General features: G+C 51.5%; 1 protein-coding gene and 2 long non-coding RNA genes across 6 annotated transcripts; 1 reads left to right on the plus strand and 2 right to left on the minus strand.

The window, feature by feature from the left end:
- The first annotated feature begins 35,146 nt into the window (after nucleotides 1–35,146).
- TWIST2 (twist family bHLH transcription factor 2) lies at nucleotides 35,147–87,227 on the plus strand. The gene is made up of 2 exons (XM_061412825.1): nucleotides 35,147–35,841; nucleotides 86,492–87,227. Exon 1 carries the CDS (start codon nucleotides 35,324–35,326, stop codon nucleotides 35,804–35,806), a length of 483 nt encoding a protein of 160 aa, XP_061268809.1. The 5' UTR covers nucleotides 35,147–35,323; the 3' UTR covers nucleotides 35,807–35,841; nucleotides 86,492–87,227.
- On the minus strand, nucleotides 86,763–88,388 carry LOC133244959 (uncharacterized). Its single transcript, XR_009735567.1, has 2 exons — nucleotides 87,603–88,388; nucleotides 86,763–87,280 (listed from the first exon to the last, which is right to left on the minus strand). It is a non-coding gene; the product is annotated as an uncharacterized LOC133244959 (long non-coding RNA).
- Nucleotides 88,389–88,399: 11 nt separating this feature from the next.
- Nucleotides 88,400–94,728, minus strand: LOC133244958 (uncharacterized). Of its 4 annotated transcripts, none has more exons than XR_009735564.1 (4): nucleotides 93,308–94,728; nucleotides 90,930–91,013; nucleotides 89,876–90,689; nucleotides 88,400–89,722 (listed from the first exon to the last, which is right to left on the minus strand). It is a non-coding gene; the product is annotated as an uncharacterized LOC133244958 (long non-coding RNA). The 4 variants fall into 4 exon arrangements; XR_009735566.1 differs by lacking the exon at nucleotides 90,930–91,013 and having other exon boundaries at nucleotides 88,400–89,541; nucleotides 89,632–89,722; nucleotides 93,308–94,725; XR_009735565.1 differs by lacking the exon at nucleotides 90,930–91,013 and having other exon boundaries at nucleotides 88,400–89,725; nucleotides 93,308–94,725.
- Nucleotides 94,729–143,006: the final 48,278 nt, after the last annotated feature.

Here is a 143,006-nt window from a genome sequence, read left to right on the forward strand (position 1 = left end):
ATGTTGGCAATTTGATCTCTGGTTCCTCTGCCTCTTTGGAACCCAGCTTGTACCTCCAGAAGTTTTCAGTTCATGTAGTGATGAAGCTTATCTTGAAGGATTTTGAGCATGACCTTGCTAGCATGTGAAATGTGTGCAATTGTACAGTCATTGGAACATTCATTGGCATTGCTCTTCTTTGGGATTGGCATGAAAGCTTACCTTTTCCAGTCCTGTGGCCACTGCTGAATTAAACAGATTACATATGACTTTTAAAATGGTGTATTTCTCACCATGTCCTTCCAAGTCATATTTCAAACCTTACTTAAGGCAGAAATGCCTTTGAGTGAACCCTGTACACCTTTAAAGCTGCAAAACCAGACCTCCATAAACAGTTAACTCACATGCACTGGTCCACCCTGTAGTGAGGAGCCCCCTGTATACACAGGTTACTCAATCCATGATTTCCATGCTTGAATCTCCGGGGGCTTCTGCTCAGGCACAGGTCCTCCCACCATGAGGCTTGCGGTCTGCCTGGTGATCAGTTCAGGTGTGAGGTCTTCCTCACTATTACTAAGGTTGATTCTAATCTAAGGATCCTAAAAGTAGAGCCTGGAGTCCTGGAGAAACCCATTTTTGGAGATTGGGTGCCTCCCCCTGACAACAAATAAGACAAACTTCCTTCGGTTGCCCGTCTCCCTACTTCAGTTGAAGCCTGTGGATCTTAAGGTAAATATGGCAGCTGCTTCGGGACTCAATTTCTAGGTGCTAACCCTGACAGGTGTGGGTTCTGCTCTCTGGGGAGGCTGAGCCCCTAGCCCACCTCATCTGGGTGGTGATCCAGGCCTCTGCTGGGCCCCCTGATGAATGCGCTGGTCCTCCCCATCTGAGCCAGCAGGAAGGTGCTCAGAACAGTCATCCCCTCTCTCTGCTGGTCAGAGCCTGGGCCACCTCCATTCCTTCTCTGCTCAAGCCCTGCTTCCTCCCCTCCAGTGGGTCTAAGAGACAGGAAGGTGACCCCAGTGGCTCCTTTACTTACCTATATTCTCTGTATTAGGCCTGTAATAAGTTTCCTGGGGCCACCATAAGGAAGTATTACAAACCTGGTGGTTTCAAATGCCAACTAAATGTTGCAACTTGCCAAGGGCTTGCCTAGTGGCTCAGTGGTAAAGAATCTGCCGCAATGCAGGAGGCCCAGAAGATGCGGGTTTGATTCCAGAGTCGGGAAAATCCCCAGGAGAAGGGAACAGCTACCCACTCCAGTATTCTTGCCTGGGAAATCCCATGGACAGAGGCGCCTGGTGGGCTGCAGTCCATGAGGTCACGAAGAGCTGGACATGACTTAGTGATTAAACAGCAGCATCAGCAGTGATCTGCCTCCACGAGGGATGAGTCACCAGCCACTGCAGTCTCTGACCTTCAACAGACCCTGAAGGGTTAGAGGTAGATACGAGGAGTGAGGTGCTCCCAAAGGAGTGCATTCACTCCCAGTTCTAGGTGCCGGAACTCCAGAGTCTAGGTGTCAGCAGGGCCATGCCCTTCTGAGGCTCCAAAGGAGGATTCTGCCTCTTCCAACTTCCAGAGGCTCCAAGTGCCTCTTGGTCATGGCTGCGTTGCTCCAAACTCCTCTCCTGCCTTCACATGGACTTCTCTTCCCTCTGTGTCTCTCCTCTTCTGTTTCTTACAAGGACACTTTAGGTTCCGTGGTGGAGAAGACTCTTGAGAGTCCCTTGAGCAGCAAGGAGATCAAGCCAGTCCATCCTAAAGGAAAGCAGCCCAGAATATCCATTGGAAAGACTGATGCTGAAGCTGAAGCTCTAATACTTTGGCCACCTGATATGAAGAGCTGACTCATTTGAAAAGACCCTGATGCTGGGAAGATTGAAGGCAGGGGAAGGGGACAGCAGACTATGAAAGGGTTGGATGGCATCACCGACTCAATGGACATGAGTTTGAGCAAGCTCCAGGAGATAGTGAAGGACAGGGAAGCCTGGCGTGCTGCAGTCCATGGGGTTGCAAAGAGTCAGACACGACTGAGTGACTAAATGGAACTGAATAATCCAGGGTGGTCTCATCTTGAAATCCTTGTCTTAATCTCCACAGTTCCCTTTTCCAAATAAGGTCATGTTTACAGGTTCCAGAGTTTAGGGCATGGATATACTTTGTGGGGGCAACTGTCCACCTTACTCCAAGACCCAATCATACCGAGAGAAAGGTTTGACCTCTGGAGCCCGAATGCCAGTTCTGAAAGCCCTCCTCCTGGGACAGTCCTTTCTTCTCTGGAATTTCATGCTCTTGGTTTAGTTTGTTCCAGGCCCCTTCCAAGAACAATAGAAAAGGCCCCCAGGCAGGAAAGATGGCCTGTTTCATTCTGACAGTCCCCCCTACCCCACCATGTAGCAGGAAGTTTTCACCATCTCCTAAGCCTGATATGATACAGTCCAATGATAAAAAAAAAAAAAAAAAAGTTGTGTGCTTTTTTTTAAAGTCATCTGGAAATCAGAACAAGAAAGTTCTCCACTTAACTCTGCCACATCTGGGTGTGAGTGATTCATGAAGACGCAGCCTCGTTCTGGTTTTCATTTCAAATGATGTTTACAAGGAGTTTAAAGCAGTTGCCTCTCAAAGAGTCCTCGTTAATATATGGCCACTTGCTTCTTACAGAGCCCAGCTTCTCCGCTTAAAAGCAGAATAAGATTTTCCACAACCATATCTTAGGAAACATTGAAAGGATTAACAAAACTCCTATTTGCAAATCAATTTCAGATCTACTGGTCTGAGAGTGGAAGATGTTGTTATTTCATTCGCTAATTAAAACCATTTCCCTAAAATTTTGCTTTCCTCCCTAATTTGAATAACAAAGAGACACAGAGATAGAACCACATCTGTTGACTCTTCTCAAATATTTCTGAATAGGGGGTGGAAGGAAAACATGAGACATCAAGAGTGTGACGCACAGACGCGGACGGACTCGGAGGAGATGTAGACACGCTGACGGCAGGCAGTCCGAGCCCCGGGAGCAGACGTGTCCGTTTCAGCTCTGCAGGCTCCAGCGCAGACCCGGGACTTGTGTTCCCTCTTCCTCCTTTTGTCAGGATCAAATCAGCATTCACCCGGCCCACGTTCATTTCTAAGTATTCTTTTTTCTCCCCTCCATCCTCAACTTCAACATCAACTCCAAAAAAAAATGTTGATTACATTAGAATGTCTAAGGATCAAACAGAAAAGGAAACAGATGGACACGCAACAATTCATATTGAGTTAATCCCAGGTTAAACCTAAATATGTAAATGGTCTTGCTGAATACAATCTTTGTAAGATTTTTTTAATGGAAACAATGCAAGTGGTGATTCCATATGGCCGAAGAAGCCAACGGATGTAGCTTTTCCACTTCCCATTTCAGCCATTTGGCATCGTAAGACGCCAGTGCCCTTTCGGATGCCTTTCTTTGCCTTGACCTCAGCCGCATCTGAGTACAGCTAGGAAGCACCATAGACCTGAGCGTGCCTGCAGCCTCTCAGCTCCTCATTCCTGCGCCAGGACCCACATTCCCAGAGGCCAGGGTCTCCAAGGAAGCAGCCTCAGCCAGAGGGCTCTTGCTTGTAACTTGTTTGTTCGTGTTTGGAAACCTGAGTAAGAAACACCCCTCGCAGGAGACAGTCCTCTGGAGGGCAGCTATGGACGTGAGGCACGCGAACCAGCTCTCCGGCTTCTTTCCATTATGGAACTGCCAGAGTGGACGGGGAGAGCCGGACATTTGGGAGATAGAGTGGGCAGGATGGAGCTTATGGTGGCGCCCAGCAGATCCTCTTCCTCTTTCAGACAGTGGCAGGAAGTCACACCCCACTACTCAGAGTCCACTAAAGAGATGTACAGCTTGAGAGTTGTGAGTTAAATTTTATTTGGGGCAAAATGAGGACTGCAGCCTGGGAGGCGGCGCGTCAGATAGCTCTGAGAGCCTGCTCCAAAGCGGCAGTGCAAGGAAGGTCAGTATATAAGGTTTGGGGAAAGTGGAGCTCAATACCATGAAGCACTCATTTTACAAAAGGTTTTCTGCCAATCCTAAGGATCTGATGTCACCATGGAGGGATTTAGAGCTTCTCTAGAAGTGAGGCGATGCAAGGATTGAGATCATAAAATCTGTTCCTAGAAACATCCAACTATCTAAAGACCTGCCCCACCAGGTTCCCTGGAGCACAGAGCGGGTCACTCCACCCTGAACTCCCTCAGGGGTTGCTGATGGTCAACAGCTATAGCAGAATGGGGTTCAATCTCTGCAGATGGCAAATGCCGTTGTTGTTCAGTGACTGGCAATTTGTAGTCGACATCACCTTGCGCTGGGTGAGACAGAGGGGACCAAACCCCCCGCCTCGCCCAGGAACTGTCCCATCCTTGGTTCCTGTACACATGGCTTCAGTGCATCTATGGTGACCCCTTCTTTCAACCTTGCAGCCACTGAGTCACTGGTCACAATGAGGCCTCCTGGATATGGACGCCAGTGGTCATCTCTGCCCTTTCATTCAGAGCTATGTGCAAGCTATCATCCTGGGCCCTTTACCTACAGCTTCTCATAAAGTCCTTGACACACACCTACTTCTGCATGGCAGGAGGTGGAGGAGGGGAATGGGGAGGAGGGGGAGGGGAAGGAGTGGGAGGAGGGGGTGAGGAGGAGGGGGATGGGAGTAGGGGGATGGGGAGGAGGGGGAGGCTACCTACATTTTAAAGATGAGGAAGCTGTGGCTCATAGCAGTTGGGCAATCTGTGCTGGGAGGCTGACAGTAACCAGGATTTGGACAAGCCTCCCTCTCTTTCCTCTCCTGCTCACTCTCCTGTTTCTTCCCTCTGTTCCTGCATCCCGGTTTCATCAGACTCCCTCATCCTCCCTCTCCCTCAGGCTCTCCGAGCATCTTCCTGGCCAGTACCCCTATTCTCAGCATTTCCTAATCTAAAGTCCTCCATCCATCATCACCAGAAGCAGGTCCTTCTCGACCTCTTTAAGCGATTGAGCTCAGAGCCTTGGTCCAGCTTCGCATCCCTCCTCAACCTGACCCCTTCCTGCATGCTGGCTGCTTCCCTTCAGCTCCCGACACCAACTTCCTTCCCAGGGAGATGGTCCTAATCACTATCCCCGGGACAGCTCTCCTGCGCCTTCTCTCAGGAGTCTGGTCCCAAAGGAGAACCCACTGCTGGCCCCTGCTCCTGGAGGAGGGCTTTCCCACATACTCTCCTCCCACTCCCATCCTGCCCACCCCGCTCCCTGAGAACCCATCTCTGGAGGCCTCTCCCCCAGTGCTCCAGGATGGAGCTCTGGGCATCCATCCTGCCTCACTCTGGGCCACGCCAGAACTCGTGTGATGCGCGGTCTCTGCTCTGCCCTTAGTCTGAGCCTTGCTGAGCTCAGGGTGTAGGCTCCCTTCTCTCACTCCCCGTAGCTGTGTCTCAGCATGCTCTTCGACTATTAGACCCCCAGCCCCTCAGCACCACAGCGCAGCTTTGTGACCCTTCATCTGTGTCCTCCTTGATGTAAGGAGACTCTCTCTGGGATGTTCATCTCTCCTTCTATCTGTCCTGGAGATTCTAAACTGTGCTTCCAGAGCCTCTGTGTCTTCTGGGGTCCCCTGAGCTGCTGGAATGGGGTCCTTACTGTGGGGGTCTGAGCCTCCACCCCTGACTTCCTACATCCAATCAGAGCAGGAAGTCTTCTTCTCCACTCCTGTCACTGAGCACTTGCCAACCTGCCAGGGCACACGCCTGGTCCAGGGACTGGCCCTGCCTCTTCCTCTCTGCCTGGTTCTTGGGCAACAGTGTTGGTTACACTGCTGCCTCCCTTTCCTCACCTGCAAACGGAGAGAATCGGCCCTGCCTTGAGGGTGTGGAGGGGATGGAGGGAAGCGGAGAACGCTGAGCTGAAGCTTGGGGAGAGGACAAGCCACAGAGGCTGGTCTTGCCTCCTGCCTCCCTTCCACTCTTAAGAGTTCACAGCCTCTTGGAGGTTATGGCACATCCTCGGCAAGGGTTCGGAGTGAGCTGCAGGCCAAGTAAGTCGGCCTCCTTGCTTCCTCTGGGGGAGCTAGAACCAGCCACTCTGGCTGAGGGCACTCAGTGGTGGTGAGTCCTCGGGAAAGCAGAGCCAGTGGTTACTGAGTACTTGTTCTGTGTCGAGTGCTGCCCACCTGGGCATCGCGCACAAGCTCAGGCCACCCCAGAGGCCACACTCTCCACCTCTGATGAGGCTGATCCTCTGATGCCATGCTGGGATCACAGTGCTTCCTCCTGGCCTGCCTCTCCAGATCCTGCTGGGCTGTGATCTGGACCACTGTTGTCCCCTTTCTCTTCCAAGGAGGTGAGCGTGTATCCTTGGCATCAGGGTCAGCTGGCAATCTGATGGCATGAAGTCGAGATACAATTGGAGATGTGAGTCCGGGGTTGGGCTGAACAAGGTTATGTGTGTAACAGTGGATCGTTCTTGGGGTGTAAGGAACAAGATTCTGCTGCTGCTGCTAAGTTGCTTCAGTTGTGTCCGACTCTGTGTGACCCCATAGACGGCAGCCCACCAGGCTCCCCCATCCCTGGGATTCTCCAGGCAAGAACACTGGAGTGGGTTGCCCTTTCCTTCTCCAATGCATGAAAGTGAAAAGTGAAAGTGAAGTCGATCAGTCTTGTCCGACTCTTAGGGACCCCATGGACTGCGGCCCACCAGGCTCCTCCATCCATGGGATTTTCCAGGCAAGAGTACTGGAGTGGGGTGACATTGCCTTCTCCAGAACAAGATTCAGACTTCAGATAAAACTCACCGGCGAAGCAAGTCCGCAAGAAAGCAAGTCCAGGAACTTATGAAGAAAGACGACTTTATCAGGTTTGGGTGTGACTGACAGGTGGTGGTGTTGAGCGGGGATACATCGCAGACGAGCCACCGAGGATGGTGGTGAGGAAGGCGAGTCGGTCTGAGGCTGGAGCAGGTGCCCTCACGCGCTGGAACTGGTCCAGGACAATCTGGAAGAACCCTGGCTCTGGCTCTCTTGTTTCTTTGTCATACTGTTCTGCTTTTCTTGGAGAAAAAATTTCTTGACTTTTATCTTCCAAATATTCTGTTGAAATGTTTATTTCAGTAATCACGTATTGGTACCAGCTTTTTAATCATTCACACATTTATTTACTTTCGCAGCTCAATCAACGTTTTATTGCCGTTTAGTCCCTCAGTCGTGTCTGACTCTTTGCGACCCCGTGGACTGCAGTCCGCCAGGTTCCTCTGTCCGTGGGATTTCCCAGGCAAGAATACTGGAGTGGGTTGCCATCTCCTTCTCCAGGGCATCTTTCCCACTCAGGGACCAGCACACATCTCACGTCTCCTGCGTCGGAGGCGGGTTCTTTAGCACCGGCGCCACCTGGGAACCCTGTGCTTGGTCGTTAGGAGCCTTCGATTCAAACTGATTCCAGCTCTTGTTGCTTTCGTGAGCCTGGGGAAGTAACTGGATCTTTTGAGGTCTTTCAGTAAAAGGATCTCAACCAGCCCATCTGATCTTAAATGTTACGATTGTAAGTGGTGTCTTGGGGAAGGGATGGCATGGGAGGGGGAGGTGGGCTTCGTGCCCGCTCTGGCCTCCAATATGCTTTCATTTCCAGGGACCCCCTGTTTCTATCTACAAGGTGTTGTATTAATAACCGAGGCTTCCACGAAAGAAGGCTCATCAGAACTTTAAGAAAGGGAGGCAAGAAGTCATTATTTACTTCTGATTGCATCCTGCTCTGTTATCAAACTCTCACACTGGCTCTTCAAAGCAGACTTTGAAAAGAACTTTTTTTGAACATTTTTATTTGTCCAAAATGGAAAGAATGATCTCATTAAGGCCAGAGCTGTGATTTCACTTTAGGTTCAGGGGAGGATAAACCAGCTCCTTGGTAACAAAGCCAGTGAAACACACACGTGTTCACTAAATAGCCAGTGGATGCTGGCAGAACCTTTCTCATTCAGTTCTACAAAATGCTCTCAGCTCTGTATTGTAGACTTTAAGAAAGAATGTGCCTGGGATATGGTTTCAAGTCGAGGACAGTGTGCTGAGCACTCATGGAAGGCGAGTGCTCGGTGCATTTGCTGGGGGTGTGGAGTGCTGTGTGAAGTGCAAGGCTTTTTCCCCTCTAGGGAGCACCCACCTTGTCTCAGAGATGAGACTACCTCGCATCTGTGTCTCAGTAGTCATTGCAGTGACCTTAACCAGTAGCCAACACTGATTGGACACGTACTGCACCCAGTTCCTGTCCAAGGCCTTTTCCCAGGCTCACAGGAGGCCTGGCACTTGGGACTCAGTCAACCCTGAATTACCATCCTTGAGGCTTCGCTGATGTGCCATGTCCTAGAAGGGGCCAACCCTGACTTGACAGTGACTAAAAAGACCTCAGATATCATCTGGGCCCTGGAAGCAGCTCCAACACTGGCCCCGAGGCTGACTCAGCACTAATGTTTCAGACAAGTGTTACCACTGTGGACACGTTAGCTCCAAAGCCAGCCTCCTGAGCACTTGGCCTGCGCCTGCCTTTGCAGCGTAGAGAGGGCTGACCGCCTGCTGGGAGGGCCCAGGGTGCTGCCTGGTGACCAAACCACACAGATGGCGTGCACCCGAGCCTCCCAAAGGCCCAGGTGGCTCAGAAACCCCTGTCCAGCGACCACTGAAACATGTCCAGTTTGGAGAAGACCTGTTTATCTTGCACAAGACCCTGAGTGACACAGGTTTTCATGCCCAGTTCGCTTCTGTTATTATTCTCAATGAACTGTCAACTCCTCCTAAAGTTGGCAAGGTTTATTGAGTCGTATTCCTCAGTTCTACACCACTGACAGCAGCTCTGAGTGTCAAAGCTAGGGCAATGCAGAGTGATTGTTTTTATTATTTTGACTGCATTGGGTCTTAGCCGCATGCGGGATCTTTCACTGAGGCACATGGATTCTCTAGTTGTGTCGTATGGGTTCAGAAGTTGTAGCACTCAAGCTTAATTGCCCTACAGCACGTGGGATCTTAGTTCCCAGACGAGGGATTGACCTCCATCCTCTGCATTGCAAGGAGGAGTCTTAACCACTCGACCACCAGGGAAGTCCCCAGAGTGATTTTTTAATTGACAATAAATTTTTACATTTCTCTGGGGCAAGAAGTGTACAGCTTCCTTTACCCCGGGTCCTACACTGTTTTTGTAAATATTTCCTAAATTATTTCTCTAATGTGCCCGGAGGCTGGTATACTTAGGAGAAGGCTCTGGGGCAAATGTGTAAACAGTGTTGGAAGGATAAGGCATTTCTCCACAACCCTCATGCTCAGAACCACTGCTGGTATAAATCCAGGGCATCAAGGACAAGCCCAGCCAGATCTTTTTGGAGCAGATTTTGATTGTGAAAGGATAATTATTGATCTTAATGAGGTTTCACTACAGTCCATGAAAGCCATTATCATATTTGGTCAGAGGCCTCCTGGGAGGGCCTGGAGACGGTGACTCTTAGGAGGAAAATGAAAGCAAATACAGCAATTAAGCAAATCCAATTGTCTGGTGCGACAGGGGCTCCCCCGGCCAGACTTCAACCAGAAAGCAAGCAGCATTGACGGGGCTGCAGACACCAAGCCACTTGGCCTCGTCAGCTCGGGCTTAACCTGGGTGATTAATCCCGAGGAGCCACCTGTTTCCTGTGGCTGCTGTACAGGTTGCCACAAGCCTACAGGTTTTCAGCAGCACACTCTTATTATCTTACAGTTCCAGAAGTAAGAAGTCTGGAGTGGGTCTCACGTGGCTAAAATCAAGGTGGCCACAGGGCACTGATCCTTCTGGACGTTCAAGGGGAGAGTTCATTTCTTCATCTTTTCCAGTTTCTAAAGCATTCTTTGACTCGTGACCTCATCATATCATTCAACTTCTGCTTCTGATGTCCTGTCGTCATTTCTCTGACTCAGACCACCCTGCCTCCCTCTTTAAGTATCCCTCTGATTACACTGGACTCACCCAAATAATCCAGGGTAACTTCTCTGTCACAAGACCCTTAACTTAATCACATCTGCAAAGTCCCTTTTGCTGTGTGAGGTAAAGAGTTCACTGGTCCTGGGGATTAGGACATGGCCATGTTAGGGAGCTACTATTCTTCAAGACAGCTCCAGAAAAACATCTACTTCTGCTTCATGGACTACACTAAAGCCTTTGACTGTGTGAATCACAACAAAGTGGAAAATTCTTCAAAAGATGGGAGTACCACCTGACCTGCCTCCTAAGAAATATGTATGCAGGTCAAGAAGCAACAGTTAGAACCAGACATGGAACAACAGGTTTGTTCCATACTGGAGAAGAAGTACAAGGCTGTACATTGTCACCCTGTTTACTTACTTCTATGCAGAGAACACCATGGGAAATGCTGGGCTGGATGAAACACAAGCTGGAATCAAGATTGCTGGCAGAAATAGCAATAATCTCAGATAAGCAGATGACACCACCCTTATGGAAGAAAGTGAAGAGGAATTAAAGAGCCTCTTGATGAAGGTGAAAGAGGAGAATGAAAAAGCTGGCTTAAAACTCAACATTTAAAATACTAGGATCATGGCATCTGGTCCCATCACTTCATGGCAAAGAGATGGGGAAACAGTGGAAACAGTGAAAGACTTTATTTTCTTGGGCTCCAAAATCACTGCAGATGGTGACTGCAGCCATGAAATTAAAAGATGCTTGCTCCTTGGAAGGAAAGCTATGACAAACATAGACAAGGTATTAAAAAGCAGAGATATTACTTTGCCAACAAATGTCCAAAGCTATGGTTTTACCAGTAGTCATGTATGGATATGAGAGTTGGAGCATAAAGAAGGCTGAGCACTGAAGAATTGATCCTTTTGAGTTGTGGTGTTGGAGAAGACTCTTCAGAGTCTCTTGGACTGCAAGGAGATCCAACCAGTCCATCCTAAAGGAAATCAGTCCTGAATATTCATTGGAAGGACTGATGCTGAAGCTGAAGCTCCAATACTTTGGCTGTCTAATGTGAAGAGCTGACTCACTGGAAAAGACCCTGATGCTGGGAAAGATAGAAGGCAGGAGGAGAAGGGGACAACAAGGGTGAGATGTCACTAACTCAGTGGACATGAGTTTTTGCAAGCTCTGGCAGATGGTGAAGGACAGGAAACCTGGCATGCTGCAGTCCATAGGTTTGCAAAGAGTTGGACACAACCTGGTGACTGAACAACAGTTCTGCTTCGTGGGAATGGCGGTCTAAATCAGAGGATGATGATAGTCCTTCTGGGAGGGGAATCATGGGAAGTGATGGTCTGTATTGGCTGTGGGCCCAGCTGGGATCACCTGTGAAGAGGGAACAAGGTCAGTCAAGGAAAAGCCTGAAAATCTTCAGGCAGCACCTGGGAGAATGAAAATGAGAACAATATCTAATGCCTACGTTAGGCTTCACTCTTCTGCTTTCTTTTCTTACTCATTGCAACAGTTTGTTGGAGTACATACCATCATCATCCTAATTTACTGAAGAAGAAATTGAGGCTACAAAACATTAAGTTACTCGCCCAAGATCACAACTCTGTGTGCCTCCGTCATAAGGGGCAGAGTCTGAACACAAACTGAGGTGTGGATACTCAGTTTCCTCTCTCACGATGTGGTTAGATTTTCAGAATCATGAGAGCAGAAGTTCGATCTAATGCAATAAGACAAGAAAAAGAAATAAAGGTATACAGGATAGGAAAATGAAATACACCTGTCTTACTTTGTAGATAACATGACTGTCAATGTAGAAAATACAAATATACCTACCAAAAAATGGAGCCTCCTGGAACTAGTAAGGTATTAATTACAACAAGGTTGAAGGATACAAGGAAGTCAGTTTCTTTCCTATAAACCCACCAATGATCAAGTGGAATTGAAAACATAGTACCATTCATATTAGCACTCCCCAAATACGAAATACTTAGGTATAAAACTAACACAACATGTACAAGATCTATATGAAGAAAACTTGACGACAGAAATCAAAGAACTAAATAAATGGAGAGAAAGTCCATGTTCACGAACAGGAAGACTCAGTATTGTGATGACGTCAGTTCTTTCCACGTGAATCTATGATTTCAAAGCCATCTTAATGAAAATCTTAGCAAGTTATTTGGTGGACATTAAGAACTGATTTTAAAGTTTATCAGTCAGTCCGTCAGTTCAGTCGCTCAGTTGTGTCCGACTCTGCGACCCCATGAATAGCAGCACGCCAGGCCTCCCTGTCCATCACCAACTCCTGGAGTTCACTCAGACTCACGTCCATCGAGTCAGTGATGCCATCCAGCCATCTCATCCTCTGTCATCCCCTTCTCCTCCTGCCCCCAATCCCTCCCAGCATCAGAGTCTTTTCCAATGAGCCAACTCTTCGCATGAGGTGGCCAAGGTACTGGAGTTTCAGCTTTAGCATCATTCCTTCCAAAGAAATCCCAGGGCTGATCTCCTTCAGAATGGACTGGTTGGATCTTCTTGCAGTCCAAGGGACTCTCAAGAGTCTTCTCCAACACCACAGTTCAAAAGCATCAATTCTTCGGTGCTCAGCCTTCTTCACAGTCCAACTCTCACATCCATATATGACCACAGGAAAAACCATAGCTTTGACTAGATGGACCTTTGTTGGCAAAGTAATGTCTCTGCTTTTCAATATGCTATCTAGGTTGGTCATAATTTTCCTTCCAAGGAGTAAGCATCTTTTAATTTCATGGCTGCAGTCACCATCTGCAGTGATTTTGGAGCCCAAGAAAATAAAGTCTTTCACTGTTTCCACTGTTTCCCCATCTATTTCCCATGAAGTGATGGGACCAGATGCCATGATATTTGTTTTCTGAATGTTGAGCTTTAAGCCAACTTTTTCACTCTCCTCTTTCACTTTCATCAAGAGGCTTTTTAGTTCCTCTTATACATAGAGACAAAAAACCAGAGTAGTCCATACAATACAGAAGAAGGACTATGTCAGAGGGCTAACAGTACTAAATTTCAAGACTTAATGGAAGATTTTCAGAACCATGAAAGCGTAAGTCCTACGAATCAAGACAGTGTCTAATTGGTGAAAGAAAAGACAAATAGGTCAATGGAATGGAATACAGAACACAGATAGGCTCCACAAACATAGTCATTGATCTTCAATCAAGGGGTAGAGGCAACAGGATGGAGCAAAGATGATCTTGCCAACAAACGGCACTGGACCAATCAGACATCCACAAAAAACTGAATCTAAGGTCTGCGTGAGGCACAGACCTTACACCCTTCACAAAAACCAACTCAGAATGGATCATAGACCTAAACATAAAATGGAAAACTTTGAAACTCCTAGAAGATAAAATAAGAGAAAACTTAGATGACCTTAGGTATGGTGATGACTTTTTAGGTACAATACTAAAAGCACCATTCATGAAAGAAAGAATTGATCTGCTGGACTTCATTAAAATTAAAAACTTCAGCCCTGCAAGTGTGTTAGTCACTTGGTCGTGTCTGACTCTTTGTGACCCCATGGACTGTAACCCGCCAGGCTCTTCGGTCTATGGGGTTCTCCAGGCAAGAATACTGGAGTGGGCTGCCATTCCCTTCTCCAGGAGACCTTCAACGCAGGGATTGAAGCTGGGTTTCCTGCACTGCAGGCGGATTCTCTGCCGGCTGAGCCACCAGGGGAACTCAAGGACAATGTTAAAGGAATGAGAAGACAAACTGTGGACAAGAGGAAAATACTTGCAAAAGAAACATACAGGATTGTTTTCCAAAATGTACAAAGAACTCTTAAAATGCAGCACTAAAAACGCAGTCAGCCTAATTAAAAAATGGACCAAGATGTTAACAGACACCTCACTAAAGATGTGCTGATGACAAGTAAGTAGAGATACCCGCACCATAGGCCACCAGGTAAATGTAAAAATGAGATACTACCACATACTGATCAGAAAGGCAAAATCTGAACCCTGGCAACAGCAAATGTTGCCGAGAATACGGAACAGCAAGAACTCTGATTTACTGCTGGTGGGAATGCAGAGTGATACAGCCACCTTGAAGACAGTTTATTTTCTTACAAACCTAAGCATACTCTAGCCATAGGATTCAGCCAACATTTGCCTTGATATTTACTCAAAGGAGTTGAAAACTCACATTCAGATGAAAATTAGCACAGATATGTATAGCAGCTTTATTCATAATTGTCAAAATGTCCCCTAGTAGGTGAATGGATAAATACACGAGGGTACATCCAGACAATGAAATATTATTCAGTTCTAAAAACAAATGAGCCTTCAAACAACGAAGTGACATGAAGGAAACTTAAATGCTTATTACTAAACAGAGGAAGTTAATCTGAGAAAACTACGCACTGTAGGATTCCAACTTTATGTTGTTCTGGAAAAAGCAAAACTGTGGAGACGATTAAAGGACCAGCAGCTGCCAGTGGGTGGAGGAGGCATGAATGGGAGGAACACAGATAATCTTTAGGGCAGTGAAAATGCTTTCTATGATATCATGTATATAATGATGATACTTGTCCAAACCCACAGAATACGCAGCACCAAAAGTGAGCCTTATATAAAGTATGGACCTTGGGTAATTGCGATGTACCAGCATAGGTCCACTGAAGATGGTGTCTGCAGCCATGAAATTAAGAGACGCTTGCTCCTTAGACAGAAAGCTATGACAAACGTAGACAGCATATTCAAAAGCAGGGACATCACTTTGCTGACAAAGGTCTGTATAGTCATTGGTGGGTCAGTCACTCAGTCGCATCTGACTCTCGCCTCTAGATGGACTGTAACTCACCAGGCTCCTCTGTCCATGGGGTTCTCCAGGCAAGAATACTGGAGTGGGTTGCCATTTCCTCCTCCAGGGCATCTTCCCGACCCAGGGATCAAACCCAGGTCTCCTGCACTGCAGGCAGGTTCTTTTACCAACTGAGCTACCAGGGAAGCTGTATAGCCAAAGCTATGGTTTTTCCAATAGTCGTGTATGGATGTGAGAGTTGAACCATAAACAAGGCTGAGTGGTGAAGAATTGATGCTTTTGAACTGTGGTGTTGGAGAAGACTCTTGAGAGTCCCTTCAATGGCAAGAAGATCAAACCAGTCAATCCTAATGGAAATCAGTCCTGAATATTCATTGGAAGGACTGATGCTGAAGCTGAAGCTCCAATCCTTTGGCCACCTGATGTGAAGAGCTGACTCACTGGAAAAGACTCTGATGCTGGGAGGGATTGGGGGACAGGAGGAAAAGGGGGTGACAGAGGATGAGATGGCTGGATGGCATCACTGACTCGATGGACGTGAGTCTGAGTGAACTCCGGGAGCTGGTGATGGACAGGGAGGCCTGGCGTGCTGCCATTCATGGGGTCACAAAGAGTCGGACATGACTGAGTGACTGAACAACCACACAAAGCATGGGTCCATCAGCTGTAACACATGCACCACCCTCCGGTGGGGGCTGTGGACTGGGGAGAGGCTGTGCTTGGGGTGGGGGGCAAAATGTACGTGGAAATTCTCTTCCTCTCTATTTTATTGTGAACCTAAAACTGCTCTAAAAATAAACTTGAAAAAATAAAAGAATTGGGAAAGTACCCTTTCATTTTTCGTGATGCTTTCCAAGGGGCAGTCCTTACTGGAAGGAGCCATCAGGGTAAGACCGTCAGAGTCTGGAATGAAGCATTTTGCCTGTGATGCAAAGATCTTTCACCCATGATTCATGATGCCAACAATTTCCTGCTGATTCCTCTAAGTTTAAATCAATCTGACAATACGCATTCTCTGTCTCATGTGTTCTTCAGATCCTGTCTCTTCACAGGACCACGCTTCATGATGTAAGCCACAGACAATGCAAGTCTGTGAAGGATGATCAATGCGCCATGTGTCAGAGAAAGGATAAAAGGTTGTGTGTGTGCATGCTCTAATATGATAGGATGTCCTTCCAAAAGTCCAGAGCTCGGGGGCTCCCTTCCCTATGGAGAAGAGGAGGGGGAGACAGCTCCTCTGAACAAAGGAGAAAGACTCAAAGGAAAATGTACATCATATGAAATCTCTTTATGACCCAAAAGATAAGGAACGTCAGAACGAAGAGAAGAAACGTGCCAGAGGATGAGTGTGAGTTGCCATGTGACTAGCATCAGGCGCCTCTCTCTGTTCATCCGGAAAGAAGGCAAGATGCTTAATGGCTCCTGGGTCTGTACAGATCCCCAGCTCAGAGCCGCCCTCAGCATCCGACAAGCTTGGATTTCAGGATAAATCCACAAATGTGTGGGCCAGCTGTCTCACTCAATGCAGACTCTGCACGTGAGAGTTCTGCCTCTCTGGGCTCTGGATTCATCATGGCAGTGCTGAGCCAACCCTGTCCCTGTGCAGGAGAAGCCTGGGTCACTTGAGTCAGCCCCTGGGAAGGGACCTCGAGGCAGAGGGGAACAAATAGGACCCTTCCCCAAGGCTGCCTCCAAAAGAAGTGTCATGGCCAAGAAGAGTGAGGGTCTGCCCTGAGCGGTCATCACTCAGGGTGACAATGGGACCAAGCAACAGGCTGGGGGTTGGGAGAACCCAGGAGCAGTTCAAGGGCAAGACGCACTGAGCACCAGGGCGTTCCGGCCGAGTGGGGCCACCTGATCCCCGAGGACGAGGGTGCCTGCTTAATATATTGTCTAAAAAGTGACACTTCTGAGAGCAAACGGGAGTGTTCTAATTGTCGCACTGGGATCCGTGATTCACACCTCCTGCGAGGTGGTAGCCCCGGATGAGTGTTCTGGGTGGAAGGGGGAAGGCAGAGACTAGGGACCTCTCTGGATGTGCCCATCTGAGTCAGAGATGGGCAGACACAGGCAGAGAGAGACACGACTCATCCATCTGGGTCCTGGATAGGACGAGGGGTGCGTGGATACAGTGCACTTCCTGATACTAGATTTCACACGGGAAAGAACTCTCGCTTGGAGAGCTCCCACCTTTGAAAATTTACAAATTAGTTTCCCCTAAGCCTTGGAAGACTAACAAAATCACGTTGACAAAGAGACTCATGAGATGCAAGTTGAATATAAGCTCTGGTAACAAGTGATGTGGAGAAGGCAATGGCACCCCACTCCAGTACTGTTGCCTAGAAAATCCCATGGATGGAGGAGCCTGGTAGGCTGCAGTCCATGGGGTCGCTAAGAGTTGGACACAACTGAGTGACTTCACTTTTACTTTTCACTTTCATGCATTGGAGAAGGAAATGGCAACCCACTCCAGTGTTCTTGCCTGGAGAATCCCAGGGACAGGGAAGCCTGGTGGGCTGCCGTCTCTGGGGTTACACAGAGTCGGACACGACTGAAGTGACTTAGCAGCAGCAGCAGCAACAAGTGATGTAAAAGGCAAGCTAGATGCTTCTGTTGACCACAAACAGCCATGAATGGGTGAGGCCACCGCACGGCATGTCTCATGTATGCCTATAACAGTGACCAGCAGGGGGACAGTGGCGGTGAGACATGGCTGGGGAGAGCTTTCAGTGGAATCTGCTTCCATCTGGGGCTTCCCAGGAGACGTAGGGGTAAAGAATCTGCCGGCCAGTGCTGGAGACTCAGGAGACCCAAGAGTTGTGAGTTTGATTCCTGGATCAGGAAGATCCCCTGGAATAGGACATGGCAACTCACTTCAGTATTCTTGTCTGGAAAGTTCCATGGAGAGAGGAGTCTGCCGGGCTACAGTCCGTAGGTTGCAAAGAATCAGACACGACTGAGCGATGGGGCAACTGAGCTTGCACGAACTGTTTCTACTTGGGTTATAAAAAGTTGCCGGGGACCACTACTCTTACTCTGACAGTGAGAAGTTGGATAATCTACAGGATCATCGTGTTCCTTTAGTCCCTAGTGAATTGAATTCAAAAGGCCACAGAGAAACTAAATCCCAAGTGTGAGGAGAGGTGGGCCACACGGATTACCCTATGTTTGTTAGAGCATAAAAAGAGGTAGTCAGCATCAGTTCAGTTCAGTCGCTCAGTCGTGTCCGACTCTTTGCGACCCCGTGAATCGCAACACACCAGGCCTCCCTGTCCATCACCAACTCCCGGAGTTCACTCAGACTCACGTCCATCGAGTCGGTGATGCCATCCAGCCATCTCATCCTCTGTCGTCCCCTTCTCCTCCTGACCCCAATCCCTCCCAGCATCAGAGTCTTTTCCAATGAGTCAACTCTTCACATCAGGTGGCCAAAGTACTGGAGTTTCAGCTTTAGCATTATTCCTTCCAAAGAAATCCCAGGGCTGATCTCCTTTAGAATGGACTGGTTGCATCTCCTTGCAGTCCAAGGGAGTCTCAAGAGTCTTCTCCAACACCACAGTTCAAAAGCATTAATTCTTCGGTGCTCAGTTTTCTTCACAGTCCAACTCTCACATCCATACATGACCACTGGAAAAACCAGCCTTGACTAGATGGACCTTTGTTGGCAAAGTAATATCTCTGCTTTTGAATATGCTATCTAGGTTGGTCATAACTTTCCTTCCAAGGAGTAAGCATCTTTTAATTTCATGGCTGCAGTCACCATCTGCAGTGATTTTGGAGCCCGGAAAAATAAAGTCTGACACTGTTTCCCCATCTATTTGCCATGAAGTGATACAACAGGCAAAAAGAAACAGTTAATGAAAGTTAATAATTTCTTAAACTCAGAACATGGGTGCATTAGGTTGAATGTGTGTACTCAGTCACTCCGTCAGGCCCAACTCTGCGAGCCCATGGACTATAGCCAGCCAGGCTCCTCTTTCCCAGGCAAGAATACTGCAGGGGGTTGCCACTTCCTCCTCCAGGAGATCTTTCCGGCACAGGGATCAAGCCCTCATCTCTTGCATCTCCCGCATTGGCAGGCAGATTCTTTACCTGCTGAGCCACTTGGGAAGCCCCAGTGGTGGGCCCCAAAAGCTATGTCCACGTCCTGATTCCTGGAACCTGTTTCCTTACTCAGAAAAGGGGTTTTTGCAGATGTGAGTTGAGGATCTTGAGATGAAATCACCCCAGATTATTCAAGTGAGTCTTAGATCAGATGGCAAGTTACCCTCTAAGAGACACACAGAGAAGACAGACACAGAGACACAGAGGCGGTGTGAAGGCAGTTGCTGAAGTGCGGCAGCCATAAATGGAGGATGCCAGCAGCAGCTAGAAGCTCCAGGAGGCAAAGAAACAAGGTCTCCCCTAGGGCCTAAGGAGGACTTCTGTCCTGTAGAACTGCCAGAGAACAAATTTCTGTTGTTTTAAACCAACAAGCGTGGTAATTCCTTAAGGCAGCGCTAATCAGCTAATACAATGGCTCAGAAGGCAGCTCAGCATCCCTGGTGATTCCGGACGCAAGGGGAGTCTGCACTCGGTCCCCAGCATCTTCCCAGGAGCCTTTACCAAGTTCTTTCTAGAAAGGTCAGGGGAAGGCTGGAGGGGGCAATTCCCTGGCAGTCCAGTGGTTAAGACTCCATGCTCCCAATGTGGGGGCCGTGGGTTTGATCTCTGGTGGTTTTTCCAATAGTCATGTATGGATTTGAGAGTTGGACTATAAAGAAAGCTGAGCATGGAAGAATGGATGCTTTTGAACTGTGGTGTTGGAGAAGACTCTTGAGAGTTCCTTGGACTGCAAGGAGATCCAACCAGTCCATCCTAAAGGAAATCAGTCATGGGTGTTCATTGGAAGGACTGATGTTGAAGTTCCAGTACTTTGGCCACCTGATGTGAAGAGCTGACTCATTTGAAAAGACCCTGATGCTGGGAAAGATTGAAGATGGGAAGAGAGGGGGATGACAGAGGATGAGATGGTTCAGTGGCATCACCGACTCAACGGACCTGAGTTTGAGTAAACTCCAGGAGTTGGTGATGAACAGGGAGGCCTGGATGCTGCGGTTCATGGGGTCATAAAGAGTTGGACATGACTGAGCCTGAACTGAACTGAACGGGGAACTAGGATCCCACATATTATGTGGCCAATAAATAAATAACATGTAAATTACAATTTCAACCTTCCCATTTTAAAACTAAATATTAAAAGAAAGATCAGGGGCAGAGAAGAAGACCTAGGAGGGTCTCTCAGTGGTGCAGAGGCATGAAACCCTTCCTGCTTCCTTTTCTATGATGAAGCAAAAGACAAGCTGGGGGGAGGGTCAGCCCCCAGGGCCCAGGAGAAGATGCTCTGCCTCAGAGATGGGAAAGAAGCAAAAGCTGTCTCCCCCGTAGAAGGGGCTAGATCAGCTCAGTAGGAAGAGGGTCAGGAAACTCTCCAACCCAAGAGCCTCCCCCATGCCAACAAGGGAGGATCTGGCAGTCAGGAGGGAAGGGCAGGAGTGCTGAGAAAGCCTCATGCCTGAGACCTCGGTGCAGACGTAAGACAGACCCAAGCAAGAGAAGAGAAACCTCTCTGAATCCTGCCTGCAGGGTCTGCAACCACAGACCACCACGGGGAGAAGGTCAAGAAAGCTCCTCTTTGCGGAGCAGAAGTACAGGGAGAACGGAGCTGAGGGTGCAGTGTGAAGATGGGAGAAGATTCCACAACACTGCAGGCCTGAAGTAAAGAGAGGGAAGAGGCCCCCTTCAGGGAAGGGAGTTTAGCAACAAAGACTCCACACCTAACTCAACTACTGAACAGAAAGACTCAAATCCCCTCCCAGCAAGTCTCTCAGGAGATGCATGCCCATTCCTAGTCAGAGCTGCTGTTGTTCAGTCACTGAATCTCGTCCAGCTGTTCGTGATCCCGTGACCTGCAGGCTGCCAGGCCTCCCTGTCCTTCACCATCTCCTTGAGTGTGCTCAGACTCCAACCATCTCATCCTCTGTTGCCCCCTTATCATGAATACTATTAAGTTCAGTCTCTACTGTTCCTTCTCATACAATGTCCCAAATTTAAAAGCATGTCTTAAAATTTTTTATTTATTAGAAAAACCTTTTTTGACATAGAAAGATTAAAAGAGATGACTCACTGTCAAAAGATAAATAATCAGAAAACCAGACCCAGAGATGATCTAGATGTTAGAATTATCAGATTGTTGTTAAGTCATGTCTGACTGTTTGCAATTCCTTGGACTGCATTGCTGGAGAAAGCAATGGCACCCCACTCCAGTGCTCTTGCCTGGAAACTCCCATGGATGGGGGAGTCTGGCAGGCTGCAGTCCATGGGTTTGCTAAGAGTCAGACATGACTGAGCAACTTCACTTTCCCTTTTCCCTTTCATGCATTGGGTGTTCTTGCCTGGAGAATCCCAGGTACAGGGGAGCCTGGTGGGCTGCCGTCTACGGGGTCGCACAGAGTCGGACATGACTGAAGCGACTTAACAGCAGCAGCAGCAGCAGCATCCATGTATCTGAGGTTATTGATATTTTCCTGGAAATCTTGATTCCATCTTGTAAGTCATCAAACTCAGGTTTGCACGTGATGTGCTCTGCAAATAAGTTAAATAAACAAGGTGACAATAAACAGCCTTATTGTACTCCTTTCTCATCCTGAACCAGTCGGTTGTTCCATACAGGGTTCTAACTGTTGCTTCTTGATCCATACACACGTTTCTCAGGAGAGGTAAGATGGTCTGGTATTCCCATCACTTAGGAGTCTTCCACAGTTTGTTATGATCCATACAGTCAAAGCTTTACCATAGCCAGTGAAACAGAGGTAGATGTTTTTCTGTAATTCCCTTGCTTTCTCTATGATCCAGCAAATGTTGAAAATTTGATCTCTGGCTCCTCTGCCTTTTCTAAACCCAGCTTGAACATCTGGAAGTTCTCGGTTCATGTAATGCTGAAGCCTAGCTTGGAGGATTTTAAGCATAACCTTACTAGAGTGGGAGATGAGTGCAGTCGTCCGGTGGTTTGAACACTCTTTAGCACTGCCCTTCTTGGGAACTGAGATGAGGACTGACCTTTTCCAGTCATAGCTGAATATTTAAAAGCGAAGATAAAGACAAGATCTTAAAAGAAACTGGAGGGAAAAAATATACTCTGTATACAGAGGAACGAAGATAGGAATTACAGAAGTTTCCTTGTCAGAGACTTTAAAAGCCAAATGACAGTGGAGTGACATCTTTGACAGATGAAAGGCAAAGCTGCTGTCCACCCAGGATTTTATAAACTGTGGAAATATTAGTACCTTTCAAAAGAGAAAGCAAAACAGACACTTTTTAAGACCAATTACAACTGAGTCAATTCTTTCCTCATCTTCTTTCACTACAAAAAAAATATATATATATATTAAAGAAAGTTCTTCAGGCAGAAAGTGTGATGTCAGTGATGCCAGATATATATCTGAGTCTACACAGATCAATGAGGAACGCCAGAACTGGCACAAATGAGTACATGTAAAATTATATTTTAATCTCTTTCAAAGGTAAACAACTGTCTAAAACAAAAAACAGGAGTGATATGGCAGGGCTTTTCACACACATGGAGGTAAAAGGTATGACAACGAAAGCACAGGGAGTGAGAGGGAAAAGGCGAGATAAACCATTGTGAGTTTTGTGCAGTAGTGTGTGACGCGGAAAATGGTATTTGGAGACAGACTATGGTAAGGTAAGGGTGCATATGGTAAAGCCTAGGACAACAACAGAGAGTTGGGGAGAGGAAAATAAGCCAATTGTAAAGCAGAACTGAATACACACCAATATTTAATTAATCTGAAAGAAGACTCAAAAACAGGAAAAAAGGAAAGAAGTACAGAATAGAAGGAGAAGGCAATGGCACCCCACTCCAGTACTGTTGCCTGGAAAATCCCATGGATGGAGGAGCCTGGTAGGCTGCAGTCCATGGGGTCGCTAAGAGTCAGACACGACTTAGGGACTTCAGTTTCACTTTTCACTTTCATGCATTGGAGAAGGAAATGGCAACCCACTCCAGTGTTCTTGCCTGGAGAATCCCATGGACGGAGAAGCCTGGTAGGCTTCAGTCCATGGGGTCACACAGAGTCGGACACGACTGAAATGACTTAGCAGACTTAGCAGCAACAGAATAGAAAACAAGATGCAAGATATGGATTAAAATTCAGCTATGCAAATGGTTACATTAAATGTAGATTCTCCATTTAAAAGACAGAGATTGTAAAGGCGGAAAGAAGACAAAACAACTATATACTTTAAAAAAAAAACAAAAACCTTTTAAGTATATTGCCACAGAAAGGTTAAAAGTAAAGAGACAGAAAAATATATATATCATGCGAACACCAGTCAAAAGAAAGCTGAAGTGGCTACTTGACTATTAGAAAGACTAAAATTTAGAACAAGGACTATTACAAAGAAAAAGGGGGACCTTATAAATGGACACATTAGCCAATCCATCAAGAAGACATAATCTTAACTGTGTCTCTCCCTGCTAACTGAGCCTCAAAATATATTCAGCAAAAGCTGAGAGAATTAAAGTGAAAAATGGACAAACCCACAAAGATAGCAAGAGATTTCAACACTCCTCTCTCAGTAGCTGATACCAACAAAATATACAAAAAATTAATAAGGCTGTAGAAGATTTGAAAAGATCAACCAATTTGAACTAACTGACATGCTTTAGTACACTGCACCCAATATTATTTTCAAGTGTCTACTGAATATTCACCAAAATAGAACATACAGCCATAAAACCAGTCACAACAAAATTTAAAAGATTGAAGTTGTACAAAATATGTATATGTTCTTAACTGTAATGTACCTAACCCAGAAACCAGCAACAGAACGACATCTGGATATCCCAATATTTGACTGTTAAGCAGCAAATAATGCAGTCAAAGAAGATACACGTGAGAAATTAGAAAATGATTTGAATACTCGGAAAGGAAAATATGTTAAAATTTGTAGGATGGAGGTACAGCAATGCTTCAGGGAAACATATATCATGAATTACTTATATTAGAAAAGAGGTGGGGTTCCCTGGTGGTCCAGTGGCTAGGACTCCACGATCCCCTTGCCGGGGGCCTAGGCTCAATTCCGGGTGAAGGAACTAGTCCTACATGTCGCAACCAAGAGCTGCAGGAACTGAGGACCTTCCTTGCTGCAACCAAGACTGGGCCGCTAAATAAACAAACACACAAATAAATACTGAAAAGAGGAAACTCCTCGAACCAACTCCCCAAGCTTCCAACTTAGAAAACTATAAAAAGAAGAGCAAATCAAAGCCATAGCAAACAGAAGGAAAAACAAAGACAGGACCGGAAGTAAACAACACAGAAACAGAGGAACAATGGGGAAAATCCACAGAAGCATTAAACGGATAACCACTTGTACAGAGCGAAGAAGAAAAAAGAGTATACACAAGGTACCAATGTTAAGGATAAGGCAGATAGCACAGAAATTGAAGGAACGATTAGAGAATGTTATTAACAACTTCACAAATTTTACAAGGTAGGTGAGATGAAACAATTTCTTTAAAGGCACAGCTGCCAAAATTCTCCCAAGAAGAAATAGATAAATCTGAATAATCTTACGTCTGTCAGAGAAATCAAATTCATAGTGAATTGAATTTCTTTGGATTCTACAAAGAAAAGTACAGACTTAGATGTCCTCATGAGCTTATATTACCAAACATTTAAGAAAGAAATGGGGCTTCCCAGGTGGCACGAGTGCCAGGAGATGCAAGAGACGTGGGTTCAATCCCTGGGTTGAGAAGATCCGCTGGAGTAGGAAATGGCACCCCACTCCAGTATTCTTGCCTGGGAAATTCCATGGGTAGAAAAGCCTGGCAGGAAGAGTTGGACTTGACTGAGTACAGCAAGAAAGAAATAATATCCATTCTCCACAAACTTTCCCAGAAAATACAAGTGGAGGGGACGCCTGCCAACTTATTTCATGAGGCCGATATTATCTCCACGTCCAAACCAAGGAAAACAGCTACATTAGACATAAAAACTCTTAACAAAATGTTAGCAAATTAAATCCAACAATATATAAAAAGAATGATCAATCATGTCTAAGCAGACTTCACCTGAGAGATGCAAAATTGGTTCAACATATAAAATCAGGGAATGTAATCTGCTGTACCAACAGACTGAAAAAGAGGAAACAAATGATCAACTCAAGAGATGTAGAAAGAGAATTTGGCAAAATCCAACACCTATTTATTACAAAAACTTTAAGAAAACTAAAAATGGGAGGGAATTTCCTCAACCTGATAAAGAGAACCTATGAAAATCCTACATCTAATATTATACTTGATGGCAAGAATCTGAATATTTCCCTCCTGCGTTTGGGAAAAAGGCAAGGGTTTCTGCTCACAACGTTTTTTTTTTTCTTTTCAGAATTGTATGGAGGTCCTGCCCAGTGCAATAAGACAAGAAAAAAAAAGGCACATAATAAGAAAGAATGAATGCAAACATTTTATTCAGAGACAACATGACTGTCTACGTAGAAATGCAAAATACAGAATAAAATTTACCCTTAGAAACAATTAGCACATTCACAATGCTGAGCAGCCATTACCACTACCTAATTCCAGAATATTTTTATCAATCCAAAGGGTAAACCTATACACATTAAAGTCACTTCCTATTCCCTGTTTTAAATGTTCCTGGGGTTTGTTTTAATTAGGTGAGCTGAGGCACATACAAACAGATGCGACTGTCAGGAAGCAGGGACTCTTTATACTCCCAGATTCAAGGAAAGAGACAGCAGGGCCACTGGAGAAAACGCCGGGGTGGTCAGGAGGTAGGTGAGAGGGGACGTGTGGGCGGGAGCCTGTGTCCTGGTGCATGCGGGACTGGCAAGGTACGGTGGGGCAGCAAGTGGAGCAGACTTCGGGCTGGAGAGTGAAACGCTTTGAGCAGCTGGGTCTTGAAGATGGTCCTGAGTTGTTGGTAACTGGTCCTGGGGTGCTTTAGAGAAGGAACCGAGTTCCAGACAGATGATCTGGGTTGGTTTACATATCAAAGGGATGTCCTCAGGCAAGCTGTTTGCTATCTCCAGGAATCAGCTGACTCTGGGAGGGGCAGTCCCTCTCTGCGCCCAAGAGGCCTCAAGATGTCAAAGCATTATAAAATACAGAAAATGGAAAACATGATTAATACATCCCCTCCTCCTAACCCCTGGCAACTACTAATCTGATTTCTGTCTCTATGGATTTGCCTCTTCTGGACATTTCATATAAATGGAACCATACAATACGTGATTTTTTTTTTCCTGGCTTATTTCATTTGATATAATGTTGTTAAGGCCCATCCACTTTGTAGCATACATCAGTATATCATTCCTTATTTTTAAGAATTCTGTTACATGATGTTGAAAGGTTACTTTCCATTTACAGTTATTACCAAATATCGGCTGTATTTTCCAAGCTGTACAATACATCCCTGAGCCCATCTTACACCCAGCAGTTTGTGCCTGCCACTCCGCCAATGCTAACTTTCCCGTCACCGCCCCCAGGGGTGAGCGCTGGCTTGTTCTCTAGCTCTGTGAGTCTGCTTTTTTGTTATTGTCACTAGATTGTTATATGAGTGATGCCCAACAAGTACTCCACTTTTTTTAAAGACTGAATAATATCCCGTTGCGTGGCGGCACCACGCTTGGTAAACCCGTCCATCCATCAGTGGACGGTTCTGCTGTTTCCACGTTTTGGCAATTTCGAATAACTCTGTTATAAACATTTGTGTACAGGCTTTGCTGAACACCTATTTTCAATTATTTGGGGTATTTAGTACCCAAGGGTGGCATTGCTGGATCACGTGATCATTCTATATTTAACCTATTGAGGAATCACCAAACTGTCATTCTGGGTAGCTGAGCCATTTTACACCCCAATCAGCAAGCTGTGACTTTGTGTCTGGAGACTTCCAACGTCTCCACATCCTTGCCCACTCTTGCTGTTTTCTGGGGTTTTGTTGTTTATAGCCATCCCCAGCTGAAATTTCATACATTGCTGGTGGGAATGCAAAATGGTCCTGCCATTTTGGAAAAAAGTTGAGCAGTTTCTTCTTAAGTATCTACTTATATAGGATTCAAGAATCCCACTCCTAGGTATTTACCTGAGAGAGAAGAAAACAGACTTAAACGCAGCTTTATTCATATCACCAAAAGCCAGATACAACCCCCACGTCCATCAGCTGACAGATGGATGAACAGACTGTAGTGTCTCCATACGACAGAATCCTCAGTGTGCATGCACCGTGTGGATGGATCTAAAAAGCAGTGTTCTAAGCGTAAAAAGCCAGACACAAAGGCCTGTGTCCTGTACAACTTCCTTTTTATGACTTTCTGGAAAAAGCAAAACAGGCACATAAATTAGATCTGTGGGTGCTGGTGGCTGGGGAGGAGGAGGTGATTGACTGCAAGGGCATAAGGGAACTTTCCAGAGTGATGGAAATGTTTGCACTGAAGAGATGGTTCTGCATTCGTCAAAAGGCATCACGTTTTAAATTCAAAATGGATGCAGTTTATTGGGGTAGGTGATCGGTGGGCCATGTATAGTCCATGAGGCCGCAGAGTCGGACACATCTGAGCAACTAAGCACACACACACATGCCTTCAAAAAAGGATAAAGACCCAGTTCTTCATTCCGTAACTTAGAACCACTTTCCTGCTTGAGTATATGGAATATACTTGCTTACTGACTGGGGGTCTCAGTGTCTTGAACACACATAAAGGAGCCAGAGAAGGACATGGGGAGGGAAGCTGGACCATTCTCCATCCACCCCAGCGACGAGAGCTGGCAGGCTGGCTTCTGTTTCTCATTTTGTTTTCTTTCTTAATTAACGTAACCAGCACCTTCATCCTCTTCTCTCCTCCTCCTTCACCTTGCTCTTCATCAGTCTGATCAGTAAGAAAACACCTAATTACTTGAGGATCTCCATCCTTTGCATTGCTGTCATTTGAATATTAGTATATCCAAAAACTTTTCCTGTGGGATTTAAAAAGCACAATATTCCACAGTTTTTACATGAAGACTGTAAAAATGGAAAATGAGTGCAAACATTTTCCTCTTCAGCTGCAAACCTCTGTACAGCCAAAAATATAATCGATTATGATCCAGGCTGTTCAGCCGTGAGCCAGCAAGCCACAGATTTCAGAATGGATCCAGAGTATAGAAGTCACACCCAAAAGATGTGCCATGTTGGGGCAAAATACTTCCTGTGTGGCCCAGGGAAATAAAGGTAACGCCTCCATCCTTTGATATCAGTGTCCATGAATTGTTCCTCAGTGCGGGGAGGGGGAGTATCCGTCAGAAAAATAAAACAAAACCAGCTTTCCTTTATATTCAGAGTTCAGAGAGCATCTCCTTGGAGTTAGGTGTGAGGGCCTCTTTGAAGAGGAGGAAGGGAAAGTCAGCAGAGCCAAGGAGGGGGAAGGCGAATTAGAGGGGGAACCTGGGGTGGGACTCAGGCCCCTGCCAGCTTCCGACCAGACTTCCACCCAAAAGGAGGGGAAACGGAGGCATTCTTGGTTGTTATTTACCATCTTCCCTAAAGTACGAGATAAAGAAATGAAGCAGGAACATAAAGTCAAGTAAAATAATTTAAAACGCTTAAAAAATGTGTAGCCTGGGGAAGTTCATCTTGCCCTTTTTCCCTACGTAAACACACACACACAAACACACATTTTCTTCTTTAAACAAGGGCAGCCAATCGCTCCGTCTCCCGGTCACTTGGGAGAGCCCTGCAACCCACTTCCTCACCGCTCTGGTGACCTCTATAAAAGAGAAATTTGCCATACACCCTGAAGTGTTTTCCCTAGAAGACTTCTTTGATGAGTTTTTATATTTAAGATATAATCAGAGTTTTAACACACACATTTAATTCCACATGTGTTCTCTAAAACATTTGGGGTCGAATTTGTATGTTTATTTAGATATGCGTTCAGGACCTTATCGAATTTTCAACTTGCGCATTTCAAGTTTCCCAAAGAACATTTTGAAACATGTATACAGTTTTAATTTAAGATCTGCTAGAACTCAAAAGTGTCATGTGGAAGGGAGACCGTAGTTTCTAATTATAAAGTATTGGGGACGATAAATTCACATGACCTTTTCAGGAAAGTTTATGACCAGGCCACAGGAGGGCAAGGGCTTTATGAGGGGTCAGGGCATGTGTGGTCACCAAGGCTCCCCTGCACATTACTTAAAGAAAATCAGAGTCCCTAGGTTCTGGAAGTAGCCACCCTGCCCCTGCCTTTCTAAAACTCCACAATGCATCCAAGTGTGACAAGAAGCTTACATTACCAAAGTTGGATTTCAGTTTCTGAAAACAGAGCCTAGACACTGCCATGTTCAGGGAACCTCAGGAATCTTTCACCCCAACCTATTATTTCACAGAGGGGATACTGAGTCCCACTGAGAGGAAGAAACTAAGCCAAGTCCCTAATCCAAGGACTAACCTTGGCCCTAACCCTGGTCAATGGCAGGACATCGAATCCTGACTCCTCCTCAGAATCAAATCCTGCAGCCCCTCTCTCTTAAATCCCTCCTCATCCTCCCCACCTCATGCCTTGCCTTTTCCTGGTTCCCTGGTCCCTTGGTTCCATGATCCTTTGGTTCCGGGTCTCTTGAGTCCCTGGTCCCTTGGTTCCTGGTCCTTTGGTTCTGGGTCTCTTGGTCCCCTGGTCCCTGGGTTCCCTGTTCCTTCAGTTCCTGGTCCCTCAGTTCCCTGGTTACATTGGTTCCCTGGTCCCCTCGGTTCCCTGGTCCCTCGGTTCCCTGGTCCCTCGGTTCCCTGGTCCCTTGGTTCCCAGTCCCTGGGTTCCCTGGTCCCTTGGTTCCCAGTCTCTTGGTTCCCAGTCCCTTGGTCCTCTAGTCCCTTGCTTCCCTGGTCCATTGGTTCCCCGGTTTCTTTGTTCCTGGGTCAGCTGGTTGGGCTTTTTCAACAGCCTCCCAGTTGGCTGTCACCTCCGACTTGGCTGTCAACTTCTCTCAAAGTAAAAGTTGGTCATCACATCTTTCCTTAGAACCCTGTTTTGATCTCCATCACCTTCAGAAGGAAATCCAACCTTGGTAACTGCTCTTCTGAGACTCTGGAGAGCCTGGGCCCAAACTTCATCCATGGTGCTGCTGCATCACGCCTTGCTCATGGGCCCAATGTCTCTTCCAGGGGAATCTACCCACTCTCAGGGCCCTCAGCCACATGGTGGAGTCCAGCCAGATTGGGTTCCATGCTCACCTTTTATGCTGAAGCAAGAGGAGAAAACTGTCGAATCAGCGATGCCACCCCAGGGGGATATGACCCTGGAGTGTGATGCCTGTCACCCTCAGGCAGAAGGGGGAGGCCCCCTTGCACCAAGACAGAGTGAGGCCCACACACAGAGGGAAGCACAGCTGCAGGGTGGAGAGGGAACAGAGATACACAACATCACTGAAACCTCTGGGTCCAGCTAACCCTGAAGCCTGCTGGAGCCTGAGCTCCCCGAGGAGTGAGCAAATTCTTTTTCGGTTAAGCAGGTACAGGCTATACATGTATCACCTGTAACCAGGAGTGCCGGCCACTGATCTTCTGAGCTCCCAACTGCAGGAGCCCACCCACAGTGGGGGCACCCATTGCTCTTTCACATCCTCACCTCTCCTGGTGGACTTGCTCACCCTTTGCTGATGTCTTTCCCAGCCTACCTGACCTGCCGTGCTCTCCCTTCTCAGCCTGGGTTCACCACTCCACCACACCCCTCGATGTGCTGCATCGTGAAGTCTCTGTTATGGGGTTCCTACTCCCCTTCTTAGCTTCGGTGCTAAGCACACAGTCAGTGATAGTTAAAAGGCCTGTACTGATACTCCTCTGTCTTCTGTTCATTTTTCTCTGCAGTGTACAACAAAGTGCATGTTTTTATTAGAGTGTGACCACAAATCATATTATCTCTGCACCCATCAGAGTCAACAGGATCTGCTGGGCTCCTCTGGAAAGTGCAAAGTCTGAAGAGCAGGGTTTGATGGTGAGGGGGAAGGAGAGGGCAGAAGATGTATGTAACAGATTTTAAGATTAAAAACCAACAAGACAGGGCAGTGAGAACTCAAAGGAACTATTTAAAAAGGGTGGGGACGAGGAGAGAAAACAAGCCTTCCTGAGTCATGAATTAAAGTGAAGCTCATTAAAGTTTCGTGCTTTCAAACTGTGGTGTTAGAGAAGACTCCTGAGAGTCCCTTGGGCTGCAAGGAGATCAAACCAGTCAATCCTAAAAGAGATCAGTCCTGAACATTCATTGGAAGGGCTGGTGCTGAAGCTAAAGCTCCAATCTTCTGGCCACCTGATGCGCAGAGCCAGCTCATTGGAAAAGACCCTGATGCTGGGAAAGATTGAGGGCAAGAGGAGAAGGGGGTAACAGAAGATGAGATAGTTGCATGGCATCAACAACTCAATGGACATGAGTTTGAGCAAACTCAGGCTGGTGTGCTGCAGTTCATGGGGTTGCAAAGAGTTGGACACGACTTAGCGACTGAACAACAACTCCTAGAACCACACTGGATGATAGCTTTGCCCAGTCCACCATGGTTGGGAAGCTCTTGTGCAGTGACAAGATCCTTGCAAGACCAGGAGTCGCCAAAAACTCCCTTGCTCTCTCGTGGAACAGATGCACCCTGTCCACCTTGTCCACACCTTGCTTCAGCCCTTAGTTCAGCTATTTCTTCAAGGAGAGACCATCACCTGGACACCAGTGGTGGTCTCTGCCCCTGGGTCACTCAACACTTCTGTGACTTTTCAATGGCCAGGGTCAGCAGATGCATGATTTAAGAGGAAGTACTAAGTGAGCTCACACTGATATTTCCAGCAAATTTAGCAAGACACGCTCTTACTTCTTTCATTGTATATTTGTATCTCTCTCCTTTTAGGCTGGAAATCTTGACTCTCAAAGATGTAAACACAAAGCTTGCTTCAGCTCACAGTTTCAGAATGACAGCAGCAATCCCGTTCCTAGGAATATGAACACCGAAAACAGATTCAGACTTGATGCGCTTCTTTCCTCTCTCCTTTGCAGTGTAGCCCTCCAGGGATGCGTGCAGTCAAATCACAGCGTTTAAAGTGATCTTCAATTATTCCTGCCTGCTTGGGTAAGCCACCAAGATGATACAAAATTAGGTACATCTGTCTGATTTTGCTTTTGACTTTTTAGGGATTTCTATTTTTTCCTCATTTTGCTTCAATTTTTAAATAATTATGTGGAACACTTACATGGTTCCAAAGTCAAATCTACAAAACAAGGTGTATGCAGAGGAGACTGGCTTCTGTCCCAGAGTCTTACACGCTCTTCTCTCTTTCCGTTCTTTTTAGGCCACTGTTGATCTTTCCAGTGTTGGTTTTAAATTGAAATTTGGTGTGTATGTTCCACGCGAAAAGAAAAAAAAGTCAGAGCGTGAGTCGGTTGTTGATTTGACCTTAAAGGCATTCCTAAATGTGCGGCAAAGGCCCGGGTTATCTCACGTTACGAGTGAGTGTTGTCAAGAAAACAAGGCCCCCTGGGGAGAGCCCTGGTGTTTGTCTTCCACACCCCAGTCCAGAGTGGGGGTGCCTTGGGGTTCTTTGGCAGAGAACAGGGCCCACGCTGTGGCTGGTTTCTGTGGGAAACAACTTATTAGGACCATGACATAATTGCAGTGGGACTGATGACAGATTCTACGTAGAGCGCTTTGGACTGACTTGCAAACTGTGGTGCGGAGTGGAGCCCTTAACTCACCGTATCAGGAAAACTGGCTCCAGAACCCGGCTGGAATCAGGGAGGGACTGTCACCGCCACCTCTGCCAGCCCCCCGGGCTGCTGGGTTCCGCACCAGAAAAGTGACGCCTTCCCTCCCCTCTAGATGTGACCAGACACTGCATTACCAGGAGCAATCAAACACCTCCACCCTGGGCTCACCAAGGACGGGGTAGGCAGGGCCGCGGCCCTCGTCCCTCCCACACCCCATGAGATGACATCTTGCAGACCAGGGCTGCCAAAGGCCTAGCGAGGTCATTCGCAGCCTGTCATCCCCTGCGATTCAGGAAGGAACAGGAGAACAAGGATGCAAAGGAGAGTGAGCACCTACCTCTCCACCATACCCACCGTGTACAGCGGGAACCATGCTTTTAAGCCTTGTTGTGCTATGACTGGGAAGATCCCCTGGAAGAGGAAATGGCACCCCACTCCAGGATTCTTGCCTGGAGAATCCCATGGACAGAGGAGCCTGGCGGGCTGCCGTCCACAGGGTCACAAAGAGTCGGACACGACTTGGCGACTTAGCATGCGAGTGTACAAGGCAAGGGCACAAGTGTCATAATGAGGGCTTGTCCTGTGCCCTCCTGAGCAACTTTTCAAGGAGAAATTTTTAAAGCGTATTTTCCTACAGGAGAATCTTACCTGTGCACAACAGTGTTACTTGGACACCAGTTGTCAGCCCCTCACAAGCCCACTCCACCTACTGCGGCAGCTGAGGTACACGACTGACTCTTAGACCCCAACTGCCAGACATTATTCTTAGGCCCAAGCGCAGTGAGACAGACAGCCCGGTGGAGCAGGCTACCAGGCCGACTCCTCTTCTCCTTAGACCGCCGGGTTCAAGGGTAGGCGGAGGGCGGAGGGATGTCTCCGGACTTATTTAAGCTGGGCGGAAGCGGTGCTCTGGAACTGACTCCCCACACTGAGTGACACAGAGGAGGTTAAGAGCAGCAAGTCCTTAATGTCTCTGGAAGGCCAACGTCCGTCCTTAGAGGAGCCAAGCCTCGGCGAGGCTGGGGCCCTTCGAGGCCAGATCGCTCCCTGGGCCTTTCTCGCCCTCTCTTTTGTTCCTTAGGTTTTTATTTTAGACTTTTTTTTTTTTTTTAAAGAGACAGGGAAAGCGCTGCTCTAGATAATGTGAGGGCTATAGCAGAGCTGGAGAAGGGGGCGGGCGGTCAGGCGGGGCGGACGGGGCGCGGCGACTCGCAGGACGCTGCAGTCCTAGGACCCTGCGGCCCGCGGGCCCGCCCGGGAGAAGCTGCAAGCCCAAAGAGCCGGGACGCGGCCGCGTTGTACTGGGCCTCGCCCCGCTGCTCTGCCCCGCAATCGCCGGCTGTGGGGCCGCCCTGAGCCGTCCGGCCGCAAGCACAGCCCTCGCCCTCGGGTTTCCTAAGGCGGGGGTCGCGGCCCGCCTAGGAGCAGCCGAGGCCGAGCACCCCCGGCCCCGAGTTCAACTGCAATAAAAGGGCCCAGCGCGCTCTTGATCACGCGGCTCGCCTGACAGCCCGCTCAGGCCCGGGCCTAATTGAGCCCGGCTCACCTGGGAATAGGTTCAAAGGCATCCAGGCCGTAAACCACCTCCAGGCCCCGAGCCAGAGCGGCCTGGCGAACAAAGAGCCCCCGAACCACTTCAAACGCGCCCGCGCTCGGCGTCCAGATGGCGCGGGGCCGGCGGCCCCCGCCCGAGGTCGCCCGCTGAAGCCGGGCCGGGCCCCGCGCCGCGGCCGCTAGGGCTGCCCGCAGGCGCCCAGGGTAGGGGAGGCCGGGCGCCTCCCCAGACCTCCCTCCGTCCCCGGCCGATTCGCAGAGGGGGAGCCCCGGCCCCGCGGCCTAGCCAGCGCCTTCGCCGGGCTCTCGTACCCCAGGCTGGGCCAGGCAGGTGGGCTCTGTGGGCACTGGGCGCTCCAGCGGAGGCGCGCGCTGGTGCTGAGGTTTTAATCCACTTAGAAGGACAGCCTGCGAAGGGCGTCGGGGGCCGGGGCTCCTCAGCAAGTTGGGGTGAGACACCCCCCTCCCATATAACAGCTGGGCAAAGCGGGCCGCGCGCCTCCAAGGATCCCCGCGGCGCGGCCGTAGGTAGACGCGTCTCCGAGGGCACCCGAGTGTCAGCCCGCCCGCGGACGGGGCCACTGGTCCCGCACTTCCCCCTCCCCTGGCCGAACGTGCGGGCCACCTCGCCAACTCTCTGTGCGCCCGGGGACAGGCAAGGCTCACACTGGCCCGGGCGTCCCCGGGGGCTCCCCGCCGCGTCCTCACCTCCTGGGAGCGCATCTAGGGTAGGACTTGCCTCCCGTACCCCTCGCGCCGCGGGAGAGACCCCGCAGCCCGGCGGGGCCCGATCTCCAGTTAAGGAGCAGACAAAGCGGGATCGGCTGAGCCCGCGGCGCGGCCGGAGAGCGGTCAGAGCCCGGGGCGGAGGCGCGGGCGGCGCGCGCGAAGGCCGGGCAGTCCCGGGTGCCCGCCGCGGCCGGGGCCGAAGGGGGAGGCAAAACTGAAAGTGCCGCGCCGGGGGGCGGGGGCGGCCGGCGGAGGCCCCAGAACTCGTCCTGCCCCCGGTCGCGGCGACCAATCAGCGCGCCGCCCTCGCTACTGACAACTATTTAGCAACCCAGCCCGGCTAGGGTTTCCAAAAAAGTTAGAATAACTTCCTCTCCCGGAGACCTCGGTTTTGCACAAGCCGGCCTTGAAATCAGAGCCTTTCGAGCAACTCGGGGAGCGTGTGCTCGGCGACCGCGGGCTTGGCCAGCGGCGCGCGCTCTGCGCCCGGCGCCCCCAGCCCCTCGCGCGCCGGGCGGGCGCCATGGAGGAGGGCTCCAGCTCGCCCGTGTCCCCCGTGGACAGCCTGGGCACCAGCGAGGAGGAGCTCGAGCGGCAGCCCAAGCGCTTCGGCCGGAAACGGCGCTACAGCAAGAAGTCGAGCGAAGATGGCAGCCCGACCCCCGGCAAGCGCGGCAAGAAGGGCAGCCCGAGCGCGCAGTCCTTCGAGGAGCTGCAGAGCCAGCGCATCCTGGCCAACGTGCGCGAGCGCCAGCGCACTCAGTCGCTCAACGAGGCCTTCGCCGCGCTGCGCAAGATCATCCCCACGCTGCCCTCGGACAAGCTCAGCAAGATCCAGACGCTCAAGCTGGCCGCCAGGTACATAGACTTCCTCTACCAGGTCCTGCAGAGCGACGAGATGGACAATAAGATGACCAGCTGCAGCTACGTGGCCCATGAGCGCCTCAGCTACGCCTTCTCCGTGTGGCGCATGGAGGGCGCGTGGTCCATGTCCGCCTCCCACTAGCGCCGCGCCACCCACGTCCGGACCGGCGCGCCAGGGTAGGTGCTGCGCGCGCGGTGGGCGCAGGCCCGCAGGCCGCGGCTGCGAGGATGGGGTGCGCCTTTCCTCCTAGCCAGAGATGGGGGTTGGTCGGGAAGCTGCCAGGTCCCAGGGGCACCCCTGTGGTTTGGGGCAAGCTCCCAGGCAGGGTATCGGTCGGGAACGGGCGGACTGGTGACAGTCGTTATTTTCCATCCTTGGTGCTGTGGGAATGGTGGGTAAAGGTCTGTGGTTGACCGTCGGGGGAATGGACATCAGAACTGCCTGGAGCCGGCCTGGGGCAAAGGGCTGAGGACCAGTTGTTCTTTGCGTCCCTCGGAGCTGAGGCCGCCCGCGAAGTTGCCGGGCCTGACGGTGCTTTGCCCGGTTCCCGGGGAGAGGCAGCGCGCTTTCGTCGTGCGGACACCCAGTTCTCCTTGGCTGCTCGTGCAGGTACCCCGGCCCGCGCCTCGGGGACCCGGCCGTCGGCGCCCTGGCTGCCCGGGTGGGCGCAGAGGCGCGGACCGGCGGCGCCTCTGTTGGCCTGGGGAAAGCCGGAGGACCCTGCCCCGCGCGGGCGGCGCCGGGGCCGGTGCAGCACGGGAGCTGAGGACCGTCCGCATCGGAAAGGCGGAGGACAGGGCCGAGGCGGAGGCGCGGAGACCCGAGCGTGGAGGCCGGAGGCAGACATCGCCACGGGGAACCCCGGCTGCCAGCAGGCAGGTGGAGTGGACTTCGGAGCTGGCGGGCTCTGGCCCCAGCTTTGACCCTCGAGAGTCTGGGTGGGGGCCGAGCATTCGGTCCAAAGGGTCCAGGCTGGGAAACAGGTTTGCGAGGGGAAAGGGAGGCGAGGCGGTGCAGCGGGGGCCTGCGCGGGAGCCGGCGGAGTGCAGCCGCCGAGCCCGGCGAGTCCCCGCTTTCTCTAGGGGAGCGCTCGGGGTGTCCCGCGCCGGCCCCCTTTCACCAGACACTTCTGGAGACCCTCAGACCTTCCCTAACCGCGGAGATGCTGTTCTGTCCCTTCCAGAAGGCTCTGTGACCGTGGCTCTGTCTCGGGCGATGAAAGGAAGGGCTCACGATTTTTGGTGGGGAGAGGGCCCAGTTAAAAATCCCTCCCTCCTTGGTCTGTTGGACTTTCCTGCTCTCTTGCAGTGTTTTTCTTCACGTCTCCACTTCACACAGAAGGAATTTAGATTAATCACGGGCGTGCAGCCGCCCACTCTCCCAAGCATATCCACTTCTTTCCTATGTGCTCTATGATATATGCACATGTTTTTGCTGTGGAGAGGAAAGGCTCCTCTAGCACAGGTGGATTTTATTTCTTTTTCTTCTTTTTTTTTTTAGTTTTTATTTCTGTGCCACGGAACATTCATTTGTGAAATAGGCCCCTAAGATAATAATTATTTTATAGGCTTTTTTTTTGTTTGTTTGGAAGAATTTTTAGTAGAGAGTCACTTAGGGGGATCTTCTCCGATCTCTGTCGAAAGCAGATGGAAAATGTCTCAATCACATATTTTCCCAGGAAAGAAAGTTTGGATTGGCGAGTACTAAAATGCTACAGTGGGATAATACATTAATTCTGGTTTTTGCTGCCTAAATTATGAGCGTCCATTAGTTAATTCCATTTACCCTTTCCACCATGCATAGTTTATAGCACATCTAAAATAAGAACAAACAGATGAGGAAGGTCATCTTTTTAAAATGTACACATATATAGCCTTGTTTAAGGAAAATGTCAACACAATTATCATTAAGGCTTCCCTCCAGAAAATTATTGAAAGCAAAAGCAAGAGGTATTACCTTAATGCAAGAATTTCTTAGGATCATTTAAAATTCACTTAAAAAGAATTGCATTCCTGAAACTTATCAGACATAGATCACAACTGAACAATATATGCAATGAAAGGTATTATTTGTAATGAATAAACGAAAAGCGTTAAAGAGTTTGCTCGGGGGAAAAAATCTGCAAAATGTAAGAGAGAAACACATTTAGCTGGAGAGCAAATGATCTTTGTGGGACCCACTATTTACTTTTATATACTTGAGTGTAACTGACTAGGTCTGATAAAGCAGTTTCCTTAGTAGACAGATGCCCACAGTGTACAGGACGAGAAGGGAAATGTGAAAATTGCTGACACACGGATGATTCTGGACTTGCCGTGTTTTTTTTATCAGGCGTGTTCGACCAACTTTTGCTTTCTTTCCGTTTTTAACCCGTTCGTCTGTATGAGTGTAGATACAGGCATAATTGGTTTGATTTCCTGCAAATGTTGCTACATAGGTTATGTTAATGTTAAAACATAGGCATATGTATTAGTAAAGACTTTCTAGACCTTCCCATCAGAGGTATGCGATTTTAGTGTCTGCTGAGATACATGAGAAAGTCTGTGTTGAGATGAGCAGCAATGCTATTAAAAGCCGAAACTGTCCCTTAGTACAAAGAGACACAGGAAATGTTGAGTTTGGCTGGTGCTAACGTTTATCCTGACCTTCTTCTTTGGCCTGGTATTTAAAAATGCAAATACACAATAAATCAGGTGTCTTTGGACAGTCATCTGCGTTCATCTAAGCAGAAAATCTCTAAAGGAGTTTTCCGTTTTCTCAATAAATGCCAGAGTCCCAGTGCATGGTCAGAGGCACCTGGGTGAGGTGGCTACTTACTGGACATTTTTCCTGTTCCGTGCTTTGTGGATAAAGAAGACATCTCTCTAAGTTCAGCACCATGTGCAGGTTTCCCATAGGTCCCTACTCTCAACATACTAGCTTTGTTTCCCTAAGAACTTTTAGTTACTTTGGAGAACGGAGGATGACCCTCTAACCATCCAATACATGTAAGCCTTTTCCTCTCTTCAGAAAACTGACTTCTTGGAGATACCTGTCAACAGCTACATTCGGAATGCTAGCTGGTCTCGAAAGAAAATGAATTGCCTGTGGAGAATGGAAATGCAGAACCCTAATTGACCTTTTGCTTGGTCACGGGAAGAAGTAGAATGAATGACCCAGCTACTTGAAATATAGGCAACATTTTGTTATAAAACACCCATTGAAAAGATCTGATGTAGGGCTGACCTCCCTTTCTGGATATTGTTCCCTTAAATGTCTGTAGTTACTCTTTCCATCTTGCAGGAAGCAGGTCTCGCTGCCCATCTGGCCAGAGTGGGGGCTGGAAGCTTGGGACTTTGAGAGTGGCTGTTTGAGGTCATTTGAAATGTAGTACTTTATTGAGGTTTTCTGAGGGCTGTACTCTTTTCAGACAAGTCTTGAGCCTGAAAGAATTGAGTTTTCATGCTCGTTGCTTCTCTATATTTTGGACAGACGGCAGAGATGCCAGATCCCTTTCGCCTGGCAGAAAGATCATAAAGTAAACTCTTTCTGAGTGGAGTACTATAACTCATAACTGCAGTTTAAATCTGGGCTTTAAAAAAACAAATATTTTAATAAGCCAATTTTAAAGGCTGAACTTTTATGACAGTTTTTAAGCTTAGTATTTATATTAATCTATTCTCACTGGTGTCTTAAAAAACCCTGTGAATGTATGCTGGAATGTCTGTTTATGTTTGTGTCTTGTCCTGGGAAAGGATAAATGTGCTGCAAAAAGCAAACCAAAAACAAAGCCTTCTGCGAGAAAGAGTTCATGGATGAGGCAATAAAATTCAAAGAAGAGATGACTAAGTTAGCGTAGCCAAGATACAGAGAGAGCCATAAAGTAGACATAGAATCTGAGGGAGACGGACATGGATGCACTCAAAAGTAAAGCCAAGATGTAACACTAAAAGCAGAAACTGCCTAAAAGCATATTTTACATGGTCACCTGAGTCTACATATGTGATAAAACTGTGTAGAATGAAATATGCACACAACGTGTGTGCGCACACACACACACACACACATGGGTACATGTAAAACTGGCGAAATCTATGTAAGATCTGGAGAGTGTATCAGTGTGAGTTTCCTGATTGTGATATTGTATATAGTTTTTTGAGATGTTACACTGGGGGAAAGGGAATGAAGAATGTAAAAGAATCTCTGTGTATTATTTCCTACAACGTCATGTGAATCTAATATTGTCTCAAAATAAAAAGTTTGAAAGAAAAGATATTCCAGGGGACTTCCCTGGCAGTCCAGTGGTTAACACTTTGCCTTCCAATGCAGGGGGGTGTAGGTTCCACTCCTGGTCGGGGAGTTAAGATCCCATGTGCCTCATGGTCAAAACACCAAGTGTAACAACAGAAGCAAATTGTAACAAGTTCAATTAAGACTGTAAAAAATGCCCCAATTAAAAACACTTTAAAACAAAAGAAAAGATACTCCACAAGAATTTTAAAAGTTTCTTTCAAATGAGCAAATTATATAAGGAAGGATTATACCCATCTCAGAGTAATAAGCCAAAAATACGCTTTGAGCTTTTTTCCTGATGTCATTAGCATTATTGCACTTTTCAGAATATAAGGGGACTGCTCATATTTTCAACATGTAACTATTTAGAAGTGGTTCCTTATCATTCAGAAACAAAGAGTAAAATCCTAGAAATCTGAAGGAGAAATACCAATCCATATATTTATTCCTATGCTAATCAAGAATATATTTTTCAGAGGAATTTTAGGAAATATTCATCGAAACTGACACATTTCCTTGAAAGATACTAAGTCTGAAACTGATGACATTTGCTTGTAAGATAACTGTCTATATTGACTTACATTTCTCTCTCACACATACAACTGTTCTAAAGGCAATGACTTATCAAATTATTCATCCAGGAAGTGGAGAGATTGAAATGTTAGTATTTGGAGTCATACACAGTTGAGGGGTGGGGAGAGAGAGAGAGAGAGAGAAACAGAGAGACCCAGAGAGACAGACAGACAGAGAAAAAGAAAGACAGACAGGTATCAAATCCTAAACTCAGTCATGTTTATTTTACATTAGGGTTTGTTTGTTGTTAATAGGGACATATTTTGTGTGTAGGTTCAGTAGTAAGTCTTTGAATGCAATTTAGTTGTATTAAATGAGCTTTAATTTAATGTTTGTTTTGGAGTGAGACACGGTGACATTAACAGTATGATTTTCATGCTGATGTCAACTAAGGCACGGTGGGATTTTTCTCCCGTGATTGCTAGCAGTTGTCACGCTAAGAGCAGACTCAAATCAGAAATTGGAAAAGTCAACATGTAACTTTATTCCGACATAAGAGAAATGTTTCATGGTTAGTTGAAAAGAGAGTCATTTTGAATCAAAACAATGTCTTTCGTGCTTTGAATATCTGTATTATTTTATCCACAACTCTCTCGTTCAGAATAATATGATCCTGTGATTATGTGTAAGAAGGGACCTGACTGGGAGAGTTGAGGCATGGTGTCTGTGGAGGCAGTTATTTATTGCTCAGTTTCTTCCCATCATTTTGTTTTCCTGTTACTTGATCAGGGAAAGACTAAGATGACCCAGCTTCTCGTGACAGCTCCTGTGGAATGGTCATTTCACTTTTCCCATCCTAAGAGCGGTGCCTCTAAAACTGGGCACGTCTCTCCTTTCTTTAGACCAGAATTTCCCGTCGGTTGAATGAAGGGCGGGGTTGAATCCAACGAGCTTTAAGTCATCAAATTCGGTTATTCTGAAAAATACTCCTTTCTTTCTAGCTTATATTCAGCCTTGAAAATAGCCACCTGCATCTTTGGGGTGGGAGGAATGGTCACCTGAGTCGTCTGACATTAAATTCCTTTTTCTCGCTGTTTATGATGGAGAGTTTGCATTTGGTTTTCTGGACATGCACATCTGGCATATGACTGGCAGGAAAGATTTGGGCAAAGACCTTAATTCATATTAACCCTTTGATGGTGACCAAACATCCAACCCCAACCTCAGGGGCTGAGGTTTCTGGCGGGGTCACAGCCAGAGTCTCTCTGGAGAGTCAGGCAGAGCAACTCAGAAGGAAACCTGAGGGTGGGCGTTTCGCCTTGTGCTTGGAGAAGGAGGCGCGGGCAGCCTTTCTCCGCCTCCCCGTGGAGAACAGATGCCCCAGCTTTTGTTGTTCCTGTGGTCTTCTGTGGCTGTACAAATAAAATGTCACAGTGGCCTTTCTGTTACAGTCTCTCTGAGAGTCTCCCTCTCCTTAGAGAGTCAGGAGACGTTTGCCTGCTCCAGAGACAAGTGAGGGCTTCGTGAGGGACAGCTTGTGAAATAAACAAACTCCCTGAAAGAAAACACAGGCCCGTGGTTTACCGTCTCTGACTCGGCTGTCGCGGTGGGTTTCTTTGTGTGTTCCTCGTTAATTTAGCATCCTGGAAGTCAGAACGCGAGCAGGCAGCGTGCTCTTTCAATCAGGAGACCCAGAAATGGACATTGAGCTGCTATTTTCCTTCATTAATCTCAGTCCCTGAAGTAGATTCGTTTGCAGGGAGTGCAGTGGGATCAGAAGTCAAAAGCTGTTTGCTTTGTTTGACTTGCTGGCCCCATGGGTGCAGAAGTGCCTGCTCCCTGCTCGTGTCTTTTCCGATCTCGGACACTCAAGTCCATGGAGGAAGAACAAGGCGAGCTCGCCGCAGCGTTAGCAGGATCGATCCTTACTGGGTCACTTCCGGAGGGCCGGTCACATTGAAAGCCCTGTTCTTAATGAGACCACCTTGACCAACACACAGGCGCTGACTGTTTCTTTGGGAAATGCCTGCCTCACTGCAAATTGGAGAGGAAAGGAGGGAGGAAGAGTCCTTATTTTCTGTCTCAGGTTGAGCATCAACACATCTCTGTTCACATGCATCTGTGCGTGCCAAGTCGCTTCAGTCGTGTCTGACTCTTGGCAGCTCAGTGGACTGTAGCGCCAGGCTCTTCTGTCCCTGGGATTCTCCAGGCAGGGATACTGCAGTGGGTTGCCGTGCCCTCCTCCAGGGGATCTTCCTGACTCAGGGATGGAACCACTCTGTTCACATAATTTGGTTCAACTGACAAATAATGTCTTCCCTGAAGATTAATTTTCCTGAATTTAAATCATTCCAAACTGCATACTATACGCTGGGGCCTAAACTGTTCAAAGTCTTCAGGATGCAAACAGCCAAGCGGCTGTCCTCTTTCATGGTATCTGTGTGCGCAGGTGGAACCTGAGACAGACTTGGTCCTTTGTACATTTTTTCTTTGTCTCGTGAGCATTTCTTCTTCAGCTTCTCCCCCTCCCCGACCCCCACAACCCCACACCCTTTCTTATGCTTATTCTTTAGCTGAAATCTATCACGATTATTGACTGGAGTCCACATAAGGTTTTGTATCATAGCAGGTGAGATAGGAGGAGCGTGAAGGCCATCATCACATCCCCACAGTCTCACGCTCGGGCACAGGGAATAAGCGTGCACCTCAGGTTCTCCAAGTTGAGCGGTCCCGGGTGTTCTGGAAGTCCAGTGGGCTCAGCCATAGATCTGCAGCCAGATCCCCCCGCCCCCGCCACACACACCCCTGTGCTTGGCGACTCCTTCTCCTTAGCGATTGTTGCTCACATTTTCTAGGAAAATTGCTTCACTGATACTGGAAGTCCCCCAGTGGAGATCTGTACCCCAGGAAGCGTGCTGTGTCCTGTTTTGTTGATTTCTCTTGTGTAAAATGACCTGCTTCAGCCGGCCAGAACTGCATGGACCACATGGTGATCCCACCAGTGGGAGCGTGCGGGGCTGGGATTCCGTGGAGCCCGTGTCAGCGCTGCACGGGATCTCCACTTACCTCCCTCTCGTGTCAAGAGTCCACACAGTCAGGTATCTAAGGGCGGAATTACGTCAAGGCTGTTTTGCTGGATGTTGAATTATTGCCAGTTCCAGAAGTCTCTTTAAGACAATTTTTTGAGGATAGAGATTCTCTTTTAATTAAACAGTAAGCAAAAAGCAGGGACTATGATATATTTATCCGCTTATTTCAAAGATCGCTATTGTCTACATCCACTTTTGTTTTATTACATTGAACAATTGTATCTGAGTAATTCAGTGTTTGTGCGCATCTCCAGTGATGCTGTAAGCTTGAGCCAATCACTTAGAGCTTTATAATACGACAAAGGTAACTTCTTCAGGAGTGGCAAAGTAAAAGAGAAGGCGAAGGTGTGAATAGGAAAAGTGGTGTGTGGAGAATTTCACATGAAAATAGGGCGATCGAGAGGATTGAGGCCCCTTAGGAAGGAAACAGAAGCTGGACCTCCCTCTGCTGGTCCCTGCAGACCCATCGCCAACCCCCCACCCCCCCACCCCCCAGGCTCCCTCAGGAACCTAGAAAAGAGTGGTTTATCAGAGCCACACCCTCCTGGTCTTCCCAGAAGGTGGCACTTTGTAAAATCCAATAGGGCCCCCTCAGCCCTGCTGGGATGACACCCCAGGCCAGAGGTTGCAGGGCCTCTAAATGAAGACCTGAAGAGCCTTCACCTGCCACGTGCCCCCAGAGCTCAGCATCACCCCAGATGGCATCAGAGGTGTCCCAGAGGTGGCCCCCGACTGCAGGACCCTGCCCCCATCCCTGGGTGCCTCTGGTGCCCGAGAAAGCAGAGGTCCCTGAGAGCTCTGTGGCCAGGGTGGTCCCTCCGCCTAGGGGTGGGGACCCCAGCTGGCGGTCTCCACAATGCGGATCTCTGCAGTGCTCAGCTGGACTGGACGGGTCTTGGACCTGCTCCTGATCCACCCTCAGGTCATGCGGACGGATGCCTGAGCGTGAGCCCAGTATGGCTCGGTTTTTGCCAAGGTTAACCGGAGGCACCGGGAACTCAGCATTTATTTCCTTCTCCTGGGGATCCAGCCCCTCCGTCAAATTTCACTTTCAAGCTCCCCCTCATCTAAAGACACTTGCCCACCTCCAAGGGTTTAGGGGGAAACAGACAAGCCTGGCTTTGCCGAGAGAAGCCGAGCGACCACACTGTCCATCTCGTGAAGTGTCCTTCTGCTGGAGTGGCCAGGCTCCTGACGGTGATAAAGTGTTATTTGCACGGACGACGGAGCTCACCTCCTGGCTTGTCCCCGGCAGCGTGTCCGTGTCAGAGTCTATGAAGCACGCTCTTAGACCATCTGCTCGTGTGGTGTATTTTTTGAAAGTGACGGCGAGTGTCATTCAGTGTTAATCACATAATCTCACTTTTTCTAACCAGAAAGAGGCAAAGGGGACGTGAGGACACAGAAGGCAAAGCTGGTGTGTCTCCTTCACATGCTGAGCTCTCTTCTGCTTGACGCTTCACAGGGTGAAGCAGATATTCATGAATTCTGAGGGCTTTAAATGTCCGTGACTGTATGTGGTCACCGTGTCTCTCCACAATGTGTTTTGCTCTTCAGTGAAAATACCGTTTCTGGACTAAACCATCTGTAATTCTTTCCCTTAGAAAGAACTCCTCTGACATGGCCTTTTTCTATTTGGGGAGACTATAATTAGAAAGCAAAGGCTTTGCTCTTGTGGGAGCAGGTTAGGTCTCCAAGTGAATCTGTTGGGGGAAGCCCATTGTCCTGTGTCTAAGGGAGGGAGCGTCTGAGTAGGACTTCCTCGGAAGTGGCCATGCAGTGGGCACCGCTTTCCTGCTCTCAGGCCTACAGTTCTGGGCTGAGGCATGTCATAGCCTCGCTGGGACTCAGTCTTCTTGTCTCTAAAAAGGCGGAGTAAGGTGCAGATAGCTCTGTGGTTATCAACATTCCAAGAGCCAGTAGGACCCAGCCGTTTCCTCCTGGGTGTATACACCAAAGAATAGAAAGCAGGTGTTCAGACCGAAGTGTTCACTAATGTTCACAGCAGTACTGCGTGCAGCAGCCAGAGGGGGAGGCGATACAGACGTCCACCAGCTGAGGGGGGTCAGCGTGCTGTGCTCTGTCTGTCGAGTGGAGTATTACTCGGCCGAGGGAACAGCGCTCTGACTCAGGCTGTTCATACAACACAGGCGGACCTTGGAAACATTTTATGCTGAGTTAAAGAACTCAGACACAAATGACCGGAAAGTGTGTGACTCCATTTGTATGAAATATCTGGAATAAGCAAAAGCCGATCCGTGGTTGCCGGGGACCAGGGCTGGGTGGGGGCGGGCTGGGATGGGACTGCTCCACGGGTGTGGGATTGCTATTTGGGGTGATGGAAAAGGTCTGGAACTCGATCATGGTGATGTTTGTACAACAGAGTGAAATTCTATTGGATTGTATACTTTAAAATGGTTGAAATGATAAATTGTATATTATGTGTATTTTAGCACCAAAAAAACCCCTATGAGTCAGACCATGGGCCTCTCTGGTGACCAATAAGCCTTGAGGGTGGAGGTGGGCTAGACCGTCTGCTTTCGTCCACTTTCCCAAGATGTTATCTGCTGGTCCACGTGGTTCAGGCCTTATCAGAGGCTTCTCATCTCGTCAGCTGTGCAGCCTAAAAGCGTTTTCCTTTCGAAATCTCTCTTTTACATCTTCATCAGAAAGGCTCCTCTAACAATTCTGACAGCACACTTGGCAGCCTGTCGATTGTACCTTTAGAAGCCTCTGCTTGGGGGCCGGGTGCTGGGGTTGGGGGGCAGGGGGCAGGGGAGTGAGTGGCCCCAGGGTTCTGCCCTGCTGGCTGGCGGCCCAATGGACCAGAGCAGAAGCATCTTCCACACCCATGCGAGTGGCTGGCCCAGAATCCCTGGAGCCTGTTGCATCCAACACTGGGCTCCCCAAAGCCCAGGGCCCACCCACTCATCAGACCATTTCAGTCCAGTTCACAGGCTCAAAGGGGACGGATTCTGTGGCTGTCCTGATGTGGCGATTCCTGAGAAGGGGGCCTCAGGCCCTGAGCTGCTCTTGTGGGTGAATCCCTCTCTTTCTCCAAAGTCGCCTTTCTCAGGGCCGGGACCCTGGCCCAGTGCAGAGTGGACCTGTGACCAGCTTCTTGGGGGCTGTCCGCAGAGAGAGGGACAAGGGGAGGAGCGGGCAGGACATCGTTCAGGGCCAGCTGGGGGGTCGTCTCTCCTTCCCTCGCTGATGTGTGTCCGCTGTCCTCCCTCGAGTGTTTCCCTGGTGTCCACAGGGTATGGCACCCAGGGGGATGCAGCGAGACCCTGGTTCAAGTGCTCTGAACAGAGGCGCTCGGACAGCAGAGCAGTGTCCCCGGGCACAGAAGTGCCGGGCTGCCAACGGGCATGGTGCCCTTGTGAATGCATTCACCCCTCACCTGCTTCCTGGCCACCGCCCCAAGGACCCGCTGAGAGGGCTGGAGGACGCATGCTCACCTGGGGCTTCCTCTGCCGGGGTTCGGGTCCGTTTCTAAAGACACCACTGCCTTCGTGGTGTCGCCCAGTCCACATGTTGACTTGCTTGCAGACACCCCGCAGGTGGGGCTGGGCTCACGGGCAGGGTTTGGAGAATCCAGACGAGAGGGCCCAGGAGAGCTGGCAGCTGAGGGAGAAGACTCTCCCCAGGAAGGGTGCAAGCAGAGACACTGCTGCTGTTCCCCCCTTCCTGGTCCCCTACACCCTCCCCCCAGAAAAGAGAGCCACCAGGAGGATGGAAGGGAGGCAGACAGATTCCCCCGAGCTGCTCCGCGAGGACTCACATGGAGACTCAAGGCAGGACCCCGGCTGCCCGCCGGCTCCCCAAGCTAAGTGGTTTGGCTCCCTGACCAGAACCCGGGGCCCCCACAAGCCAGATGCATCCGGGGACCCCGATGCCTCCCTGCAGCGTGTTTCCTCCTGCAGGTGCGAGCACGGAGCCGGGATGCCGAGGGCGTGAGCTTTGATTCACGAGGGCACCGTGCACACATGCGCTCCAGCGCCGCGGTGCCTGGGGACACTGCTCTGCTGTCCCACCGCCTCTGCCCTGAACGACTGAGCTGGGGGCTCGCCGTGTTCCCCTGGGGGCCACTCTGTGGACGCCAGGCCAGCACTCCAGGAGGACACTATCCAGGGTTGGGGGGGTCTCCATCCTTCCTCCAGCTGGGTTCAGAAATATCAGTTCAGTTCAGTCTCTCGGTCGTGTCTGACTCTTTGTGACCCCATGGACCGCAGCGTGCCAGGACTCCCTGTCCATCACCAACTCCTGGAGTTCACCCAAACCCATGTCCATCTCGTCGGTGATCCCATCGAGTCAGAGATATCAGGTTGGCCAACACGTTCATTTGGGTTTTTCCACAAGACGTTACAGAAAATCCCGAATGAAATTTTTGGCTAGCCCTGTACCATCAGGGGGATGGGTGCTAAGCTGGTACCCTTGGGTGCCCACAGCGGGGAGCACCCTCTATCCACCTCGTCCTCCCACTGTGCCCAGAGCTGGTCAGGCGTCGCCCAACCTCTCCGTGAAAACGTCTGCCACCAAATTGGGCCTCCCGGTGAATCCGCGGGGACACAGTGAGTGCGGTTTGTCCCATCAAGGTCCACGGTTCTATTCGGCAGGAATCCCTGACACGCATGCCCCCCACCCCTGGGTGCACCCGCCCCAGAGTCTGACGGGACACGGAGGGAGCTGAAGGCACTGCTGATGGAGCCTTCACAGCCTGGCTCCTGCGTTCAGAGCTTCGTCCGGGAACAGCAAACAAGTCACAGAGAAAAAGTCTAAAAAATTAAACTTCCAAGCACCAAAGGACTAGGACATCCAGAGTTTTGAAAGGACCTGGGAAGTATTTACAATCTGTTTCATAATGAATCAATATTCTTAACAAGACAAAGAACCCTTAAAGATCCATAAGAGAAAAGATAATTACCCAGCAGAAAATAAGGGCAAAATATATGAATTTATAAAAGAGGAAATTCAGTTGCCCAGTACACATAAAAAAGTGTTGAACCTCAACAGTAGCCAAGAAACTCAAAATAAGAGGACATGACTTTATATTAAAGTGGATTTTCTGCTTTTTATACATTTTATTATATATTTTATGCATTATATAATTTATTATTTATTTATTATATAATAAGATATATAATATATGATGATAATTCCCATTATTGAGGAAACTGTGAGGAGCCAGGGCCTCTGTCCCTGCCAGGGAGAAGATAAATTGTAAAATCTTTCTAAGAGGTTTTGACAGTAGGTAAAAAAGACTGAAAAATTGGAAAGCGGCTTGCATGGAGCAAATCCACTTTCAGGAGTTATCTTGAGTGAATCACTGCGGCTCTGTCTTGCAACAAAGACACTCTTATCAGCTTTGCTAACACTAGGGAGTGTCCTGGGAAGCTGTTGATAAGTGGTTTATCCCTGTGCTGGAACACTATACAGTCAGCAAATTTTGTGGCGTCTGCAGATATGTAGGGCTTCCCTGGTGGCTCAGCTGGTAAAGAATTCGCCTGCAGTGGAGGAGACCTGGGTTCAATCCCTGGGTTGGGACGATCCCCCGGAGAAGGAAACAGCCACTGGCTCCAGTATCCTGGCCTGGAGAATTCCATGGACTGTATAGTCCATGGGGTCGCAAAGAGTTGGGCACAACTGAGCGGCTTTCACTTGGCTTCACCTCTCAGCAGAGATGTAATGATGGGAGGGAAACAGGCACAGACCCGACACGATCGCAGGTTGGAGAGTCAGTGTGTGTGCTCGCCTGGGTGTCGTTGTCCAGAGAAAGGTTAAGGACAGATGTCTGTGGACTAGAATCAACGGAAGAGCCTCGAACTCTCCTCCTTATTTGTATTGCTTTCCTTTATTTTCCAAATTTTCCGCAAATGCCGTGTATCTCTTATGCAGTTTGAGAAAAGCCACTGGGACTTTTTGAGAGAGAGTGGAGGGCTCATCCCAAGCGCCCCTTCCTCCAGACTCTGTTCGCCCTCCCACCCCAGTCCCCCGGTGAAGCCCTCTGCCCTCCCACAGACCTGCCCTCCTGGAGCTTCCTCTCCGAGTCACAGCTTCGGTTCCTCTGGAAGTAACTCCGAGATAGTTTCTGCATCTTCTGCGATCCCTGCTCCCCATCCTGTCCCTGGTCCTCTGTGTTCACACCGCAGTGCCTTTAATGCCGTGATTATCCGATGTCTTCTCCCGGAACCGGCCAACCTGGCCCAGCTGGGCTCCCTAGCAGAACCCTGGACCAGCTTGTGGGGAGCAGGGGGTGGGCATCTTTCCGTTTTCCGCCCTTTATCTCCCGGACAGATCAGCACAGGCGCTTAGCTCATCCTCTGCCCCCGTGGTCGCCCCCGCCCTCGGTTTGGGTTCAGCCTCCTCATTCGTCTTTCTTTTCTGTTCGTCTCTCTGTTCTGGGAGATATCTGGTCTAAATCATAAACCACTTCAGATTTGTGTTAATAGAAGCAAGTGGAGAAGATACTAGTGAACAGGCAGTCCCCCTAATCCAGACTCAGAGGGACCCAGAGAGGACCACTTTCCCTTCTGGGGGCGCTTATGTTCACCGATCACTGGGACTCAAGACAGAAATCGCTCACCCCTCGCTCCTGGCCTTCGGGGACGAACCTCACACATTCAGGACCCAAGGAGGGGCTGGTGCTGCTGGTGGGTTTCCACCCCCTCCCATCTGGGCAAGTCAGATTCTCTGGAACCCTGGAGCCTGGTTGTTTATAGCCTTCTCTAGGGTTTGAATTTACCTGCAACCTCCCAACCGAGGGTCCCCAGGCTGAGCCCGGCTCTGAGCCTCACGTTTCCTTTCCGATTCTGAACCGTAATCGAATTTTCTCTGAGCCTGTCTTCTTTCACACCCGGGGTTGTGTTGGTGCATACTTCTGGCACATTCTGGAACCACCCTTGTCAGATGGCCCGATCCTTTGCAGGACGATGATTAAAATGTTTGTAAGTTTCCATCACTGCTGGGTGAGGTGGCTCTGAGGTGTCCAGGAGGGGAAGCCCGGGGCAGGCCCTCTCCTGCGGGCCGCCCGTCCTCAGCAGCTCGCCCACGAGCACGCGGACGCAGCGGGCCGTGCTGAATTCTCAATCCGAAACCACACATGCCTTTGCTGTGGAGACATAAAGAAACCAAGAGGTTAACGGCCGGGTTAGTCCCCGCCGTGGGCCTCCTGCGTGAATCAGAGCCGACTGGGGAACAGGAGTGACTCAGAGCGATGGCTTTTTGTCTTCTGGCTGTGCAAATAAACAGAGCAGGAAGGCTTGAATGGGGCGCCAGGAGCCCGGGGCAGGAGGCAGCACCCAGCTCCTGAGGGTCGGCCTGGGCAAGGGGTTGAGGGACCCAGGACCCAGGCTGGGGCCAGGACTGCATGGGATGTGTCAGGGAGGTCTGGGGGAGATGGGCGCTGGCCTGGGCTGCTTTGCAGAGATGCAGGGCCCAGGGCCCACCCTGCCTGGGGTCCACCCGCCCCTGGGTACCTCCGGCCTGGCCCGCTCAGGCCTAGATGGAACACTGCTCCATGCCCTGCATCCCACCCTTCAGAACTGCCTTCCGGGCACCTCCCTTGAGCAGTCCCTTCTCTGGACTATTGTGCTCTAAGGGATGGGTCCATGGGGGTCAGAGGCCCCCAGGGAGCAGCTGAGTGAGACCAGGCTTGGGGATGGCTCGGGGGGAGGGGGTGCCTCCCATCCACAGTCCCGGCTGCGTGGGGGTGTGAGGGCCCCCCTCCAGATTGGTGTCAGGGGCAGAACCACACGGCTCAGGAGAAGCACAGGGAGCCAGGGAGACCAGCGAGGGCCCGCCAAGGCCATGAGGGCAGCGCTCCCCTCCGGGTCCAGCACTTGACGAGCAGCGTTTCTTCTCCGCCTGCAGCCGCCCCTGAGTGGCTTCTCCTCCTGCAGCCGCCCGTGAGTGGGCGCTCTTCCTTTTGGGCTTTGGCGGAGGCCCGCCGGCTGTGGTGTGTGTGGCGCGCCCCATGCCCTGTGCTCCCCGCACTGGCCCTGGCGCTGGAACCCTCTCCAGCCTGATCCTCAGGATGGCCTGAGCGCCTTGGGGACCACGGCTTGCTTATGTGTGCACCTGCCTGGCCCAGCCCGAGGCCCGGCCTGTGGCTTGCACACGGGGCGTGTCTGCATGATGCGAGAATACAGGTGAGGGGGTCGCGGGAGGGCCCTCTGTTTCCTACCAAGTGCACATAGAAATCACGCTGCATCTGTGACACAAAAGCGCAGGTTCCCTGTGACAGGATGAAGTGCTGGTGATGTGCAGTTCCCCGGCTGCTGGCTGGGGGCCTCGGGCTTGTGGACAACAGGGCGCTGGCCTCGTCCATCCTGGGAGCCAGTGATGGTTTGCGGGGTTGGGGGTGGGCTGTGACGTTGGAGGGGACGCAGCTCCTGAGCCGCTCTCTGCGGAGGGGGAGGGACAGAGAGCTGCCACAGTGCGTCCTAGCCGGGGCGGGGGGCAGGGGAAGACACACATTCCGATCTGGGGGGCGCCTGGTGATTTTGGGGTGTGAGTGGTGATTTTTGATGATATTCAGAAGACACACATCCGGACCTGGGGGTGGGTAATTGGTGAATTTTGGGTGTGACTGGTGATTTTCGAGAACTGAAATGCTCTACACTGTGTGATATCTCCTCTGACCTCAATACACTGTCTCTCTCACACACACACACTCACCAGGCTCTCTGCAGTGGCTTTGAGGGTCAGGGCACAGCAAGGGGAACCCAGTCCGGCTCCTGGAGTGGGGCGGCTGCAATGGGAGGGAGGTGAGTCTGGGAAGCCGTGGAGAAGACAGAAGACGCATTTGCTGCAGAGGCTGCAGGGCGCCCTGTGTGCCCGGGTGCACGGGGTGGGCACTGGGCAAGCCGCCAGCAAACAGCCTCCAGAGACGGAGGCCAGGGTGGACAGACTGGCCGCCAGGCGTGGGCTCCGGGTCATCCTGCCGCACCTGGAATGTGCCTCAAACCCAGGGCTGAAACGCAGTAGCATCCTCACCAGAAAGAAGCTGATGAGCAGGCTGGGCAGCCTGGGGTGGGATGGCACTCCCCCTCCTCCGAGGTCTCTGGGCGTGTCCCCAAGGGCCTGGATGATGTGGGAAGGAGGGCCAGTGGGACCCAGAGGGTGGGGTGTGCCAGGTGGCAGCCAGAAGGAAGAGGAGCCAGAAATGACGCCCTGCCCTGCAGGACTGAGGCAGGAGGTGGGCTCGCTTCCCGCCTGAGTGAGGCTCTTTACGTGGAATGAGAGGATGGCTGAAAGAAGGGGCGGAGGCAGCGGGAGCCCCGGGCAGCAGCTGGCGCCCCTGGACCACCTCCCTGACAGGCACGCACCGGCACAGCGCGGTGCGGACCGCGTCCCTGAGACGCAAGCCCGGGTGCCGGGGCTCCGCTGGCTGCACCAGCCCGAGGGTCCCGGGGGACTCAGGGGCCTGGGCATCATCTCGCACATCGTCCTGTTTAGAGTGGGGCTCGGTGGAGCCGAGAGCTGGTGGGCTCCAAGCCCCCAAACTGCCATCTGCCTAGAGCTGACCCCTCACCCCAGCACACGTGGGGCAAAGCTCCAGTCCAGTGGGTTTCGGGGCAGAGATGACGCTGCAGGTCTCAGCCAACGGAGGGGAGGGGGCCGAGTCACACAGCACCTGGGGGCAGGAGCAGCCCGGCCTGGGGTCCCTTCCCCTTGATGGTGTCACTCCGTTCTGCCATCGCTGGCTGGCCCACAGGAGCCCCTGGCCAGTCCCCCCAGGACAGAAGGTGCTGTCCTCTGGGGTGGGCCGTGGCCTGGTCTGTGAGGCGAGCCGTGTTCTGAGCTGGCTGAGTCTCCGGGCCCCAGGCCCCCAGGCCGTCCTCTGTAGCTCACACGTGCAGATGTGGCTAGCTGGGCTCAGCGTGGACGGGACACAGGCTCGGCGAGCCCCTGCCTGCCCAGTCCCGCACCCACCAGTCCCCAAGACAGTCCAGCCTCTGGGCAGGGTTGGGGGGGACGTGGGGGTGAAAAAGGATCAGAGGCAGTGGCTCAGCATGGCCGCGGCGGGATGCCCCGCACCCTGGTCTCTGCCCGCTCTGACGCTGGTGATGGGGGTGCCGTGCGGTCAGGCGGGGGGGCAGGGTGGACCACGCTGACTGTGGGCAGTCAGATGGCATGGATTGGGGGATGCAGACGCCTGAAGGTTGAGTTGTCTCCTGCAGAGGCCAGGGAGGACTCCATGTAGAAGTGGCTAGGCGGGCACAGCTCACGGAGGAGGGGCATCATGGGCTGAAGGCACAGGACGGAAGCCAAGCAAGTGTGCGAGGAGCTTTCTGGAGGAAGGGAGTTTGCGAGAAGCGCTGGCACCGGCTGCTGTTGCCGCGGCTTGTTTACCCTGTGGAGACGGAATCTTCTCCTTCCAAAAAGAACAATCTGGGCTCTGGCAGTAAAACTTTCAGGAGACAGGCAAGGCAGGCAAAAATAGGCCGACAGGCCCCCATCCACTGGAAGGACTTCTGTGCAGGACAGGACTCAACAAACAGAGTGAAAAGGGAGCTACAGATGGGAGACGACATGTGCCAATCATGTGTCTGATAAAAAGCGTGCAAGTCCAGGATACGTGAAGGACTTCTGACTTTAACAGCAACGACTGAGATCTGATCTAAAAATGGGCAAAATACCTGAACAGACATTTCTCCAGAGTTGATACACAGGGACTCCCCTGGCGGTCCAGTGGTTAAGACTTCACCTTCCAATGCAGGGTGTGCGAGCTTGATCCCTGATGAGGGAGCCAAGATCTCTCATGCCTCAGGGTCAAAAAAAAAAAAAAATCATAAAACAGAAGTAAGGTTGTAACAAACTCAATAAAGACTTTAAAAACTGTCTGCATCAAAAAACATAAAAAAGTAGAACTGAAAAGATGATATACAATGGCTGACAAGTACAGGAACAGATACTAACGTTACTCGTCATGACATAAATGTAAATTAAACCCACGGTAAGATGCCGCCTCACCCCTGTTACAGCGCCTGCTTCTGGGAAGCAGAGACCAGCAAGCGTTGGCGAGACTGTGGGGAAGCGTGCCCCGTCAGCGGGACATACGATGGTGCAGCGGCTGCGGACGCAGAGGTTCTTCAGAAGCTTGCAGGATGGCCGTGCGATCCAGCAGCTCCTTTTCTGAGTAAATCTCCCGAAGGACAGTGAAGTGGCGGGGGCCCCCTGAGTATTCACTGAGGGCCGAATGGATGAGCAAAATGGAGCTTATCCCTGGGGTGGAATGTCGCTCAGCCTTGAGAGGGGAGGACCTGCTGACACAGGCTCCACTGTGGATGGACTCTGAGGATCTTAGGCCAAGAGAAATAAGCCAGACACAAAAAGACAAAAATTGTGCCATTCCGCTCATGTGAGATCTCTGGCATGGTCGGAGTCCTAGAGACAGACGCTGGGCAGGGGAGGAAATAGGAGAGATGCTGCTTCACGGGTACAAAGCTTCAGTTTTTCAAGATGAGAAAGTTCCAGAGGTTGGTTGCACAACTGTGTGATATTTAAATGCTACTGAACTATACACCTAAAATGGTAAAGATGCTAAGTTTTATGCTGCATTTTTCCCGCATTTATTTAAAACATTGAAGTATAGTTTATTTACAGTATGTTAGTTTCAGGTATACAGCATAGATTCAACTATGCACATACGTGTGTGTGTGTGTAATCTATTGGAAAAGGAAGTGGCAACCCACTCCAGTATTCTTGACTGGGAAATCACAGGGACAGAGGACCCTGACTGGCTGCAATCCACGCAGTAGCAAAAGAGCTGGACACAAGTTAGTGAGTAAACAACACGCAGTCTGTATTCATATACAAAGCTGAATCACTGTGGAGTATGCCCAAACTAGCGAGGTATTGTAGATACACACACACATATATCCATGGAGTATGCATTTGTATATCCTTGGAGTGGAAGCTCCAGTACTTTGGCCACCTGATGCGAAGAGTCGACTCAGTGGGAAAAGACCCTGATGCTGGGAAAGGCTGAAGGCAAAAGGGGAAGAGGGAGGCAGAGGATGAAATGGTTGGATGGCATCACCGACTCTATGGACATGAGTTTGAGTGAGCTCCGGGAGATAGTGGAGGACAGGGGAGCCTGGCGTGCTGCAGTCCATGGGGTCGCAAAGAGTCGGAGATGACTTAGTGAGTGAACAACACCAATATATCCTTCAGAGTTTCTTCCCTTATAAGTTATTGTAAAACATTGAGTATAATTCTCTGTGCCATACCATAGGTCCTTGTTGGTTACCTGTTTTATACATGATAATGTGTAATGGTGTGTATTTTTCATTACAATCTAAAGAAAGACTTTCAGCAAGAGGAACAGATCCTGGGTGCTGGGACGTGCCTGGGGGCAGGCGGCCTCGCCGAGGCGGCAGGTGCGTTGCGCCCAGCAGGCGCCGGTTCACCTTCCTGCAGGTGCAGGCGTGAGGTCTGGGACGTGCGGCCCAGAGCACACGTTCTTGGGCTAGTCCAGAGGCGCTGGCGTTCGGAGCCCTGTCTCCACATCATGCACACGTTTATTGAGCCCTGGCTGTTCGGAGACTAAAGGTGATCATGATAGAGTTTGTCCTGTGGAGGACCCCCCCACCCAGTTGGGGAGACAGACGTGCGAGCCCCCACTTGTGATGCTGGACGTCAGCGTGGTGTGAGAGTGGTTTGCAAACAAGGGAGCAGTGGGTTCGTCTCCTGGGAAGGCCAGACAGAGGTGTGGCACCCTGTGGACTCGGCCCTTCATTGGGGCAGAAACTGGTTGAGCTCTATCTGTGTGCTGGGCTCCTATTAGAGGCTGGGATTCAGGGCAGAGGAAGGCGGTTTCCGCCTCCATGGAGCTTGGTCTGATGGGCAGGGGGCAGCAGGCAGGGCACACACCATGAGACTTCAAGTCGTTGTCGGGGGCTGTGCAGGATGGCAGAGCTGGGGGTGCAGGGAGTGGTGACAGGAGGCTGGTGTCACCCTGGCCGCTCGTGGCTTCTCTGAAGAGGCAGCTTGAGCAGAGGGTTGCCCGGAGCGAGGGGGTCCTGCCAAGGTCGAGGGTTAGCAGAGCTGAGCAGGGCGTTGCCGGAGGGGCCCGGGTGCAGGGGATGGCAGGCATGGGTGTGAGCATCCAGGGTGTGGGGTGCGCGTGGGGGCGGGGCGGGCTGCAGAGCCGGCTGGAATCCACACCTGCACGTCCCCCCCTCAACTATGTGCTACCAAGTCTGCCCTCCCCCAACCCCGCCTCCCGGGAGGACAGAAGCCAAACTCTACCCGGAGTCCCATTTGTCTTTGAAAGACTTGATAAGTGAGCCTGTAAGGAATGTTCTGGAACGTCTCAGTGCCAAAAACAAAATAATGAAATGTGTTTTTTTCACATCTCACTCAGATGAGCCTGGAAACCTAGGCTTCTCTGGTCTACGGTCCCTGTCCCCAAACCTGCCCTGAAAACAGGGATGCTGTGTCACCCCAAAGCTGGGCTGTAACTCGCTCGAACCTTGCTGATAATCCCTGGCTGTTCTCCACCTGGCTGAGACATGATCTCTGTCCTGGAGAACTTAGGAGCCCTTCTGGGAGACAAGGGGGCTGGGCAGGCTGGTGAGGGGTGGCACCATCTTCCCAGAAGACGAGTTTCCTGTGGCATGGCAGGCCGAGACGGCAACCTGGCAGGGACGGGGGCGGTTAGTGCCCTCTGTTGTTCAAGGCAAGCAAGGATATGTGGACACGGCTGTCCCTGCAGGCCCTTGGTGGACTCCTCCTGCATTACTGAGCCCAGTAGAATGGAAACCTCATTTGCTCAAAGCTCCCGCCTTTCCTCTTGTGGTTATCTTAATTGCAAGCACAGTGTTCCTCTTCAGTCCCATGTTACTGGGGCTTAAAGTGTCCAATTTAGTTATTTAATGTTCGCCTTTTGCAAAAGAATGGAAAAAATGTTAGGATATAGCCCAATGAGACATTGCAATGTCCCTCGCCTCCAAACAGAAGGCTGAACTTTTGCAGTGATTTGTGTCCTGGTTGAACCCCGGCCCACTGACTTTCTCCCTGGTGGATGCCAGTCTCCACCAGCTGCCACCGCGGCCCATTTCCCACTGCCTCGAGGTAGTTCACTAAAAAAATCGTACATTCCGGCCCTTTGCTCCACTCCCGGAGCACCGGCAGGGGCCGCCTCCCTGGCAAGGTCAGGGTGGGCATCGTTTGGATGCTTGCTGTGGTCAGGTAGAGAGGTATCTGCCCTGGGCTCCCGTGCACCTGAGCCGTCCAAGTGCAGGGGCACGTGCCCCTCTGTCACTGGGACGTGCTCCCTCTCTCTGCCACACTGCCACACCCCTCCCTGCGGAGTGCCTGCGCTCATGTAAGCTCTGCCTGTGACTTGGTGCTGAATGCATGAAAGCGCAGAAATGAGTGAAGGACGGCAGGGTGTCTGCAACCTCACACGATCTCCTGTCTTACAACCAGAGGACTCGGGAAACAACTCAGAACTGTCCTTGGCTTTCCCGCCTCTTCCATGGCTTGATTCAAGTGGGCAGACCCCAGCCGCGGACAGGGGACATCTGGAAGCTGTCACCGTCTCAGGCCACAGTGGAGCCAGCTCTGTCTTCCTTCTGGGGTGGGACACGGCTGACACTTGGCCCTTCAAGGAGCCCTGGTGACAGATGAGAGGGAAGGTCCAGTTGCAGGGCTTAGCCGAGGTTCAGAAGGCCACTTCCCAGACTCCTCCAGTGGTGCGACCCCCTGGGACAGACTCCAACAGCCTCCTCCCTGGAGGGGAGAACAAATGGACTCAAAAGATCAAAGAAGAGCAATGAAAAATTTGTGTGATGGCGGCCAAGCCTTCCAACCCAGGGTGCTACCTGGGTGCTCTATTTTTGCACGGCTGGCACTTGTTCCTTGTTAGGAAATTGAAGAATTGCACATCACCTTGAGATGGGGACTGGCTTGCAGTGAGCTGGACGTTTAGGAGTAGAGGGGCGCCAAGAAAATGCTGTGAACTTGAGCTTCCTGACCTGGGTCACGGGAGTGCCGTAAATCAGCCGGACCAATTCCCATGGTGACTCCCTCGGCCCGCTTTCTGGGGGTCATGGGTGTCTGCACATTTCTACCCTGTCCCCAAGCACCAAACAATAAATAAACAGATGCAAACGTCACCTCGCAGATCTTTGGCAAAGACCCCTGGAATCGCAAAGCTCCATCCCAAGCGCGCATTTGCTTCAGAAGATTCTGATGCAACAGAGAAAAGGCAGGAAAAGATAAGGGGACCCATCTCTCGTGGGGCTCCCCTGTCTGGCAAGGCTGGAGGGAGGCGCCAGGATCGCAGGAGGTAGGGGGGCTCCTGAGGCCCACAGGCCAGGGCTCAAGTCCAAAATTACTCACTGCCTGTGGCGAGGGGGCCGGCAGAACTTAGCCCCAGCCGCCCGCCCCGCCTCGGTGCCTTGGGTGACTGTGAGATGACTGGGGGTCCCTCCGGAGACACAGCAGCTGCTGAGCCCTCACTAGAGGGGAGTCCAGGGTCAAAGTGGACATACAGGCAGCTCTGTGCTGGGGGCCAGGAGGCTCTGAGTGGCTCTTAACTTCCTCCTAAAGAATTTCAAAATTGAGAGGAGCAGAGAAAAGAATGGCTGTCAGATGTTTCATGAAGAGCCTCTGGAGACGTCAGGCTCCAGGCGAGCTCTATCTAGGTGACTCCTTCTACTTTGAAGCATCCTTCGGACAGTAAGTGGGCACCCCAGTGTACCCACTTCCCCTGGGGACTGAGGAAGAGTCCCCCCTCTGGGGACCACCTCCATCACCCAGAAACTAGTTAAGAAAAAGAAAAAACATCTCAGTGTTTGTCATATCTATAAACAAAACCTGTTGGAGATTTAAAAAACAAACAGACCCACCTCCTTTTAGATCACATTCCCTGTAAAGTATAGGAAAAATAAATTCAGCAGTATTTCCAAAGATTAAGGCCCACTAGAAGGAGGCTTCATTTATGGACGAGAAGGCCAGTTGAACATTTGGGTCTCTTGGCCAGGTTTTGGGGCTTCCCCAGTGGCTCGGCGGTTCAAGAATCCACCTGCAATGCAGGAGACATGGGTTCGATCCCTGGGTCAGGAAGGTCCCTTGGAGGAAGAAATGACAACTCACTCCAGTATTCTTGCCAGGAAAATCCCATAGGCAGAAGAGCCTGGCGGGCTACAGTCCGTGGGGTCACATTCAGACACGCCTGAAGCAACTGAGCACACACGCACGCCAGGTTTCTGGACATCCTGTCAAAATGTGTCAGAAGCACTGGCATTGTTCCTAATTCTCCCCTGAATCACGCCTTCCAGTCCACCCGTAGTCAAAAAGGAAAATAAATATAATCATCTCAATAGATGCTGAAGATGCATCTGGGAAAATGTTATGCATTTCTGATATTCAAATCTCTTTTTCTGGTATTTCAAGTCTCCAGAAGCGACAATAAGATTCGTCCTCACCCTCACCAAGCGTACTTATTCCAGAAGCTGTTGTGGCCGTCACTGCCTTGGCATGAGGGTCAAGGGCATCCTCAGCAGCATTCTGTATGGCAGCACTGCCTGGAACATGGACACGGACCTGTGAAACAGGAAAAAGAAATAGAGACAGGAGGATAGGAAAGCGGAACAGCAACAGTGTTACTATTCAGAGAAGACACAATTATCTACCTGGGACCTTGCCCCACCCCTCTGCCCCCAGCAACAAAAAAAGAAACCAATTCAGAACCTTTAGAACTAAACAAACATTTAGAATGGAGGCCAGTTACTAAGGGAAGATAAATGTTAAGAATGTCCTCATACACACTAGGGATAAACAATCAGATTATATAATGAAACAAAAAGATTCCATTTAGAGAAACAAAAACTAGACAATACCGCCCATATCCTTAATGAGAAAAGTGAAGGGCTTTTTTGAACAAGAGCCGAGAAATTTTCTGTGTGTGCCTTCATGGTAAGAACCATGACTGTGCTGCGTGTTTGTTGGATTTTTTAAAAAGCTCTTGGTACTTAACATGGGCTTCCCTGGTGGCTCGGCTCAGCAATAAGGAATCTGCCTTTAATGCAGGAGATCCAGGAGACATAGATTCGATCCCTGGCCTGAGAAGATCCTCTGGAGGAGGAAATGACAACCCACTCCAGTATCCTTGCCTGGAGAATCCCATGGAGAGAGGAGCCTGGAGGGCTGCAGACCATGGGGTTTCAAAGAGTGGAGTGCATCTGAGCACAGCAGCCCACCAGTTAACACACACGCGTAGATTTTTTCTCCACACACATTCTGACGGATCAGTGGCTCTGTGCTAGTCCTTCCCCAATTCTTTCTTTCTCGCTCTTTCTTTTGTGCTGTGTGTAGATTATCTCTTGATAAGGCACATCTCTCAGCTGGGGAATCCAACACAGTATTTTTTTGAATGAGAAGCCCCACTTACTGTGAGGCTGTTTGGAAACACATACGATAGTGAAGGTGCCTTTTCTTTCCCAATGTAATTAATATTTTTAATATAATTTTTAATTCAAGAAAGTTGTTTTCGGGGAAACACAGATGATAAAGATGGCAGACACAGCCAAGAGATTTTTGACGAGGGAGAGTGTGGAGGATGGGCTGGTGTGGCCCGGGCTGGGGTCTCCGAGAGAGCCCTGGACTGGAATCACAGGAGGGGTTGAAGACCAGAAGGAAACGGCATGAAGCAGAGCCCTAGGGAAAGCTCAGAGGCACCCCAGGATCTGTTTCCCCCGGTACAGGCAGAGGGGCCACTATTCAGAGTGTGATTCCAGAAAGGTGGGGCTGCCAGGTCTCTGTAGGAATAGCCATGGGGTTGTGCAGAGCCAGATTCTCTGCCAGTGAGCACGGCCCTCAGCTCTAGGCGAGCACGTTCCCCAGCTGCACCCCACCTCGTACACAAGCCGGCGGCTCAGCAGTGAAGGCCTGGGTGTCTGCAGGATGCAGGCCCCACGGCTGGCCTTTATCAGGCCCTGTCTGGAACCCCTGTGCCAGCCCATTCACGCGCTCGGATTCACAGTGTGGGGGGTCTGTGCTTTCAGCTGGAAACCCCACGCGCCCACCCCTGGAGGAGCCACTTTTCCTCTGCATGCTTCATTAAATGTTAGTGCTGGAGGCCGCAGCGAGCATTTGTCGATGACACATACCCAGTGAGGGCATGTCATCGCCGGAAGGACTGCAACACCCAGGGTAAACCTGAGGCCATGATTGTGAAAAGAATTCTAATTGTGTAATACCAGGGGTGCTGGGTGCTCTGCAGAGAGGCAGGAGGGGGTCGCCGTTGTGGGTGCACTTGCACGGACGTGTGCCTGCTGGGACTGTGTGTCTTGCTGGAAATCGAGCATCTTAGGGAGGCGCGGGGCTGGTGTGCCCATGATGAGGTCGACCAGCATGGCTCCTCTGGGCTGAGGCGAGGCTATGGCTGGGGGGAGCTAAGAAATGGATGCCCTGTCGATAGGATGACTGTCCCTGCCCATCTGCCTGGGGTCACCCTGGCTCAGCCCTGGTCAGTGGCAGTGCCTGTCACTCTCAGGAGTGTCTCAGTTTAGCTGATGTGCCCTGTGGCCATCCTGTCAGTGAGTGCATGTGCACACACACGTGCAAACACACACGCACACACATGTGCACACACATGTGCATGCACACACACATACAAACACACACAAATGTGCATACACAAACATGCACACACGTGCGCACACATGTGTGCACACATACAAACACAAACACACAAATGTACACACGCATGTGCACACAGACACACAAATGTGCATGTGCACACACGAGCGCAACACATGCACATACAATCACACGCACACACAAATGCACATGCACACACGTGTGTACACACATGCATGCACACCCAAATGCACGTGTACACACACATGTGTGTGCACACGCACATACAAACACACACAAACACATAAATGTGCACACACAACACAGTACAAACGTACACACATACAAACACACAAATGTACGCACGCACATGCGTGTACACACATGCGTGCACGCACACAAACACACAAATGTGCACACACATACAAACATACACACAAACGGGCACAGACACAAATTCACACACATACAAACACATACACACAAACACAAATGTACATACACATGTGCACACACATGCACATACAAACACGCAAGTGTACGTGCTTCACATGCATGTACACATGTGTGTACACACACATACAAACACACACGCAAACGGGCACAGACACAAATTCACACACACAAACGCACACATGCACAAACGTGCACACACACACACACAAACACGCACACGCACAGCCTCCTTTCATGGCTGTTGAGCTGTTCTCTGATGCTTGCTGCTCCCGGGGATGTTTGCTAGAATTGCTTCTCACTTTCTACAACACTCTGTCCTCTCTCTGCCCTGCTCCTCCCCCCCATCCCTTCCTGCCCAGCTAGAGGCGTGCGCTGAAATCCCAGCCCGCCCCCCGAGCCTAGTGCTGCCCCCACCCTGTATAGCATCAAGCCCAGTGTTAGCAAGACCCCATCCTGGGCTGTGCTCATCACAGCCACACTGACCGAGCCCCCGGTCAGGCTGCCCTAGTGGGAAGCCTGCTGGACACGTGGACGGAGGGCTGGGCTGGGGGTTAGGACAGGCACCCAGGAGAGAGGGCACTCCACTCCCACGAGGGGGAGCAGAGATCCATCACCTTCTTTCACAGGGCTCTTGTTTGCAGTCGTCTGCTCAAGACAGTGTGGGTCTCCGCGTGGAAGGTCAAGGTGGGGTGAGGGGCGGCAACCAGATGGGGAGTGACTGGAGGCCCAGAGGGAGGGAAGCTCCCAGGCAGAGTGTGTGCCCTGTGGGCAGAGTCTGGGGCAGCCGATGCCTTAGGGCAGGGGCAGCAATGGGGCATTGCTATCACTTATTACCACTGTTGAGTGAGTGGCGGGCGCTCACTCCAGTGAGCCCGGAGCATGCACATCCCCCAGCGAGGGTTGGGGGTCCAGAGGGCAGTCAGGACCCCTGCCTCTCTGCTCCTCACTCATCCATGCCCTCACTCACCAGTGCCCACATCCTGCCTCTGTCATAGGGAGGATTCCCGGGATCCTACCTGGGCTGTGCTGGGAGGACGTGCCCACCTGGCACAGGGCTGCTGCCCAGAGCTGGGTTGGACTCGCCTCCCTGGCCACGAGCTCCAGTCCCCAATACGCTCAGCTCCGTGCAGCAGGTGTCTCCTGCGCATCACCTGTGCCTGCAGTTCTGTGCAGATCCAGTGGGATCCTGCGTCTGCGTGCTTTCTGGGGGCTGCTCAGCCTTCAATGGGGATGCTGGGCATCACAGGGCTGGAGGGGGGGACAGTGCCCACCCGAGCAGAGCTGGGCTTCCTGTCCATGTGCACCACTGGCCCCACTCCAACCCATGAATCAGGTATCCTGTCTCTCTCTCTCTCATACACACACACACTCACATATGCACATACATGCACACTCATACACACACACAGACATGCTCACACAGACACATACACATGTTCACATGTACACAGACACCCACTCACACAGACACACACAGAGACACAGACACACACACTCTCATATATACACACACAGACACTGTTACACACTCATACACACACAGATACACACACATTCTCTCTCATATACACACAGATACACACACAATCATACTTTTACACACACATGCTCATACACACACGCTCACACAGACACACATACACTGTCTCATACACACACAGACACACACACACACGCTCACACAGACACACTCTCTCTCATACACACACACACACTCTCTTATACACACACACGTGCTTACACAGACATTCTCTCATACACATACACGGACTCTCTCATGTACACACACACAGTTACACAGACACACTCTCTCATACACACAGACACACACACTCTTTCATACACACACACAGAGACACACACATACACTCTCTTACACACACACACTCTCTGTCTCTCACACACACACACAGACGCACACCGTCTGCTCACGAGCACACAGGGTGAGGATTCAGGTTCAGGCCCCGCTGGCCTTGACCTCTGTCCGCACCGGGCCCCCTCTCCTCTTCCTCCAAGGGCTCTCTCCTGCCGCCCCAGCAGCAGCCCGGATCCCGCAAGCCTGGGGTGGGACACACCCCTGCTGCGAGCTCTCCTGGGAGCCCGGGGCCCCTTGGCACCAGTGCCGTCGTCCGCCTGCACTGACTGACCTTCTCCGAACTGCCGGGACCTGAAATCAGATAATGGCTGGAAAACAGATCAGGACGTTTTTCCACTTTTGTGCCGTGGCCCAAACAGAAACGCAGAAGCCCCGAGGCCCTCCCTGTGCCAGGGTGCCCGGCCTCAGAAAACAGACAGCGCTCAGAAGCATGTGCAAATTTCATTTGGCTGAATGTTGACACATGTTACTATGATTTCAGAGCTTCTTAGGCCGACTCTGATTGGCCTTCGGGGCGGCAGCCCCCAGGACCCCAGCTCAGCTCTCTCCCTGCTCCAGCCCCTCGGCCAGGGAGTCAATGACCTGTAAAAGCACTTAAGTTCAGGACGAGAACTCCTTGGGAGGAGCACATTTGTTTGTAGCTCACGGATTCACTTTGTTTTGTGTGAAGGAGCTTTTGGGGAGCGAGTCTGTTTGAATCACTGAGAAGTGATAACTCAGTTTTTAGAGTTCTCCAAGGACAGAGCTTCTTTTAGCAAGTAGAATATGCTTCTGAGGAGCCCTTCAGAAACTGGGGCATTGGGGACAGTTCCAGCTGCCGAGAGCCAGGGCAGGTGATGGCCGGAGGGACAGGTAGACCGGTCCAGGCGTGCGCCTGGGGAGATTTGTGTCCAGGGACCTTGAGGTTTAACGGCAGAGCCTCTTGTGATGGGCCAAGGGCATCGTCCAGTGTGGCCCGAGTCTCAGAACCTGAGACAGTTGGAGCTGCCCCCCCAAGTGCGGGAGTCTGCCCTATCCTCAGACCCCGAACCCAAGGATGTTCAGAGAGGGCTGGACAGCGTGGCCCCTGGGGATCAGCCCAGGGGAGGTCTGGGGCGAGACGGACCTGAATGTCTCTTTGACGATTCTTTCTTTCGAGCATCTATTTTTCTAATTTGAGAGAGCTCGGGTTCCTGGGGCTCCATTTTCTGCCTCTGATGCCTGCTGTCCCTTGGAGGAGAGTGTCGCGTTGCTGAGAATCCTGCTTTGCTGTGAAGATGGAGCTGGGGGCTGCTTCCTCGACCCCTGAAGTTGCCCTGTGCCTGTCCGTCCTCGCCCAGAAGTGGGGGAGCACGGACGGTGACCACGTCCCTCTTCTTAAATTCTCTGTGATTTAAATTCGCCTCCCGCTCCCTCCTGCAGCAGCACGTCTCTGAGGGGCCGGGCTGGCTCTCCTGAGTTAAACAGGAGAAATAAGGAGAGAAAAACCAGGAGCCAAGGGGGAGGATGGAGACAGGGCGGAGTGAGGCCGGCTCATCGTCACCACGCACCCGCCTTCCGTTCCAGCAGAAAGAAAAGGCCGGGGTTTTGAAGACAGAGTGGGGAAGCCGTTCAGCACTGGAGCAGAAGAGTTGTCTAGAGGCTTGGCCAGGGAGGAGCTCTGATGCAAGGCAGGAGAGGGGTCAGCGGCACCCCAGCTCCTGGGGCCTCCAGAGGGGGGCTGGGGCGGAGGGCACCGGCTCTCGGGAGTGGGTGGCTGAGGGCTGCGTGTGGCTGGTCTCCCGGCTGTGAGGTGGACGGAACCAGCTTTTCTCTGCTTGTGCATCTGCGAAGCGTCAGGAAGCGATGGCCGATAAGGGCCGCTGCGCGAAGCCAGGACTGTGGGCGGCACATCTGGCTTCAGTCCATCTGGATCCACAGCTTCAGCTGCTCCTGGCCTCCCCGACCCCTCAGTGTTTATCTGGGTTCCTTCTAGCCTCTTGCTTCCCTTCAGAAATCTGCTGTTTAAACCAGCCTCCTCCTCAAGAAGGGGGTGTGTGTGTGCTTTTAGTGCTGAACGTCTTCCGGGAAAATTGAGAATTCCACAGCTCTAACCAGGTCTTCAAACAGGTTTATCAAAGGCTACCTGTGCCCCCGGGGTTTCCCTGCTGGCTCAGAGGTGAAAAATCCACCTGCCAGTGCTGGAGATGCGGATTCGATCCCTGGGTTGGGAAGATCCCCTGGAGAAAGGAATGGCAACCCCCTCCAGTATTCCTTGCCTGGAGAGTTCCACAGACAGAGGAGCCTGGAGGGCTGCAGTCCACGGGGTCACAAAGAATTGAACACGACTTAGGGACTAAACAGTGACCAGCTGTGCCCCCACGGGACAGGCGAGTGAGCTTCACATCTCCCTTGAGATTCTCAAAAATCAGCAGACCCCCAGGGTCATGGAGACCTCAAGCCAGGTGCCCGCTTCCAGCCGGGAGATGTGAGGTCCAGCCTGGGGATGAGCCGTGACCAAGATCATCAGATGGCCGGGAGGCGGGAGGGCTCAGCCGATGGAAGCTCCCTCTGTGAAGCTGCCTGATCCCCCAGGGCAGCCCCAGCTCCGAGGCTCTGCAGCTCCTCCTGGACTGGACTGCCCCCGCTTTTTACAGATGATGGCTGAGGTGGAGGGCTCGGGGTCAGGCAGATGCGGCTCGGGGTCGGCAGAGTTGGGCCAAGCGGGGCCTCCCCGTGGGGCTGGGGTGTCGGCGGGGGGACTGCTGGTGGGGGGTGGGGATGTGCTCCCTGTAGCCAGCTCCCAGGGGCCTGCGCTGAGCACTTGGCTTCCCTCCCCACATCCACCTTCCTTGAGCGGGGTGGATAAAGGGGCAGAGGGGCTGCGGCGTCATCCATTGAGTTTCCCCCATGAAAAAAGACATGGAGGCCTAGGGTACACGTGAAGCTGCACCCCTGAGATGCTCGGAGTAGTTTCGGGCAGCTTCTCGTGCCTCCAGTGCCCAGAGCCTCCCAAACAGGGGAGACAGGGTGGTGATGGGCAGCTGTGCCGTCTCCTTCTCGGAGCCCTCGAGGTCTGGTCCCCAGCGCCCCCTCCTCGCTTCCCAGCTGTCTGCAGGGCTGGCAGGTCGCCCCCTCTGTGCGTGGTGTCCACGTGTCGCCCTGAGCTTCAGTGGCCCACAGGATGCTCTGCCAAGGCCCTGACACTTGCTGCCTGGCGTGGCCGGGTCTGTTTCATCCAGACAAAGTGACAGAAGGTGAAAAGCTGAGTTTACTTTGCACAGTTGACGAGGGGACGGATTCAGGCGGGAGGTTTACTGATGACTCTTCCCCTGTGGCTGTATGGCATCCTCAGGGTCCACTGTGTCAGCCCCCAGCCCAGCAGGGACATCAGGGTCTGGGGGCGGTGCCTCCCGGCTGCCCCGCATGTCGGTGCCAGTCAGCGGGTGAGGTTCTGTTTGAAGAGCTTGAGGGTGGTGAGAAGATTTCACCAGGGAGATCTCCGAGAATCCTGCAGACCAGGTCGTCAGTGATCCTGGTGGCCCTGGGGCGGCGGAGGGAATTTTACTGAATGCTGTAGGATCACTTCCTGAGGAAACCAAGGTGATTTTACATTTTCTATGTTTGTGATCTTCACTGTCTGAACTTCAGTTCAGTTCAGTTCGTTGCTCAATCGTGTCCGACTCTTTGCGACTCCATGAACTGCAGCACACCAGGCTTCCCTGTCCATCACCAACTCCCAGAATTTACTCAAACTCATGTCCATAAAGTCAGTGATGCCATCCAACCATCTCATCCTCTGTTGTCCCCTTCTCCTGCCCTCAATCTTTCCCAGAATCAGGATCTTTTCCAATGAGTCAGTTCTTCGCATCAGGTGGCCAATGTATTGGAGCTTCAGCTTCATCATCAGTCCTTCTAATGAACACCCAGGACTGATCTCCTTTAGGATGGACTGGTTGGATCTCCTTGCAGTCCAAGGGACTCTCAAGAGTCTTCTCCAACACCACAGTTCAAAAGCATCAATTCTTCAGTGCTCAGCTTTCTTTACAGTCCAACTCTCTCATCCATACATGACCAGTGGAAAAACCAGAGCCTTGACTAGACGGACCTTGATTGGACGTCTTATTGGGAAAACCATTAGCTTTTTTAAACCCCACTAAGACAGCCACTGTGTCGTGAATTTTATTCTAAAGACCAACAGAACAACTCCCATGCTTCCCAGCTGCCTAGAGCCTCTTCTGGGATCTGAGTGCCCAGCTGCTAGTGAAATGACATTAACCTCTGAAGCCCTGTAAATATCCCAGGTCACAGCTTTACTTAGTGTTAATTCTGTCTTCAACTCAATGATTAAAATTCTTGAAACTCAGACTGAACTATATTGTGGGGGAGGAACTGGTTTCCTTCCACATCCTTTTGGTTCACTGAAAAGCTTTCCTTTATGCTTGTCTAGTCTCCAGGACAAGGTATGAGAGAGAACCGAGTTCCCTCCCAGAATATGCTGTAGGGTTCCTGGGTCTTTGAAGCTAGATGAGTGCGGTGTGTGTGGTGACCCCTCGTCCGGCCCCGACTTCCCCTCACTCAGAAGGTCAGAGAGCTGGCTTTCAGGTTGTTTTCTGGAGCCAGGGGGATGTTGGGTGTGTGTGAGGCACCCAGGCTGCGGTTTTGTGCAGGGCTCTCGGAGGTCCCCCTGAGCTGAATGGGGCTAGCGGGCAGGGGAGGTGGGGGAGTCGAATGTTGGGTCAATGGGAGCTCTGTCTCCAGCACAGAGAAGCTTCACCAGGAAGGACATCCTGAGTGAGCTGCCCAGCTACACCTCCTGGTTGTGATGGGAGTGAAATGACCAGGGTAACAACCAGGAAGAAGTGGGGAGACATTCCAGAGCCCTGGGATACTGGATTTGGAAGTAATGAGTTAGCAGTGCCCCGTGGAGCTGTCTTCCGAGCTCAACAAGGAGCCTTCACAAAACCCTGGGGCATCAAGCAGGGATGGCTGTTTCTTCCGCCATGACGAGCCTCCTGAAGTAACGGTGGAGCTGTCACGGCAGCACAGCCGCCCCCATCCTGGGAGCCAGGGGGCCCGTCTCTTGGAGGGCGGAGAGGAAAGAGGAGGCGGCACCTGGGAGCCCAGTGCTCACCCTCCTCACCTCCCTTCCAGCCGCCACATCCTCTCAGTTCAACAGGCTGTGAGTCAGTGAGTGAGGCCCCGCTGAGGCGGGGTTTGCGTCGTCGTGTTTTGCTATTACGGCTGATCGTTGTGGTGGTGGTGGTTGTTGGTCGCTCAGTTGTGTCTGACTCTTCGCAACTCCGAGGACTGAAGCACACCAGGCTTCCCTGTCCTTCACTATCTCCATGACTTTGCTCAAACTTGTCCATTGAGTCAGTGACGCCATCCAAGCATCTCATCCTCTGTTGCCCCTTCTCTCTTTGCCTTCAGTTTTTCCCAGCATCAGGGTCTTTTCCAGTGAGTCGACTCTTCCCATCAGGTGGCCAAAGTATTGGAGCTTCAGCTTCAGCATCAGTCCTTCCAATGAATGTTCAGGATTGGTCTCCTTTAGGACTGACTGGTTTGTTCTCCTTGCAGTCCAAGGGACTCTCAAGAGTCTTCTCCAACACCACAGTTCAAAAGCGTCAGTTCTTCGGTGCTGAGCCTTTTTTATGGCCCAGCTCTCACATCTGTACACGACCACTGGAAAACCATGGCTGTGATGCTTAGTCGCTCAGTCGTGTCCAGCTCTTTGCGACCCCATGGACTGCAGCCCACCAGGCTCCTCAGTCCCTGGTATTCTCCAGGCGAAAAAACATAGCTTTGACTAGATGGACCTTTGTCGGCAATATCTCTGTCTTTTAATACACTGTCTAGGTTTATCATAGCTTTTCTTCCAAGAAGCAAGCATCTTTTAATTTTATGGCTGCAGTCACCATCTGCAGTGATTTTGGAGCCCAAGAAAATAAAGTCTGTCACTGTTTCCATTTTTTTTCCCATCTATTTGCCATGAAATGATGGGACCAGATGCAACAATCTTAGTTTTTTGAACGTTGAGTTTTAAGTCAGTTTTTTCACTCTCCTCTTTCACCTTCATCAACAGGCTCTTTACTTCCTCTTTGCTTTCTGCCATGAGGGTGGTATCATTTGCATATTGGAGGTTGTTTATATTTTTCCCCGCAATCGTGATTCCAGCTTGGCTGACCTCAGTGACTATTTTCTAAAAGTTGCATTCTTTCACACTTCATCCAGTGCCTGGCTCTCTGCACCTTTGCCCTCATAGGCCTGATTTGGGCCTGATTCTGCCACGTGTGAACCTTCAGGACTCCGAGGCCCACGTTTAGAGAAAGTTGTATAATCAGGGACTGCCCTGTAGCTCAGATGGTAGAGAATCTGTCTGCAATGCAGGAGACCTGGGTTCAATCCCTGGATCAGGAAGAACCCCTGGAGAAGGAAACGGCAGTCCACTCAGGTATTCTTGCCTGGAGAATCCCGTGGACAGAGGAGCCCTGGTGGGCTACAGTCCGTGGGGTCACAAAGAGTTGGACACGACCGAGTGACTAACACACACACGGGGGGTGTAATCATATGATCAGATGGTCTCCCAAGTGACTGTCTGCAAATTACTGTTTGTGTTTTGGAGAACCTTTGTTTAAAACCTTGCCTTGGCCCTTGGGGTGGATTCAGTGGCACCCCCAAAGCTTGGCTGTCCCTGCTCCACTCCTCAGACCCTGTGGTCGGGCCGGGCCAGGTGACAGGCACCAGCCGGGGGACTCCTGGCGGAAGTGGGAGCGGCGTGTCGGGTGGACATGTGCAGGAGTCAGTGTGGACAGCTTAGGGTCTGTGTGCCACCATCCCGAGTGGCTGGGGGACTGTGTGCCCCCACAGGGCAGCTACAAGTCAGCAGAGACTCTACCAGCCTGAGTCCTGAGTGGCCGTGTGGAGTTGAGTCCAAGCCGGCCTGGAGGAGCAGGAAGACCAGACCGAGGCCCGGCGTTGCCCCAGGAAAGGCGGCGCGTGCCTGTGGCTGCAGCCTCACCACCCTCGCCGCGACCGGAGCCGCCCCGTGACGCGAGGGAAGACAATCGGACAATGCAGGGGTCGGTCTCGCTGGTGTCCTGAAGCCTCAGACGTGTTCACTGTACTTTGTGAAGTGGGTGTGTGCCTGATGCTGCTGCTGCTGCTGCTGCGTCGCTTCAGTCGTGTCCAACTCTGTGCGACCCCAGAGACGGCAGCCCACCCGTCCCTGGGGTTCTCCAGGCAAGAACACTGGAGTGGGTTGCCATTTCCTTCTCCAATGCATGACAGTGAAAAGTGAAAGTGAAGTCCCTCAGTCTTGTCCGACTCTTAGTGACCCCATGGACTGCAGCCTACCAGGCTCCTCCGTCCATGGGATTTTCCAGGCAGGAGTACTGGAGTGGGGTGCCATTGCCTTCTCCGGTGTGCCTGATAAAACTGTCTAAATGAACTCATTTCAGATTCATTTGGGAGGGCGGCTCCATTTCTAAAGAGGGCACTTTTCATTCAAGTTCTTAACAAATCATAAAACTTTTTCAGATTGTAACCATGGCTTCCTTTCTTTGTTTACCAAATGTGAGACCCCAGATTTCCTTGAAGTGACTCCTGTTAGATGTTGAAAGTGTTTTCGGTCTTTTTCTGTGCTTTCGCTAAGCATTATTCAAATTCTTGTTTCTGGTTCAAGGTGTATTCACTGATTTTCGGAATCCTGCCTCCATTTCGGGTTTTGTTAAAGCTTTCTTCAGTCTGTTAACTTCCCTCCTCTGTACGTGATGGCTGGGTAGTGTTTTATTTTAAAGTGGATTCAACCTGAATTCTTTAAAACTCCACAGAACATCTGCATCGCATCTATTTATTGACAAAGCTTGATTAAAGAGCGTCTAGAGGGGAAGGTGGATTGCTGGGTCTAAGACTCAAAGTAGAAGCTGAATTCCTTTATAAACACTGACACACACACTGCTTTCCTTATTCATGGGTCTGTCTCGGCAACAGAAATTACTGTAGGATATTAGGCTGGAGTCCGAATGGCAAATAAACGCATTTAAAGTGGGCTGACTATGGAAGGGTGATTCCCTTTAAGGAGCAGTAGCCTTTGGTTTGTTCAGAAGCATGAGATCAGACTTTCAGAGATTGACCTACTCTGCTTTGACCCTAACTCTGCAGTCTCATCCCCTATCTCTGGGTCTTGGCACTGCTGTCTTTCTAATAAAAGTAGTCTTTTCCGGCTTGCAAACTCAGGAATACGGTTGCAATCAATGAAAGACTACAGAGGAATATTTGGTGAGTACACAGGTCTGTGTGGCACGTGGACATCTGTGATTTCCATGAGTGACTGTCAGGCTGACTCGACCAGAAAGGAAGAGATGGGAAGTGTTAGCATGAGTGATCAGAAAGGTACTTTTAAGAAGAGGGCATCCCGTGTCCTCCTTGGGCAGACTCCAGGGCGCAGAGTTGCCCCTTCTCCATCTGCTGTCCACGCCCGGCCACCCCAGGGCTCCTGGCCTCAGCGGAGGAGCCGTGGAGGCACCCTGAGCCATCACGCCCAGGGGAGTGGCTGGGTGTGATTGAAGCCGGCCCTGAATTCCTGCCAACATCTGTGCGGTGGGCCGTCAGGAGCAACGTGAGCGCATGATCTCAACCCCCAAACCATTAAGTCAGCAGCAAACTGGGGACAGAGGTGAGCCCTCTCAGAGACGAGTGTGGCGGTACGCATACATGTTTGTATGTGATGTTGGTATATGTGTATCCGGTGCATATACACATAGGTAGGTGGACTATGGTGACATGTGTGTACACACAAATGCACATACGATCCAGGTACCGAAGGCCTGGAAGCCTCCCGGCCCTGCTCCCCGCCCCTGTCCACTCCACCTGCTGGGTCTGCAGCAGAGCCCCACACACGCTCTGTGCACCATAGACGTTTGTTATACGCGGTTGCATGTCAGAGAAACGTCTATTTGTATTTGTACCATCCAATCCGGCCACTCGAGTTGCTCAGCCCGTGCTGTACGGTCATCCCGAATCTGGGGGAGCCGGAGCATGTGACCTGAAACGGGGTTCCGTCCCTGGAATGCCAGCCGGCTCATTCATTAACACTCCCCGCAGACACAAAGTGGGCATCTGTCATATAAGCAGGTGTGCACTCACCTGGGCAGATAGAAGCAGCCCGTGCCATAGATGAGAGAGAAAGGACCAGGCTGCAGGCTCACAGACCCCAGGCCCCAGCCTTGCACGACGTCCCCAGGTCAGGCCTGGTCACACCCCTGGGCAGAGGTCAGCGCCTCCCCGTCAGGGCATCCAGGGAGGGGGTTCGTTTATTTTCAAATGCTTCACTGCAACAGCCCTCAGCTTGGGAAGAGGCTCCGAAGAACCAGCTGTTCCACAAAGCCTTTAAAATAGAGGCGCCCCTGGGTCACCCGCACGGCCTAGGTCAGGCTGTCCTGCTGAGGTCGGATGGCAGAAGCGTGTGTACCCGGTGGTCACTTCTCATTCCTGTCACTTTCTGTGGAAAGACGCTGGGTAGGAAAATACAGAATGATTCAGGGTTTTCTTTTTTTCCTACTCCAAAATATTTTAAAAACACAGTCTATTCCGTAGGATTTGAGTCTTCTATAATTTATAAATGTGGGATTTCAGTCCAGGAAAATTGAATTTTTAAAAATTGAGCAATAATGAGCATATTTCTGTGTCTCCATCCTTGGCCCCAGGGGCCGAGAGCTGTCCTGGACAAGGGCGTGACCCAGAACTATCTCATGGAAGCCAAGGCTGAGAAGGGCTCCCTCCCGGCATCGGTCCCCCAGAACCCACCCTTCCCAGACTGGACTGCTCAGCCCCGCAGTGACAGTCAGCAGCGGGCAGTTACCAGTGGCCTGGTAAGAGTCTCACACTCAGGGAAGTAATTCAGACAAAGACTAGTACCGCATGATGGCACTTACTGTGGAATCTGAAAAAGTGATACAAATGAACTTATTTCCAAAAGAGAAGCAGACTCTTAGACCGGGAAAGCCACCTTATGGTTACCAAAGGGGAAAGTAGGGCAGGGTAAGTTAGGCGTTTGGGATTAACAGACACACACAGACATATATTAACATGTGTGCGTGAAACCCACAGCCCACAAGGACCCACTGTATAGCACAGGGAACTTACTCAATGTCTTGTGAGAACCTGTAATGGAAAAGAATCTGAGAAAGACTGAATATGTCTGTGTATCACCGAATCCCTTTGCTGGCCAATTGAAGTTGCCACAGCATGGTATATCAGCAGCCACTCAGTTTAAAGAGTCCGTCGCCCACACGCACAAGCCCTTCTAGGTTTGGTGGACCTTTGTCTGTTCAGCAGACGGAAGAGCCCTTAAATTTGTGTATTGTGAAATTAGAAGTTTGAATCTCCAAATCTAATCGTTGGGAATTGGGCTCTTTGTTGGAAGGAGAGTGATGGATGACTTTGTTTTGGAGAAATTATCTAACACATTTCCCAGAGGCAGCAGCAGCTCCAGGTTCTTTGAAGATCAGCAGAGTGACCATGACTGATAGCTCAGCTGGTGAAGAATCCTCCTGCAAGGCGGGAGACCTGAGTTCAGTCCCTGGGTTGGGAAGATCCCCTGGAGAAGGGATAAGCTACCCACTCCAGTATTCTTGGGCTTCACTTGTGGCTCAGCTGGTGAAGAATCCTCCTGCAATGCGGGAGACCTGGGTTCAATCCCTGGGTTGGGAAGATCCCCTGGAGAAGGGATAGGCTACCCACTCCAGTATTCTGGCCTGGAGAATTCCATGGACGCTCAGAGTTGGACAGGATTGAGCGACTTTCACAATCTCACACACACACACACACACACGTTTCTGGAGGGCTGGGACCCCCGGCTGGTCCTCCTCAGCTGACAACAGAGCCCCCTGTTAACGCCCCGAGGGCCCCACTTCCTTGCTGCCAGGAACTCGAGTGTCTGTACAAGCCAGGGTGTTGGCTTTCCCACCAGCAGGAGGCCACGGTCATGAGCAGCATGTGGAAGTCAAGGGATAAGACAGGGTGGGAGCCATGGGCCTGGGGTCACCCTCTCGATGCGGGGCTGGCGGGCTGCCAGGGAAGAGTGGCCAGTCCAGAACCCCCAGTTCTCAGTGTCTGCACTGCTCTGGCTCTCTGCATTTGCCCTGAGACACATGAACACCTGTCCTGCAGGCCCATCAGGTAGGTGTCTTTCGGTCAGAGTTAATGACCACGGGGGCAGGGGACCGGGCTCTGCAGGGGTGGCTGTCACCATGCACACCTTTCCTCTGGGCCCCAGGCCTGGCCTCCACCCGGAGGGGCAGTGCTGGCTGCTCACAGGCGCTTGGCCGGTCCGGCCTGGGGTCACTCACTCACCCTGCCCTGCTTCTCTGAGCTCATCTTACCCAAACGCCTGAGGGCCTTTCGCGCTTAAGTGAGGACCCGTTCATTTCTGTCCTGTCTCTCTCTCTCTCTTTTATGGCCATGTCCAGAGGCATGCGGGATCTTAGTTCCTCAACCAGGAACTGAACCTGTGCCCCCGGCCCCTGCTGTGGAAGCGAGGTGTCTTAACCGTAGGATTACCAGGAAAATCCCTGGTCCATTTCTAAGTATGATGTTTCCCAGCAGAGATCAGTTGTATTCAGGTGGTGCTGAAGCTTGAGAACAGGAAATGGGCTCAGAGCACCCGAGTCCGGAGCTTGGGAAGCAGAAGGGGTGGGTTGGCCAAGCCCCCGGCTTCTCCCCAGCACCTGGGGTATCCCCATGCCCAGAAGGACACCCTCCTGCCAGGAGCCCCTGTGTGCTACTGGTTTGTCCACATCAATCGCCAGACTCAGGGCTCCCAGAGACGGGGCCGACTGGGGACCAGGTCACAGTAGGAGTCTTCCTGCCGCTTTCCTGGGTTTTGTTTTTTTCCTGGGTTTGCACACCTTTGCACATAATGTTTCAAACGTAGCAGGTTTTTTCTTGGTGGTTGGAAGAAAGAGTGTCCAGTAAAATACATCAAGATGAAGCTATTTCTGTAAACCATTTTGCATTTTAAAAATTGCCTGCTCTTCTGAGATTCGTCTGGGAACTGAAGGCCTGCAGTAGTCAGGGAGAGGTCGTTATCACAGCCGACGTGTTCCTGGAAACAGTTTTCTGTCCCCCATTTTCATCATTCATGGGAAATGTTCTTTAGCGTTTTCCGGGCTGTGCTCCCCTGAAAGGGATGGGGCGGTGGCCTCTTCAAACAGCGGGGGTCTCGGTTTCCTTCCCAGCTCTGGCTCCTCTGCTCTGACCCCAGCGGTTCACACGGTGTGTTTACGTGGACGATGTGGGAACGAGAGCAGAATCGCCTGTGGAGAGCCAGGTCCTGGCACGCCCTGTTCCTTCCAACATGCAGAAGACAGCTCCCAGCCAGCCCCGCTCACCTGGGGACTCCGAGGGCCGGGTGAAAATCGTAGCTCTCTGCTGCGATGTGGTCCTCCCGCCAGGAGGGGGCACTGCTGGCCAGCTGCGCACACTTGTTCAGTCGCTCAGGCGAGTCCGACTCTTTACGACCCCATGAACTGCAGCACGCCAGGCCTCCCTGTCCATCACCAGCTCCCGGAGTCCACCCAAACTCATGTGCATTGAGTTGGTGATGCCATCCAACCATCTCATCTTCTGTTGTCCCCTTCTCTTCCCGCCTTCAGTCTTTCCCAGTATCAGGGTCTTTTCAAATGAGTAAGTTCTTCGCATCAGGTGGCCAAAGTATTGGAGCTTCAGCTTCAGCATCAGTCCTTCCAATGAATATTCAGGGCTGATTTCCTTTAGGATGGACCGGTTGGATCTCTTTGCAGTCCAAGGGACTCGAAGACTCTTCTTGAGAAGACTTCTTACAGAAGATTCAAGCTCAGCCCCACGCGTTCCCTGAACATGTGACCTTAAAGGCCCGTGTCCCCTGGTTCTGTCCCCGACAGGATGCACAGGAATGGAGAAGGGCGCCTGGTTTGGGATCCAGAGGCCTGGTTCAAATCCTGGCAAAGCAAGGTGCCCTCATCACTTCCAAGGGGAGGGTCTTGCTCCCAAGTCTGAGGCCCCTAGCCCTCTCCTGGGGCCGGAGCCGCACATCCTGCTGGCTGAACTTGACCTTCAGGGAATCCTGAGACCACCGGCTGCTCACAAGACTAGGAAACAGACCTAGTCTTGTTTCCCCACAAAGGCACCTTCTCCCCTGACCCCCGTTTAGTTCCTGGGATCACGGCCCCTCTGTAGCCCCGGCCGCCTCACCTCTGGCCGACTCTCTGCAGCTGCTGGGGTCCTCGGCCCCTTCCTCCTGGACAGCAGCAGGGGCCCAGCCGGGCTCCTTCCCCACCAGGCCTCCTTGGGGTCTCCCCACCACAATCTCCAGAAAGCCCAACTCGTCTTGCAGGGCGCTCCTCCCTGTCCACTCCCTCCCCACTGCCCCGTGGGGTCCTGCCCACCTCTGACCCCCAGAGCTGCCTTTTCGTCACCCCCAGTCCTCCCCACCCTCCAGCCCACCTGTCCGTGCCTGTGTGCCCTCGCCTCCGCCCACAAGACCCTCCCCCTTCCTGCCCAAGACCAGGCTTCCTGAAGACCCAGCGCCAGCCCCTGACTCTCTGAAGAGCTCCCAAAGCCTGGAAACTTGCGCTTTGCTTCCTCTCTGCTTTCACTCAGTGCTGTTATAGGTTTACTTCTGTTATAACATTTCCCATGTGCATATGTGTTCAGTGACCTCAGTTGTGTCCAACTCTTTGCGCCCCTGTGGACTGCAGCCCGCCAGGCTCCTCTGTCCATGGGATTCCCCAGGCAAGAACACTGGAGTGGTTGCCACGCCCTCCTCCACGGGATCTTCCCTTCCAGGGATCGAACCCAGGTCTCTTATGTCTCCTGCACTGGTAGGTGAGTTCTTTACCACGAGCGCCACCTGGGAAACCCCAACATTTCATATATTTTTGTATAATCATTGATATTTATATGTTTGTATTTTTAAAGTGAGGGCTTCATGGGTAGCTCAAACAGTAAAGAATCTGCCTGCGAGGCAGGAGACCTGGGTTTGATCCCCCGGTCAGGAAGATCCCCTGGAGGAGGGCATGGCAACCCACTCCAGTGTTCTTGCTGGGAGAATCCCATGGACAGAGGAGCCTGGCGGGCTACAGTCCATGGAGTCGCAAAGAGTCGGACACGACTGAGCGACTTTGACTGAAATAATAGAAGACCTTTATGTACCTTTATTATACCTTCATTAGAACACACTGCAGTTTGTGATGATGTCGGTCTGTCCCCAAGCGAACTGTGAGCTGGCTGGAAGCAGGGACCAGGTGCCGCTGGCCGTCACACAGCAGTGTCCGCAGAACACGTAGTGTCAGAACCTCAGTTAATGTTCTCTCGAGCTGGTGCCACTGTCACGAGGACGCCTGTGCTTCCACACCCTCACTTGTCAAACACGGAAAGACATTTATTAAGTCGGTACCCCCAGGTTTGGACCCGAGTGAAGGGTGTCATGGGAATGAAGTTGGCAGTGGGTGGGGGAGGGTTTCTGAGTTCTGCGGGTCATTCCACACCCGCCCCGCCCGGTGACCTGGGGTAGGTCATCCCCAGGATCCTTCTGGTCACCTCTGAAATGATGCCCCTGGATGACCACCTCTAAAGGCACTTGCTGCACCTCCAGGCTGAAAGGGGGCACCTGCAGGGTGGGTGTCTGTTCCCCTCTCTTCCATTCGGGAGTTTTATGCGGAAGCTGGATGCAGTGGCATCTGAAGAAATGCTGGTTTACTGGTTAAAGTAGTTCCAGGTCGGAAGGCCGTGTACCAGGAAGAGACTGCGCCCTCCTTGTCTGCTGACTTACTCCCTCTCTGTCTCTGAAATGTGGGAGGACCCTTGGCAGTGTCTCGTGACTCATGGAGAAGAAATGGGACGGCCTCCCTCGGAGGCAGGCTGCACGGGGTAGTGCTGAGGGTGGGTCGGCGGGGACCCAGGGCCTTCCTGCTGCAGCTCCCGGGGGAGCTGGGCTGGCCCTGCGGAGGCACAGGCTGCCGGGGTGGGCTCCACAGGGTGGGCCTCTCCAGGCCTGGATGCTGGGAAGCAGCCAGCGGGAGGGAGCTGCCGGGGCACCCAGAGGCAAGCTCGCCCCCTCCCCAGCCTGTTCTCAGGGCGATCTCCCCTTGGCAGACAGGCCACTCCAGACGCAGTCAGCCTGAGTCACTGAGGCCAAGTCCAGAGAGAGGATGAGGGGGAGAGACAGAGAGAGAGAGCATACGCAGCTCCGGTTCTAAGTGGATGTGAAGTTCTCTCTGCCTGCAGGAGCAAGGCCAACAGCTCGCCTGCAGGCACCAGAGAGCCGTAGAAGTGCCCTGGCCTCATAAATACGGCCATTCCAGAGGGGAATCCTCTTTCTCATGGGTGGTGGATGGGCTGGGCTCAGTCGTCTGAGTCCCAGAGTTTGGAGAGAGGGGTCCTCACACCCCTTCACTCTCCCACTGACCCCAGACCCTGAGCAGGGCAGGGGCCCCAGGCAAATAGGGCCTGCAAGCTGGGGGCTTGTCTGGGAGGCTGAGAGGGGACAGAGAGCCCCTGGGGGGGCCAAGGTCGCCAGCACAGATGGGCACGGTCCCTCTGGAGCCCACAGCCTGCGCTGGGGTCGGAGTGGTGGTCCTGAGTGTCACCCTGGAGCTGGACACACAGATCCTGGAATCTCTGTGGTCCCAGCAGAACTGAGCAGAGTGGCCAGGGCCCGAGCTTATCTGCAGAGGAGCAGAAGCCCTTACTCCTGCCAGGAGTCCTAAGAGCTTCGAGGTGTGGTCAGGGGATCCCACCAACCCAGCCAATCCTGAGTGAGCAGGCCTGTCCAGAGGGGATGGGCCAGCCCCCGGCTCAGAAACTTGGGGTCTTAGCTCTGGCCCCGTATGCTGCCAACTGGCTGATGGCTGGGCTAAGGAGACTCACGTGGCCACGGCCTCGTCCCCCCCTCTGACAGGGGCCTGCAGAGAGAGACCGGGGTGTCCTGCCTCTTAAAGCCACTGCCTGGTTCAGGGGCCACTTGCAGCCCCTTCAAGGGTAGGGAGGACAGGGAGAGGGAGTGAGATGCGTTCAGGGGAAGCTGCTAACAGTGCAGTGTCCTCACAGGCCAGGTGCTTTTTGATTTCCATTTGCTGGAAGAGGAAGCAGGCTTTGCTTCTGTCCCTCCTTGGCCCACCATCATCGCACAGGAATATGTCCTTAAACATCTCTGAGAACCAAGTCGCAGTTAATAGGGTCGGACCTGCAGAGAGTGGCTTCCGGGCCGCTCCTGCCCTACTAGGTGTAGGTTCTCAAGCAGTCGTGGGATTAGATCCGTTTTGTCATTTGGCATGGCTGTTTCTCTATGCTTCCGCCCCTCTGGCCTTCCAGCCAGGAGAGGTGCCCAGAGGTCGCAGGGAGGAGGGGGCCCGAAAGGCAGGACGCCCCACCTCTGAGCCACCCTCGCCTGCCCAGCACCCAACAAGGACAGCTGGACCCCCGGCCTCTCCGATGGCCCAGGGGAGCCCACCCTGGTCCCGGTGGGCCTCGGCCCTGCCCCCAAAAGGGCGGTGCTGTTTACCGCCTGCCCGCTTTCCTGTTAGGGAGGCCAGATCGGAGCTTGATGCCAGGAGCCCAGGCTTCCCATTCTCTCCCGTGGAAGCAGAGCCCCTATCTCCTCTCATCCCTGGACAAACGTGTCACAGAGACGACCTTGGGGCAGGCACGCGGCCCTGGGGCTGAGCTTTGCTCTGGCCGCCCACTGACCCTGCCCATCCCAGTCTGGCCAGGAGCAGGCAAGGAGGCGTGCAGAGCCTGCTGCACCCGGGTCCCTGTGGTCTCTTAGAGGCCTTACCCAGCGGGAAGAACAGAACCCGGCCAGATCAGTGGGTGACCCTCAGACTCCCCCGGGGGCCCGTCACTGGCACCCTGCTGCCTGCCTGTTCAGGTGGGTGATCATCTAAGTACAGTCACAGCTGGACATGGGTTGGCTGCATGGCTGTGTCCACTGGGTGTCGCGGGTGGGCCCCAGGGGTCTCTGGGTCTGGAACTCTCAGGCAGGATTTCAGCGGTGGGCACAACCTCGAGGCCTGGCTGCCCACGGTGGGCCCCGCCCCCAACAGGGAGCATCACGATGCCCCAGTTCTTGCTCTCCACTCAGCCACGTGCCCCTGGCACGCCTCTGCCCATCCCAACTGCGGTCTAATCTCTGAACAGGGATACAGGTGATACAGGCTGGGCACCCCCACCCAGTTCTCCCTGCTCGAGGAGCTCTCCAAAGAGCAGCGATTTTGCCTGAGTGCAGGTGCTGAGTCCTCGGTTCAGGGCAAGGCCTGCCCTCTGCACTTCTCACAGGCTTCCGTGTGCTGGTGCCACCACGGCTGGTCTTGAGGAGAGATGCTTAGGATGCTCGGGAGTCCGAGTGCTTTATGTCAGGAGGGCACTGCAGGGAGCACGGAATGTCACACCCGGCTGGCCGACACACCTGGGCTTTCAAACCGTGGCGCTGGGGAAGACTCTTGAGAGTCTCTTGGACAGGAAGGAGATCAAACCAGTCAATCTGAAAGGAAATCAGTCCTGAATATTCATTGGAAGGACTGATGCTGAAGCAGAAACTCCAGTACTTTGGCCACCTGATGCGAAGAACCAACTCATTGGAAAAGACCCTGATGCTGGGAAAGATTGAAGGTGGAAAGAGAAGGGGACGATACAGGATGAGATGGTTGGATGGGATCACCGACTCAATGGACATGAGGTTGGGTAAGCTCTGGGAGTTGGTGATGGACAGGGAGGCCTGGCATGCTGCAGTCCATGGGGTTGCAAAGAGTTGGACACGACTGAGCGACTCAACAGCACCACACCTGGCTGACTGTCTCCTCTGCTGTCAGTCTGATTTCTTCACTGGAGTCCCTTTTTCAGCAGGTATTTATTGAGCACCTACTGTATGCCAGGTGCCACACTAGACCCTAGGGACCTGGCTGGGGAAAAGATGGTGCCCAGCCCCCTCAGGATTATAAGAGCGTTGAGCACAGCGTCTTGTCTGCTTGTCTGGTTTGCAGCAGGGAGACTGTTAGGTCAGTCGTCACCGTGCCTGCGGAGACAGAGCCCAGACTGCTTTTCATCCAGATGGGAGACGTTTCCTAGCAGTGTTTCCCAGAAGTGGCATTGGAGAGGGGCACTTTCTGAGGACTTGAGTGCCCCGTGTTTCTTCTCCTTCCTGGGGGTCTGCAGATTCTCGGGGAGCAGCGCTCCAGGGACACCACCCTTCTCCGTCGAACCTTTGGGGGGCCTGGGATGGTCAGTTAGCAAGTGGTGTGAGCACGGGGCCCATCACCCCAGTCCGGCCGGGTCTTCTTATGTCTGGAGGCCTGTGGGAATTTCTCTCCAGTCTTAGGATCCAGAACTTTCTGTGTGCTGTGGCTTGGTTGCCTGTCTCGTTGGGTGTCCTTTCCAGAGCTGGGTGTTCCTTCTAACCTGAAGCCCCTGGTCTTCCTGAGCCCGGGATCCTCCCCTCTGGATCTCGTGTGTGATAGCATCCGCTCCCTCCTTTGCATGTGTCTTGTCTTTTGGCTGAGATGCTGGGAGACTCCAGGGGTCAGTCTCCAATTTAGGAATGGTTTTTCGTCAGTGTCTGTCTTGCTATTTTGCTTCTATTCTTTCCATGATTTCCTGGAGCTCTTCCCTTGTCTCCTGTTGCTCCTTCTCTTTCAAAGCAGAGTATCCCTGTTTCATCTTCACATGCTCCCCTGGCTTCTCCCGAGATGATTATTTCCGCTTGTTTGAGGGTTTGGTCCCTGCTCATGGGGCCGTGTGTGTGCGTGCGTGCGTGCGTGAGTGTGTGCGCATGCGTGCGTGTGTGCACGTGCGTGCGTGCATGTGTGTGCGCGTGCGCGCGTGTGTGTGCCTGTGTGTGTGTGTGTGTGTGCATGTGTGTGTGTGTGTGTTACTGAGCAAGGCCGTTTCTGATCTACGGCCCTCAGTCCCCTGTTGTGAATCGTTATTTGTTTTCCACCCGTATTGATGGCACATTTTGTTGGTTCTCTCCTTCCAAACCGCTCTTGGGAGTTGTGTTCAGATGGTCAGGAGGCTGGGTCCAGGCTCGGCGAGGGGCCAGAGGGCCCCAGCTGAAGGACAGTGCCAGACAGACCCCCAGAGGCAGGAGGACCGACCTTCGCAGACTGGGTGAGACCCGCCAGGGTGGGGGTCAGCTGTCAGCTCTTCCACCACTGGGCCTATTCCTGCCCGTCTCCCGTGGCACCTCCCACCCCCACCCCAGTGTCCATGGGAGCCCAGGAGTTGAGGGTCTTTGTTTTAGGTGCAGTGAGTGGGAGGAGGGAAGAGTTGTGGCAGCAGGAGCAGCCTGGCCCCTTCCGTGGGTACCGGGGTCCATGGAGGTGAAGGGGCTTCTACTTTTTACTCGGAAGGGGCAGTGAGAGCTGGGGCAGTGCTCTGGAGGTCTGCTCTGTGACGCGGCCCACAGCCACAGCCCTGGACTTCGGAGAGCAGCTCCTGGCCTCCTGACCCCCCTTCTAGCCTTCAGTGTCCCGCTGGCAGCCTTTTTTGGCAGCTCTGACAAAAGTCAGGGTATTTTGTCCTTTTCCTTCTGGTTGCAGAGTTTTAGCTACACTTCCTGTAAAAAAGTTGCCATTGTCTAGGTTGAGCTCTAGTTGTTTATCAGCACGTTTATCCTCCCTTGATGGACTTCTCGGATCCATGCCTGGGCTTTTTAAACAACTAGCAGCATTCTTGGCACGTGAAAGGTGCTCAGTGCCTGTTGGAAAGAGGGCTGGATAGATGGATGGGTGGATGGATGGATGGGAGGAAGGGTGGATGATGGATGGTGGGTGGATGGGGGGATAGATGGAACAGAGAGTGGATGGAAGGGAGGAGAGAAGGATGATGGATGGATGGATGGTGGGTGGATGGATGGTGGATGGATGGGTGGATGGATGGTGGATGGTGGATGGATGGTGGGTGGATGGATGGTGGATGGATGGATGGATGGTGGGTGGATGGATGGATGGTGGATGGATGGTGGGTGGGTGGATGAATGGATGGATGGTGGGTGGATGGTGGGTGGATGGATGGTGGATGGTTGGATGAATGGATGGATGGTGTGTGGATGGTGGGTGGATGGATGGGTGGATAGAAAGAAGGAAGAAAGGAAGGGAGGGAGAGAGGGAGGAAGGAAGGGAAGAACTTGGGTGGAGGGATGGGTGGGTGGGGATCAGTGAATGAACGGAAGACCCTAGAATGAGCGCTTCCCCCTTAAGCCCACCTGTGTCTCTTTCTGGAGAACTTTCGGCGCGCCCCTCCCCGTGTCAGGCCCTCGGGACACAGATTGGAGTAAGACCCTCCGCTGCTTCTCAGTGCCCTGTGGTCTGGCCTGGGTGAGAGAGGAGGGCGCCCACCCTCTCAGTCCAGCCGCCGCCTGGCCTCTGCGCCTGCCCCGCTTCTGGACCGGGCAGACTGAGCCCGGCTGAGCTGTGCACAGGACGCACGCACAATTTCAGGTGGCTGTCCCACGCAGGAGGCAGTCGGGGCCCCAGCTGCCTCACATTTGTGGCTGAGAGTGCCGCCCACATCAGCAGACCCGGCCAGGGTCAGGGTGACATCAAGGGGGCGGGCCCGGGGGCCCTCAGCCAGGAAAACTAATGAACCTGCCGCTTGCTCCCGCCTGAGCCCTGGGCCCCACGGGCGTGCGGCGCGAACCCCGAAACCCACGCTGCTCGGGGCGGCCCTGCCCTCCTGGCTTCCACGGATCATGCCGTTCCCCTTGGAGGGCTGGCGAGGCGCATATATCAAAACCTGTTGTAATGACTTCCTCCCGCGGAGGAAGGCTTCCATTTAGCTTTCTCTAGCTGCCCCCCTTATTAATTATCTAATTACAACCACATTCTCCGAGAGAACAGCCTTTGACTTTCTGCCCAGGACCACTTTAAACGGCTGACATATTTGGAGTGCTCAGAACTTGGAAAAAAGGAGTGCGTGTGTGTCTCCAGGCGCTGGGGTTCAGGGAGGCAGGGTCTTCATGCTTGCAGGGGTTTGTCCAGATACAGTCAAGGGTCCCAGAGCCCCCTGAGCTACAGGGCCTCAGTGTGGAGCCCAGGCTCCAGCGGAGGGCGGGGCACGTCCCTGCTGCTGCCTCCTACTGCCCAGCGGGGTCAGACCACACACACACACACACACACACACACACACGCACGAGTGAAGTGTGAGTCAGCCCGCCAGCCACGCCCAGGCCCCTCTTCTGGTTGAGACGCCTCACTTGACTAGTGCAAGGTGATAAGAGTGTGGGAACCCAGTGAGATACATGTGGGACCTCCCTATACATTCTTTTTGCAGCTGTCTGTGAATATATGGTTATTTCAAAAGCACAGGTTTAAGGACTGACCTGGTGGTCCACTGGTTTAGAATCCGCCTTGCAATGCAGGGGACTCAGGTTCGGTCCCTGGTCGGGCAACTAAGCCCACCCACCACCACTGCTGAGCCCGTGCACTGCAGCTAAGACCCAAGCAGAGTAAGTAAGTAAGTGCATTTTTTTTTAAAGCTCAGGTTTAAACAGTCATCTCCCTCTGCCAGCCCCGACTCCACGGCTGCCCCATTGCTCTGCATCCTCACTCCCCACCCCCACCACGGCTGGCTTTGCTCTCACCGTGACCTCGCAGCCCCAACAGTCACCTCACCCTCACCTCCTTCCCTTTCCGGGGGGGGCACTGTTTCTGTCCACGGGAGCCCGCCTGGGGCTCCTCCATGGGGCGGCAGCAGCCTGCGGGGCACCGTGTGGGACGAGGCTCTGGTGGGCGCGGGAGACAGGGCATCCGGCCCTCGGGGTCTGGGAGTGGCAGCAGAGGGTGGAGGTGGGGAGAGAGGGAGCCCTCTGGGCCGGGCCTGGGTCCCTGGGGGCAGCGGCCTGCAGGCGCCTGGTGGCCCTGACCACGGCCGCCTGTCCAGCTCCTGCCGGGAGGATGGGGCAGGCAGGTATCAGAGCAGCTCACAGCTGTCACGTCCTGTCATGGGAAGGCCACGGGGTGAAACAGCCACGCGGTCCCAGGACGCGAGGGCTGCGGCGGCTTCTCAACCTCCCTGTACCTTGTCTTCCAGACTCTCTTGCGGGGCTGAGTGCAACTGGCATCGGGGAACGTCCGAGTCTGCAACTTCTGAAACCCGAACGACCTCCAGGAAGCCCGCCGCCCCATCATCTCGGCGCTCCCGCACGGCGTCCAGACAAGGGCCCAGCGGCAGCCCCCCGGACCACACGGCCTCCGCCCCCGAGACGCCCCTACCCAGGAAGTGGCGCTCACGGTCCGTCTCGCCGGTCCATCTCTCACGGTGCCATCCTCGCCGCTGTTTGAGAGTGTTCATAGACCCAAGCTTGGGTTCTGTTTTTTTATTTTTTTTTATTTTTTAAGGGGGCGGGGATTGATTCTGAAGATCGCTGAATTCAGGAACACATTTACAAGGATTTTGATTTTGTATTTCCCTCTAAGTGCCTTTTTTTTTTTTAGTGTATATTTTTACAAAAATAAACCAGAAATGCCTTCCTGTACATTCTGTTTCAACTGGACCAAGGCTCTTAACAAAGGAACCTCGAGCTACACTCCCCACCCCCGACCCCAGCCTCTGCATGACTGTCTCAAGTTAGCCTGGAATTCTCACCTCTCCCCTTTCTCTTCCTCCATGATTCGCTCAGCTAACCATTTTTTTTTTTAATATTTTCTGTTTCAGTGTATATGTTGCTTATTTGTTTTATTTATTGAGATGTCTTTAACGAGCTCAGTGACTGCAGCGTGGCTGTGTATACTGCTCCCCTCCCAGGAACAATAAAGACGTCCCTGCAGCCCCCGTCTTCCGTCTCTTCTCTACACTGCAGCCTGAGCACGGCCTGAGAACCTTGGAACCGGTTGCAAAAATAACAATCGCGTCACTTTAAAGGGGACCAGCAGGGATGTGAGACGTGTTAGGCTGTGCATGACTGTAGAACTTTCTAGAACCACCAGTGCTGATGTGGTTGAGCGTGTTCAGCAGGCCCAGGTCTGGGAAAGCTGGCCTCAGCCCCTCCATGTGCCCGTCTGCTACCCCCGACCCCCATCAGCCACCCATCCTATGTCCTACCCCCGCGGTCTGAGGTCATTGCCAGCCAGGGCCAGCCCTGCAGAGCCTCCCCGGGTGGAATTCCTTGCCTGCCCCAGACACGACCTCCGTGCCCACTTACGTTTACCTCCTGGTGGGTCACTGTCTGCTCTGTGTGCCTTCGGTTTCCCTGATGACGAATTCCACGGCAGCTGTCCCGCCCCCTGCAGCCCAGTCCATGTGGCTGGGCAAAGGTGAGGGTACTATGCCTGTGAGTGCAGGTAAGGAGGGAGCCTTGGGGCAGAGGCCCCACGGAGGCCATGGTCTGCAGCCAAGAAGGAGACTGTGGCCCTGGTGGGCAGGGGGATGGTGCAGACACGCTCCACGTTGGGCAGGAAGTCCCACTCCCCACCTGCTGGCCTCCTTACTATGTCCGTGGGCATCAGTAGGAGCTGGGGTGATGCCCAGGTAAAGGGTTTCTGGCCAGGGAGCTGCAAGTCCCCTGCTCACCACCCTGAGGCTCCAGAAGCATGGCTCATGGGGGACAGCTGGTACCTGGGTCAGCTGGATGGAGCTGTCCATGGGTGAGAGGCCATGCAGACCCCGTGCCGCCTCCAGACAAGGTTCTGGAGACTGGGGTCTGGGCCAGAACGTGCTGGACCCTGAAGCTTCTCACCCCAGTCTTTACTCCTGTTCCCACAAGAAAGGCAGACGCTCCAGAGATGCCAGCCTGTCCTCAACTTCCATCACTTTGCTGGCTCCTAGAAGTGACCTTGGTGCGGCGCCCTGCAGCCCGAGCCCCAGGGGCCTCTGCATCCAGCAAACACAGACAGACAGCTGCACACACACGCATGCTGCACACACACGCGTGCTGCACACACACGCATGCTGCACACGCGCGCATGCTGCGCACACACGCATGCTGCACACACACATGCTGCACACACGCATGCTGCACACACACGCATGCTGCATACACATGCGTGCTGCACACACACGCGTGCTGCACACACGCATGCTGCATACACACGCATGCTGCACACACACATGCTGCACACACACACATGCTGCACACACACGCATGCACCTGGACTCCTTGCCGAGGCCTTGGAAGGCAGAGCTGCTGTCTTGGCAATGAAGTCCCGCCCTGTCCTGTGCTGTCCCGCAGGGTCCTTGAGGCCTTTGGAGGTCATGAAGACTGCGAAGGTCACGGTCGTTCCCCGGGGGCTGATTAGAGGCATGCCAGATCAAATCATCGGAAACTTACGGGTGGGGTGGCCACAGAGAACGTTCTTGATTTCCGAATTGCAAAGTCCACGCCCCCTCCTCCTAGAGCTGGAGGGGTATCTTTCGTCCCTGCAGACTGACCAGCCCCTCGGTCTCTACTTCCGGTGACCAGGCCCTGTGAGCCTCCCACGCCCAAGCCCAAGGCAGAGGGCCTGGCCAGGGGTGACCACAGAGGGGGCAAGGAACAAGGAGTGCCCATGCAGGTGAGCACACAGGTACCCACACCGGAGAGTCAGGAGACCCCGAGGCCAAAGTTCAAGGAAAGAACCCAGTCATATCTGGGGACCCACGAAACCCACTCTTTGCCTCTGGATCCCTCCCCTGTGTGGACACATGCTCAGAGGAAGCCCACTTCTCCAGGTCCAGGCCTCCAGGTCCTGTGATGAGAATAGTGATCTCCAGTTAGCGGTTTGATGGCCACTGTCTACCTACTGTGTTGTCTGAGGGCTCACCTATCTATGTCTCCCTCCCTCTACCTAATCAGGTAGAGTTTCTTAAATTAACATTGCCATCCACAAGTTTTCCATGGAAATGTGGAAAGAGGTAGTAATACCTAGGCCATGAGAAGCATCTTTCAATAGCACAAGTGGTGTCCATCTGGGTCTCTGGAACTGACAAAGCCAAGGGGACCATTCCAGGGGGCCCTGAACACACATCACAGAAAAGGCTCTGGATAAAACTGCTACACTTCCGGGTTCCACTTAGTAACAGCTGGAGGAGGCCGTCCGTCTAGGCAGCTCGTTCTCCCGGCACCGCTTCAGGTCTCGTGCAAGGAGAACCCGCTGGACTGAACCCTCCCAACGGAAAGTAAACGTCACCATTAGCAGTTGAGCCAGGCCGCCTGGCCAACAGCAGGATCATTGACCAAAAGAGAGGCCCTCTACCTCTTAGTGAGTGTCCACTCCACTGCAGGTACGTATCCAGCCTCTCTGGCCTCTAGTTCTGCGGTCACCTCTCCCTTCAAAGCAAAATGTCCTGCTTAGAGTGAAAAAAAAAAAAAAACCTGAATACAGGCACAAATCCTTCACAATCTGAGCCCCTACTTTACAATGCCCCCTTGGGCGGTGGGGAGGGGGCAGAAGCCGTGACCCCACTCCCAGCCCAGGCACACCCTATAGCCCTTCTGACCTCAGGAGTCTTTGCAAAGTTCGCCGCGGTGTGGGAGTCCCTTCCAAGGGGCAGCCAGAGGGGTGAGCAATCCGACCCTTCCCTGCTGTGTTCAGAGCTGCCGGGGAGACTCCCGGCCTCACTGAGTCCTTTCTTGGTCCCTTCGGGTCAGTTTAAATCTACAAAACTCAGGGCATCAAAGATCAAGGTTTGATTCAAGGGAGGAAACTGCGGGATTGCAGGGGCCGTAGAAACTCAGTGTTCCCCAGAGCCCAGCACACCCAGGGAGCAGGAGGGAGGCGGCCCGCTGCAACTGCAGGTCCCTTACTGCCAGACCTGAAGCCACCTTTGGGTGTTTCTACACAAGATGTTTCCAGCTGGGATGTGGCGGTTTGGGCATGTCTTCTCGGGCAACGATAAAACCCAAGGGCATTTAGAGATGAGCTTACCAGAATCCTGAGACACCATATCAGAGGGGCAAGGAGGAGATGGAAGCTTTGAAGTCCCGACATCCCTGCTGTTCTAGATTTTGCTGTAAAACATGTCCCCTTCGGTGGACACTTTCGCTCTTGCGCGTGCGTGAACAGAGCTGGCGGGTGATGAGTTTCTAGGGACTCTGACTCCTCGGTGTTGCTGGAAGAGCTGAGCTGCGACGCTCCCAGCCTTCTCTCTGGGCTGGATGTCGGATGTGTCTTGCTTCCCATGCCGTGGTCCAGCTCTGCTCACTGAGACGTTCCAGGCCGAGAGGTCTCCAGACATCATTCATGGGAAGAGAGGCTCAGAACTGGCGCCAGGTGAACTTGGGCTGGGGACTCCTCTGATAAGACTTCGGCTGCTGCATCCATGAGTATGTAAAGAGAAAAGGTCAGCAGGTGTTCTGACCCCGGGGGTGGTCGAGCACCCAGCCCCTCCCCGCTCCACACCTTCCAGACTCCCCCTGTCACACTCAAGGGGCAGGCTCCTCCCAGAGCACCCCTTGGTGTGGCCTGGGTGACAGTGTCCCCCCTTGAGTGGACAGGGACCAATCTTGGGTTCCTTAGTGGGCTTCCGGTGCCCAGCTGTGCTCAGCACTCACTTCTTGCCGTCTGGTGTCAGCATCAATCTGCGTGCTTCACCCAGGTGTGTGTTTTTCCCGGCATCGCCACGCAACCCACATCACCTATCAGGAAGGCGGCAGATTGAGTAAGAGGCGACTGGAGCTCTGAGCGCCCAGCCCGGGGAGGTGGCTGCCGTCGGGTGGATGGACATCCTGACCCAGGAAGTAGGGGGCTGTCTGTGCTCCCCGCAGGGTGCAGCCAGCCCAGGCCAGGGGCTGGCTGTCGGCCCTCATGCTCCAGGCTTGAGACAAGGACAGAGGAGGGCACAGAGGCCCCGACCCTCCCCGGCCTGAAAAAGGTCCCCCGCCCCGAGCCCTGGAGGAGACAGCCTGCCCACCAAGCCGTGAACAGCTGGGGCCCCAGAGAGACGGGGTGGTTCTGGTTCCGTTTTCTCTGGTGCCTTCTCTCTCCTCTGGTTGGTCCACAGCTGTTGTTTGCAGCGTGTGTGATACCACGTCCCCAGAGCAAGCAGACACAGTCCCCGTCGGGAACTGGCTTTGAGGTCTGTCTCCCCAGCTGTGAAGTGGGGATAAAACCCCACTGCTGCCTTTCTCGTGGGGCTTTGTGACAACCGGCAAGGCCGTCTGTGTAAAACCGTCTCTAGCCTCGGCTCACCGTCCGTAGGTTGCCCACAGGGTCCCGGAGTGAGCAGACATGGGACACCGCCACGCTCTGCTGACCCCACGGAGTGTTTGTGTGTCTCTCCGGTTTATCTTTTAACCAGCTGATTGGCTTTGGGGCAGGGACCAAGCAGGAGGGAGGCTGGGTCTCCCTTCACACGTGCCTATTCCCACCCACTCCACGGAGAAAGTCAGGGAGAAGGTTTTCTCTGCACAACCCCAGCTCCCCACGGTTCTTTAGTTTCTGTGCGTGGTCAGAAGCTCAGCTGAGCCAGTGGGCTGGGTCCCCGGTTCTCAAACCAGCTGAGAGTGAAGTTTCAGCCGGGGAGGGGATGGGCCGGGAGAGACAGCCCGCCCCCCACATTCCCGCCCCTCCTCCACCCGCCTGGTGCCCTCAGGAGGTCATGCAGAGTGACTCGTGGGTGCTGGGGGCAGGCAGAGGCCGAGAGACCCTTGGCTTAGTCAGACATCTGAATGAGCTCAGAATAAGAGCCCTGGGAGAAGGCGCTTTGGAGGAGGGGTGCTTTCCTGGAGGAGCCCCGGCTAAGCTCAAGAAGGTCCAAGAAACCGCGGGAGAATGGCTCCAGGAACAGCGCTGTGCCCGGGAGGGCCAGGTCCTCAGGGCGGCCGGGACGGTGCCTGGCCTCAGGGCCCAGGAACGGACACGGGGGAGGTAGCCACGTGGCCGGCCGTCTCCCCCGGCTCTGAGCGGCAGGTGATTGGAGCAGGTGCTTGTGGCAGCTCCCAGAGAAGGTGCCAGCAGGGTAGGCCTCCTCTGAGCCGCCCGACCCCGTCGGGTTCCAAGCCTTGAGTTTCTAAGGGGAGCCCTTCAGCAAACGGCCCCCCTAGACGAGTGCCCACAGTGCTCGGTCCCTGCAGGGCCCATCACCTGGGAACCTGGATGCTGCAGGAAAACACCCGTGGGTCCCGGAAGAGACAGGAAGGAGGCTCCGTGAAGCCTGAGACTCCGGCTGGGGACACCCTGCTGGGGACAGTCGCCCTTCAGGGCAGAGTGCGGGGTGCAGAGAGGGGACCCGAAGATCCACCAGCTATGACAGAGGAGCAGCGTGCCTGAACGCTGATCCAACCTCGCCACAACCCCGTCCTTCTCCCCAGAGTGAGACCAGGGCATGGGCTGTGTCGTTTCCCCCTTCACAATTGTCACGATTTCAGAATTTTACAAGGTGAAAAAAAGAAAAAAAGAACCTTTTGGACATACTGGCATCATTCATCATAACCCACTGCCAAATAGTGACCTTCACAATGACCCCTGGGAAAGAGCACCGCAGCCAGGGTGACGGGTGGGGATCCAGGGGAGCGCGAGGGGCACCCTCACGCCTGCCCACGCCGGGGGGGCCTGCGTGCATAGAAGCAGAAAGAACCAGGAGACCTGTCTCTGATTTGATGAAACATAACACAAAAAAACGACAACAGCAAATAGCCTGTTTTCCCTGTTTCCGCATCTGTGAGGCAGGGGTCCTGGAGACCAGCTGCGATCCGCAGACCTCTAGGGGACACAAATGTGGCAACACGGGAGCCTGTGTCCTGGGAAGGGCAGCCCAGACGTGTGCTCTCGCTGCGGGCTGTGGGGGGCCGTGTCGACACCCACCTTCTCAACACCCAGAGACTGGAAGAACCTCCAGGAGAGCATCAGGAGCTGAGTCCAGCCTCCAGCATCCTGATCTCAGGACCAGGTCATGAACCCGGATCTGCAAATGGGAAGGCAGATGACTCACCTCCGCCTGACCTGCTAAAAATGCACATCCTCTCGGGGTCAAGGTATCCAAAACCTGTGCTTGATTGAGCTCTTCTCCATCTGTGGTGACATTCCGTCTGCTGCAGCCCTCAGGAGGGCGGGGACTGCATGGTACCAGGCAACGTGACCAATGAGTCATGCCAAGGCCTCAGGGAGGGGGAGGGGTGATCTGCTCATCCTGAGACTCGTCTTCTCATGTCCTGGTCAGATACTCCATCTCCCAACAGTGTGGGGGGCGGGGGGATAAATGTTTACTCGGCACACAGAGTGTTTTTTCTCACGGATTTTTTTTAATCAGACCCTCCATAAAACAGGATGTTGCTCCTTCGTCTTGTTACTGCTTTATTTTAGTTCCGATTTCGAAAACATCATTTGGACGCCAAGATGAACAAAACCTGGCTCTTCATGTTGTTGGGAATTGACCCAACAATTCACAGATTAAAAAAAAACAAAACAAAACGAATCACACTGGAAAGAGTTGCACATTCTGTTCATCAGAGGATCTGCTGACCCTGCAGACCCGGTTCCTCCCACTGTCCGCGTGGGGAGTTGTGAGAATTAATAAAAACCAAAATGAAAGCTCCCTGCCTGCGCCTTGGTGTCTTCTGTGTGGATAGCGCCTTCCTGCCCACAGCTCCTCTGGGCAAACGGCCATCCCTCTGTGCGGCCACCGTGGTCCCAACCCCCGTCCCCTGCCCAGGCCATCTGGAACAGGGTGCATGTTGGACCAAGTGCAGCCAGCTGCTCGGATGCCAAGGGCATGTGGCCTGGGTGGCCGTGGTCAAGAAGATGGGCCAAGCAGCATCCTCCTGGGAACTGGGATGCAGGCGGGTCTTGGTGGCAGTGGGAGCTGAGGCCATAAGCCTGCATCTCTAGAGTCACAGCTGGGATGAAGGTGCGGTGACTTCGGCCCCCAAAGAAGCCGGAGAGAGAAAGGGGCCGGACCTATGAGGGAGGAGAGAGAGCTGGCCGGCAGGGGAGCCCTGGAGAGAAGCGGGGATGACCGCCCCACCCCAGGAGCAAGTAGAGAGAGGGGCCATCTGATCCTCAATGTCCTCACCTTCCAGACCGTGTGCCCTGTGGTCCAGACGTCTCTCAGGGCCTTGCTCACTTCCTCCTGCATGCAGGATAAGTCACTTCTGTCGTGTCTGACTCTTGGCGATGCTTTGAGCCGCAGCCCGCCAGGCTCCTCCATCCATAGGAGTCTCCAGGCAAGAACATTCCAGACCCAGGGATCAAACCTGCCTCTCTTATGTCTCCTGCATCGGCAGGGGAGAGTTCTTTACCACCTGGGAAGCCCGCATCCTCCTGACCCAGCTCTTCTACAGTCCTGTGGAGAAATGAGCTGTGTGGAACCCTGACCTGACTGTGTGACCTCGGGGCTCAGAAATTCTCAGCCTCTGCCCCAGGGCTCCCAGCCACTTGTCCTGGACCCCTGGTCCCCTCTGGTTCGTGCTTTCAAATGCACGCGAGGGAGTTCACATTCCCTGGACAACACTCGACCCACAGGACGCGAGCTGGAGGAGAAACATTCCCCTTCTGTGGCTCGGGAGGACTGCTCTGCTCAGCAGGCCCTCGGCAGCATGGAGCCCCCGTCCACCACTCCCCCAGCACAGCCAGGCACCCTTGGCTCAGTTTCCCCTCCTCCCCGGCTTCCTTGTCCCAGGGCCCCCATCTCTCGTTCCCTGGAAACTTAATAGAATAGGCCACTTGGGCAAAAAAGTGTCGACTCAGACTCTGCTTTGCAGGGGACACCAAGCAAGGACAACCCTTCTCCAGAGGCGATGTAAGTGAACCTCTCTTCCTGGCTACACAAGCCACCATCCATAGGGTGCTTTACAAGGCAGTTTGACACTTCGACTTCCAAGAACGTGACGAACTTGGTGACTCAAACCAAATTCCTGCTGATAATCAGTGGGATGGGAAAAAAGTCTTTTAAAATCTTCTTAAAAGCAGGGAAGAGCAAACGAGATGCTGAGAAATTGAGAGCCTAAAATGGAGGCGGAAACGGGCCCCAAGACACAGAGCGTGGCAGCGGCCTGCGGCCTGAGGGTATTTGGAGACTCAAGACGACGTGGGCTGCGTGGGTTTACATGATGCAGAAACCTCTAAAAATGGGCAGTTGAATAAAAGAGCCTGTCTTCATGGATCTGAGACCCCCAGATGGACCCCTGCTTTCCCAGATCACACTGAGGGGCTTTAAGGTGACTTGGAGCTGAGTAGAGAGGGAGACACACCCGTGAGAAGCTGTAAACACGAGCCAACCCTGATGTGTGTGCACCTTAAATTTGTATTACTCTGTGGCCAGAACAAAATGAAAATGGAATTCTGAAAACATGTCCAAGTAACCCACAGGCGGCAGGAGAAAGATAACAGGGAAAGGAAGATCAGTGAGAACAAACAGCAGCTGCCCCCAAATGCAGATTTAAAGGCAAAGCAGTGTTGAGAGGAAAGTTTATAGCACTAAGGGCTTAGGCATGAAAAGAAGAAAAACCCCAAATCAGCATCTGAACTCCCACCTGAAAAACCCATAAAAACAACAAAAGAATTCAGAGCAAGCAGAAGTAAGAAATTAATAAAGATAGGATAAATCAGCATCATTCGAAACGCAGCAGCAGAGAAACTCGTAAATAAAGGAGGGAAGGCGCTCTGAAATAATTGGTAAAATCGGCACTCCTCCAGAAGTACTAGCAGAGAAAAAAAAGACAAAAATTGCTAATAAGGAAACAAAGGATTTTATTCTAGAGACTTTAGACATTAAGAGGGTAGTAAGCAAATCCTGGGCTTCCCTGATAGCTCAGATGGTAAAGAATCCGCCTACACTGCAGGTGATCCAGGTTTGATCCCTGGATTGGGAAGATCCCCTGGAGAAGGGAATGGCAACCCACTCCAGTATTCTTGGTCACCGAGCAGCCTGTCGGGCAACAGTCCATGGGGTCACAAAGAGTCAGACACGACTGAGAAAATACTACAAACACCTCTATGTACATTTGCCAGCTTAGATGAAAAGGACAAATTCCTCAGACAAAAAATGTACTGCAATTCACCTAATAGGAAATAGAACTCTCTGGCCCAGGAGGCTTCACTGAGGATTCTACTGTTTAAAAAGAATTATCACCAATTTTACCCCATCTGTTCCAGAAAACAGAAGAGGAGGAAAAGTTCCCAGTTCATTCTATGAAGCTAGTAACACCCTGATGCCAAAACTGGAGGAAGACATTACAAAAAATAGAAAACTATAGACCAATATCTCTCATGAATATAGATGCAGAAATCCTTAACAAAATGTTGGCAAATAAGTTCAACAGCATATAAAAACAAATATACACTATAGCTGGAATCAAGATTGCCGGGAGAAATATCAATAACCTCAGATATGCAGATGACACGGGAGAAGGCAATGGCACCCCACTCCAGTATTCTTGCCTGGAAAATCCCATGGACGGAGGAGCCTGGTGGGCTACAGTCCATGGGGTCGCTAAGAGACGGACAGGACTGAGCGACTTCACTTTCACTTTTCACTTTCATGCATTGGAGAAGGAAATGGCAACCCACTCCAGTGTTCTCGCCTGGAGAATCCTAGGGACAGGGGAGCCTGGTGGGCTGCAGTCTATGGGGTCACACAGAGTCGGACACGACTGAAGTGACTTAGCAGCAATAGCATGCAGACGACACCACCCTTATGACAGAAAGTGAAGAGGAACTAAAGAGCCTATTGATGAAAGTGAAAGTGGAGAGTGAAAAAGCTGGCTTAAAACTCAACATTCAAAAAACTAAGGTAGGGCATCCGGTTCCATCACTTCATAGCAAATGGGAAAACAATGGAAACAGTGACAGACTTTATTTTCTTGGGCTCCACAATCACCACAGATGGTGACTGCAGCCATGAAATTAAAAGACACTTGCTCATTGGAAGAAAAGCTATGATCAACCTAGATAGCATATTCAAAAGCAGAGACATTACTTTGCTGACAAAGGTCTGTCTAGTCAAGGTTTTTCCATTAGTCATGTATGGATGTGAGAGTTGGACTATAGAGAAAGCTGAGCACTGAAGAATTGATGCTTTAGACCTGTGGTGTTGGAGAAGACTCTTGAGAGTCCCTTGGACTGCAAGGAGATCCAACCTGCCAATCCTAAAGGATATCAGTCCTGAATATTCATTGGAAGGACTGATGCTGAAGCTGAAATTCTAATACTTTGGCCACCTGACAGGAAGAGCTGACTCATTGGAAAAGACCCTGATGCTGGGAAAGATTGAGGGCAGGAGGAGAAGGGGACGACAGAGAAGAAGATGGTTGGATGGTATCACCTACTTGATGGACATGAATTTGAGCAAGCTCTGGGAGTTGGTGATGGACAGGGAAGCTTGACCTGCTGCAGTCCATGGGGTCACAAAGAGTTGGACACGACTGAGCAACTGAACTAAACTGATGACCACGTAGGATCTATTCTGGATATGCAAGGAATTTAATGAATATAACCCATCATGTTAAAAGACTAAAAAGGAAAAATCAAATGATTTTATCTGATGCACAAAAAAGCATTTGAAAGTATTCAAAATCCATGATAAAAAGTTCATTATAAAAAGTAAATAAATGTCTCAGAAAGGGGGACTTTCTCAACTTAATAGAGAACATGCCCACTCTTACCACTCTGCTAAGTCACTTCAGTCGTGTCCGACTCTGTGTGACCCCATAGACTGCAGCCCACCAGGCTCCCCTGTCCCTGGGATTCTCCAGGCAAGAACAGTGGAGTGGGTTGCCATTTCCTTCTCCAGTGCATGAAAGTGAAAAGTGAAAGTGAAGTCGCTCAGTCGTGTCCAACTACTAGCGACCCCATGGACTGCAGCCTACCAGGCTCCTCCGTCCATGGGATTTTCCAGGCAGGAGTACTGGAGTGGGGTGCCACTTACCACTCTAACTTAACATATAGCTGGAAATTTTAGCGAGTTCAGTAGGTCAAGAAAAGGAAATAAAGTGCATACAATTGAAAAGAATAAATAAAATCGTTGCTATTTGCAGATGACCTGGTTTTCTACATAGAAAATCTTAAGGAGTCTATTTAAATTCCGCAGACTTGTGTGTGCATTCAGCAAGGCAACAGGATGCAAGATGAACATACAGAAATCAATTGCATTTATATATATTAGCAATGAACACACAAACTCCCCAATTTAAAATACAACACCATTTACTATTAATCTCTAAAATGGAAATTCTTGGGTATATAAATCTAACAACACATGTACGGGACTTGCATGCTGAAAACCACACAATGTGGGTGAAAGAAATCAAAGCTGATCTAAATAAATGGAGAGACACACCAGGTTTGTGTGTTGCAAGAATCAACACAGCTGAGATCCCAATCCTCCCCAGATCAGTATACAGGTTGAAAGCAACCCCCACAAAAACCCCAGCAGGAATTTTTATAGCTAGAGACAAAATTATTCTAAAATTTATGTGGAAAGCAAAGTAACCAATAGCTAAAATCATTTGCAGCAGAAGAAAGTAGAAGGAATAAATCAATCCTACTCCAAGACTCACTGTTTAGCTACAGTAATCAATATTATATGATTTTGGCAAAGGGACAGACATATAGGTCAATGGAATAGAATGGAGAACACAGAAATAGACCCATGCAAATATTCTCAGCTGGTTTTTGATAAAGGACAAAAGCAATTCAGTGGAGGAAAGATAGACTTTTTAACCAATGTAGCAACTGGACATTAAAAGGCAAAAAAAAAAGAACTTCAGCCTAAGTATTTCTCTTTATACAATATTAACACAAAACAGATCACAAAGTAAACATAAAATCTAAAACTGTAAACTTTGGGGGGAAGAAAAAGAGAAAGACTTTATATCTTAGGCTTGGCAAAAAGTTCTTAGAGTTGATACCTCAAATGCAACCTAAAAAAGGAAAATTAATAAGCTGAATTTCCTCAAAATTTAAAAACGTTTGCTGTGAAAGACTGAGTTAAGAGAATAACAAAAACAGATGACAGACCAGAAGAACAGTTGTAAACCCCTTACCTGACAGAGGGCTGGCATCCAGAATACGTAAAGAACTTCTAAGTCTCAGCAGTAAGGAAAAGACAAGCAGTTCAACTGGGAAATGATCAAAAGACGTGGACAGACATTTCACCAGCGAGAACACACAGAACAGAAATAAGCACATGAAAAATGCTCGACCTCATTAGGCACCAGACAAATGCAGATTACAATCCAAAGTATAACCACGCACCTACCAGAAGGTCTAAAATGCACATTAGTGACAGCACCAAATATTGATGAAGATGTGGGGAAATTGAAATATTCATGGCTCGTGGAAATGTAAAATGACACAGCTGCTCTGGAAAAGCACTTGGGAAGTTTCTCAGAACATTAAACATGCAACTACTATATGACCCAGCAGTCTCACTCCTGGGCATTTATCCCAGAAAAGGAAAACAGGCTCACACAAAAACTGCACACGAATGTTTACTGCAGTTTAACTGAAAATAGCCCCAAACTGGCACCAACCTGGATTTCCTTCAACAGGTGTGTAGTTAGGCTGTGGTCCACCCACACCGTGGAACATCACTCAGCAACACATAGGAATGAACTACCAACACACACAATAGCCTGGATGGATCTCCAGGGAATCATGGTCAGTGAAATAGCCAGTTCCAAAAGATGACATGCTGTACAATTCTATTGATGTAACATACTTGAAATGACAAAATTATGGAAACGGAGAGCAGAATAGCAGTTGCCAGGGATTAGGGAGAGGAGGCAGAAAGGAAGTGGGTATAGCTTTATGTAAGGCAGCAAGGTGAGGGGCCCTCGTGGTGATGGCGTGTGGACTGACTGAGGGATGAGAGGCTCTGTATCATGCCTGTGTCAGTGTTTGTTCCCTGGATGTGATACTGCACTGAAGCTTTAAGCTCAGTTGGTAAAGAATCCACCTGCAGTGCAGGAGACCCCGGTTCGATTCCTGGTTCGGGAAGATCCCCTGGAGAAGGGATAGGCTACCCACTCCAGTATTGTTGGGCTTCCCTTGTGGCTCAGCTGGTAAAGATTCTGCCTGCACTGCGGGAGACCTGGGTTTGATCCCTGGGTTGGGAAGGCTGCCCACTCCATTATTCTGGCCTGGAGCATTCCATGGACTGTATAGTCCCTGGGGTCGCAAAGAGTCAGATACGACTGAGTGACTTTCACTTTCACCATTGGGGGAGACTGGCTGATGCATACGTGGGATCTCTGTATCATTCCTTCCAGCCGCGTGGGAATCAACAGTTGTCTCGAAATAAACATTTTAATTAAAAATAAAAATACATCAAAGTAAAATGGAATGAAGTGGATACTCTCCACTGTGAAGAAGGCAGCTCTGCACATTGTGGTGTTGGAAAGGGTGGTGATTGACTTGGGTGAGTGTGGGGACCTTGTGTGGGTCACAGGGCACCTTCAGCTGGTGGCTGCCTTGCTTTGGGTGTCCCCCCCTCCTCATGTGAGAGATGAAAGAAGGGATGTTTTCAAAAGCCCCCAAGGTTTTCCAAAGGTTTTCCTTCCAAGTTGGAAGCACAGTCCGTGCTTGTTGATATCTTGATGGTATCTGCCTCGAGGTCTGTATTTCCAATGTGCTAAGCTGTGAATCTTCATTTAGGCTCCTTTGTGATGCCCAAGAGGACAATGGTCAGAGCCTACGTCTTTCTTCTGCCTTTACTGTCTGTCTGTCTGCGCATTAACTGCAGCATAAGCCCCAGGAGGGTCTGATCGTTCTCTATCTCGTTTCCTGCTGGCTCTCCAGGCCCTACCATGGGGCTCAGCCTACAGGGTCTGCTCAGTGAAGTATTGAACCGATTGAGTGGCAAGCCTATTTTGGTTTTGGTCTGGCGTGCCAGCCAGGACTGCTGATCCAAAGCAGAGGACTCAGCCCCTCATGGGAGAGCCTCCCTGCACCTGTGTGAATACTCACTCCACTTGCTGATTGTGCTAAGTCACTCAGTTGTGTCCTACTCTCAGCGACCCCATGGACTGTTGCCTGCCAGGCTCCTCTGTCCATGGGATTCTCCAGGCAGGAATATGGAGTGGGCTGCCATGCCCGCCTCCAGGGGATCTTCCCAACCCAGGGATCGAACCCTCGTCTTTTATGTCTCCTGCACTGGCAGCGGGTTCTTTAGCACTCGCACCGCCTGGGAAGCCCAAATGAGGTGACTGAGTCCTGTTTAATCTCTCCCAGCACGAGACAGTGAGCATTTGCGCTAGCAAATCACAGCCGAGTGAAAAGTGCACACACACAGGTGAGCACAAGTCCTGGGACGCACCGAGCAGTTCCGGTCACGCCGTTTCTCCCCAGGGTCCCCCACGAGGCACAGGGTCCTCTGAGAAGTACTTTCTGTGTTCCCCACGTCCTTCCTTGTCCCCTTGCTTCTGCTGCGCCAGCCCTTCTCACGCTGCCCATCAAGCTGCCCCCTCCTTCTAAGGCAAAGTCTGATGCTTACCGTAGTGTTTCTGTGTTAGTTAAGGTTCTCCAGAGAAATGGTTCCAACAGCAGATAGACAGATAGGCAGACAGACAGACACAGAGATATGTAAGAGGAGATCTATTATAGGAGCTGGGTTTCCCAGGTGGCTCCATGGTAAAGAATCTACCAGCCAAGCAGGAGACCTGAATTCAACCCCTGGATCAGGAAGATCCCCTGGAGAAGGAAATGGCAACCCACTCCAGTATTCTTACCTGGAGAATTCCATGGACAGAGGATCCTGGCAGGCTCCAGTCCACAGGGTCACAAAAGAATCACAACTTAGTGATTAAACAACAATTACAGGAATTAGCTCCCTTGAATTCTCAGAGGCTGTGAAGTCCATCATTTGCCATCTGCAAGCTGGAGAACCAGAAAAGCAGGTGATATAACGCAGACCAAGAAGGACAGACAACCCAGGCAGCTGATTTCTGAGGTGGCAGAGGATGGGGTCTCAGCTCAAGCAAAGAGCAGCTTCCCCCTCCCTCCACCTGTTTGCTTCATCTGAGTCTCAAGAGCCTGCGTGACACCCACCTCCACTGGGAGGGTGGCCTTACCCAGTTCACTACTCCAAAGGCTTATCTTTGGGGGAAGCACCCTCCCAGACAAGTCCAGAAACACGTCTTACCAGCTATCTGAGCATCCCTTAGCCCAATCAGGTTGAAATATAAGATTATCCGTCACAGTTTCATTATATACTGAGCATTTAAATGTCTTGGGACTGTTAGTTTTTTTCAGTCTTGACATCCGTTTCTTTTTTTAATTGAAGTTTAGTTGCTGTACCATAAGAGTCTCAGGTGTACAATAGAGTGATTCACGATTTTAAAGGTTATACTCCATTGACAGTTACTATAAAATGTTGGCTGTGTTATAGAGTGCAGTAAGTCAGAAAGAGAAAAACAAATATCACATATATGGAATCTAGAGCAATGGTACTGACGAACATATTTGCAGGGCAGGAATGGAGACTCGGACATAGAGAACTGACTTAAGGACGTGTCGGGGGCAGGAGAGGGTGGAGTGAATCGAGAGAGCAGCATTGGAATGTACACATCGCCGCGTGCATGACAGAGGGCTGGGGGCATAGCTGTACAGATAGATGGCGAACAGCTACAGAGATAGCTGTGTAACCCAGGGGACTCAGCCTGGTGCCCTGTGATGGCGACAGAGATAGCTGCATAGCCCTGGGGACTCAGCCCGGTGCTCTGTGATGACCTAGAGGGGCGGGACGGGGTGGGAGGTGGGAGGGAGGTTCAAGAGGGAGGGGACACGTGTGTACCTGTGGCTGATTCATGCTGATGTGCGGCAGAAACCAACCCAACATCACAAAGCAAATATCCTCCAATTAAAGACAAATACATTTTTAAAAACACTGAAGCCATGTTAGCTGTATTCCCCGTGATGTAAATAAATCCTTGCTGCTTCTTTTATACCTAATAGTTTGTACCTCCGGAGAAGGCGATTGCAACCCCACTCGGGTACTCTTGCCTGGAAAATCCCATGGACGGAGGAGCCTGGTGGGCTGCAGTCCACGGAGTTGCTAAGAGTTGGATACGACTGAGCGACTTCACTTTCCCTTTTCCCTTTCATGCATTGGGTGTTCTTGCCTGGAGAATCCCAGGGACGGGGGAGCCTGGTGGGCTGCCGTCTGTGGGGTCGCACAGAGTCGGACACGACTGAAGCGACTCAGCAGCAGCAGCAGTTTGTGCCTCTTACTCCCCTTCCCCTGCATTGCCCTTCCTCTGCGTTTTAATTACGATTTTAAAAATTATGACAATCATTCCTGTGCTGGTGCTTTGGTTACAGACTCATAAAGGTTTCATCAAATGGAGCACGCTTCCCTGCGGGTTCTCATGCCCCACCCTGTGACGTGAAGCGTGCAGCCCCCCACAGTGCACACCACTGCCTGGAGACCCCCAGCCCGGCCCGCCTAGATGCTCCCTGGCACGACGACCCAGCGCTTCCCAGAGGCTGTGACTTCTCCCGTCTGCTGCCTGAACAGGCTTCTGTGGGCTGGGACGTCTCACGGTCCCTGCCGACAGGTGGGACAGCTGAACCCACACAGCTTATTTACCCGCCAGGATGGGCAGAATCGGGAGGCAGAGTCCTTGCTCTTGACTTCCCTGTTTCCCAGTCTGTTTCTCTCTCTCTCTCTCACACACATACACACACACACACACCCTACAGTTATGAAAGATACTGCTGCTGCTGCTGCTAATAAGTCGCTTCAGTCGTGTCTGACTCTGTGCGACCCCATAGATGATAGCCTACCAGGCTCCCCAGTCCCTGGGATTCTCCAGGCAAGAACACTGCAGTGGGTTGCCATTCCCTTCTCCAATGCATGAAAGTGGAAAGTGAAAGTGAAGTCACTCAGTCGTGTCCAACTGTTCACAACCCTATGGACTGCAGCCCACCAGGCTCCTCCATCCATGGGATTTTCCAGCCAAGAGTACCGGAGTGGAGTGCCCTTGCCTTCTCCAGCAGTTATGAAAGATACAGCCACCGTTAATATCACCTCTGCTAGTTCTCATCTGTCCTCAGTCTGTGCCCAGGGGTCAAGGGTGAAGGGGCCTCGTGGAGTGTGATGTTTCCCATCTCCCATAGGAGGCCCAGGAGGGCCTGTTCCCTGGGATGTCTGTAGGTGGGAGGGATGCTCCCAGCTCTGAACTGAGAACTGTGGAGGGGGGTCCCAACCACAACGAGGGTCCATCCGGTCCCTGCATGGAGGGAAGTCCATCTGACTCACAAAGAAGCCCCAGGTTGTGGGCCCTCCAAGGACCAACCAGGAGGCTGTCAGCTCTGAGCCAGGGTGTCTCGTCATGGCAGGGCCTGGGGCCGCTCGGCACTTGGAGAAAAAACGCACATCTCTGCGTCCTTCTGGGCTCTCACGTGCTCCAGGTCGGAGGCGGGAGGCAGACGGTTCTGCCCCATCCCATCCCCATTGCATTTGGGGGATGAATGGCTCTGTTCTCTGTCCCCCAGGCTTTCAAGCCAAAGCTGGGTCAGCCAACGCGGCCTTGCGTGGTCGGGTCCAGCTGGGAGAGGCGACGTCCAGGCCGCGGTGGTGGTGGGTCGGGGGGCCCGGCAGCCTCCGCGGCCCTGGCTTCTGCTGTTTTCCCGGGAATCGAAACCCCAGAACGCTGGCAGGCCCATCCGTCTCCCACAGGGCGACCCCCGCAGGAAGCATGCCAGCCAGATGTCCCTGCCAGCTTTCCTAGGGAACACACACCCAGAGCCCGTGCACGTGCACACACACGCACTCGCACACCCACATTAATCAGAGCTCTGTCTCCACTATCTCCCTGACCTCCCGCCAAAGCTGCCTGATCAAGGCGGTTCCCATCGCATGAGGACCGCGGATGCTTTCCGAGGGCTGGGAGGGTTTCGTCAGTTGGGTTCTTTCCAGCATGAGTCACTGTCCGCCTCTTCTCCGTAATTAGTGTTCTGGGAGTTGCTGGTGTAACTCTGGTGAAGTCCAGAGAAATTAATCAAAGTGTATCTTACACTCGAAACGCAGTCAGAACCGCCGTCCGGCCAAATTCCCCAGCACTGGCACACAGTCAGCTTGTGCTTCCCTCCGCTCCCTTTTTTCATATTAGTTTGCAATTTCCCACATGCTCCTCCTCACCTTCCTCCCTCAGTCTGGGCACTTTCCTCTTCAGTATTTTGTTCTGGGAGGTTTTTTCATTGTTTTCCCAACCACCGGCAGTTTCTCAACTGCTGCATACCATCCGTCTCAATAAAATGGTTCTCACGGAAGCCAGGCCCAGGAGGAGCTGGGTACATGCCTCTCCTTTGACGCGGCCTCGCCGTGTCCACGCGCTCCAGGACTGCCCTGCTTTGTGGCCACGTCAGACGCGAGACAGAAGAGGCCCCATGGACCGCCAGACCGCACTTGTATCCAACCACACTCCAGCCTGGCAGGTGTCAGCACATGGGGTGCTTCTAGTGTGATGACCAACGCCCACGTCCCAAACCCCCATTTCACTGGAGAGACTGAAATGAGAGCAAAGGATGGCAAGACCGTGTGTGCAAACAGAACTCTGACCCACAGCCTGCAGCAACCAGCCAGGAGGCCAGCCCCTTCTCTGCACTAATCAGCCAGGAGGCCAGCCCCTTCTCTGGACTAACCAACCAGGAGGCCAACTCCTTCCCTGCACTAACCAGCCAGGAGGCCAACCCCCTCTCTGCACTAACCAGCCAGACCACCAACCCCTTCTCTGCACTAACCAGCCAGCAGGCAGCTGCTCTGAGTCAGGCTGTCTTATGTAGCAAGTCAGACAACTATCTCTAGGAACTGGTCCAGGAAGTGAGACAATAACCCTTGTAACAACTGGCCCCGAACAACCGGGACTTGATTAATAACCAACAGCATCTCTAATTTCTGTCCCCTTTTCCAGTTTCCCAGAGAAAGCCAGATCTGCACCCTAACGAACGATGGGGATGCCCCACTGCTAGTCGGCCCACCCCCACTTCCCCGTGCCCCCACCTCCGAGCGGGGCACTGGGGAGCCTTCTCTCTGTCCAGCGGGCAGCTCCCCTGGCCTCTTTCTGCCCAGCGTCTCTGCCAGACCAGGTTGTGCTGGCCGAGTCCCTCGCTAGAGCCAGCTCTACGGGGGCAGGCTTTGTCCCCGTCTGGGTGGTCTTCATTCAGTCCACACACTCTGATCCACAAGAGTCCCAGGCAGCAGGCCTGGTGCTCCGCACTCGCTGGGGGCCCCTCTCAGGAGCCATTGTATGACCCAGGCTGGACTGCTCCCCTGTCCTGTGGGGTCCCTGCTCCCCTGTCCTGTGGGGTTCTCCTAACCTGGTAGCTAATGTTTCTGGAAGGCAAGCTGTGACTTTGTAGGAGAACTTACTTGGTGGCACGGGGCCAGAAAGAGGGGATTCCGGCTCCCCAGACTGAGTTCGCAGACAGCTCAGGCCTCCCCAGCCCCCTGCACAGCGCGTGTGCCCATGTGTGACCAGGTCCACCCGGGCCCCAGCCCTCTCAGGTCGCACAGGCTCAGCACACCTGCCTGTCACCTGCTGGCACTCAGTCCGGCCCCTCTGCAGGGAGGGCCCCGTGCCTTTCCCCGGCCACTCCTTACACTCTAGCAGACTCAGCCTAGGCACCCCCTCCTCCAGGAAACGTGCTTGAGCTCAGTGGGACCCCCGCCTCGCATGTGTCCACAGCCCCCACATGCTCCCGTGTCTGGGCCAGGACTCTGTTCCTGAAGCCCTTGTCCACCTCCAGGTGAGGATCACACGGCCCATGCCACGCCGGCACCCTCAGCCCCGTCTGAGCCGGGACAGCAGGCATCCACCCGTGGGGGTCAAAGGCACACCCCGTCCAGCTGGCAGTGCAGCTTTTAGACAGGGGATGTGCCGGATTCAACCTACAGACACAACTCTGGTGGGCAGTGTGGTGGGTGGTAGATGGAGAGATGGAGCTGGAGAAGCCCTGGAAGAAATACTGGTGAGTCCAGGGGCTGGCGAAGGGCAGGGGAGGGCGAGGGAAGGTTGGGGGAGGGCACGAGAGGGTGGGGGAGGGGGGAGGAGGGAGGGCGGGGAATCCTGAGTTGTTCAGCTCCTGATCCCCTTTCAGAAGACAGACTCCAGGTGACCTCCAGCTTTCTGAACACAATGGCCCTAAACTGTCCTCGTGGCCTGCTACTTCAAAGGATAAAGTCTGCCAGACATCTCGATTAGGATTTCTGGGATCTGGTGCCATTTCTGTGTGTGCACAACTTGGGGGTAGTAAGGATCCCACAGGGCCAAAGGACAAAGACCGAAATCATGGCCACTCACCTATATGGCCACCTCTGTGGCCAGACAGGTGAGCCACTCTCTGTGCAGTTAACTATGGGAATGGTCTGAAAAAGAACTCTATTTTGTAAAGGGTCCCTGAGCTTGGCTGCAGTTTTCGTGCAGAAGCAAGGAGACGCCTGTGGGCTGCTAACAGGTGCAACAGGGACCGGGAAGACTAGGATGGGAAGCTGCCTCCCTGCTGGTGCCCCTGCCAGTCACGTCCCCCTCGAAGGAACTCTGCCGACCAGGCCCCCAGAGGTGCAGTCGCTCAAGCTGGGTGGGGAGGCGCCCCTTTGCCCACATCTGCTGGGGTGTAGCCTGGCCCTGATGCCTGGAGGCCTGGGCACTTGGAGCCCCCGGGACCCAGGGGTTGAGGCTGAAGGGGAGACCTCTCCCGGTCCTAGGGAAGGAGGTGAGTGCCATCCAGGGCACGGGGCAGCCATGGGGACAGACCCCAGGTGCACCGACAGCCATTGACGATCTTCGTGACCAGAGACTCTGCCCTGCAAGGCCTGGGGCGGGTAGCGGGTCCCTGCAGAGCAGGCACGTGTCTGGAACTTGGCGCTCCTGACACTAACGTGGCTCAGCTGGCATCCGCGACCTATTGGTTCTTGGCCTCATCTGGGTGACAAGTTCTTAGCCTTCTCTTCCAAAAGTGGTCCATCCAGGAGACGCTGTGTTATCAGACACCTCTTGTCATCACTCATCAAGAGACATTCCTCTGTCACCTCGTTTCAAAACCTTGGGTCTTTTCCCAATTTTTCTTGAAAAGGAAGCAAAATTTACCAGTTGGTCAGTCTCTGCTCTCCCTTCATCACTTGCTGATTCTCACACTCTATCTAAATAATAATCTTTAGCCCATCAGAAAGGTCTGGGGGCTTCTGATCTTATTCTAGAGCCACGGTTCTCCACCAGGGGCCATTCCCCTCCACCCCCCAGGAACATCTGGCGATATCTGGACATATGTTAGGCTATCACATCTTGGGGGTGTTTCCAGTAGAAGATGCTCCTAAACACCCTAGGGGGTGCACACCCTACCCCCAGCAAAGAATGACTCGCTTCAAAATGTCAATAACAGAGGCTGAGAAACTCCCTTCTAGGTTTTGTCCAAATATCTTCTCATCTGTTTTGTTTGGGTGAGCCCTTGGCTTTTGTGACTGATTTCAGCTTTTTCCATATTTTAAAAACATTTATTTGTATTCTTCACACCATGTATGTTTCTGCTAATGTGATCTATTTCCATTTTTACTATTTTCCCTCCTATTTCCTTAGACCTTCTTGGGATCATACACTGCAGACTCGGTATGCTCATATTCTTATTTTGATAAAGAAATCATTTCAACCCCTCCGGGTGCTGCCATGACCATAATCCTTCGATTTTTTACGTGTAATTTTTTTCAGTATCCTCCCGTGTAAGAAGTCAGATTGCATTTTTGTTATGTTCATAGTTTCACTTTACTCTTCACTTCCTCGTGGACCCGCCGTCTCCGGTGGAAAGTGTCTCTCATCACCACATGGTTGGGCTCCTGCTTACGTTCCTGTCCTCACTTGTGTCTCACTCTCTGTGTCCAGAGAAGGAAGGGCGGGCTCCAGCCTCTGCCTGTGGTCCATCTAGCGGGGGAAAGGGTAGGAACGTGCGTGCTCTTGTGTCCATCGGCTGGGGAAGGCCTCATCCTATTTCATCTTCTCTGAACAGGTGTTCTTCCTTCTCCAGCAGTTACCCTCACATAGCCCTTACGAGTGGAGAAGACAATGGCACCGCACTCCAGTACTCTTGCCTGGCAAATCCCATGGACAGAGGAGCCTGGTAGTCTGCAGTCCATGGGGTCGCTAGCAGTCGGACACGACTGAGTGACTTCACTTTCGCTTTTCACTTTCATGCGTTGGAGAAGGAAATGGCAACCCACTCCAGTGTTCTTGCCTGGAGAATCCCAGGGACGGGGGAGCCTGGTGGGCTGCTGTCTATGGGGTCGCACAGTCAGACACGACTGAAGCGACTTAGCAGCAGCAGCAGCCCTTACAAGACTGCGTGTCATGGTGGAGACGGGGTTTCCGCCTCCTCTCCTCTCCCTCTGCCGAGCACTCGCTGTGACCCAGTCCCACCCAGGTCATGCATACCCCTTCTGCAGGCCCACCGCAGGCCCTGTCCACCAGGACCTAGACCCAGGGCAGCACTCCATTCTCAGCCCAGGTCAGGGCCCTGCAGGGAGCAAAGACCAGGGCCCCGAGACACAGGATGGGGACCACCAAGTTGATACCCTAGAAAGCGTCCAGCCCCCCAGTTCCTGCCAACGAGCCCCTCCAGCCTGTGAACCACGAGTGCTCTCCCTGCCTGAGAGGACACAGGGGCCCCTGCTTCCTGACACAGCACAAGCCCTGGGCCCACACCGTCCCCCTTGGTCATCAGAGCAATAAGTAGGTTCACGTCTCAGAGGCAGCCGACAGGGGCCATGGAACTCGGCCAACATGACCCCAGGTGCCAGGAGGCCCCGGGGCAGCTGGACCATGAGGTGGATTGGGGAGTGCCCCAGGGAGAGTGAGCTTAGTGACGGGAATGCTCTGGAGACCCTCAAGGCTGCGTTCTTCCAGAAACTCAGAGAAGCCCGGGTCCTCGCGAGTGATGGAGACAGGCAGGAGCTGCTGTGGGACTGGCGGGGACAGCAAAGGAGCTTGAGGCCAGCGACCTCCCCCCCCCCCGGGGGGAGCCACGGGCACCCGCTGCAGGGTGCCCTGTGTCACCGGGCTCGGGCTGGGGGCTCACCTCTGGGGGTCTGGGGGTGGGGAGAGCTGTTCCAGGGCTGGGCTCCCAGACAGCAATGGGGATGGAAGAGTCCCGGGGGTCAGAAGCTGGGACACAAACATGTGGTAAGTGGGGTTTGGAGAGCAGTCTGTCCCTCCGAGAGCTGAAGGATGTGGCCACTGCCGTCCACGATCCCCACAGTCCAGACTACAAACGGCCCTGGGCCTCGTCTTCCCAGAGACCAAGAGCTTCGTCCACGTGTTTTCTTCTAAGGTGAGGGGCGCTGTCGGTCAGGAGCTGACCTCCTCTGCACCCTGGGTGCAGGCTGCAAGCTCCCACCTCCTTTTGGGAGAGAGGAGCTATGTCCGGGATGTTGGTTTTCCCTCCATGCAAACCTCGTTTTTGTCCTGCAGCTTCCTCAGAGAATTCTCCAGAAACAGCACTCTCCACCAAGCATCAGGGGTGGATTTTGTTGACCGTTTTTCTCATTGAGCATTTTGTAGGGAAAGGCAGAGGAGAGGACTCGCCAGTCTCTCGCCAGTCTGGGAGGTGTGAGTCCCAAAGATCCCCTTCCTGCCTCGCTCTCCTGCACCACCACGAGGTGGTCCCCTCCCCTCCCCTCTGCTCCCTCCTGGAGCCTGAGATCGGCTGCTTCCTAGACCCTGGTCCCAGCCCTGCAAAACCCTGGAGGAAACCTCCCCAGCCCCCTGAACCAGCAGCTTATTATAACTGGTTACTGATGCTGAGTTTGCCCCGTTTCTCACTGTCCACCCAAGTTGGTTTCAATGTGTCCCCACCAGCTACGTGAACTGTGTCCCTGAGAAAAGGTTGTGTAGATATCACTTCCCCATCTTGATACATAAATGGGGGAAAACAGATACAAACAAACTTAGGTACCTGGTGCTGCAGGTTAATGGAGAAGGCGATGGCACCCCACTCCAGTACTCTTGCCTGGAAAATCCCATGGACCGAGGAGCCTGGTAGGCTGCAGTCCATGGGGTCACTAAGAGTCGGACACGACTGAGCGACTTCACTTTCACTTTTCACTTTCATGCATTGGAGAAGGAAATGGCAACCCACTCCAGTGTTCTTGCCTGGAGAATCCCAGGGATGGGGGAGCCTGGTGGGCTGCCGTCTATGGGGTCACACAGAGTTGGACACGACTGAAGCGACTTAGCAGCAGCAGCAGCTGCAGGTTGAATAGTACCCCCTCCCCCAGATTCACATCCTCCAAGAACCAGAATGCAAGAGCGTCTGCACAGACATGGTTAAGTGAGAATCTTGGGATGGCAACACCCTAGATGCAGGGAATGCATGCTCTGTCATGTCTGACTCTTTGTGACCCCATGGACTGCAGCCTGCCAGGCTCCTCTTCTGTCCGTGGGATTTCCCAGGTAAGAAGACTAGAGTGGTTGCCATTTCCCCTCCAGGGCATCTTCCTGATCGAATCCTCACCTCCCTCATTTCCTACATTGCAGGCAGATTCTCTGCCTGCTGAGCCACTGGGGAAGCCCCTCCTTGATGTAGGTTGGGTCCTCAATCCAGTAAACAGGGTCCTTAGCAGGGGACCCAGACACAGAGGGAAGGCCATGCGAAGAAAAGGCAGAAACTGGAGGCTGCAGCCCCGAGCCACGGGATGAATGGCTGGAGCCGTGAGAAGCTGGGAGAGGCAGGAGGGAAGGACCCTCCCCTGGGGGCGCAGGAGGGAGGGTGGCCCTGCCGACCCCTGGATCTGGGGGCTCTGGCCTCCAGGCTGCGAGACAACACATTTCTGTTGCTTTGAGTCTCTGGTGTGGCGACTGGTTACAGCAGCCCCAGGAAATGAACATCCCTGAAGACGAGGGAACAAAGACGGTGCTGGTGAGATCCGATCCTCTTCCCTGTGAGGGTCCCCTCGGCGATGTCTCAGCTTCGCCCCTGCATTCCTGACCCCCTCGGACAAGACTGTCTCCCAGTGGATGACACAGGAAAGAGCTCCTCCTCCCTCCATGACCGGTCAGTTCTCGTTGTCACCTCATTGTCACCCAAACGTCTGAAGATTTAACTCCGCGTCCCTGGCAACCAGCCCAGGCCACGCCCAGCAGGTGCCCCCGGCCTGAGCGAGGGTCGGTGCCCAGAGGCTCTGCCCCTCTGCAAGCCAGGACAGTTTCCCGGCCTGAGGTGAGGACAGAAAACTCGCAGTCCAGCTCTGCCCCAGAGAACCTTCCAGATCACCCAGCACCAGCCCCTCAGTCGTAACTTCCTGGGGGCTTTGACCCAGCCTCCCACAGCCGCCCTCCTCCCCACCCGGCGGGCAGCCTCCAGGAGCTTTGCAGTGAGGGTTTCGTTCTCTCTCTCTGTGGCTACTTACAGGTCTTTGGAAACGAGAGGCCCCTCAGAAGGGCCAGCTGTCCCTGGGACCGGGTGATTTCTCACGGCCGTCTGCGGGCAGTACCCACTCGGGGCTGAGCACCAGGTGGGGGCGTCTGGCCAGTGTCCCCGCCCGGCTCTGCCTCCATCGGCAGGACGGGTCCCCACCTCCCAGGTGGCTGCGAGGGCAGAGCCCCCCTCTCCCTGCTCCCCCGCAGCCTGACTCACTCTGTTTTTCTTTCCTCTCAGGTCAGCCCTGCGGCCAGAATCCTGGCGGCTCCTTCTTTCAGGGCCTTTTCCTGTCGTAAAAGACATTCCTGTTCAGTGCAAACTTTGTTTCTTTTGTTTCCAGTGATGTTCAAAGAACACAGTAAAAAAAAAAAAAAAAAAAGGACCTTCCTTTAAAAATAAAAAAATCGAAAATAAGAATCGGTCCTAAATTCCCACCAGGGAGAAGGCACCAACCTCTTGCTGGAACGTGATCTGCTCTCATCTCAGTTAAGAGACCATATCTGCTTGAGCCTTTTTCTAGACTCTGTTCTGTTCTATACCTCTGTATGGTCATCTGTATGACAGTGTCAAAGTCTTGATTTCCGCGATTTTATAGAAAGCCTTGAAATCAGGTGGCGTAAATCCTCTAACCCTGTTCTTTTAATGGTTTTTTTTTTTTTTAATTATTTGGGTTATCATAGGCCCTTTGTACTTTCATATAAACTGAAAATCAGCTTTGTGGTTTCTACCCCCAGAAAAGTTGCTAGAATTACTCACTCAGGCAGTTTTGGCTGCGCAGGGTCTCCGTTGCCGCACGCAGGCTTGCTCTGGCTGTGGCCATGAGGGCTACTCTCTAGTCGGGATGCGAGGGCCCTCCTTATGGCGGCTTCTCTTACTGGGGATCATGGGCTTAGTTGCCCCTCGGCTTGTGGGATCTTCCGAGGTCAGGGACTGAACCTGTGTCCCTCGCATTGACAGGCAGATTCTTAACCACTAGACCACAGGGGAAGTCCAAAGCTGCTAGAGCTTTTATTGGGGTTGCATTTAAAACCTGGATCGATTGAGAACTGTCATCCGAAGGAGTATTGAGTCTGCTGACTCAGGAACATGATATAATGTTCCACTAAGATGGCCACCTTTAATTTCTGATTTTTTTTTTTTTTTTTTTGCTTTTCAGCACACCTGTCTTGGACATTTTCTGTTAAATGTATTTACAGTATTTCATTGTCAATGGTTACTAATTTAAAAAAAATTCGATTATCATTTGATTCTTATTGGTGTATAGAAATGCAGTTGATTTTTGAACATTGATCTACTTTGCAACCTACCAAAATTAATCACTGTTAGTAGCTCTCTTATAGATCTTTCAGGATTTTCCTTACAGACAACCTGTCACCTGTGCGTTCAGATGGCTTTTCTTCACTCTTTCCATCGGTGTGAATTTCATTTCTTTTCGCTGCCTTATTGCCACAGTGAAGCCTCCAGCGCCACGTTAAACCGAAGTGTAAACACAGACGTTCTTGCCTGGTTCCCAATCATAGGAAGAAAGTATCTTGTTTACTTTTACCATAAATTTACACCTGCCACAGTTTTTAGGAAGCCTCATTTGCTGAGCTGAAAAGTTCTTTACTAATCTTAGTTTTCGTCGAGATTTTTTTTTAAATCATAAAGAGATGCTTAACTTTGTCAAGGCTTTCTCTGCATCTACTGAGATGTGACTTTGATATGTCTTTCCTGGCACCCTCCCCAACTAACTTGCCACTCCCTCCCCTGCCCAGATTTGGTTGGAGAGGTCTGTGTGATGTGGGCAATTTATCTGACCCATTGAAGCTGGACTTTGGTGAGGGCCCACATTTCCTGCGGTGGGGGCACTTGCCAGGGAAGACTCTTCAGAATAGACCTGTCCCAGGCTGTGGGCAGGTGCGGCCCCTGAAAGATTCACCTTGAGGGCAACAGGAAGAAAGCCTGACTCAAACCTAAGGCTGAGTCCCCATGCCCCCAGCGAGGACCAAGCCACTCAAAGCAGAGCCTCCAGACTGAAAGGGACCTGCCTGGACCCTGCCTGAGCCCCCGGGAGCTGTTTTCCCCTTTTGCAAATAAAACCAGGGTGGTCACCCATCCATAGTGGGAAGATGTCTGGACCCATCCCCCAAGGAAGCCTATTTTAATGATGAATCTGGGAACCATCAGCCCTCAGGCACCAAGCCTTTTCCTGCCGGGCACACACTTCTGTAAAATGTGAGGTGTGTGGGTAGAGATGTGCTTTTGGGGGCAGAAACAATGATGGCTCTTGTTTCCTGACTTCCTTCTTTCATCCCTCAATCAATATCAAATAATGTGTTCTTGCTGAGAAAGCACCTAGGCAAAGCAGAGGAAGCATCACTAGGAACACTGGGTACTGAACACAGGTCTTATGCCACCCGATTCAGCAAAAGCAATTGGCTAGGATGTGTCCCCAGCTGGGGAAAAAGCATCTTCAATCAGTTACGGAGTGTGGATGAGACGTGCTGACTCTTCCAAATGTACCTGGTGCCTGATCCAGGGTGACCCACTTGTTCAAGCTGCATCTGTGGCAGCTTATGTCATCAGGTGTGATCAGCTCCTTCCCTGCAGAGACGCTGCCCACCCCAGGTGTGAGTCATCTGAGCTGTGCCCCCCAGCCTCCTCACACCAGCTCTCCTGCTCCAGATCCTAAGCCAGGAGGATGGGTATCCTGAAAAGTGACTGATTCACCCAGCCTGGGTCCTGGGCTGTGAAGATCCACAGAGTGGAGACCCAGCCCCCAGGAGCCTGAGCAAGAAATGAAAGCTGTGGGCCCTGGGCATTTTGAGCTCATTTCTTATGCAGCCTAACCCAGCAAGAGCTGACAAATACAACTTCTGGAACACCATGGGTAAATGTTTCATGTGATTTTTTTCAGATGGGATGTTTGCTCCTTAATCAGATATTTAAAACATACTTTTCATAACATTTTATTAAACGTATATTCTGCATCAGTTACTCTTCACCCTGTCTGTTTTAGAAAATTGTTCAGATTTTCTGTCTTGTATTAGCAAAAGGATAAAAGAATAGTCCAGCTGTCTGGCCAACTCATTTTGGCAACATATATCTTTCCTTTATTAAATACATAGAAAAAGTTTGAGTGCAATTTGTGAGAAAATGTTGCTTTTTTGCTTAATATTTACCAAATTTAAAACATATTTATATAACTTTGATCATTAATAATTAATATTAACAGCGATAATATTTTAATGATTAATTTAGTCAATAATCATTTAATTTAATTATTTTAATCAAAAAGTTTTAGAGACTTCCCCAGCAGTCCAGTGGTTCAGGCTCCACTTTCCAATGCAGGGGGCTCAGGTTTGGTCCCTGGGTGTGGTCAATTATTTTTAATATTAAAAAAAAGAAAGAAAAATGTTTTAATACTAGAGGTTTAATACTCATGGTTATTGGGAAAAATGTATTTTTTAATTTTAATATATGTAAATATTGTCATTTGTGATAGGATTAGTAGGAGAGAATAATAACAGGGTGATCCATAAGACGCTTTTCAGCATGAAAATATATTACATTAAGACAGACGTAGGTGGAGGAAATGGAAAAGAATTAGGAGTTAAAAGGAAGAAAGGGAACGTGCACATTTTCTGACAGGTAATGCTTATGATGTGCTTTCTAAGTTAATATTAGTAAGGGATTCATTATGATATTTATAGTCTAACAAACACTTTTGGAATATAGAAGTAACAGTTTAGTTTAAATTTATTATTTATAATATCCTGGAAATTATAGACTTGGCAACTTTTAAAAACATGACTAAAATGTTTATATGTGAACTTAAAATGTGTGAGGTCTACCTACTTTCTCCAAAATCTTTCAGAGGAAGCGAGGATCACAGACCCACAGCTTGCCTGTCTGCGTCAGCGGGAAAGGCCCCAGTGACCCAAGGCGGGGAAAGCTTGACCCCATGAGTCACAGTCCTGGAATCCGGCCCCAACCTTCAGGAATGATGAAATGTGCTGAGAGGCATAAGGGGGTCTCCCAGAGGAGGCCTCAGCATCCCTGGGGACCATCCTTCCCCCTGGAAGCCTCCCTGGGGACCATCCCGTCTCCTGGAGCCATGGCAGGCCCCAGCCCTCCTTCCCCATCCTCTACCTGCATTGTCTGATGTCCTTTCCTTGTCTGAAGCTCTTCCCAGTTTTCCCCTCGCTCTCCTGACGGAGGTATGTTCCTAAGCTTGGACCCAACCCCTTCTGACTGCGCTTTGCGTATCCCTAAAGCCTTGTTTCCCACCACCTCATGTAGCTGACCTTCAGAGCGGACTGTAGGAAGAGTCAGCAAAGGCCATGGGGAAAGGGGAGAAGCACGGCCTAGAGGGTGCGGTAGGGACTGACGGGAACCGAGGGGCAGTGCAGGCAAGGAGGCGCGTGGGCTGGGTCCCCGAGGGTGGAGGGTCGGAGAAGGGCACCACCACTGCAGCCCCAGGGCCTCATGGTGCCTCCTGGCTCCATCCCTTCGCAGCTTCCTATCTGCCCATCAGTGTCCCAGGAGCGCTGAGGTTCTTCCTGTCACACATGCCTTAAGCAAAATCTCCAGTCCTAATGGGAAACGAACACTTCCTGCAAATAAGTGTTCATATATATATGTTTATATATATATATATATATATGAGAGAGTAATGAACTCCAGAATCATCAAATTTCTCCTTCTGTCTTTCCGAGCGCACTGCAACCTAAATTCAAATAATAGAAAATCTACTGGTTAATTTGGGGGAATTTTTTTAAGTTTCTGTTTTGTATTGGAGTATAACCGATCAACAACTAATGCTGTGGTAGTTTTAGGTCAACGGTGGAGGGACTGAGCCACACACATACACGTATCCGCTCTCCCTGCACTCAACGTAGGGTGAGTTTTGTGTTTTCAGTTGGAATCTTCCTGTTCAGGGGCAGGCCCGCCTCTGCAGTCCTGCAGGGTCCTGCTGGCTCCTAACAAAGTCCTGAGACTCTATTTGCGAAGGTTTTGCACATTATGTATTATTGTACTCTTGGCTTTTTCTGACCATGCTGCACAGACTTTTATTACATTCTTTTCCTTTTTTGACTTGTTAAATAAAATGGAACAGACAGGTTTTCTAATAGAAAATCATCCTGTATTTCTGCAATACAGCCTTCCTGCTGTGGATGCAGTATTCGTTTAGTAGACAAAGAGATTGACTCGCAAGTATTTTATTTTGCATTCTTGGACCTCCCTTCCTAAGCGACACAGTATGTGGGGTTTTTTTTTTTTGCATTATTCTTGTTAATTTTGAGAATTAAAGTTATATAGATATGTTTATAAAATATATTAGAAATGTTTGATCTTTCTCCATATCTTACATCATTGTGGAACACACAGGAATCGTATGTCTTACTGATGCTTGAAATAATTCAACCCAGTTCATTTAAACTCGGCACCTATTTTGGAAATAACACTCTCACGATGTTTTCAAATCCTAATGCTTTTGGTTTATTTAGATTTTAGTGTTTCTGAAACTAATGTTGTGATCTGTATGTTTTTAATTTATCCATTTCATTAAGACTTAAAAATTTTTATGTCATTTTCCACCATGTATCATAATTTGTTTTCTCCATTCCTAATTTTCTCTTTTTTCTCTTTCTTAAAAAGTTAGACTAGCCAGTGATTTTGTCCATTTTTTAATCTTATTAAAAAGAACCAGCTCTTGATTTTGTTTTCAATTCCATTACATTTTTCAAATTGGAATTTCTAAATTCTTTTATTCTTTTCCTTTCTAGTTTTCGTGTTTTCTATGTTCAATTTCTTTGTGCAAGGTCTGTTTTATTTGATATTTAAGTTGTTTAACCCTAGGATTGTTCCGTGGGTGAAGCTTTGACCTCAGCACCTCGTAGTGAGTTTTAGGATAGAGGGCCGTATTTGGCTCGTTTAGATAACACACTGAAATCACCGTGTCTACTGTAACTTTATTATTCTCTACATAGCCTGCTATGACAAACCTAGCAGCATATTAAAAAGCAGGGACATCAATTTACTGACAAAGTCCGTATAGTTTTCCCTGGAGTCATGTACAGATGTGGGAGTTGGACCATAATGAAGGCTGAGTGCCCAAGAATTGATACTTTTGAATTGTGGAGACTCTTGAGAGTCTCTTGGACTGCAAGGATATCAAACCTGTCCATCCTAAAGGAAATCAACTCTGAATATTCACTGGAAGGACTGGTGCTGAAACTGAAGCTCCAATACCTTGGCCACCTGATGCAAAGAGTCGACTCGTTGGAAAAGACCCTGCTGCTAGGAAAGACTGAGGGCAGGAGGAGAAGGGGACGAAAGAGGATGAGACGGGGGATGGCATCACCGACTCAATGGACATGAGCTTGAGCAAACTCTGGGAGATAGTGACGGACAGGGAGGCCTGGTGTACTGCAGTCCACGGGGTCGCAAAGAGTCGGACACGACTGAGCGACTGAGCAACAGCAAATGGCCTGCACTAGAGGCCTCTCTTGCCCTCTCCAAAAGCATCCATTGTTTCCTTATCTTAAAGCACAGAGTAACTTATATGCAACTGTAATGACTTTTTCCTGTCTGTGTACCCCACCAAATGTCACACTGTAGAAGGAAGCTCTTATAATGATTAGACATAAATCCCCTGATACAGTGACTGGTATTTAAACAACTGTGATAAGAGAAATAACCATAACCTTTATTCAGTGCTTACCAGGCAACATGCTAAGACTTTCTTGCACGTGATCTCGTTTACCTCTCAAAAGAGCCCTGAGAAGTCAGCACTGTTTCAGCCCCATTTTACAGATGAGATCACCAAAGTTCAGAGCTGGGGGTTGCCCAGTAAGTGGGAAAGCTGGGATGCAGGCTTAAATCCTACCTGTTTTGATATTTAATGAGTCAGCAAATGCGTTTGCACGTCCTTGGCTCTGGGTGTTCTTATGAGAACATGATATTTTATCTTGCAATTATTTAACCGATTCTTTCCCCACTTAAAATGGAAAGGGCACAGAGGTGTCTCTTCTCTTCTGTCCTGGCTTCAAATAATACAATTAAGATTTCCTTTCTCAGCCCTGTTTTGCAACCTGTAACCTTTTCTTCTCTGTTTCTTTTCAGGTTTCCTCTTCTCACCATTAGGAAGGCAGTCTGCTGCTTTCTCAGCACAGAATACGTGCCAGACATTCCCTTCTAGGCCTCGGGCCCCTGCTGGCAGCCTCCTGACCTCAGCAATTGGCCAGAACCAGGGATGGGACTTCGAACCTTTTCAACCTTCCAGCCATGACTGGAATACCCAGGTGTCTGAGAAAGAAAAGTTTAAACTATTCCTGCGATGCGTCGCCTCCTGCCTTCACTTCCCACAGCAGGCAGGGAGGCCTCCCAGCAGCATGGCTCAGGAGGTTAAGTCAGACCACGGTAGGGGGAGTGCTTCGGACATCAGCTGTGCTGCATCTGTGCTCTGATACTAAACACTGATGGGACCACCGACCTCAGGTGCTTTTAACCTCGAATGCATTCTGACGTCCCTTCTTGGGGACCCGGTTATGACACAGCAGACCCGCACATCGCTCCCCAGCGAGGGGCCCATCCCAGCCCTGCCGGTCAGTCTCCCCAAATCAGCCCTGCCTGTCTCTCCAGCCCACCTCCAGCTCCATGCTCTGTCCCCACTGCCTGCATCCACATCCCCTCCGTCACTCCCTCCCCACCCGCCCTGCCAACATGCTGGCCCCTGCAGAGCTGGCTTCGACCCTGGGGATTTCTGTGGGGGCTGTGATGCTGAGCCCCCATTGAGCCTCCTGCAGGCTCAGCCCCCTCCCCTCCTTGCCCCGAGGCCTCTCCATCGCCATCACCAGTGAGCTGTGGGTGCATCTCTGGCTGGGCGGGGCTTGTCCACCCTCTGTTCCAACCACAGTGCCCACACGCGGTGGAGTTTCTGATGCCTGTTGAGCATGTACCTAAGTGATCTCACTACACAGATCCTCTGGTGAGCAGCACAGCCCACCCCTGCCCACCCTGTATCCTGACTGTGCCTGTCCAGGAGGGGGACCAGCCCAAGGCAGGCCTGCTAACCGCCAGCTCACGCCGGGGTGTGGGCCTTGGAGCAGCCTGGTCTAGAACCTTCCTGGCCCTTCTCTCTTGCTGAGAATCTGGATTTCCACACTGCACCGTGATTCTCCCAACCAGGATGCCCAGATTTCCAATCCCACTCGTCCCATGAGCCTGCCCTACAGGCTGCACTGCATTGAATGGGGACCCCAAAATACATCCAGGTCTTAACCCCTGATTCGTGTGGATGTGAGCATGTTTGGGGAAAGGTCTTTGTGGATGGGATGGGCTTCCCTGGTGGCTCAGTGGTAAAGAACCCACCTGCCAATTCAGGAGATGTGGATTTGATCCCCGGGTTCAGAAGATCCCCTGAAAAGGAGATGGCAACCCATTCCAGTCTTCTTGCCTGGGAAATCCCATGGACAGAGGAGCCTGGTGGGCTACAGTCCATGGGGTTGCAGAGAGTTGGACACGATTTAGCGACTCAATGATAACAAGATGGGATTAAGTTAAAAGTCTTGAGATGAGCCTATCCTGGTTTCACTGGATGGGCCCCAAATCCAACGACAAGAGACTTGATCAGGAAACAGAAGAGAAACCCAGAGGCAGAGATGGAGCAATGCATCTGAGGACTGTCCATGCAGCAGGAGCCGGCGAGAGATGAGCAAGCGTCTTTCCCCGGGGCCTCTGGAGGGTCATGGCCCTGTGGAACCTCTGATTTCAAACTCCTGGCCCAGAACAGCAAGGAAGGAAATGTCTGTTGTCTCAGGCCAGCCCGTTTGTGGTCACCTGTTGCAGCAGCACCAGGACTCTGATACATGGACCCCAGCTGTCCTGGCCCACCGCCTCTTCTCCCACCCTGACGGCCGCCTTCCTCCACCACGAGGGACCCACGTCCAACCCCAGTGCCCCACCCAGATTTCTGTACAGTGGCTGCCTTCGCTCCAAGGTCCACCTGGCCCGCCCTTAGCCAAAATGCAGACCACCTGCACCCCTCAGCAGCTCCACCCCAGTCCGTCCCCACAGTGGCCACCGTCTAGCTCACTGCTGCCCTTTGCCTGTGAGCCGACCCCCTCCACCCACCGGAGCACAGTCCACCAGGCCAGAGACCTTGATACGGTTTCCTTTCCTCACTGATGTATTCCTGGAACAAAGCCTGGCTTCTAGTAGGCACACACCATATACTGGTGAACGAACAAATGGGACCTTCGAGGGCAGAAAAGCAGGCTGTCCTGGGAGAGCCCAGAGAAAGGAAGGGCAGGCTAGAGGTCAGGGCTGAAGCCCCCGGCCACGCTGGCTCTCCAGCCCCGCCTCGCTCTCCGATGCCCCCAGGGTTATCACCGCTGCTTCCGGGCGGGAGGAGGAGGAACCAGCCTGCATGAGGTTCCTGGACCCGCAGATGCACTCAGATCAGATGTTCTGTGTGTGCAAGGGAAAGCCTGCCCCGTTCCCAAATATCCCCTTGTTTTTGTGTGGATCCGTTTCATATATTAAGTGTAAGAGCAGATGGGGAGGCATGCGATGTTTTCTCAGTAAATACCGACTGGGGCTGGGACAGGCGTCCATGCCAGCTGACCTGCAAGTGGAAGGGCCCCAAGGGCTCTTTACAGCTAAAATAACGTGTTGTAAATTTTTGGTGCTCACTGTAGCTAGGGCGGGCTCGCTCCGCTGCTCTCTCCATGCCATTAATTACTTCAGCGGAGGAAGCTGGCTCAGGACTCCCACCAAGGTGATTTAACTCTCAGGGTTGCTTCTTGGTATTCGGGAAGGTGTTTTTCTTATCCTCAGCATCTCCCCTCTGCAGCCAAGAAATTCCTCAGAAGGGGGAGGCTGGGGAGCTGCTTTGGAGTCCCACAGGCAGGCAAAACGCCCAGGTGCCCGGGAGCAAAGCCTGTCTCTCGGAGCTCCTGGGAGGGAGCTCCATGCTAAACTCAGGAAGGGGGCCCATGGATCCGGGACCTAGTCCTCCTGCAAGGGCCAAGGCAGAGGACTGCAATGACCCCAACCCGAAGTTAGGAGACAGGCTCGCAGAGGCTGAGACCTGCATGCTAACTAGTCAACCCAGGACGTGGCTCCCAGTTCCTACAGTGACCCCAGGGCATGCCCCTGCCGAGGGGAGTGCTCTGGGCCATCTGCAGCCCCGGTGAGCCCCCCACGACCCCCACTTGTTTCCACCCTCCAGGGTCTTTGGGGCTTCTGCGGTCAAGACCACCTCTGCCAGCATCAGCAGTGTCCTGAGTCCTGGAACCGGCAGGGGGTTGTCATCGGCCCTTGGTGACGAGCTCTCCGTTTAATTAAGTGTTCCCGAGGCCACCCAGGGTGCTTCGAGCCCTCAGCTCTGGTGTGCACCTCCCAGAACCACAGCTATTGCCAGGAGATGATTAGAAAATCCACCCAAACCGAGATAAAGTGTCCCGTGCTTCATCCCTGAGATCGTGACTGTGGTCAGTGGTCAAACATCTCGGTTCCACCTTAGGCTGGAGGCGTCAGCTCCTCGGGCGCGGCCGGCCCGCGTGCCCTGCTGTTCCCCTTCCCAGTGCCCTGCCTCACCCGTCGGGTCTGGGGCCTGTGCCCCAGGGTCCCCTCCACGCCCCCGCCCCCTTCTCCACCATCCAGGTACACCAGTCTCTACTTTCTCACCCGTTGGCATTTTCTTTCCTCTGCAGCTTCCTGAACTGGTATCTGTGGCACACAGGCGGACGTGTTCACGGGGGACGCTCTGCGCCCGTGACTCTCTCATGAAGAGGCAAGCGTCTCTCGCCCTCGTCTGCCTCCCGTCCCCTGCCAGGACCACTGGGATATCCCACTGTTTCAGGCAAGTGGCTCAGCCTCTCTGCACACACACACACTCACATGCACTCTACGTCCGGAGACGTGTTTTTTTAAACCCACTGACCTACATTCTCCTATCTCACAGCCATCCAAATGTAGAATGCCTCTAGCGGCAAGGCTGCCAATAAAAACATGCTTCCTGGGGCACCCGCTCTGCCCTCGCGCAGCGCGGCTCTGCCCAGCCTTCGCCCGTCTCTGCCAGCACAGCCAGGCTCCTCTGAGGCTGGTCTCCCGGGACACCACCTCTATGAGGCCCCCCTGGGTTTCTGCTGGGAGACTGCTTCCATTTCCCCAGTGCTCCCAGCTCTGCCCAGAGCCTGCGGTAACTGTTTATCTCCATAAATATTTGGTGACTTTAATGTCTTATGTTGGAGAGGCCCAGCTGACCAGGGAAACCCTAATGCCTCTTTTCTTCTGGGTTGAAAATTCTAGAGCAGATTCAACGTTCAAGGTGAGGCCCAGATCTTTAGGAGATGTTGGATGTGGTAGAGAGAGCTGATGCCTGGGGGCTTGAAGGCTCTCTTGTTAGTTAAGTGGCTGTGGGTCCTGGGGGGAGGATGTCAGACACCCCCCCCCCAGCTCCATCTGCCTCAGTTCTGGTGGGGGGAGGAGTCATTCCTTTCTGCACATATTGTAAGGTTTCATACGTACAGAAAACAGTGACTTGGGGTGAGCAGGTAGCAGATAGGCAGGGGGCGGCTGGCCCCTGCAGACCCCTCTGCCTGAGTGATCCTGGGGCCTCTGCCAGCCCTGTGGGGCCTCAGTCCTGTACAGAAGGCCGAGCTCCTAGCCTGCATCACTCCAGGTGTGTGTGAGAGCCGAGTGAGGTGATGTGCACGAGAGCGCTTTGGCAAGATGGAACTCCGCACAGACGGACCCTCGCACGTCCAGGCCACCGTCCACAGCCCTGAGGGAGAAGGAGGACTTTCTGAAGGCCTCGCCAGCCTCCCCTCTGTGGGTCCCACACCCAGGAGAAAGGGGGACAGCCCCAGCCCTCTGACATAAAACCCCAGCGGCCGCTTCTCCGTCTGCAGGGTCAGCTCCCTGGAAGCGCCGTCCTGAGGACCCCACAGGAGACAGGATCTGTGGCTCAGCCCCCCAGTCTTCCCCAAGTCTGGCACCCAGCCTGAGCCATAATCCGCGCCGCCGCTGAAGCCCGACCAGCTGACCTCCCAGTTCCTTCTCAAAATACCCCTGACAGCTCCCTGGATGAGAATGCAATGGCACTAAATGAAAATTTATGTGACGAGGCCTTCCAGGAAAGAACCGGGGCTGTGGCGAGTTTGTTTAAAAGTGAATGCATCGAGCTGGGGCCGGCCTGGCCACCTCTGCTGCCCTGGCTCTGGGGAGGGCAGCTGGGGCCACGGCCACAGGCCCGGGCTCCATGGGTCCCCTCGAGGCTCCGGGTTCCCCGTCCCCGGGGTGGGTCCAGCTTCCTCCCGGCCTTCTCCCAGGCCTTCCCTACAGACACAGCCTCCTCAGGCATGTCTGCCCGGGGACCTCTCCTGGAAAGGGCAGCCGGCACAGCGAGCCCCCCGGAGGTGCCGCAGCTCCAGAAGGCTCTCCTCACCTTGTGACCAGCTCTCGGCGACTTCACAGGACCACAAAGCCACCCCCCAGAAACCACGTGCAGAGTGGATCACACAAGGGACTCTGGACCTGAAGGGAGAGAAGTACATCCCATAAACTGTCCTTGAGTTTGTGACCCACATGGAGCTGAGGGCACATACATGCACACACACACACACAGATACACGCAGAGAGACACACACACAGATACACACATCCTGACACACACAGAGATACATACACACACAGACACACACACAGACACAGACAGAGATATACACATGATACAGACACACACACACACAGACCAGACACAGACACGTAAGTACACACAGAGACAGACACACAGAGACACACAGACACATACAAACAGACACACGCAGAGAGAGAGACACACACACACACAGACACACACAGAGACACAGACACACAAACATACACAGACGTACACAGGCACACACAGAGACCAGATACAGACACATAAGTACACACAAAGACACACAGAGACACACACACACAGACACACACAGAAAGACACACACACAAACATACAGACACACACAGAGAAACAGACACACACACACAGACCAGATACATACCCATAAGTACACACAGAGACACACACACACAGACACACAGAGACACATACAGACACACACAGATACACACACCCTGACACACACAGAGATACATACACACACAGACACACACACACAGACAGAGATACATACACACACAGACACACACACATACAGACACAGGCACATACGTGGGTGTAGACAGACACACAACACACACACACACACACACAGAGATACATACACACAGACACACACACAGACACAGACAGAGATATACACACGGTACAGACACACACACAGGCAGGAACACACGCAGACATAGACACACCACAGACACACACATACAGATACACACAGACACACACACACAGACACACACACACAGACAGAGATACATACACACACAGACACACACACAGACAGACACAGGCACATACGTGGGTGTAGACAGACACACAACACACACACACACACACACACACACGCAGGGGCCTGGTGAAAGAAGGGCCCTCCAGACCCGAGGGAAGACTGGTCCAAGAATGAGCGATTTGCGTTGACAGGTGCCACCTATCCTTGATAAAAATGTCCAATAACGTGGAAAATCAGAACAGGGCTCTGCAGGGTTCGTTCCCATGACTGGAGCTCGACGTGAACCTGGACGCCCTGGACGAAGGTCCCCACTTGTCCCCGCTCCTGTCCCTCCTTCTCCTGCAGTTTCGGGGCTTTTCCATTTTGCTCCTGGGCCTCCTGCCTCAGCCTCTGGTGCCAGTGAGAGGAGGGGGCTTTCGGTCCCACTCCCTTTAGCATTGCATCATGCCAGGACCCACAGTCAATCAGACGCCACCGGAACACACAGAAGGGCTCGCCTCACCTGGAGATGGCGTGGGGTGGGCTGGAGGCAGGGAGGGGCCAGGTCTGGAGCCCCGGGCTCCAGAGTCCTTCTGGGCAGCTGGCAGGACACTCGGCCACGGCTGCCCGAGCTGGATGCTCCTGTGCCACCTGGCGGCTGCCATCTGCAACTGCAACAGCCTTGCACTGCCCGAAGCGCTGACCCTGTGGGCCACTTCCAGGTCAGTGACTCTGACCCAGGGCTCCCCTGCCTGGGCAGCATTGACCCCCAGCTGCTGACAGAAGCTGAGTCACTCTTCTGTGGCTGGCCCGGAGCCCCTGGGGTTCAGACAGTGGACAGGGACTCTCTTGCACCTGATGTTAATGCTGTCCTCTCTGCCCCAGAAGGTGCCCACTCTTCCCACATCTTGCTCGGCCCTGGGTGCCCCGTCCTACCAAGTGTCTTGGCGTGTCTCAGGCTCCCCACCTGCTACACCAGGGGCACCTTGCCTTGAATGTGCGTGTGTGCACACTCAGTCGTGTCCAACTCTTTACAACCCCATGGACTGTAGCCCACCAGGCTCCTCTGTCCACGGGATTTCCCAGGCAAGAATACTGGAGTGGGTAGCCATTTCCTCCCCCAGGGGTTCTTCCCAACCCTGAGGCCGAGCCTGCATCTTCTGCATTAGCAAGCGGATTCTTTACACTGGGCCTCTATGTGTATAGGCATGTAGCACACAACACAAGGCTCTGATAAGTCCTGTAGCAAAGACATCTGTGCAACTTTGTTCAGGCCAGTATTTTGCCAACCAGTGTTATCCTGGAACCATTTTCAAATACTACTTATGAGTCTCCCACTAAACTAGAGATTCATGGAACCAGGGAGACTAGTTCATCCCAGGACTTGGCCCAGGACCTGCTGATTTCAGCAGGAAAATCTCTGTGTCCTGGAAACACCTGAGCCCAGGCAAACCACGATGGTTGGTCAGCCTACACGGAACCCCCTTTGGGAAAAATGCTCTGACAAATTATTTCCGCAGCACATTCCGTTTGATTCTTCCTTCCCCTTTGGACACAAATAAATAAATAACAGGACAGAAACGCAGGAGGACAGCTCTGGACTACTGAGTGAAGCTGGAAGCCGCTAGATTCAGGGGGAAGGAGTGGGATGGGAGGAGAGGTGGAATGGGCTGGTCACCCATTATCATCAGGAAGGGAGCGCCCCTCCCCAGGGGAGACATGGGCGTCTCTCAGAAGCCTCCTCGGTGACCCTGCGCAGACACTGAGAGATTCCTGGATCCCTCAAAGGCCAAATAATTCAAGGCTTATATTTCATTTGGGACTTCACAGTTATTTATTGGAAAAACATCTCTTCTAGGAGGGGAGGGAGAGAACACTCTCTTCCCTCCTCCTCCTCCCCTCCTCCCCGTCCCCTCCTCCCCCTCCCCTCCTCCCAGCAGCTTGGCCAGGAACTGCATTCCATCCCATCCCAGGTCCCCGGGACCCATCACCATGGCTGAGGAGGCAGCGTTCTGTCCCTGGGTCATGTCACGGAGGAATCACCTGGGCCTCTCACAGACCCTGTCAAGGATGCCTTTGACCTGTGCCCCATCCAGCAGGGAAGGGCTGTGGGAAAATCATTTTTTTCTAGTAGACATGCTGACCTATTTTTCAAACTTCACATTTATTGCACTCACAGCATAAGAATAAGACGGAAAAACATCTAATTTAAAAACACCCACAGTTCTCTCCACCCTAACAAATTGTGTTCATTTTTCTCTCTTGCCTGGCCATTGTGCATACACATATATAATTGTTCCAGAGTTATAAATATGGTGCAATTAGGAGTGTGCCCTTTTTAAAAAAAATAAAGATTCTCAAAAGTCCTCCATGATACTTTGTCTTCATAATTACTTCAGAAAATGGGACACGCCATTCTATCTAGTGAGAAAATGCAGGGTCATTTACCTACCCTTTCTCTTAATTCAGACTTTGAGACTGATTCCAGGTTTTCACTTTATGACTCAGGTTGCAATGAGCGTCATTGCACATCTAGGCTTTCCTGCATCCAGATTATTTGCTGGCATCAGTATCTAACAATGAAACTTGGATTAGCTATCCTACAGCACTGCAGATTCCTTTGAACACCCCAAAGATAGAAAGACACTATTTATTATTGTGTCTGGGCGCAAGAAGACATCACACAGATTTTGTTTTTGTTCTTCTTCTTATAAACACAGATGACTACATAAGCCATACATAAAATTAAGAATAATTGCAGGGTGATGTCAGTGGGAACATCAGAGCAAGGACCTCTGAAAAATCTTCTCTGTACAAGCTATGAGAACCCTGGCAAATTTATCAAAATCAATTTTTTCAGAGCTCTGGAAATTAATCAAAGATGTGCAGCAATCTAGGGGGGGGGGGCATTTATTCAAGAAAATGGGTGAGGCTCAGTAAAAACAGAGATTTGGTGGTGTTTTCAGTTGCCCTGTTCCTAGCTTCTTCACCCCAGCTCGGTGGCAACCTTGAGAGCCAACAGTCCCCCCGTCCAGTGAAAACTGGCAACTTGGCAGCCACTGCAGGTGGCAAAGCTGAGCCGGAGCCCCTCCAGGGCCCCAGTCTCTGAGAACTGCCATCCCTCAGCCTGTTTGCTCCGGTTTCCCAGAAAAGGGCAATTATTTAGCATCACAGCAGCCTGAGGTGGTGATAACCATTAGGGCAAACAATAAGATGACCCGCCCCGCCAAAAAAAATAAATAAATAAAAGTAAAAACTAGAGAAAAAGAGTTGTTCAGAATGGGGTTTTGAAAAACTCTGACATGTTCTTGGGAATCTGGAAGTCCACATGAGTGTGCAGGGCTGTGTGCACACTCAGACCTGGGCACACGCCCAAGAGAGACCTGATAAGGACTTAGGTCTCACCCGTGGCTGGACTGAGGCTCTGTGCAAGCAGGGAGTGAAATCTTATGCACAGTTGCAGTCTGTTTGCCTGAGAATTGAATGAGTGCCCCTAAAACACAGACAGAGTCTGTCAGGGAAGGCTGTGAGACTTGTTGGTTCCAGGAATTTGAGAAAATTTCTGTCTAATCACAAGCTGCCCTCTAAGCTAACTAAACACAGACTTTGGTGTTCACACATGATAAAGAAAACAGAATTCACTCAGAAGAATCAATCAATAGGCAAATAGCAACACAAATCCTGAGGAGAATTTGATTTCCAGAGCTGCCATATTATATTATTCAAAAGTTCAGTTTAAAAAAAAAGTATGAGGCAAGTAAATAAATAAGTATGACCAATACAGAGGAGTAAAAGCAGCTGATAGAATTTGTCCCTGAGGAAGCCCAGACGTTGGACTTATTAGACAAAAAATTTAAGTCAGCTGTTTTAAATGTGTTTAAAGAACTAAAGGAAATCTAAGAACTAAAAGAAAGTAAAGAACTTTGTCTCACCAAATACAGGAGCCCAATGAAGAGCTCAAATTATTTTAAAAGAAGGAGAGCCACATAAAAATTATGAAGTCAAAAAGCACAACTGAAAAGCTTCACTAGAAGAATACGGCAGCGCATTCAGTCTAGAAGCAGAAAGAACCGACCAGCCTGGAGATGGGTCAATAAAGCTTTTCCAGTCCAGGGACAGAAAGAAAAAGGTATGAAGAAAAATGAACAGAGCCTCAGAGACCTAAGTGGCATCATCAAGCGTAACATTTACTTAGAGGTAGTCCCAGGAAGGAAGGAGATAGAAAAGGGGACAGAAAGAACATTTGAAAAACATGTCTAACTTCTAAACCTGATGACAACCCTTAGTCTACACTTCCAAGAAGCTTAATTAACTTGAAGTAGATTGGAATAAAAAAAGATCCACATGTAGACTCATCATAATCAAAATCTCAAAGCCAAAGAGAAACCTCGAAAGCAGTCCTAAGGAATCAATTCATCCTGTATATGGGATCCCCAACAAGACTGACAGCTAATTTCACATCAAATACCATAGAAGTCAGAAGGTATTTGGATGACGTTCTCAGTGTGATGAAAGGAAAAGGCTGTCAACCAAGAATTCTATATCCAGCAAAACTGTCCTTCAAAAAATGAGAAAAAATTAAGACATTCCTAGATAGAAAAAATTAAGAGAATTTTTCATTGATATAACTGCCCTGCAAGAAGCACTACAGGAAATTCTTCAGGTTAAAATTATGGGGCAACATACAGTATCCAAAATCCACATGAAAAAATAGAGAACACTCATAAAGGCAATCACATCAATAAATATAAAGATGGTATGCGTGTATTTTGGAACTGGTTTATTTTTTCTATCTTATCTTAAAAATATACAACAGCGTGCAACAATAACAATAAAACAGTGTTACTGTATAAATAGGTAATTTGTATGAGAACTGTGTAGCACAAAGAACAGAAAAACCATGGTTCTACACAAGAGCAAAGTTTTGCTTACTGTTAAAATTAAGTTTGCAGTAATCAGAACTGGATTGCTATACATTAAGACGTTAATTGTAATCCTCAGGGCAACCACTAGCAAAATATCTCAAAAATATATGGAAAAAGAGATGACAAGAGAATTAACATGCTGTATGGAAAACACCTCTTTACTACATGAAAGAGGGCAGAAATAGGGAAACCAAGAAAACATAAGATGTATAGAGAAGGTTCCCAAATAAGTCAGTGGGAAAAGTATAGTCATTGCAACAAGGGATACGGGGACAGCTGGATAGCACACACAGAAGAGTAAGATTGTACCCCTACCTCATGTCATATACAAAAAATTAACTAAAAATGTTAGTTCAAAAGTTAACTTAAAAAACCTAAATGTAGGAGCTAAAACTATAAAACATGTAGAAGAAAATACACCTGCAAATCTTCATGACTTTGGATTAAGCAATGGTTTCTCAGCTATGATCCCAAAAGCAGAAGCAGCTAAAGAAAATAATAGATAAATTGAGCTCATCAGCCTGTAAAACTGTTGTGATCTAAAGCACACTGTTAATAAAGTTTAAAACCCCACAGAATAGAAGAAAATAGTAACAAGTCATCTATCTGATAAAGGACCAGTATCTAGAATAGATAAGGGATTCTTATTACTCAACAATAAAAGTACAAACAATCCAATTATAAATAGTTAACAGATCTGAATAAACATTCCTCCAAAGAAGGTATACAAATGGCCAATAAGCATGTGAAAAGATGTTCAACATCATAAGTCACTCTGAAAATGCAATTAAAATCACAGTGAGATATCATACCTACTAAGGTATCTATTTGAAAATGATGGACAATAGCAAGTATTGATAGGGATGTGAAGTAATTAGAACCTTCATATTGTGCTGGTGGGAATGTAAAATGATGCAGGTACTTCAAAAAACAGTTAAAATGTTAAACATATAGTTACCATACGACTCAGACAAATTCCACTCAGGTATATACCAAATAGAAATGAAAATGTGTACTTATAAAAACTTGCACATATATGTTCATAGTGTTGTTATTCAGTAACTAAGTCGTGGCTGACTCTTGGTGACTTCATGGACTGCAGCATGCCAGGCTTCCTTGTCCTTCACCATGTCCCGGAGTTTTCTCAAACTCATGTCCATTGAGTTGATGATGCCATCCAACCATCTCATCCTCTGTTGCCCACTTCTCCTGCCCTCAGTCTTTCCCATCTTCAGGGTCTTCTCCAGAGAGACAGCTCCTCATATCAGGTGGACTGGCCAAAGTATTGGAGTTTCAGTTTCAGCATCAGTCCTTCCAATGAATATTCAGGGTTTATTTCATTTAGGATTGACTGGCTTGATCTCCTTGCTGTCCAAGGGACTTTCAAGAGTCTTCTCCAGCACCACACTTCAGAAGAATCATTTCTTGAGTGCTGACTCCTCCTGCAACACAGGAGACCCCAGTTCAATTCCTGGGTCAGGAAGATCCACTGGAGAAGGGATAGGCTATCCTCTCCAGTTTTCTTGGGCTTCCCTGGTGGCTGCAAAGAAGGGTTGGGCTTCCATGGGGTTGCAAAGAGTTGGACACAACTGAGCGACTTTCACTTTCAGCCTTCTTTATGGTCCAACTCTCACATCCATACATGACTACTGGAAAAACCATAGCTTTGACAATATGGTCCTTTGTTGGCAAAGTGATGTCTCTGCTTCTTAATACACTGTCTAGTTGTGTCATAGCTTTTCTTCCAAGGACTGAGGAACAGGAGTATGAAATGCAGTCTATCCATATGACAGGATATTCTGCCAGGCTTTCTGCTGCCATCACTGGTGGGGATTTAGTCGTTAAGTTGTGTCTGACTCTTGCAATCCCAAGGACTGTAGCAAGAGGATATTATTCAGCCTTAAAAAGAATGAAGTAAAAATGGATACATACTACCACATGGATGAGCCTTGAAAACATTACACAAAATGAAGCAAGCCATACATTAAAGGCCACGCATTGTGATGCTCGGAGAAGGCAATGGCACCCCACTCCAGTACTCTTGCCTGGAAAATCCCATGGTCGGAAGAGCCTGGTAGGCTGCAGTCCATGGGGTCGCTAAGAGTCGGACACGACTGAGTGACTTCACTTTCACTTTTCACTTTCACGCACTGGAGAAGGAAATGGCAACCCACTCCAGTGTTCTTGCCTGGAGAATCCCAGGGACGGGGGAGCCTGATGGGCTGCCGTCTGTGGGGTCGCACAGAGTCGGACACGATTGAAGTGACTTAGCATAGCATAGCATAGCATTGTGATGCTGTGTATATGAAACATCCAGAATAGAAAAATCCACAGAGGCAGAAATTAGATTAATGATTACCAGGGGCTGGGGGAGGGGGAAGGCGAGTGTACTTACTATTGGGCATGAGGTTTCCCTGCAGAATCTCGAAAATGTTCTGGAACTAGGTAGGGGTGATGGTTGTACAACTTTCTGAATGTATTAAAACCCCACAGAATTTTGCAATCGGTGACTGAACATGTTACGTAACAGTATGATCTCATATGGGTACAAAATGTATCTGTGTCTTATACACGTTTAGAAAAAATGTGAAAGGATATGTAATAAATTACTAACAGTGGCAATTTTCAGGTTATGGGAATATAAGGTTTCCATTTACTTATTTTTGTTTTCTAATTTTCTACAAAAGGAATACACTGCTTTTATTTTTAAAAGAGAGAGATTAGTTCTAATAAAAAACAAATGTAATTGCAAAAAAATTGCAAAGCTAATTCCTATGTAACCAAAAAAATAGAGCATCGTCAGCCCCCAGAAGCCTTTTTAAATTCCAACCTCCTCCATCTACCCTCTGTTAGGGTGGCCACTGTCGTAACTTTTGCAAAGAGCATCCCTTGCTTTTCTGTTTATCCCCAAACATGCACAGTTTAACCTGGTTTTGAACTCTGTGTTAATGGAATTGTACCTCAGGTTCTTACTTGGTTCTTGCCTCTTTAGCTCATCATGTTTCTGAGTTCCTCTGTATTGCTGCAGGTCACTGGAGTTCACTGAGTCCTTCACCCATTGAATAAATATGTCACAGTTTAAACCACAGTTTGTTTATCTATCCTGTATATGCTGAAGGATATTTAGGGTATTTATGAGTACTGCTCTGAAGATTCTGGAACTTCCTTTTAGTACCCAGAGGCACATGTTTCTCTAGGGCAAATGAAGTGCAAAGCAGTTCCCCGGGATGTATAGCCTCGATCTTACTAGAAAACGCTACTATTTCAGAAGTGGCTGAAACAGTGTGCACTCCCTCAGCCCCAGGCGAGAGTTCCTAGTGGCCCACACCCTCAGCGACATCCGGCTCTATCTTCCTTGTTTATTTCTGTCCATCTGGTGGGTGTGTGATGGTATCTCATTGTGGTTTAACTTGGATTTCTGTGACCACTGAGGAAGTGGAGCACATTCTCATTCATTTATTGGCATTTGAATGTCTTCCCTTACGACGTGCCTCTTAAGAATTTTGCCCATTTTTGTCTCATGGGTTTTCTGGGTTTTACTATTAATACTTCATAGAAATTCTTTGTGTAGCCTAGGTATGAGCCCCTTGGAAATGATGTGTGTGGCTCCTAGGCACATATCTGAAGACAACTCAAATTCAAAAAGTCACACGCACCCCAATGTTCACTGCAGCACTATTTACAATAGTCAAGACGTGGAAGAAAACGAAATGTTTTGACTGGTGAGTGGATAAAGAAGATGCAGTGTGTGTGTGTGTGTGTGTGTGTGTGTGTACACAGGATGGAATACTTCTCAGCCACAGAAAAAGAATGAGATAACAGCATCTGCAGCAACATGGATGGATTTACATTATCATACCAAGGGAAGTCAGACAAAGACAAATATTATATAGTATTTGTATGTGGAATTTAAACAAAAATGATACAAATGAACTTATATACAATGCAGAAATAGACTCACAGACACAGAGAGAAAACTTATGGTCACCAAAGGGGAAAGGAGAGGAGGAATAAACTGGGAATTTGGGGTTAACAGATGCACACTACGATATATAAAATATTAATAGATAACCAACAAGGACCTACTGTAAAGCACAGGGAATTATTCAATATCTTATAATAACCTATAATGTAAAATAATCTGAAAAAGAATAAGTAGATAGATATGTGTAATTGAATCACCTTGCTGTACCTCTGAAACATAACTGAAGTATACTTCAATTAAAAACTTATGTATGTGGTACAGGCTGTCGCACTTTCTGGCTCTTCTTTTCATTCCCTTTGTAACATCTTATGATCAAGTAGAAGGTCCTACATTTATTGTAGAGCAATATAACTATCTTTTCCTTAATGGTTAATTCTTTCTCTGTCTTCCTCCAAGGTCATGAAGATAATGTCACTATCATCCTCTGAAAATTTTATACCTTGTCTTGTGTATGTGTGTATTTCCATATGTTTTTATAAAAGAGATTTATTATAAGGAGTTGGAGCATGCAACTGTAGAGGCTGACTAGTCCCTAGATCTGCAAGGGAAGTGGCAAGCTGGAGACCCAGGAGAGGCAAAGATGCAAGTCCTCCCCCAAAAGGCCAGTAGGTTCAAGTCCCAGGAAAAGTATGGAGAAAACTGTTATTAATACCATGTCCAAACTTGTACAGCTTGCCACACAATAGACCAATAAATCGAGAGATATTTTTGGGGGGGCAAGGAATAATGACTTTATTCAGAAAGCAAGCAGACCAAAAAGATGGCGGACTAGTGTCCCAAAGAACCATCTTACCCAAGTTAGACTTCAGGCTTCTTTTATATTAAAAGGAGGGGGTGGAGTATGGTTGGGTCACAAATTTCTTGGTATTGGAATCCTTTGTCCTTGCGGCTGTCCATGTAGGTCAGGTCATGATGTTCCTGTAAACCTCCAATGGGACAAATGTTATTTTCTGTTCTGCAATTTTTTATCTCTATATGAATGGGAAAGTGTTATACTTTTAAAGGTCAGAACCTTGGGACTGGGTTTTCCTGTTTATTTCAAGCTATAGGCAACATTCTTAACACGCCAAAAGCAGTTAAAGGCTAAAGTAAAAGAAACAGGTCAAATATGAATTTAGATTTATTCTTCCCTATTTCAAAAATGATGCTCCAGTTTGCAAACAATCAAGCAAGAGAAATTCCATCTTTTGGGGAGAGGCTCATCCATTTTTTCCTCCTATCAGTGTCTTCAACTGATTGGATAAGGCCCACCCACATTAAGGGAGTGCAATCTGCTTTACTCAGTCTGCTGGCTTAAATGTTAAGCTCACCGAAAACACTCTCACAGAAACACCCAAAATAATGTCTGATCAAATATGTGGGGACACCGCAGCCTAGTCAAGTTGGCACAAAGTTAAACGTCACACGAAGGGGAGTCATTTCATTGCAGCTATTTCCTGACCCATCAATTCTGCTCTTAGATGAGCCCCCAAAATGTTGCTATTTTTAGCAAATGTGTCCCCCAGTTTCCTCAGAGAACTTCCTCCTGTGGAAATAAACAAAGGCCACCCAAGTGAAAAAGCAAAGTCTGGCTCGAGCCAGAGAGTCAGCCACCACCACCAGTGTTTGGTGGAGACTCGGGGCAGGCAGAGGACTGGGGAGCTTTGTGGTGGGCAGAGGGACAGCTCCGGAGCACCCCGCCCAGAGGCTGGGGCCCCGGGGAAGCCGAGGGTGGGCCAACTACAGGCGGGGCACCCATGTCATTGGCTGAGGTGCATCGCTGGCTTTCTCTGGTTGGTCGTGATTTGCAGGGCAAGCGTGAGGGAGGCAGTCAGTTACTAATCCCATCCCAGTCATTTGGGGCCAGTTGTTACAGGCGTGGATGTTTCACTTTCTGAATTGTCTCTAGAGACAGAGGTCTGCCTTCCTAAAACAATAGTGGGCAGCAACCGGCTTTCTGGGATGGCTACTTCAGAGAAAGGGTCAGTTTCCTGGGCTGGTGGCTGCAAGTCGTGAATCAGAGTCCTCTTTTCGGATGGATGGCCGAGCTATCGCCTGCTTGTGTGATCAGCCTGTCACTCCTTAGCAGGTAACGAAAGAAAGCTCGAGGCCCGCTTGGCGTTCAGCTTGGTTCATGTGCTCTTGGCTATAAAATTAAGTTAGGATCAGGCATCTGACTCAGAGATGGGGAAGATAATGACTAATTGATCCAAATTCATTTAAATGTTTTTCACATGATTTCCAAGAAAGGGTCTGAGTGATTTGAAGATAGGCTCTTTGTTTAGTGAAATATTTCAAAATAATACAGATTGAAGTTTGAGGCAGTCAAATATTCAAGGTCTCTCACTTAACTGAAGTAAGCTGCAGTGTGGTAAATCTCCAGCGTGACACCAGCATTCACTTCTGTGGGGAGGGGAGGGTGAAGCTGCTTTTCCTAAAAACAAAAGTGCAGGAATCACTGAGACTGGTACAATTCAGGTAAATGAGTAGGTACTTAACTATGATTTTAAAATACATATTTCGATTTGCACAAACATCTTCTGTTCTTTTCTAAACATCACACAGCATTTTTCTACAAATCTGGATTGAGCTCATTCACTTCAGCTTTCATCCAACTTTCCTGGAGTCTATCAGCCCAGAGAAGGCCGCTCTAGGATTCTTCAGAGGTCCCTCCAGAGCAGTAATTGGGGTAAGCGTAATTAGAGAGTGGGGCACCCAGAGAGGGCACCTTCACCCCGTCTCACGGCAGGTAAACACGGTCCCAGCTGATCCCGTCTGTGTGGCAGTTGCTCAGGAGTCAGTTCTGCGTGTGTGAGTTTAAGCAGGTGTCTGTCCATAGAGGTGACATCACATCTGGAGTGCTCAGTGTTTCCAAGGCCAAGTTTATGAATTCAGCGCCTCACAATGCCAGCTACCTTCACTCAGGAAAGAAACAGTCAGCTTCTGAGCCTCTGCCTCCCCAGACCCAGGCATTTCAAGTGGGGCAGGCCTCGTGAGAAACAGACGGACGGAAGCTTTCCGTGCGGAAAGCGAGCAGGGTTGGGGTCAACCGGGCAGCCTGTCCCGGGCCTTTGGGCACGAGGCCCCACCTGGAGTCTGGGCCCAGAAGTCCCATGGGCTGGGGAAGCCCAGTGCTCCCAGCCCACGTGGTCCCCGGCGGAGGGTCTCGCCCCTCCTGCTCTCGTCTTCCCTGTGGGAGCCAGCTCTAGGGTTTCTCCGCCTCACCCGCCAAATGCAGGGATCCTGGGGCCTATTCCCAAAGGGCGTGCTGGGGCCCGCCCAGGTCTGGGCTCCCGGAGAACTGATGCTCCAGAAAGTATTGCATTTTATCCTGATGTTGCTTCAAGAGACTGCGAGGCTGTTGTCAAATATGAACTTCCTAACTTAATTCTCCTCTGCCATGCCCACCAGGTGTCACAGTCCAGGGGCCCACACGGCCTGTGTGTTTCTGGAAGAAAGCGGCCCTCCTCTGGATGGCGTGTGGGTCACCAGCTGACGCTGCCTGGGTCCCATGGGGAGCTCAGGTGGGGGTCCAGAGGCGGGTGTCTCCCATGAGAGCAGCGAGAGAAAGAGCCCCTCCTCCCACATGTGCTCCCCGCCTGCAGTGCAGGGGTGGGGCCTTAAGCTCTACCAGCAGACCTGCAGGGGCTTCCCTGGGCACAGTCTGGGGGGAGGGGAGGGGGTCAGGGTGCCCGCCCAGGGTGTGGGGAAGGCTGCCTGCCCCAGGCCCGATGGAACGCCAGCCCAAGGGGGCCATCCTGGACAAAGTTCCCAGGAGGCTTCTAGGACCCAGGACACAGTCCACAGCCTGGCACGTGGGACCCCCTAGAAATGCCAGTGCCCCCCGGCCCTTCCTGCTGTCCCTCCCTCGCTCACCTCTTCCATTACCACCTCCCGCCTCTTCCACCGTGTCCCATCTCACCCCCCTGGGGCCTTTCCCCTCCAGATGTAAATACACAGGAGCTCCCCCCATTAAAACAGCTGGTGGGAGGGTTGGGGGTGGCGGGGCTGGGGTGGTGGGCTGCGGGAGTTTGGCGGTGCTCTGCCTGCCCGGTTGGCAGGAGGTGTGGGAAGGGGTCATTGAGTTAGCCCATCAGCCAGTCGTCCTCAGCTGGCCTCTCCTGACACCAGGCGCTCCCACTCAGGACGGTGGTCCGGCAGAGCCCCGGCCCAGGTAGACTGCATGCAGGGTCCAGACTCGGAGGTACACGTGTATCTCCGCAGTCCAGACGGGTCAGGTAACCCCTAAAGCCCCCAGTTAAAAACAGCCTCGGGTAATTTAGGGAGAAACGCTTGCCCTGGCCTGAGATGCATTCCCTGGGGAGTGCACTGGGCGGGTCAGGAAGAGGGGTGGGGCCTCAGGTGGGTGGGGTGGGGGCGTGGTCATCGGGGCCTGGGGCGGGGCGGGGGCGTGGTCAGCAGGGGCGTGGTCAGCGGGGGCCTGGGGAGCCGGCCCTGCACCCGCACAGGAGGCAGCCCTACACGCAGGGCACCAGACCCCCAACAGGGGTGATGTTTCCAGGGGTCTGCCCCAGAGGCCCCTTCTGGACTTCGGTGCCGCGAGGTTAGCAGGACGAGCTCCACGTTTGTCCTTCTGGGCTGGAAGCCGACTGCTCTGTCGCCTCGGCCCCACGCCCTGCGCCTCCCTGATCCCTCCGTCCCAGGCTCCGGGCAGATAAGGTTCAGAATCTAGCTGGGTGGAGTCGGGCACAACCCTGAGAAACCCTCTTGTCCCTCCTCCATCTGCAGGCTGGCACCTGAGCCATCTTCCAGGTGTACCCGGGGCCCATCACCTGTTCGGGAACAGAAAGAGGGAGGCAGGCTATTCCCCAGAGGCCCGCACCACCCCCCCCTTCACCCCCACTAGACTTTAGAGCCAGCGCTTTGACCACCTTTGGGGAGTCTCTGCCTGGCCACCTAGGGCTCTCATCTGCCTGGATTCTGGGGTGGAGCTGGGGGCAAACAGGGGCCACATAGTAGCTGATCTCTGAGAGACCTGGCGCCCCTCTGATCCTGTGAACTGGGTCTGCTTTATGTGCAAGAAGACCCCAAAGATCACCCAGCAACCAGGCCGCCCCACCATCCTATGCGGGCCCCTCCATCAGGAGGGCCGCCTGAGTGTTGGGCGAGGCCGGGCACTGTGGAAGCACAATTTGCAATCGTAAAGTAGAATGTGAGGCCGATTCCTTAGCCTGCTGCATGGAGAGGGTCAAAACAAAGCAAAAACCCCAAACAGAATAGATTTCGCAACTGCAGGAGGAAGCAGCTTTGTAAGTGCCCAACGAAAGGCTAATTAGAGACTTCAACTGGAGCTCTGCAAATGAATTATTTACAATTCTTCAGAGGGAAATGATTATAATAATAACCTTTGCAATTCCAAAATTAAGCTTATTATGCTCTTTTCCTCTGCTCCAGAAATTCTCTGAGGTCTGTCATCAAGCAGAAAGCGAGGAGTGAGGCCAGTCCTCTCCCCCCGGGTGGGTGGGTGGGGGAGCGGCACCCCGTGGGCCCCTGCGGGGCTGGCCCCCAGTATGGACCAGCAATGCCAGGTGTTTAAAAGGGAAAGCTGTGGAATCGTCCTTCATGCCTCCCCCCCACCCTGTTTCCTCTGATTTAAGGATGCTCTGCTCGCTCAGTCAGGACTCCAGGAGTTGCAGAGGCTCAAAGAAGAGACCAAAGCCTCTGCTCCCATCAGAGGCAGACCCTGGAGTTGCCAGATTTACAACAAAGCAAGCGACACAGCAGTTACGAAACTAACCAAAATGAAACTAACCAAAATGAAACTAACCAAAATGAAACTAACCAAAATGAAACTAACCAAAATGAAACTAACCAAAATGAAACTAACCAAAATGAAACTAACCAAAATGAAACTAACCAAAATGAAACTAACCAAAATGAAGGTCGACTGACCGCATCTTCCTTGCCCGCACCGGCGGCGGTCTGACTGGAAATTAAGGGTCTGTTTCTTTACGATGCGAGGCTGCAGACTCGTGGCATGAAAGGGGTGGGGACCACTGGCTGATTGGACCCCCCGGGGTTGCAGAGCCTGCACTGGTCCCCAGAGGGTAGCCTTGCCCTCCCTCAGCAGTGATAAGCCACTTCCCAGCACCCCGAGGGTCCTGCAAACACGTCTATCCCTCATTTCCAGCCTCATCTCCAACCTCAGCCCACTTGCACATGGAGCTGCTCTGGGGCAGGCCTCAGGCTGCCTGTATCAGAATCTGATACACTCGGCATCAGCCCAGGGCCGCTGTCAGAGGCCCGAGAACCCGCAAGGGCACAGAGGCTTTAGGCTGGAAGTACCCGGGCCCTGTGGCCAGTTCAAGCCAGAAAACCTGATAGTCCTGTGACGGGCCTTACTGCAGTCCCCACCTCGGCAATGCGTCCAGACCCCGGGGCAGTGAGACTCTGCTGTGGACGCAGATGGCCCCGGCCTGTCCCGGGTCACACAGACGGCCAGGGGTGCAGGGGAGGCAGGCACAGCACAGCCCCGGGGAAGCCGCAGCCAGCCAGCTGCCCAGGAGTGCTGCCTCCAGGGTTACTCAGGCCCAGCGGTCCTCTGCTCTTCTGGGTCTTTCTCCCCCTTTCCCTGGGAATCCCCACCACCCAAGGTCCCTATTCAGCCTTAGGCTGGCTCGCACACCCTGCTGTGCCCAGCCACACTCCCCAGAGACAATCGAGGGTTGACCTCACCCTTCCGCTGTCTTGCTACCCTCTGCCCTCTGCCGTGGTGGTGCCCACACGTGTGTGTCTTCTGAGCAGGCGTGTGTGGACTCTGACTTTGGGGATCTATTTCTCTGGCTCTCGCCATCCACTCCACCCGGCATCCTGGGTCTGCCCCCACCCACCTGAGAGGGAAGGACGTCTCCCCAGGGACACCTCCTCTCCCCATTCTCTGCTCCCCTTCGGGCTGCCCTCCCCGGAAGGCGATGCCTTGCCGTCTTCTCTCCAACAGTGCTCCCTGGGAGGGGCTGCGCTCCTGTTGTTCAGGTGCTCAGTCGTGTCCGACTCTGCGACCCCGTGTAGCCCCCCAGGCTCCCCTCTCCATGGGATTTTCCAGGCACGAATACAGGATTGGGTTTTCATTTCCTCCTCCAGGGGATCTTCCCAATCCCAGGATCAAACCTGTGTCTCCTGCACTTCCTGCACTGGCAGGCAGATTCTTTACCACAGAGCCGCCTAGGAAGCCCGATGTCCATGATACGTGGAAGTCATGTCCTCCTGTGGAAAGAAATCTAGAGAAAACATGAAGACAGCTAAGTGAAGCTGCTATGATCTGAATGTTTGTTTCCTCCCAAGATGGATATGTTGAAAGCCTAACGTCCAGGGCGATGGTGTTAGGAGGTGGGGCCTTTAGGAGGTGATTAAGTCATAAGGGGTGAAGCCCTCCTGAGTGGGACTGGTGCTCTTATCACAGTGGTTCCCAGAGCTCCCCGGCCCCTTCCAACGTGAGAAGGCACTGTGAGAAAGTGCTGGCTGACCGAGCCATCAGGCCCCACCAGAACCTGACCATGCTGGCCCCTTAGTCTCAGGCTTCCCAGCCTCCAGGAAGGTGAGTGATGAGTTCCCGTGGTCTATGAGAATCTGCCTGTAGTGCAGGAGACAGAGGTTTGATCCCTGGGTCTGGAAGATTCCCCTGGAGAAGGAAATGACAACCCGCTCCAGTATCCTTGCCTGGAAAATTCCATGGACAGAGGAACTTGGAGGGCTACAGTCCACTGGGTTGCGAGAGCCAGACACAACTTGGTGACTAAACCGCCATCCCACCGCGAGCTGTCCAGCAGCAGCATTTGTCACAGCCACCAGAATGGATAAGACAGCGCTTTCCCGACCTGGGGCTGGTGGGCGTTGCTCTCTCATATATCAACACTGAGCAGCTGGCACAGGTTTATTTTCTGTGTGTTTTTTGGTTTTGTTAGTTTTTTCAGTAGAAACCTCAGGCTTGTCAGAGGATAACCCAGAAAACCAGCATTAACTCCAAAATCTGTAAGGGCAGGAAGAGTGGAAGAAGCAACCGAGGACCCCAGGTCT

The sequence above is a fragment of the Bos javanicus genome, chromosome 3 (assembly GCF_032452875.1).
Source record: "Bos javanicus breed banteng chromosome 3, ARS-OSU_banteng_1.0, whole genome shotgun sequence".
In the NCBI taxonomy this organism is placed as follows: Eukaryota; Metazoa; Chordata; class Mammalia; order Artiodactyla; family Bovidae; genus Bos; species Bos javanicus.

Coding starts and splice junctions, on each gene's coding strand:
- TWIST2 (XM_061412825.1), top strand. CDS start 35,324: ATGGAGGAGGGCTCCAGCTCGCCCGTGTCCCCCGTGGACAGCCTGGGC.